Source organism: Bufo gargarizans, chromosome 2 (genome assembly GCF_014858855.1).
Source record: "Bufo gargarizans isolate SCDJY-AF-19 chromosome 2, ASM1485885v1, whole genome shotgun sequence".
NCBI lineage: Eukaryota > Metazoa > Chordata > Amphibia > Anura > Bufonidae > Bufo > Bufo gargarizans.
This window is the reverse complement of record NC_058081.1, coordinates 502,396,095-502,540,273: the sequence shown is the minus strand read 5'-3', so window position 1 is coordinate 502,540,273 and position 144,179 is coordinate 502,396,095. Positions and strand designations below refer to the sequence as shown.

Sequence of the window (144,179 nt, the reverse complement as noted above, 5' to 3'; positions counted from 1 at the left end):
ACAAAAAGCTTTCCAAAACTTAGAAATAAACTGGGTTCCCCGATCCGAAACCACATCGGAAGGGACCCCGTGAAGCTTCACGATTTCACTGATAAACACCTGAGCAAGAGTCTTAGCATTAGGAAGTGCGGGTAGCGCAATAAAGTGTACCATTTTGCTAAACCTGTCTACTACTACCAAGATAACTGTTTTACCCGCAGACAAAGGTAAGTCAGTGATGAAATCCATTGACAGATGTGTCCATGGTCTATTGGGGATGAAAAGTGGCAATAAAGACCCTGCTGGACGTGTATGAGAGACTTTCGCGCGTGCACAAGTAGACACGAAATCTATTACATCCTGACACAACCTTGGCCACCAAAAACGACGAGACAATAGCTCCAAGGTTGCTTTACTACCCGGGTGCCCAGCAAGTGCCGAATTATGATGTTCCTTCAATAACTCAAGACGCAGGTTTAACGGTACAAACAATTTCTCTGAGGGGCAAGAGGCCGGGGTGTCTAAGAAGTGACGCCACTCTTCAAACGCCAGTTTAATCGCCAACAGTTCCCCATTTCCAATATCATAGTTCTTTTCTGCTGCAGATAATTTTTTGGAAAAGAAAGCGCAAGGACGCCATTTGCCAGGAGACGGACCCTGAGACAATACAGCCCCCACTCCCACCTCTGACGCATCTACTTCAACAATAAAAGGCTGGGAGACATCAGGTTGAATTAGGACAGGTGCCGAGGTAAATCTCTCTTTTAGAGAGGAAAATGCAATTTTAGCGGCGTCAGACCATTTAGAAAAATCAGTCCCCTTCCTAGTCATGTCAGTAAGGGGTTTAACGATCACTGAATAATTTTTAATAAACTTTCTGTAGAAATTTGCGAAACCCAAAAACCGTTGTAGAGCTTTAAGGTTCTCAGGAAGATCCCAATCTAAAATTGCCTGGACCTTCCCAGGATCCATACGGAAACCTGAAGCAGATAATAGATATCCCAGGAACTGTATTTCCTGAACGGCGAAGACACATTTTTCAATTTTCGCATATAATTTATTCGTCCGTAGGACCTGCAGTACCTGTCTGACATGTACTTCATGTGTTTTCAGATCAGCCGAATAAATTAAGATATCATCTAGGTATATGACTACAAACCTGCCGATGAGATGACTAAAAATATCATTAACGAAATGTTGGAAGACAGCAGGGGCATTGGTCAGACCGAAAGGCATGACTAAATTTTCGTAATGCCCCTCAGGGGTGTTAAAAGCTGTCTTCCACTCATCCCCTTCCTTGATACGAATCAGATTGTAGGCCCCCCCTAAGATCAAGTTTGGAGAACCACCTAGCACCCGCAATCTGATTAAAAAGGTCAGGAATGAGAGGAAGAGGGTATGGGTCTCGGACGGTTATCCGGTTTAGCTCACGGAAATCTAGGCAAGGACGCAGGCCCCCATCTTTCTTTTTAACAAAAAAAAACCCTGCAGCCACGGGTGAAGAAGAGGGTCTGATGTGTCCCTTGGCCAGACTCTCGGAGATATAATCTTTCATGGCTTGTCTCTCGGGACCCGAAAGATTATACAACCTGGACTTGGGTAATTTTGCACCGGGAATCAGGTTAACCGGGCAATCATAAGGACGATGAGGTGGTAGCTTCTGACAACCCTTTTCAGAAAAAACGTCCTCAAAGTCCGAAATGAATGCAGGTAGGGAAGCTATGGAGGCGATTAAGCAATTGTTATTTAAGCAATTCTCTCTGCAATGCTCACTCCACTCCAATATCTCCCTGGCCTGCCAATCCACCACTGGATTGTGCGCTATCAACCAGGGAAGACCCAATACCACAGGAGAGGGAAGGCCCTCCAGAACGTAACATGAAAGACGCTCCTTATGGTGGTCCCCTACCCGAAGATGTAAGTTATGGACAACGTGAGTGAGGTTTCTCTGAGACAGAGGAGCAGAGTCAATAGCGAATATGGGAATGGGTCTCTGCAGCGTACAGAGAGACAAACCCATAGTGCGGGCAAAATGGGCATCTATCAAATTTACCCCTGCACCACTGTCTAGAAAAAAAGAAATAGACTCCGTCTTAACACCAAAAACAATAACCGCTGGCAACACAAATTGAGATGTTCGTATGGAGGAAACGTATACCCCCCGGCTGACATCCTCCGCACAGCCTGGGGTTAGTAGTTTTCCGACGGTCTTTTGTTTTTGGGAAAGGAGGGACAGACATTAATGAAATGACCCTTCCCCCCACAGAAAAAACAAGCCCCCCACCTACGGCGAACCTCAGGAGGACGGACCTGACGAGAAGTTCCTCCTAGCTGCATAGGCTCGTCTAAGTCCGTACAGACTAACTGCTGCTTGGGAGGGGTTACCAATTGCTCAGGAATTTTCGATCTCTCCCTAAGACGTCTATCTATCCTGATAGAGAGGGACATAACAGCATCAAGGGAAAGGGGGGTCTCATACAGCGCCAGCGCATCCTTAACCCTTTCAGATAACCCAGAGCAGAACTGACTCCTGAGAGCCGGGTCGTTCCACTGAGTATCCGTAGCCCACCTGCGGAACTCTGAGCAATATTCCTCTGCTGGCCGATCTCCCTGTAGGAGTCTCCGTAACTTCGACTCAGCCAGGGCGACACGGTCAGGGTCATCATATATGAGACCCAAAGCCCCAAAAAATCCCTCCACTGACCGGAGAGCCTGGGAACCAGGGGGTAAGGAGAACGCCCAGGATTGCGGGTCCCCCTGAAGCAGGGAAATAACAATCCCCACCCGCTGTTCTTCATTACCAGAGGAGTAAGGGCGCAGCTTAAAATATAATTTGCAGGCCTCACGGAACAACACAAATTTGTCCCTTCCCCCAGAGAATCTGTCAGGAAGAACAACCTTGGGTTCTGTAACAACCTGGTTACCCATAGCAACCGCTGGGCTTACGGTCTGCTGCATTTGCTGCTGCTGTTGGAGGACAGACGCCTTCAATCCTGCCACCTCCAAAGACAGGCCTTGAAGCTGTTTTGCCAAAGCAGCAATAGGATCCATATTGGATTCTAAGTAGAGAAAAAAAATAAAAATTATATATATATATATTTTTTTTTTTTCTCTCCCCAAAAATAAGGGCCAGTTATAATATCACGATCGGCGTAACTGTCACATATGTGACACGGAGGGAGGAAAAGAGGGAGGCCCTGCCCTAGTGAGAGGGAAGGTGGTGACCCCTGACTCACCTTGCGACTGGCACCTGGCTGCCCTGTCGTCCCTAGACGGGTTCCTCACCCGTACGCCGATCACGTGCCTAAAACCCTGGCTTTCCCTAAGATGAGCCCTAGATAGTGAACAGGGCGGTGGGAACACTAGTCCGCACCACTAGCTCTAAAGGAAAACACCAAGGGGAGGACAGACAATACAAACTAAACATATAATCCCAGGTGGGCAACAACAGGAGACAACAAAAGCCCAACAGGGATCCGGAGGGTAGCACTCTGGAACAACAACCAGGATTCACAGCTCCAGTGGGTCAGCATAGATGTCCAGGCAGGAAGCTCTATAACTGGCAACAAGAGAAGAGTGAGAGGAGAATATAAGGAGTTTGGGAGTGGCAGACAAGAAACAGCTGAGGAGGAGAAGCTACGGATCCCTGAGTGAGACAAAAAGGATAGCAAGGCAAACACAGAAAACAAACACTAAGAAACACCGTGATCTTTAGACATAGAGCGCGCAGCCACCCGCTGCGACTTCCTGACCCCGGGTATAACGGAGTCAGACGTGGCTCTTGACACCCTCGTGACAACGACAATCCAAATTGAGCGAGCAACCAGTGTCATTGAAAAGCCCCTCTGTGTCCACGACTATAATTTGGTCATTGGAGGGGTGGACTTCAATGACCAGATGTTGGCTCCGTATTTAGTTTCCCGACGCACCAGGCGCTGGTATAAGAAGGTGTCTGTATATTTGATTAAATTGGCTGCATATAATAGTTTTGTTCTCTACAGTAAGGCTTGGAGAACAGGATCCTTCCTCAAATTTCAGGAAGAGATCATCGAGAACCTCCTGTATCCAGGAGGTTCCGCGGCCCCACCACACGAGCGACATCGTGGCACCACCACATGAGCGACATTTCCCCGATGTTGTTGCTGGTACCTCAACCCAACCGTCACCCCGAAAAAGATGTCGTGTCTGTAGCAGGAGTGGAATAAGGCGTGACACCCACTATTTCTGTCCTGACTGCCCTGACCACCCTGCCCTATGCTTAGGGGAGTGTTTCCAGAAGTACCACACACAGGTACACTTAGCATAGGGATCACATCTCACAGGACAGGCACACAGGGCTATTAGGGCCCATTCACACACAGCTGCTGCAAACCTCTCCTTTCACCTGGGACAAAGTGCATAATGCACTTCGCCACATCTTTGGGCGATTTGCGCTTTGCACATTGTCCCATGGGGAAGGAGAGGTTTGTCCTATAAAGGTAAAAAACAAACAAAAAAAAAAACACCAGTAAGCAAAAAAGTTAACGTTCAGTTCCAAAAGTTAAATAAAGTTTATTTGTTCTGTTCAAAGGTTATTATAAAGTTAATAAAATTTATTGCGTTGCGGCCTGGTTTTTTCTTTTTTGTTTAGTTTTTTTTACCTTCCAGGTGGACCAACTGATCGACTAGCTGCAGCACTGATGTGCATTCTGACAGAAGCATTGCGCTGCTGTCAGATTACACAAAAGTCAGTGTATGCGGCGCTGCAAGACGAGATTTCTCCTCTGCAGTAAAAGATACGTTTGCCGAGGCGGCTGTGTTCATATGCTTTGGCAAACACTTTGTATATAAAAAAAAAAATCCCGGCAATGATTTATTCATCCACATTGATCGATGTGAATGAAGAAATCTGTGCCGTTCATTTTTTTGTTTCAGCCCAGAGGCTGAACGAAAAAAAAAAATCTCATTACCTGTATGCTCAATATAAGGAGAATAGCAGAAACTCCTAATGCTGGCCATACATGTAATGATTGCGGAGACCCTCAAATGCCAGGGCAGTACAAACACCCCACAAATGACCCCATTTTGGAAAGAAGACACCCCAAGGTATTCGCTGAGGGGCATATTGAGTCCATGAAAGATTGAAATTTTTGTCCCAAGTTAGCGGAAAGTGAGACTTTGTGAGAAAAAAAATAAAAATAAAAAATGGGAAAAGTTGTCTTTTGTTGAGATATTTATCTCACCCAGCATGGGTATATGTAAAATGACACCCCAAAACACATTCCCCAACTTCTGAGTATGGCGATACCACATGTGTGACACTTTTTTGCAGCCTAGGTGGGCAAAGGGGCCCACATTCCAAAGAGCACCTTTCGGATTTCACAGGCCATTTTTTACAGATTTTGATTTCAAACTACTTTGCACGCATTTGGGCCCCTAAAATGCCAGGGCAGTATAACTACCCCACAAGTGACCCCATTTTGGAAAGAAGACACCCCAAGGTATTTCATGATGGGCATAGTGAGTTCATGGAAGTTTTTTATTTTTTGTCACAAGTTAGTGGAATATGAGACTTTGTAAGGAAAAAATAAAATAAAAAAATCATCATTTTCCGCTAACTTGTGACAAAAAATAAAAAGTTCTATGAACTCACTATGCCCATCAGCGAATACCTTAGGGTGTCTACTTTCCGAAATGGGGTCATTTGTGGGGGTTTTCTACTGTCTGGGCATTGTAGAACCTCAGGAAACATGACAGGTGCTCAGAAAGTCAGAGCTGCTTCAAAAAGCGGAAATTCACATTTTTGTACCATAGTTTGTAAATGCTATAACTTTTACCCAAACCATTTTTTTTTAACCAAACATTTTTTTTTATCAAAGACATGTAGAACAATAAATTTAGCGAAAAATTTATATATGGATGTAGTTTAAAAAAAAAAAAATTACAACTGAAAGTGAAAAATGTAATTTTTTTGCAAAAATTTTGTTAAATTTCGATTAACAAAAAAAAGTAAAAATGTCAGCAGCAATGAAATACCACGAAATGAAAGCTCTATTAGTGAGAAGAAAAGGAGGTAAAATTAATTTGGGTGGTAAGTTGCATGATCGAGCAATAAGCGGTGAAAGTAGTGTAGTGCAGAAGTGTAAAAAGTGGCCTGGTCATTAAGGGTGTTTCAGCTAGGGGGGCTGAAGTGGTTAAATCCCTTCCCATACTGCATCACTTTGCGGTTTATACAACTTCCTGGAGTGTGTACATGCTGGATGCTACAACTGATCCTTCTACAGATAAGTCTGTTCATTGATTTGTGTTTTCCTGTTTGCTTGATCCTAGGTGACCCTGACTCCCTCCGTATTAATTGTAGGGAGCCGGTGGTCGTGTCCCCTCACTATTATAGGGTGTTCAGGTGTCATACAGTCGAGGCACGAGGGCATGCAATTTTCTATCATAGACATCTTTGCATGGGCTGAGAAGACAGGGAGAGTTTTAGGGCTTAAATAGGGGTCACCCTTTTGTTCCATAGTTTCGGATCAAGCCAGTCGGATCCTTATTTGTAACTTCTTGTTTTCTGTTACACCATCCGTGACAGCGGGGTACAGTGGTGGTCACTGTTAAGGGAGTGGGGTACTGTGGCAGTCACTGTTAAAGGGGCAGTCGCTGTGGAGGTCTCTGTTAGGGGGGCTGGGAATGGTGGAGGTCACAGTTAAGGGAACTGTAACCTATGGTCAGTGTTAAGGGGCGGATGCTGTAGACGTCACTGTTAAGGGGGCGAGCCCCTGTGGAGATCACTGTTAAGGGGGCGGGTGCTGTGGAACTCACTTTTAAAGGGGCAAGCTGCTGTGAAGGTCAAAGTTAAGGGGGTGGGCTGCTGTGAAGGTTCCATTTTAAGGAGGCAGGGCACTGTGGGGGTTAGTGTTTACGAGGTGGGGGGCTGTGGAGGTCAATGTTAAGGGGGTGGGGTACTGTAGATGTCACTGTTATAGGGGATACTGTCGATATCTTTTAACGACACAGAAACATTAAATGAAATAGATGAAATATACCCGAGTGAAGCCGGGTCCTTCTGCTAGTAGTTTTTTAAGGCTGAAAAAAGATATCTGTCATCCTGCAAACAGAGGAAGGCAAAAATATACCATGTGAGGTAGAAGCCATTTTTCCTCACTTTAGGGGAATAAAATTCCTTCCCGACTCCAATCAGGCAAATCAGAATAACTCCCTGGATCAACAACCCCTCTCTAGTAGCTATATCCTGTAATATTATTACGCTCCAGAAATACATCCAGGCCCCTCTTGAATTCCTTTATTGTACTCACCATCACCACCTCCTCAGGCAGAGAGTTCCATAGTCTCACTGCTCTTACCGTAAAGAATCCTCTTCTATGTTTGTGTACAAACCTACTTTCCTCCAGACGCAGAGGATGTCCCCTCATCACACTCCTGGGGATAAATAGATTATGGGAGAGATCTCTGTACTGCCCCCTGATATATTTATACATGGTTATTAGATCACCCCTTAGTTGTCTTTTTTCTAAAGTGAATATGTCACGAGGGTGTCAAGAGCCACGTCTGACTCCGTTATACCCGGGGTCAGGAAGTCGCAGCGGGTGGCTGCGCGCTCTATGTCTAAAGATCACGTTGTTTCTTAGTGATTGTTTTCTGTGTTTGCCTTGCTATCCTTTTTGTCTCACTCAGGGATCCGTAGCTTCTCCTCCTCAGCTGTTTCTTGTCTGCCACTCCCAACCTCCTTATATTCTCCTCTCACACTTCTCTAGTTGCCAGTTATAGAGCTTCCTGCCTGGACTTCTATACTGACCCACTGGAGCTGTGAATCCTGGTTGTTGTTCCAGAGTGCTACCCTCCGGATCCCTGTTGGGCTTTTTGTTGTCTCCTGTTGTCGCCCACCTGGGATTATATGTTGAGTCTGTATTGTCTGTCCTCCCCTTGGTGTTTTCCTTTAGAGCTAGTGGTGCGGACTAGTGTTCCCACCGCCCTGTTCACTATCTAGGGCTCATCTTAGGGAAAGCCAGGGTTTTAGGCACGTGATCGGCGTACGGGTGAGGAACCCGTCTAGGGACGTCAGGGCAGCCAGGTGCCAGCCGCAAGGTGAGTCAGGGGTCACCACCTTCCCTCTCACTTGGGCAGGGCCTTCCTCTTTCCCTCCCTCTGTGTCACGTATGTGATAGTCACGCCGATCGTGATATTATAACTGGCCCTTATTTTTTGGGAGAAAAAATTTTTTTTTTTTTTTTCTCTCTACTTAGAATCCAATATGGATCCTATTGCTGCTTTGGCAAAACAGCTTCAAGGCCTGTCTTTGGAGGTGGCAGGATTGAAGGCGTCTGTCCTCCAACAACAGCAGCAAATGCAGCAGACCGCAAGTCCAGCGGTTGCTATGGGTAACCAGGTTGTTACAGAACCCAAGGTTGTTCTTCCTGACAGATTTTCTGGGGGAAGGGACAAATTTGTGACGTTCCGTGAGGCCTGCAAATTATATTTTAAGCTGCGCCCTTACTCCTCAGGTAATGAAGAACAGCGGGTGGGGATTGTTATTTCCCTGCTTCAGGGGGACCCGCAATCCTGGGCGTTCTCGTTACCCCCTGGTTCCCAGGCTCTCCGGTCAGTGGAGGGATTTTTTGGGGCTTTGGGTCTCATATATGATGACCCTGACCGAGTCGCCCTGGCTGAGTCGAAGTTACGGAGACTCCTACAGGGAGATCGGCCAGCAGAGGAATATTGCTCAGAGTTCCGTAGGTGGGCTACGGATACTCAGTGGAACGACCCGGCTCTCAGGAGTCAGTTCTGCTCTGGGTTATCTGAAAGGGTTAAGGATGCGCTGGCGCTGTATGAGACCCCCCTTTCCCTTGATGCTGTTATGTCCCTCTCTATCAGAATAGATAGACGTCTTAGGGAGAGATCGAAAATTCCTGAGCAATTGGTAACCTCTCCCAAGCAGCAGTTAGTCTGTACTGACTTAGATGAGCCTATGCAGCTAGGAGGAACTTCTCGTCAGGTCCGTCCTCCTGAGGTTCGCCGTAGGTGGGGGGCTTGTTTTTTCTGTGGGGGGAGGGGTCATTTCATTAATGTCTGTCCCTCCTTTCTCAAAAACAAAAGACCGTCGGAAAACTACTAACCCCAGGCTGTGCGGAGGATATCAGCCGGGGGGTATACGTTTCCTCCATACGAACATCTCAATTTGTGTTGCCAGTGGTTATTGTTTTTGGTGTTAAGACGGAGTCTATTTCTTTTTTTCTAGACAGTGGAGCAGGGGTAAATTTGATAGATGCCCATTTTGCCCGCACTATGGGTTTGTCTCTCTGTACGCTGCAGAGACCTATTCCCATATTCGCTATTGATTCTGCTCCTCTGTCTCAGAGAAACCTCACTCACATTGTCCATAACTTACACCTTCGGGTAGGGGACCACCATAATGAGTGTCTTTCATGTTACGTTCTGGAGGGCCTTCCCTCTCCTGTGGTATTGGGTCTTCCCTGGTTGGTAGCGCACAATCCAGTGGTGGATTGGCAGGCCAGGGAGATATTGGAGTGGAGTGAGCATTGCAGAGAGAATTGCTTAAATAACAATTGCTTAATCGCCTCCATAGCTTCCCTACCTACATTTATTTCGGACTTTGAGGACGTTTTTTCTGAAAAGGGTTGTCAGAAGCTACCACCTCATCGTCCTTGCTTGCCCGGTTAACCTGATTCCCGGTGCAAAATTACCCAAGTCCAGGTTGTATAATCTTTCGGGTCCCGAGAGACAAGCCATGAAAGATTATATCTCCGAGAGTCTGGCTAAGGGACACATCAGACCCTCTTCTTCACCCGTGGCTGCAGGGTTTTTCTTTGTTAAAAAGAAAGATGGGGGCCTGCGTCCTTGCCTAGATTTCCGTGAGCTAAACCGGATAACCATCCGAGACCCATACCCTCTTCCTCTCATTCCTGACCTTTTTAATCAGATTGCGGGTGCTAGGTGGTTCTCCAAACTTGATCTTAGGGGGGCCTACAATCTGATTCGTATCAAGGAAGGGGATGAGTGGAAGACAGCTTTTAACACCCCTGAGGGGCATTATGAAAATTTAGTCATGCCTTTCGGTCTGACCAATGCCCCTGCTCTCTTCCAACATTTCGTTAATGATATTTTTAGTCATCTCATCGGCAGGTTTGTAGTCATATACCTAGATGATATCTTAATTTATTCGGCTGATCTGAAAACACATGAAGTACATGTCAGGCAAGTACTGCAGGTCCTACGGACGAATAAATTATAGGCGAAAATTGAAAAATGTGTCTTCGCCGTTCAGGAAATACAGTTCCTGGGATATCTATTATCTGCTTCAGGTTTCCGTATGGATCCTAGGAAGGTCCAGGCAATTTTAGATTGGGATCTTCCTGAGAACCTTAAAGCTCTACAACGGTTTTTGGGTTTCGCAAATTTCTATAGAAAGTTCATTAAAAATTATTCAGTGATCGTTAAACCCCTTACTGACATGACTAGGAAGGGGACTGATTTTTCTAAATGGTCTGACGCCGCTAAAATTGCATATTCCTCTCTAAAAGAGAGATTTACCTCGGCACCTGTTCTAATTCAACCTGATGTCTCCCAGCCTTTTATTGTTGAAGTAGATGCGTCAGAGGTGGGAGTGGGGGCTGTATTGTCTCAGGGTCCGTCTCCTGGCAAATGGCGTCCTTGCGCTTTCTTTTCCAAAAAGTTATCTACAGCAGAAAAGAACTATGATATTGGAAATAGGGAACTGTTGGCGATTAAACTGGCGTTTGAAGAGTGGCGTCACTTCTTAGAGGGAGCAATCCACCCCGTCACGGTGATTATGGATCACAAAAACCTTCTGTACCTAGAATCGGCTAAGCGTCTCACCCCTAGACAAGCTAGGTGGTCGCTATTCTTTACCAGATTTAACTTTGTAATCACCTATCGTCCTGGGGCAAAAAATACCAAGGCAGACGCATTATCTCGTAGTTTCCCTGGAGGGGGTAATGTTAGTGATCCGGTACCTATTTTACAAAGAGGAGTGGTTGTCTCTGCTGTACACTCTGTTCTAGAGGGAAAGGTGTTAGAGGCCCAGGGGGACGCCCCGGCCTCTTGCCCCTCAGAGAAATTGTTTGTACCGTTAAACCTGCGTCTTGAATTATTAAAGGAACATCATAATTCGGCACTTGCTGGGCACCCGGGTAGTAAAGCAACCTTGGAGCTATTGTCTCGTCGTTTTTGGTGGCCAAGGTTGCGTCAGGATGTAATGGATTTCGTGTCTACTTGTTCACGCGCGAAAGTCTCTCATACACGTCCAGCAGGGTCTTTATTGCCACTTTTCATCCCCAATAGGCCATGGACACATCTGTCAATGGATTTCATCACTGACTTACCGTTGTCTGCGGGTAAAACAGTTATCTTGGTAGTAGTAGACAGGTTTAGCAAAATGGTACACTTTATTGCGCTACCCGCACTTCCTAATGCTAAGACTCTTGCTCAGGTGTTTATCAGTGAAATCGTGAAGCTTCACGGGGTCCCTTCCGATGTGGTTTCGGATCGGGGAACCCAGTTTATTTCTAAGTTTTGGAAAGCTTTTTGTTCCCGTTTGGGGGTACACTTGTCCTTTTCCTCAGCTTTCCATCCTCAGTCGAATGGACAGACTGAGCGTACCAACCAAAACCTAGAAACATATTTAAGGTGTTTTGTGTCTGAAAACCAAGAGGTGTGGTCATCATATTTACCGTTAGCCGAGTTTGCCATAAATAATCGCTGTCAGGAATCCACTGGCAAGTCACCATTTCTTGGTGCATACGGTTTTCATCCCCAATTTTGTACTTTCAAAGAGGGGGGGTCTTCTGGGGTTCCCGAAGAGGAACGGTTTTCTTCATCTCTTTCATCAGTATGGCAGAAGGTGCAAGCTAACTTGAAAAATATGAGTGGTAAATATAAATGCATGGCCGATAAGAAACGGTCGCCAGGTCCGGACCTAGGAGTGAATGACTATGTGTGGTTGTCTACTAGGAATATTAAGTTGAAGGTTCCCTCTTGGAAACTGGGCCCTAGGTTCATTGGTCCTTATAAAATAGTAGCCGTCATTAACCCTGTGGCTTTTCGCCTGGAGCTACCTCAGACTTTTAAGATCCATAACGTCTTCCATAAGTCGTTACTCAAGAAGTATGTTCCACCTCTAGAACCATCACCGCTGCCACCTCCTCCTGTTATTGTGGATGGTAATCTGGAGTTTCAAATATCCAGAATTGTTGATTCTCGTCGGGTCCGCCGCTCTCTTCAGTATCTGGTGCATTGGAGGGGTTACGGTCCCGAGGAAAGAATGTGGGTTCCAGCGTCAGAGGTAAACGCCAACAGGTTAATTCAGGCTTTCCATGCCTCTCATCCTGAGAGACCTGGTCCTGAGTGTCCGGAGGCCCCTCGTGAAAGGGGGGGTACTGTCACGAGGGTGTCAAGAGCCACGTCTGACTCCGTTATACCCGGGGTCAGGAAGTCGCAGCGGGTGGCTGCGCGCTCTATGTCTAAAGATCACGTTGTTTCTTAGTGATTGTTTTCTGTGTTTGCCTTGCTATCCTTTTTGTCTCACTCAGGGATCCGTAGCTTCTCCTCCTCAGCTGTTTCTTGTCTGCCACTCCCAACCTCCTTATATTCTCCTCTCACACTTCTCTAGTTGCCAGTTATAGAGCTTCCTGCCTGGACTTCTATACTGACCCACTGGAGCTGTGAATCCTGGTTGTTGTTCCAGAGTGCTACCCTCCGGATCCCTGTTGGGCTTTTTGTTGTCTCCTGTTGTCGCCCACCTGGGATTATATGTTGAGTCTGTATTGTCTGTCCTCCCCTTGGTGTTTTCCTTTAGAGCTAGTGGTGCGGACTAGTGTTCCCACCGCCCTGTTCACTATCTAGGGCTCATCTTAGGGAAAGCCAGGGTTTTAGGCACGTGATCGGCGTACGGGTGAGGAACCCGTCTAGGGACGTCAGGGCAGCCAGGTGCCAGTCGCAAGGTGAGTCAGGGGTCACCACCTTCCCTCTCACTTGGGCAGGGCCTTCCTCTTTCCCTCCCTCTGTGTCACGTATGTGATAGTCACGCCGATCGTGATAGAATAACCCTAATTTTGATAATCTTTCAGGGTACTGTAGTCCACCCATTCCAGTTATTACTTTAGTTGCCCTCCTCTGATCTCTCTCCAGCTCTGCTATGTCTGCCTTGTTCACAGGAGCCTAGAACTGTACACAGTACTCCATGTGTGGTCAGACTAATGCTTTGTAAAGTGGTAGGACTATGTTCTCATCACGGGCATATAGGCCCCTTTTGATGCACCACACAATCTTATTGGCCTTAGCAGCAGCTGCCTGACACTGTTTTTTACAGCTTAGTTTGCTGTTCACCAAAATTCCTAGGTCCTTTTTCATGTCAGTGTTACCCAGTGTTTTACCATTTAGTATAGAAAAAAGTGGCCAAAGGAGAAAAAAGGCGCTCATAGGGTGAGTAGGTTCAGAATAAGCCTCCAAATACAGGAAGAGTGGTACTGCTCACCTGTTGTTCGGTGGAGGCGAGTAGGAGTGGTTTAAGTGTTGCTGGTTGGTGCTGCCGATTACGTCCGTGTTCACCTTTGGCGGGGGCCAGGCCGCCGTCTGGGTCAGTGAATGAGGTATGTATCCACTGGACTCTGGGGTCGAGTGGAGGGTGGACCATAGGCGCAAAACGCATTGTCACGATAACAAAAATAAAAAAAAACTATTGGTTTGAAACAAACTCTGGTTGCGTTTTGCGCCTATGGTCCACCCTCCACTCGACCCCAGAGTCCAGTGGATACATACTGTACCTCTTACCATTTAGTATGTACGGGTGACTTGCATTATTCCTTCCCATGTGCATAACCTTACATTGGTCAGTGTTAAACCTCATCTGCCACTTCTCTGCCCAAGCCTCCCATCTATCCAGATCCCTCTGTAGCAGTATACTGTCCTCTTCCGTGTCAATTACTTTACACAGTTTAGTGTCATCTGCAAAAATTGCAGTGACAGTGACCCAATCATGAGTAATACTGCCCCCTACAGTGCTCCCCAAGAATGCCCCCATTAGTAGATGAGTCATCCAGTATTAATAATACCCTCACAAAGCCACCAGTGGAAATAAGGCCCCTCCTATGTTTCCCAGTGGTTATAAGCCCCCCCCCCCCCATAGTGCTCTAAGTAGAAATAAGGCGGATCTATAAGTTCCTTACTATAGAGCCCTCAGTAGTAATAAGAACGCCTATAGTGTCCCCTACAGTGCCCCCAGTATTTCTACTGCCCCCTACTGTTATAAGGGTCCATTCACACGTCCGCAAAATGGGTCCGCATCTGTTGCGCAATTTTGTGGAACAGGTGCGGACCCATTCATTTTCAATGGGGCCAGAATGTGCTGTTCGCATCCGCATTTGCGGATCTGCACTTCCGTTCCGCAAAAAAATAGAACATGTCCTATTCTTGTCCGCAATTGCGTACATGAAAAGGCATTTTCTATGAGAGTTCCGGCGATGTGCGGTCCGCAAAATGCGGAACGCACATTGCCGGTGTCCAAGTTTTGTGTCCGCAATTTGAGGATCCGCAAAACACATACGGACGTGTGAATGGACCCTTATGCTCACCCTGAAGTGCCCCAGTGTTTAGAATGCCCCCCTGCAGTGCCCCCTGTAGTTATATTCCTCCCTCCACCATACAGTCCCATGTAAATAACATCACACCATCTCTCCTGCCCCCTCCAATATACAGTCCCATGTAAATAACATCCGTCTCTATCTACAGCCCCCTCCAAAATACAGTCCCATGTAAATAACTTCACCTCCTTCCCAGCTGCCTTCAACATACAGTCCCAAGTAAATAATATCACCCCCTCCCCAGCTGTCTCCAACATGCAATCCCATGTAAACATAACCCTCTCAACATTCAGTCGCATGTAAATAACATCATTCCCCACCACCAGCCACCTTCAACATACAGTCCCATGTAAATAACATCCCTCCCTCCCACAGCCACCATCAACATACAGTCCCATGTAAATAACATCACTGCCATCCCAGCCACTTCCGACATACAGTCCCATGTAAATAGCATCACTCCCTCCCAGAGCCGCCTCCAACATACAGTCCCATGTAAATAACATCACCCTGCCCCACCCCCCTCCAACATACAGTCCCATGTAAATAACATCAGTCCCTTCTACAGCCACCATAAACATACAGTCCCATGTAAATAACATTACCCCCCCAGCCACTTCCAACATACATTCCCATGTAAATAATATCCCTCCCTTCAGCCCTAAAATACAGTCCCAGTTAAATAACCACAACTCCCAGCATTCCTCTGCCTCTCCCTTCACTTACCTCTCCTCATGTAAAGACCTCACCACAGCTTCTTCCCCCTGGACTTCTCCTCTTCACTGCTGTCCTCTACTGCACTGGTCACTTGTGAGAGCCCTGAAACGGATCTCACAAACGGAATTCAAAACGCCAGTGTGAAAGTAGCCTTAATTCTCTTAGGAAACTTTTTTTTATTTCCACTGATTGTAGAACAAACGGTTCTTTAAAGTTTTGGGATGGTCAGTTTTTACTACATGCCAATTTTACTCATGTGCTCCACCAATGGTCGCTTGAATAATCAGTACTAAACCACAGGATTTCATCATTCTCCTCCATTTTCTCTTTATCTTTCCCTTTTACCATTTTCTCTATCAACCACCACTACTTCTTCAGTCATCTTTTCTAACACCCCACTCCCCGCGCCGCTCTTGGTCCCTGTACCGCCACTGCTGCTTCTCCCCGTGCACGGATGAAAACATCTGGTGTCAGGGAAGAGCAGCCAATGGCAGAAGGGGACGAGCCTCCCTAGCATAGCGGGTGACGCTAGGGAGGCTCGCCCCCGTCCCCGCCTGCCATTGGCTGCTCCCCCTGACACCAGATGTTTTCATCCGTGCACGGGGAGAAGCAGCAGTGACGGTACAGGGACCAGGAGCGGCGCGAGGAGCCAAGTATATTCATTGTGAGGGGCCCAGGCATATGGGGGGCATTTACCCCTTCAAAATAAAGAGAAGCCGTATCTGTTCTGTATACTTTCTCTCCTTTTATGATCCGCTCCTAGTTTTGGCTTGCAAAACTGCACGCAGAAACCTGATCGCGTCTTGTATTTTATAATCATCCTGCAACGTGCAATTTTTCTTCAATCTCAAAAACTAATTCTTGGGTAATTCCGAAACTTCCTTTATCAATTAAACTATTGTGATTTACATCAGTTCTTTTAAAGAATATTTCGTACAAATCCTTCCTTGTTTTTAAAGATAGTTAGGGCCATATAGTTTACTGCTGATTCACTTATCTCCCATGCCCGAATTATGCCACAATTAGTCTAATTCAAAGTGACAGGATACTCTTCCAAACCATGCCTTTCCCCATGCCACAGGATGAGAAAGTCGTCTATGTACCACCACCATTTAACCAATTGTTGGGGAGGCGATACATAGAAAAGTGACTCCTCCAATAGCGCCATATACAAGTTGGCATAGCTGGGGGCAAATATCACTCCCATCTGAGCTGTAAATAGAATTGCCCCTCACACCAAAAATAGTTGTGGGTGAGCAAATACTAAATTGCTTAAAAAAATTAACTCTTTGTGCAATTATTAGGTCACCATCACAATTAAGAAACTTCTGCACAGCTCTTAACCCTTGCTCAAGCGCTATCACAAGGTTTTAAAGGGAGGATATATCCGCAGTACATAATAATGAATCCAAATTTCTCCCAATTGTCTAATGACAGCAGTAAAATCCTCAACAAATGATGGTATATGGCTAGCAAAATGCTGTAGAGAAAAATTACATACTACCCCAAATTAGCAAAAATTTACCCAATTTGGCTTAGAGGGTCCATCAATTTTTTATGAACCTTCAGCAGAAAGTAGATCACAGGAATTCTCGAGTGTTTATCATACAAAAACTCTTTTGTTAATATACTTTTAGTTTTTCTCTTTTTTTTCCACCAGGGGTTTAAGCCGTTTTAAAATATTTCTCAGTAGGATTATTTTTGAAGTTTTCGACATCCAACGCATGTTAGCGATTATCTGATGGTGTAAATGTACCGCCGATTATCCCATCGTTTGTGCGTTCACAAAAGTTCTCTGCTCTGTAAACACAATCTGCTGCTGGCAAACAAGTCAGTATGGGGAAGAGCGATGGCATTAGCGATCACTCCTTCCCATACTGGGAAAGAGATCGCTGCATGTAAATACATCGGTCTCATCTGCTAGCGATCAGCAGATTGTCGGAAAGGAACTCTTCCTTCCCGATAATCTTCTGCTCTATTGTCCCGTGTAAAGGGACCTTTAGTGAAATTGTGCGTTTTTAAATCTGACACCATCTTCAGTTTGTTTGGAGTCTACCAGAGGCTTAGATGAAAAATGCTGTTTTATATTCAATTTAGATACGTCTTTCTGAATATCAATAAATAAAATACAAATGTATTCGGAAAGTCTTCAGACCCTTTCACTTTTTTCCACATCATGCGCTAAAAAAGTTTTTTTTTCACATCATTCTGAACTCATTCAGAAAGTGAAAACAAAATCATCAAAATCTTTGCTAATTTTAAAAAAAGGAAAACCGTTAACACTGCATTGACATAAGTATTCAGACCCTTTAGGCCTTCATGCAACGGCCGTTGTTTTGGTCCGCATCCTAGCCGCAGTTTTGGCGGCTCGGATGCGGACCCATTCACTTCAATGGGGCCGCAAAAGATGCGGACAGCACTCCGTGTGCTGTCCGCATCCGTTGCTCCGTTCCGTGGCCCCGCAAAAAAAATATAACGTCCTATACTTGTCCGCGCTTTGTGGACAAGAATAGGCAGTTATATTAAAGGCTGTCCGTGCCGTTCCGCAGATTGCGGAACGCACACAGACGCCATCCGTGTTTTCCGGATCCGCAGTTTGCGGACCACAAAAAACAGAACGGTCGTGTGCATGTAGCCTTACTCAGTTACTTAATTAAAGCAGCTTTGGCAGCGATTATCGCCTCCAGTCTTCTTGGTATGATGCCACAAGGTTTGTGCATCTGGATTTGGGATTTCGGCATTCTTCTCTGCAGATCCTCTCAAGCTCTGTCAGGTTGGATGGGGGATCGGCGGTGGACGGCCATTTTCAGGTCTCTCTAAATATGTTCGATTGGGTTCCAGTCTGGCTGGGCCACTCAAGGACATTCACAAAGTTGTTCCTAAACCACTCCTGGCTGTATTGACTTTTTATGACATATATATTATAGTATTTTCGTTTTTATATTTTTGATCCGGGTAAATGTAAAAGAAAAAGGGTAAAACCAGGAAAATGTTGAAGGAAAACAATTGCACTACTACTAAAGCACATATTATGTCCCCTTTCTGTTACAGTCAATATAGGGGATATATTATTTACAGTGGACGGGGCAGGAGTAGAAGCTGCAGTGTTCTTTTTATTATTATTATTATACATTATGTGTGTGTGGGGGAGGCATTATAACATTGCTGATTTCTTTTATGACTAGGGCTGACATATCTGTCCCAGTTACAGGGGGTATACAATGCATGATTTCAGATCAACGAGGACTGCACCGATGTTTGGCCGGTCCATTAAAGATGAATCAAAAAGACAGAGGGATAATAGATTCAAAAACAAGAAAAAAATTATAGTAAATTCATTAAACATCTTTATTAAATATCCGTCAACATTTACCACAACAGCGCCGTTTTACGTTACACCTGTAAATTGCAGAGATGATGTGCAAAGTAAATCAGCCACTTGCAAAGAAGGAAAACATGAGGTTAAAAAATACAATTGTGCACTTTACAGATACAAATGCAGATGTGACTGCAGTCCCACTCACAGGGGTGCAGACCTGGTACGGGATGTTATTTGGTGTGATCTTTACACCATAGAGCAGGGATGGCTAACCTGAGGCTCTCCAGCTGTTGCAAAACTACAACTCCCAGCATGCCCAGACTGCCTACATCTATTATCCTACAGCAGGGCATGGTGGGAGTTGTAGTTTTACAACAGCTGGAGGGCCATAGAGCTACAGTGCTTCCGAAAGTCTTCAGACTCTCACTTTTGTCACATTTTTTAATGCTGTGTGGCCTTGTGCAAAAGTAGAACAATCAGGTTTTTTCCCCCCATCAGCCTGCCCTCAATGCCCCATAATGACAAAGTGAAAACAGAATGTTCTAAATCTTTGTTAATTTATTGAAAAGGAAAAACATTGCATTGACATACAGTTAGTATTCAGACCCTTCGCTATGACACTATGGGGGAGATTTATCAAAACTGGTGTAAAGGAAAACTGCCTTAGTTGCCCATAGCAACCAATCAGATTCTACCTTTCATTTTCCAGGGGAGCTCTGAAAAATGAAAGGTGGGATTTCATTGGTTGCTAGGGGCAACTAAGGCAAGTTTTCCTTTACACCACTTGATAAATGTCCCTCTTTGGCTGCAACATAACAAAATGTGAAAAAAGTGAAAGGGTCTGAAGACTTTCTGAATGCACTGTACTGTCACATTTATTAAACCTGGTGCATTGCATTATTCCATATTAATTATAAGGCACAAAAGACAATCTACGCCTGCTATGAGTGACTGTCATCCCAAAAGTACTGGTGCAAAGCTGCTGATATATCGCCCTCCCCCTTAAATCTTTCTAGTTTTGTTAATTTGCTTCTCCCACACTGAATTCGATACAAATGTGACCAAAGTAAATCATGTATCCATCAGTTCTCCAGTGGGAGAATCCTGCCATACAACTTCCCATATCTCAGCTTCCTGGACTCCTTTGAGGGATACTCATGCTAAATTTCGTCACAACTGAATTTTGAGGACCGACGCCTTCAAAGTGAGACCTGATGGCTGACACCAAGATTTCTAGATAGCGTTACATCATTCGTTTTAAAGGAGTTTTGCTTTTAAGGGCTCGTTCGCACTTACGTTTTTGCGTTCCGTATATGGGCCGTTTTTTTAGTTCTGTATACGGAACCATTCATTTCAATGGTTCCGCCAAAAAAACTGAATGTACTCTGTATGCATTCAGTTTCCGTTTTCCGTTCAAAGATAGAACATGTCCTATTATTGCCCACAAATCACGTTCTGTGGCTCCATTCAACTTAATGGGTCCGCAAAAAAATAAATGTTTTCCGTATGTCTTCCATATCCGTTCCGTTTTTGTGGAATCATCTAGTGAAAATTTTATGCCCAGCCCAATTTTTTTCTATGTAATTACTGTATATGCCATACAGAAAAATGGAACGGAAAAACGGAATGGAACCGGAAGCACTACTAAAACAAAAAAACTGAAAAACTGATCCATTAAAAAAGGCCCGCGAAACACAGAAAAAGCCATACGGTCGTGTGAACAAGCCCTTATGCACATTGACAGCCTGTGTCGTCAGAGGGTGTCACACTGAACACGGGGACGTGACACTCCCTGAAGGGTAGGCTATCAATCTGCTATCCATAAAAGAGCAAAGTATTGGAAGTTATATTTCTCAAGTTATATTGGTTTCTTTAAAATCTGGGTTACAAGAAATAAGAATACCACGGGGGGTTTCTCTCAGCTTTTCCAGATTCCTGAATGGCATATCTGCCTAGTTAGGGTTCACGCACACAGCCGTAATATACGGGCACTGGCCGTGTGCACACCGCACCACGGATGCAGACCCATTCACTTGAATGAGTCAGCAATTCGGAAGGAGCGGTGTGGAATGGAGGCACGGAGGCACTATAGAGTGCTTCCGTGGTTTTCTGTCCGTGCCTCCACACCGCAAAAAAATGTTCTATTTTTTTTTGCGGTATGGATGGAGTATGGATAACGGACTTATTCATCTTGAATAGGTCTGCATCCGTCTGCGGCAGCTGCACGGATGGTGGCGGTAAAAAATTGTGGTCCCCAATGCGCAGTACGGCCGGCACACGTTCGTGTGCATGAACCCTAATACAAAAAGTGCAATCCCTCCCCCATTAGTGTGTTTACACCTCACCTGGGGTTCCTTCAGGAGCCTCAATTATCTCTGATGGAAAAAAATATATAATAAACGACCACCACATTTATTATTGGAGGTCGCTGCACTGAACAGTGTAGTCAACAGTGCTATTTTATACAGGTAATGAAGGTATTTGCTTTACAGCAGCCTCATGGACCATAGGAATCTGGAGAAGACTCTGACATCTACGGATAAGTGTTGTGGGTATGCTCTGTGACCTGTGCAGCAGTCACTGTGTAAGGTGAGGGAGGAGGTGAACTGCTCCCATCACCAACTCTAAATGGTATCACCCTGTGCTATATTTCTCCATTTTTCTCCAGTGGTATTATCTTTCATTGTAATCCTACCTGTGATAATAATTAGATGACTGCTGAAAAGTGATCTGCACAGAACTGGAAGTGTCAGCTCAGCCTATTGTGAGGACTCTGTAGTCACAGGAAGGGGCAGAATCAAGATGGAGGATGTATCGATATTATGTCAGAGCACCATATCTTCCCTAGCTATTCATTAATACATTTTTATTCAACTCTATGGGACTTCCAGGAAAGCCGAGCGTTGTGCTCATCTACCTATGGCAGTCCCATGGACTTGAATGTCACTGGCAGGAGTCCCAGTGGTTGGCCCCTAGGAATCAGACTCTTGTGCTCCTATCCTTTGGATAGGGGAGTAAGTGTTCCTGGGGAAACTCCTTAAATCTATGTGTGAACAGACCTAGAACAGACCTAAAAAAACACTAATAGCACGGTTTTTGGTAGACTTCTGGCAGCTGAGAGACCCAGCTCTGTCACTTTTATATTACACAATAAAATAAACATAAAATGTCTAAAATTACCAAATAAAATGAAACCAGACCTCCAGGGTCTAAACCTTGTGCAAAAAAAATCCCCCAAAACACAGAAATTTCTTAGGCTATGTAAAATATCTACTGTAAAGATTTCCTTATATAGGTACCATAGAAGTCCCGTGATGTCCCGGCATTAACTAATATGAGGGAATCACATATGTTATTTATTACAAGAACATGATAAATACCCGTGTTCACCAAGCGATTGCCAAAAAGCGATTGCCCACTTGCTACAAGTGCAAAATCTGTTTACATGTATTGCAAGCATCATGATATTTCCAGCATTTAAAAGGTAACCTGGATAAATACAGTAGACCAGCAGTTTACAGCTGTAGACAAACTACTACAACTCCCACAATGCCATACTGGGAGTTGTAGTTTCCCAACAGATAGGGGAAACTGCAGGTTGGAGACCACTGGTATCCACCAAAGAAAGAGCTGTCCTGAAGGAGTTGTATGAAATTAGGAAAACATGACTGCTTTCCTTCAGTAACAGCGCCACTCTTGTCTATGGGCTGTGCCAGGTACTGCAGCTCAGGGAGGCCAAAAACACTTTTCATTTTCCTAGGTTAGTTATCATTACAAACTCTAATCTGTACTGGGCCAGTATTTGTAACTGGTTCTCTGGGCACTGGATTGTACAACAGTGATCTGCAGCCTGTAGCTTCGCCTCATCAGCGATCATGAAAGAGCAATTTAAAAGGACCTGCTGAGAGTTGCAGTTTCTCAACAGCTGGAGAAACCGCTGTCTTAGGCTACATGCACACGACCGTTGTGTTTTGCGGTCTGCAAATTGCAGATCCGCAAAACACGGATGGCGTCCGTGTGCGTTCCGCAGAACGGAACGGACAGCCATTGATTGCCTATTCTTGTCAGCAAAATGGACAAGAATAGGACAGGTTATATTTTTTTGCGGACAACGGAATGGAGCAACGGATGCGGACAGCACATGGAGTGCTGTCCGCATCTTTTGCGGCCCCATTGAAGTGAATGGGTCCGCATCCAAGCCACAAAACCTGAGGCTCAGATGCGGACCAAAACAACGTTTGTGTGCATGAGGCCTTAGAAGAACAAAAATTTGCGCACAGTACTCTTCAGGGACATCACTTACTTATGCAAAGTTCTGGGTTAATGGACTTTACTAATGTAGGCTTTGACCCCAGGCATTTTTAAACTTCTGTCTAAAAGACTGTTACAAATTTAGCTCTGCTACATCTGTATTTTACTGGGCATTACAGGGTCAGTAAATTAGGACACCCCCTTAGTGCAGTTCCTTTGTAGTCTATAGTCTTTCAGCATCTAGGACTAAACTTCCTCTGTACATATAGGCCATTGGTTACTTTTGGTTACCGACCATTTTTTTCATGTATTATATGGATTATACATCTTCCATTATTATACAGATGTCCTTCTTTTCTCTGATTGGCTGCCATTGTGTGAAGGTTAGTTCATCATCAATGGAAGCTAACCAAAAGTCCAGGTTTCCATATAGAATAAATCTACACAAAAAGTTGAATAACTTTAAGTACATGGGATTACTTATCTTGTACTGTTCCTGAGTTGCAGTCAGTATTATACTCCAGAGCTGCATTCACAATTTGCAGGCTTGAGAACTGGAATCTCTCAGCTTGCTTGCAAAGTGTTTCCTCTGGTGATCTTCATGAATAGTGCCCAGAATGCAGCGTACCGCAGACCATCCCATTAGAGGAAGTCAGACAATTTTGTGAACCGCTTTCGCTGACAACCAGCAGAATTGTGAGTGCAGCTCTGAGCTATAACACGGCCTGTAACTCAGGATCTATAAAAGATATTAAAAAAATCATATTTATGCAGATTATATCTATACAAACTGTAAAACGAAAAAAATAAATGCACTCAGAAAATGGCAGCCAAGGGTATAGAATATGGATATGCTTCAAATGGTAAATTCAGAAATCTGCAGATTTCATTGCCGGAGATATTAATCTACTAATTTCCTTTCACTACATTCTGGTAGCATCTCCATGTTTAAAGAGATTATTCATTTTCTATGACCTACTGTTCCCTGTTATCAGCCATTTCAGGCTCAGGAAAGAATGAAAGTAGCGCTTTTCAGTGGGATTACCGACAGAATATCCCAAACTATTCCTGAACAGTGACGTGCCTAGGGAGGGGTGGGGGGTGCGATCCGCCCCAGGTGCCGGCTCTCAGGGGGATGCCAGAAGCAATGAGCGCTTCTATCAATACAGATGGAAGCGCTCATTGCTGGAGCGCTGACGCCCACATACTGCGGCAAGCACGGGAGCACATAGTTCCCTGCCCCACCGCCGATCACTGCCATGCCTATGCAGTAGTGAAATCCTGGCGCAGGCATGCGTGATAACGTCATCGTGCGCCTGTGCCGTGATGCAGTAGCACAGTGAAGTGTGTGCGCCTTCCTTTCCTCTGCAAGCGCAGGTGAGTATTTAGCTTTTAGTTTTTATTTTATGTGCCAACAGTGGGGGACGACATGGGGCGGCACACAGGAGGACATGTGGGAGAAAAATATTATGGTGGGATACTGTGTGGGGGCAAATTATTATGGGAGGGATTACTATGTGGGGGCAATAATTATGGGAGGGATTACTATGTGGGGGCAAATAATTGTGGGAGGGATTACTATGTAGGGGTCAAATTACTCTATGGGGGCAGTGTGGGGGAAATAACTGTGGGGGGGGGCAGTGTGGGGGAAACTACTGTGTGGGGCAAATTACTAGATGAGGCAGTGTAGGGGAAATTACTGTTGGGGGTCAGTGTGGGTGAAACTACTGTGTGGGGAAAATTACTGTGGGGGGCAGTATGGGGGAAACTTGTGGGGGGCAGTATGGGGGAAACTACTGTGTGGGGGAAATTACCATGGGGGGGGCAGTATGGGGAAAACTACTGTGTTTGGGAAACTACTGTGTGGGGGGCAGTGTTGGGGAAATTACTGTGTGGGGGGAAAATTACTTTGGGGGGTCTACTATAGGGGCAGTGTGGGGTAAATTACTATATGGGGGCAGCGTGGGGGACATTGTTATTGGGGAGGCACTGTAGGGGCAATTCTATTATTTCTGGGGACACTATACAGGTATTATTACCTGGAGCACAATATAGGGTGTTATTAATACTGGGGGCACTCTAGGGGACATTATAGCTGCTGTAGACACTATAGGGACATTTGGGGTAATTTATCAAACTGGTGTAAAGTAGAACTGGTTTAGTTGCCCATAGCAGCCAATCAGATTCCACCTTTCATATTTGACAGCTCTTTTGGAAATCCAGTTCTACTTTACACCAGTTTGATAAATGACCCCAAATATGTCTACTGGGTCACTATTTTTTCAGCAGTATAGTACCTGGGGCATTGGGGTGCACAACGGGCACAGTATTGGGGGTGGCAGCAGGATGACACTGTGGGGACACCAGGATGGGAGGAAAAATTGAGAAATCTAATGTGTCTGTGTTACAAACTCTGTAGAGACGAGATGCGGCTGAAAGAATTTGTCATGGCGGTCTAACGGAGGAGAAGAGGAAAGAGAAGGTCTACATGACAGGAGATGTCCCTGGATGTAAGAGGTATGTGGTCAAGTATTGGGGGGGAAGGGGCAGAGAAAGGACTCGCCCCAGGTGCCGAACACCCTAGGCACGCCACTGTTCCTGACCCCATGATCTTGCATATCTCCAGTTCTTAGAACCCCTAAATCATTTACACAGGAGTGAACAATACTGGCAGCTCATCTTATAATGCTGCCTTTAATCTCTATGCTGAAATTCAAGCTATCTTGTCCCTTTAAACATAATGTCACAGATCATCTGCAAATGTTCCTCTTCAGACCTTGGCGGTCAGCCTCGTCCTGCTTGGGGGTACAGGCGGTGGAGTTTTTCTAGGGGGCTGTAATGCCTATAAGATCAGAACAACATTCAGATCAGTCATAGTAAATTCCTTTCATAAACTAAGAGATCAAAGAAACCTGAGAAAACAAGCAAGAACTTTCTGTGTGGTGTATATGTGACTATATGTCATTTATTCCCAGGCAGTGGTCTTTCCAGTGAAATAAGAAAATGTTATCAATTATCATTTATTGTGTTTGTCATATGTTGTGTAGAAAAATAGAGGCTCCGGCACTCGTGGTAAAGCTTTGTAGGTCCCGGTCTTTATTACACCAAAATTGTATGAGCATATACAGTGGCACCCCTCTACAATTTTGGTGTAATAAAGCCCGGGACCTACAAAACTTTACCACAAGTGCTGGAGCCTCTATTTTTCTACACTTCATGATGTCTGGACTGGCTTGGGTCTGCTCCGTGCACAGAGTCACAGGATGAAATTGGGTGAGCTGGACAACTTACTATTTCTACTTTGTCATATGTTGTCAGAAACTTTCCTTTCATATCGGTCTAGAGAGGCTTTTAGAAAGTCTCCATGCAGGTTGGTGCCCACACTGGAGATGGCAAAATCCCTCCTCTCTGACTGTTCATGGACTTAGGGGTGATTGATGACCATGATTACCACCTAATTGTCCTGGAAATGGTACCGGAGTTAATGAAGGTGGTTTAGGCCAGGATAATGTACCTATAATTAAATTCTATTAAAGGGGTTGTCCTATCTAGCTGTTTCCACAGTGAGATGGGACTAAATACTAACTCCAGGTGGCCGGGCCTATGGAGACTGCTGAGCGGGCTGGCACTCCGCTATTTCCACAACTCCCATTGCAGTGAATTGGAACTACGTAAACAGGCTACTGTAACTCCCAAGTTACGGAAACAGCCTAGCTTGCGGTGCTACGTTATTTTCTATGAAAACAATGAAACACCAGCCCACTCGGCAGTTTCCATAAGCCTGTTGACAGCACTGGATAGAGGCTGGGGAGAGCAGTACAAACATACCTTTTCTCATTAGGAGAAGCATGAGCATGAAATTTTACTCTGCCAGGTTCTGCTCCTGTAAATGCTCTCTGCATTTAGCCGCTTCACAGTATATCCTCTCTGTTCTGAGTGACAGCTGTAGCATCCAACCAGAAAACCACTACAGCCATCCCTCAGATCAGAGAAGAGGGACTGGGAAGCAGCTCAGAGCAGAATGCACTTAATAGTCAGGCTCCACCTCCTGGGTCCTTACAGTGTCTGGCAGAATAAAAGCTCATATTCACACTAATTCTGATGATACAAGCTCTTCCAAAGGTACATTTCTCCTGCTTGGCATGTTGTATTTCACCTTACATCCTCGGATAAGCCACTGCCACAGATGTTTAGCCCCTGGCGATCTGGTTGTGTCAATGTTCTTAGAACCCAGTGTTATATTGTCACTATTCAGGAAGCCATCTATTCTTTAAAAGTGGTTCTTGACTCCTACTGAAAGACACAGTTGGGTTGTCCAGAATTAGAAAAAAACATGACTGCTATCTTCCAGCAACAGTGCCAGCCCTGTCTATATGACGTGGGTAATACTGCAGCTCATCTTCCTGAAAGTGACTGTTCTGCGTTGCAATACTGAGCCGGTGTGGTGTTGTATTTAGAAAAAAGCAGCCATGTTTTTCTAATCCTGGTCAATCTTTTTAAATGTATCTTGTATTTCTCTGCACTTATCACATCACCTTTACCTTAGTGGGTGCTTGAGTTGGGGGTGGTGGTGGTGGTCTGCTTGGTGGAGGAATTCTCAGTTGATGAGTATTTTTTACAGCACCCCTCTCTAGCTGCTTGCTGACCGGGTGGTGACTAGGCTGATGTCTGGCTGCTGGCCTTTGTTCTTCCGTCCTGGTACTGGACTGCAAGTTGATTGGTCTCTTCGGGCACTGTGCAAGAACATCATGTTTCCAATATTACAAAGAAGCTGCATAGGGCTTGTTCACACCAGGCTATGATAATGTGACATTAGAGTACTACTACACACCTAGAAACAGCTTCTGAGTATGTTTATTTGCCCCTCATATCCTAATGTGAGCTGTGAGTCTACAGGAATGTGGAAATGCAACATATTTTTTTTTTTAGATGTATTTTTGGGGTCCATCATATATTTTTTTAATTGCAGCATGCTCTGGCTATGACACATTTTTTCTAGGTGTTTTCCCATACACCTCTCTATACAGAAAAAATGCATGAAAAAAACATGTAGAAAATTTCTGAACAAAGAATATGTGTTTTACCAGCAAATAAAAACACAGAATCAACTTTGTGTGTGCAGGAGGCCTTACTGTAGATACTATAGGTATTAGTTGTCAAGTACTTTCCACCAGACTACAAACCATTGTCCCAACATGACTAACTTACCATGCGAGTCTGAGGTTTGGGTCTTGAGGAAGAATCAAGTCTTGCTTTCTCCCCACTTTCACTTATAAAGTAAAAATATTTAAAACAATATTATATTAATAAGGGAAAAATTTAGTTAGTTCATGTTATAAATTGGGGTTAATACATAGTACAGTTTTAGAATAAGGCATATTACAGAATTTGTAGAAAACAGTAGCTTTATATAATAGCCAAAGAAAACATTTATAACTTATCTCTTTATCCACACCTCTCCCCTTTCTTCCAAAAAATTTACAAAGGAGACTTTATAGTGATAACCTATCCAGAGTATTTGATTGGTGGGGGTCTGACACCCAGCACCACCACCGATCAGCTGTTTAAAAAAGCACCAGCACTCGCAGTAGCTCCGCGGCCTTCTCACATGTGATGTCACACACATCTAGACATATCTTCTGATTTCAACTGACGGGTTTTCTCAAGCAAAGAGCAACCCCATTTTTTAAACATGAAAAGGGGCATTTGTGAAAGGGCTGCCTGAATGTTAACAACTCTAGAAGTCAACGTCCAACCTCAAATAAAATGTAAAAAGCAGTAGCTCTTATTTACAGCCGTAAATCTGTCACACTCCTCTTTAAAAGAGTTGTCCAGAATGAGAACATGGTGGCTTTCGGCCCAAAACAGCGCCACATCTGTCCATAGGTTGTGTCTGGCACTGCAGCTCAGCTCCACTGAAGGTTATAAGGCTGAACTGCAATACTACGTATAACCTGTGCACAGGTGTGGTGCCGTTTCTGGAAGAAAGCAGCCATGTTTATTACATTTTGGACAACAGGCGTTCTGGAGGTTCGCATGGTATGCTGGCGGAGACCAGGAGGAATGGGCACTGGGAGTGGTGAAATTACCCTTCTTCACTAATCCCTTTATACAGGGGGACATTCAGTAATGCTACGCCTACCTCTTGTGCAGAGACCCTGCTACAGGCACATTGTCCGACTGAAGGCATTTTTTTAAAAACCCGTGTTTGTGGAGGTATATGGACAACATCAGTATAATCCCAGCTAGTAATGATAGAGGAATAAAGATCCAGAAGACCACAGACTGTGAACCTGGCAATAATAGAGGTAAAATCAGATGCAATGCCAGTGAATACCGATATAACTATAGGAAAAATGAAGTCTTAGAGGACTTACTATCTGCAGGCACCGGTCCACTGTCTAAACTGCCACCATTACCTGTCTGGTTACAATAGGGAGGCCTCCATCCAGGGAGACAATGGCAGTTCTGGTTATTATTGCAAATCTGTAGATTATACTGTATGTTAGTTTCAAAAAGGGGTTTACAGGTAATTTAACATTATTATTAGATATCATCAGATCAGATATGAGCTGGCAGGACAATATTAAGAATAATGAACCACAGAGTAATACCAGTGCAATACTTCATTTGTACTGTGATGGCGCTGCAGGAACACTTATCACTACCTGCTGCGTTCTCTCACAGAAAACAGCACAAGCTGTGCTCGGCTTATCATCTGGAGGCCCTGCTAACAAAAGGGCATTTCTAACGCAAACTTTTAACCCCTTAGTGACCACCCATACGTGTTTTTACTGACGTAAACAAAGGGGGTTTTAGCTAAACGGCTGGCTTTAATCAAACATTACGTGTACTTAAAATTGTGCATTAAAAACTATAACTTGTCCTGCAAAAAATAAGACCTCATACAAGTAAATTTATGAAAAAACAAAAAAGTTCTAGCTCTTGGAAGGATTGGTCACTAAGGGGTTAATTAAAGGGTATGTTCCATTAAGACAACTTATCCCCTATCTGTAGGATAGGGGATAAGTGTCTGATTGGCGGGGTTCTGACTGCTATGGCCTCCACCAATCACGGTCATGCACACCGCTGCTCCATTCGGCTCTATGGGCTATAGGAGATAGATGAGTGCTTGTACTTAGCTATTTCTGGCAGTCCTATAGAGTTTAGTGGAGCAGCGGACATGCATGTCTCTCCATTCAACAGGGAGCACTGTGGTTAGGGGATAATGAGACAACCCCTTTAAAGTTTACCCAACTTATTTTTATTGCTTTTTGCCACTTTTCTTGTTGAATTTGGAACTTAATGCCAGATGTTTCAGGAATTAAAACAGACCAGATATACTCACCCCATTTCCATTGCATTTCTTAGCGCATTCATCCACTTGCAAAAATGATATATTTTTGCACTGTCCTTCAAAGCAAAGCTGCAGAAAATAAATTACATTATAAGATGTGGAGCAAACCAGGTCCTCATTCCCACAGTCCATTTCCAAATGTTATGGGGGGGGGGGGGGGGGGGGGTCACTTTATACAATACAAGACTATCAGGAACAGAATTTTCATTACACAAGTCTTGTACATAAGGAAGACAATTTGTTAGGCTGATCTGACATTTTATCTTCACTGCTACATTGGAGCTAAATATCAGGACAGTAACATTTTTCAGATTGTCCCAAATTTTGGTTTCACAAAGTCTGTTGCTTCCGTGTTTTTTAGATCTTTTGTCAGATGTTTCTATGGTATACTGAAGTACAATTATAAGCATTTTGTAAGTTTTTTTTTAAACTTTAATTAACAAATACAACAAGTTTATACACTCAATATTTTCAGTGTCGACCCTTCTTTTTCAAGACTTCTGAAATTTACCCTGACATGATGGATATCAGCTTCTGGGCCAAATCTTGATGGCAACCCATTTTTACCTAATCAGTGCTCAGAGTTTATCACAATTTCAGGTTCTCAATGGAATTAGGATTTAGGTCCATGACCAGGAAACTCCCCATAATTTCAATGGTTTGTTCACCAACCCGCTTAGTTATCACTTTTGCCTTGTGACATGGTCTCTATCATGCTGGAAAAAGCATCACCAACTTTCTCCAGGATCATTGGGAGCAGTTGTTCTTGGTGGATGTTTTGATACCATTCTTTATTCACGTCAGTGTTCTTAGGGAAAACTTTGAGTGAGCCCACTCCCTTGGATGAGAAACAACCTCACACATGAATGGTCTCAGGATGCTTTACTGTTGGCACGACACAGGACTGATGGTAGCACTCACCTTTTCTTCTCCGGACAATCATTTTCCTTCTCTGGACAGTCAGAGAAAATAACTTTATTCCAGTCCTTCCCAGTCCAATCCCTGTAATTCCTGCATAATGTCAGTCTGTCCTTGATGTTTTTCTTGGAGAGAAGTGGCTTCTTTGCTGCCCTTCTTGATACCAGGCCATCCTCCAAAAGCCTTCGCCTACCTATGCGAACAGATGCACTCACACCTGCCTGCTGCCATTCCTGAGCAATCTCTACACTAGTGGGGAACGGCTCCTGTAGCTAAAGGTGGACTTAGATGAAGCAATAATTGGCCAATCTGCCCATCTAAAGGTGCAGCCGATCACCCGATGAATGAGCGAAAAGCTCGTTCATTGGGTGAAACTGTCATTAGTGCAGGCACCTAAATGATCGTTTCTGGGCATCAGATCGTGCCATCTAAACAGTGATCTGCTGCCCAGAAACAATCCAGCTGTATGAGGATGAGCGATCACCTGTGGAGGTGATCGCTGCATGCAAGTGTTGAGCTTCAGCTCCATTTATCGAGCAGCCGAATGTTGGGAAGGAACACTTCCTTCGCGACAATCTGCTGCTTCGCGGGCCGTCTAAATCCACCTTAAGTCCTCTTTAGGAGATGGCTCTCGCTGAAATTAAATGTAGCAGGGCTGAAATGCAGTGGAAATTAGTTTTTTGTGATTAAGTTAATTTTCATGATAAGGAATTAAGTTACAATTAATTGTAATTCATCTGATCATTCTTCATAATATAGAGTTAATGCACATTGCTATCAAAAAAATTGAAGCAACAGACTTTGTAAAAACCAAAATTTGTGTCGACCTGAAAACCTCTGGCCATGACTGTACACTGGATACAGCTGTAACAGACTCTCAGGTGTGAGGAGGTCTGAGGCTGACAGCCTCTGGGTGTAAATAATTCACTGACAGTAAACAGAGATCATTGCCATGATCACACAAAGTTTACTAGAAACTTGCAGAACTTTTCTTTATATGGTGATCTAGCATTGCTTATACTATATAAATATATACTATACTTATACACGTCAATATGTTTTTTTAGGAAATTCAATAGAAGACATAGGATAGAGTATATCCAACCTCATTCACTCCGCATTTAGTGCCTGAAAGGACAAGGCCTGGATCCATCATATCTTCCTCTTCCGTTATTCTGTAAACATGTGTCCCCCTGCAGAGAATGCTTCTCCCCTGCACGGTAATAGTGGTGTCTATCGCAACTGAGTTTTGTTCAATTGGTTTAAAGGCAGAGCTTAAGCATTGGATCTTCCCACACTTGGCATGTCTAGAAAGAACAGACAATACGACTTATAGAAAAGTTGCTCTAACTAAAGAATTATCAGTGATTACTGCACTTCTGCTGCCCTACAGACCACAGATGAATTGGGCCATGCCCAATGGTTTTGTTCACCAGGACAACCATCTCTTATAAGGCCATTCCTCCAGCAGTGAGCTGATCCCTCAAGCTGGTCATATACATGAGATAACTGTCGGCTGATCTTCCCATACATATGCATGCTTAGCTCGGCCGAGCATGCATATTTAGTGAATGGGGAGAACGGGAGAAAACTGCTGACACCTCTATCAGAGGTTTATTTTCCCGAGAATAGAATCAGGTGTTGAAATCCAGTGTCCGATTTTTATTTCCACTGAGATCTGCTGCTGGGGAAGTGTCTGCCATGACAACCTCAGGTTTGGTATCAGTTCTGCCTTGGTTAGTCATGTAGCCCCATTTGAGCTAGACTACTACACAGCCCACTCACTTGGTTTCACACTTCCTGTATTCACCATTCATATCTCGGCCGCAGTTGCCATACTGATCGCCAGCTGCGTTGATCCTTTCAAAGCACACATTCGGCGCTATGCTCGCTCCTGTAATACATACACAATGTACATGTTGAGTACTGTACGGTTATGTTCCCCACAGAAAATCTATAGGAGATACAGTATATCCATCTTTATATAGATGTGGCTGTGTCTGGGTAGGCCGATAATGTAAAGTCCTGATAATCTACCAAACGGAATCATTAAAGGATCACTTTGGGTAAACTTAAAGGGTTTCTGTCATCAGAAAAATCGTTATGTAGCTGGCTGACATTAGCGATGTGCTAATGTCAGCAGAACATAACTGTATCACTTATATCTCCCCGCCTGCCGCCATTAGCGCTAAATAATGACTTTTATAATATGCAAATGAGCCTCTAGGTTCTAGCTGGGCGTTGCTGCAGCACCTAGAGGCTCCGTCCTCTCACCAGTTTGGCACGCCCTTGTAAAGGTGATTGACATCTTCGGTCTCCTCCATGTCCCGCAAATCCCGCGCCTGCGCCGTCCATTTTAGTATTAGGTGCAGCGAGTGAAGGACGCTCGCCTGCTGCCGTCCTTCACTCACTGCGCCTAATACTAAAATGGACGACGCAGGAGCGGGATTTGCGGGCACGGAGGAGGCCTGTTCCAATGCTAATGCCACGTAAGAACTCCGTAGTGCTTCTGTGTGGGGTTCTGTGCCTCTGTTCCGCAACGCACCTTCCAGATTACAGAGATCACGTGAATGGGTCTGCATCCATGATGCGGTGCACGAACAGCCGGTGCCAATGCCAATATATTGCGGACTCGCTGTTTGCGGGCCGCAATACGGGCTTGGCCACCACACGTTCGCGTGCATAGCTATACAGTATACATTCTGTGGCACTTTCATAAAAGCTGAGACATTTCTCCATCATGGCCTGACTCACCATTTCCCCAGAGCTGCTGACACTGTTGCTGATGGGTAAGACATCTCCCGTTGTAACAAAAAGCTTCTCCATTTTGGCAAGAGGTTCCATCCATCTGGAAGGAGTTAGCAGGACACACAGCAGAATGTCCGGTACAGAATTCTGGAAGGTCACAGGCTCTGGATGTCTTCCGACATGGGAACCCAGGTGGCCTGAGCTAATGAGGAATTTTACACACAGGGATTATGCTACAAGTGTTTCATATAAGTCCCGGAGTTTACACCCCATGCATAGAACAGTTTACTACAGACACAGGAGAGATGTCTTACTTTGCAATGATGGCAGCAAGTCCCATGGGCACATTCAGCCCCTGGCAGCAGCGTGCATGTGGTGGCATTACAGCATGGATTATCACATTGCTAAAAAAAAACAAGGGTTAAAAGTTAAAGAGAAAGCTGGTCATAGACAGACGCTGCAGAATGATAGTTCAACTAATATCGGCACGCACGTATCTAATGTCTACGGATAGCTGGGCGATTGCAAGAGGTGTGCACGGGACTTGAAGCTCCATACTATGCTTATATGTGTACTTTGAAAACCAATGCCAATTGCCCTAATTCACCTGAAATGAAAAAGGCTAATTATTTTCATTTAAAATATCCTTCTCAGGCCTCGTTCACATTTCCACGTCAGTGACACGTCCGTGAAAAAAAAAGCGTACATGTTTCATCGGTGAAGCTGTCCGTGAAGGATCTGTGGTTGGTCCGTGTGTCAGTTTTTACCATCCATGTGTCATCTGTAATTCACTGACGTTGCTCAGCTGAAAATGTATTTTCAAAGAATCTCCTATTAGTCTTCAGTGAAAAACGGTCACAACACGGACACAAGACAAATGTGTGTCAGTGATTTTCACAGACCCATAGACTTCAATGGGCGTGCTTGGTCCGCATCACGGATCAAAGCAGCGCATGTCTCCGTGATTTTATTTACTGACCCACGGTCAGTAAAAAAATACTGAAATGTGAACAGATACATTTAACTCAATGGGTACGCGTGTAATGGAGAGTGTGGACAGCACACGTCAGTGAAAAACTGAAATGTGGACGAGGCCTGAGGCTGAGTTCATACTTTTGTTATTTTGATCAGTTATTGTGAACCCAAACCGGATGCGGGTCAAAAACACAGAACGGGAGGAAATCTTTACATTACACCTGATCTCTTAGTAGGCTGCACTACTGGTTTTGGCTCACAACAACTGATGTTAATAACTGACCAAACACTGAAGTGTGGCCTAATTTATGTATGCAGCTCCCATGCAAAGCTATGTGTACTAAAGTTACTGCAAACCTTTGTCCTGCAATTATGTTACTCCCTTCCATCTACCCCCTCAGTGTCTGATGAGCAGCAGCTATCTTGATGCACATAGGTCTACAGAGGAGCTGTAGACAGAAAACGGTAGGGCATTAAAATGATTTAAAAATAGAAGCAATAGTACACATAGAGTATACTACAGAAACCACCTCTTACCTCAAGATCTCCACAATCACACTGCTCCCCCTCCTCCAAGAAGCCATTGCCACAACGTGCTCCTCCATACAGATTCTTGGTGTCTGGGATGTTGCTGAGGCACATTCCTCCTCCTGAACGTAAGAAGCGGTCCAGTTCTCGTCTATTACAGGCATTGAACACTTTGGGGAAAGGATGCCTGAAAACCAGCATAGAAAACAACTGACTCAGAGCTCAAGTCCTACGCCATAACCATAGCCACTGGCAACTGTTACCACAGTGGGCAGCATATTACCAGGATGCCACATCAGTGGAGATATGAGGCCATGCCCTTCCATAACTGCAGGGAGCAGCATTTTGTTATATTACCTTTCTGATGTTTGTATTGTTCACATCCAGCTAGAAATGGGGGCGGCAGTATGGGTGCCATCAATGGCATAGGCAGAGAGGGGATTAGCTCAGAAATATAATGGCATCAAGTGCTGAGACGTAATGTCATGAGGTTTCAGAGCTGTAGTATTGCTTGTTTTGAGGCTCTGTCAGTCTCACGACTTGGTGACTAGTCACACACTTACTTTTTAGACTATCGTTACTACCTTTTAGGTTATTACTGTTTACTCACCCAGTAGCAGCAGCCATGATGCAGCCGCCGTCATCCGGTTTTGCTGTGCAACAACCGGCAGCATCATGGCTCATTCCAAAATTATGTCCCATTTCATGGGCCATCGTGGCCGCAACTCCAATTGCATTGTCTGAATGATCCTGCGGTAACATAAACAGATTATACTGACTGCAAGAAATAATGCAATGGAAGAAAACTGACTGTGTACATAAAACTGTTATTTAATACAATAATAATAGTAAAAATAACATTTGGTGATTACCATGTTCACACCTCCAGACTGATAGGAAGAGCACATTGCCTGCAGTGGAGCCAGTCCAATTGTGGTACCATGGAAAGTGCGCCCTCTGCAGGAGACAGATTGGAATGTTACAAACAAGGCAGACTATAGCACCAACCACCATACAGAACCTGATCCATTTCTTATTCCCCCCCAAAAAAACTAGACAACTCCCTTTTATTTGCCAGCTCCATCAACAATGCGCTGCTTGTTAGGGGTCTGGAAGATAGAATGTAGTATTAAATTATGCCCAATGATGTCAATGTGGTACAGGTAAATACATGGCTTGCCAAGTCCACCAAAAGGGGAGTCCCTCTTTGCACTGGCTTCCTATTCTGGCTAATCAAGGGGTGTATTAAGCAGTGTCCCCTTCTATTAAATTCATATGCTCTAATAGGATATATAGATCAGAAGAGATAGCCCAAAAAATCTAACAGTCTTCAGTAAATATAACTTATTATTCAACTTCTTCTGTCAATTCTACTTCTATCTTTATCGGAAAGTTGTGTGAAATCTATATGGCTGCCACTACAGCTCTGATGGCAGCCATATAGAGCTGTAGTGGCAGCCATATAGATTTACCCTACATTCATCTTGTGTATATAGCCAGTTTTTACAAAGTCCCCATCTAATGTGCCCCAGCAGCTGACATTCTTGGCATTGCATGTACCAGTGTACGGCACTTAGACAGGGATGCCAAAGCTATTATGTAACTGAGGGGAAGTTTGGATATTTCCTTGCTTCAAGCTGATGATCATGAAACTCCAGCACTGTAAGGGTACATTTCACACTAGCGTTTTTCTTTTCCGGCACTTGAGTTCCGTCCTAGGGGCTCTATACCGGAAAAGAACTGATCAGGCTTATCCCCATGCATTCTGAATAGGAGAGCAATCCGTTCAGGATGCATCAGGATGTCTTCAGTTCAGTCTTTTTAACTGTTCAGGACGGAGATAATACCGCAGCATGCTGCGGTTTTATCTCCATCCAGAATTCTGGAACACTTGCCGGAATGTCGGATCCGGCATTTATTTACATTGAAATGTATTAGTGCCGGATTCGGCATTAAAAATACCGCAATGCCGGATCCGTCCTTCTGGTCTGCGCATGTGCAGACCTTTAAAAATGTGGAAAAAAATAGAAACAGATCCGTTTGTCCGTATGACAAACTGGACAGACGGATCCGTTCTTGCAATGCATTTGTGAGACGGATCCGCATCAGTCTATTAGTCCATTAGCATGCAGATTGCCGGAACTGCTTGCCGGATCACTCTGACGCAAGTGTGAAAGTACCCTAACTATGACTACTATGCCGTTAGTATAACCTTCCATATTATGTAATATATCATCTATTCGCATAAACTCAACTTATTCCACAGTGCTGTCCATAGAACATAGTCACACATATCTCACCTTGTCCCCAGTGTTTTTCAGTCTCAGGCATAGTGACACACTTACAAACTTGGATTCACTCACTGGGTGTCTCGTATTTACACACTGGTTTTATCTATGACCCACAGGCGTCATATGCACCACAATTATTTAGAGGAGCTAAGTGTAGCTAAAACCCCCGAAAAACGCACATTTTTGCAACATTTTGGACAATGCAACATCTTTCAAGTGCAACTCTTTGACCTCTTTCACACGGGCATTGCGGGAAAATGTGCGGGTGCGTTGTGGGAACATGCGCGATTTTTCCGCACGAGTGAAAAACATTGTAATGCATTTTGCATGCGCGTGAGAAAAATCGGCATGTTTGGTACCCAAGCCCGAACTTCTTCACAGAAGTTCGGGATTGGGATCGGTGTTCGGTGTAGATTGTATTATTTTCCCTTATAACATGGTTATAAGGGAAAATAATAGCATTCTGAATACAGAATGCATAGTAAAATAGCGCTGGAGGGGTTAAATTTTTTTTTTAACTCACCTTAATCCACTTGCTCGCGCAGCCGGCATCTCTTCTGTCTTCTTTTTTGCTGTGTGCAGGAACAGGACCTGTGGTGACGTCACTCCGGTCATCACATGGTCCATCACATGATCCATCACCATGGTAAAAGATCATGTGATGGATCATGTGATGACCGGAGTGACGTCACCACAGGTCCTGTTCCTGCACACAGCAAAGAAAGAAGACAGAAGAGATGCCGGCTTAATCAACTGGATTAAGGTGAGTTAAATCATTTTTATTTATTTTTTAACCCCTCCAGTGCCTATTTTACTATGCATTCTGTATTCAGAATGCTATTATTTTCCCTTATAACCATGTTATAAGGGAAAATAATAATGATCGGGTCTCCATCCCGATCGTCTCCTAGCAACCGTGCGTGAAAATCGTACCGCATCCGCAATTGCTTGCGATTTTCACGCAACCCCATTCATTTCTATGGGGCCTGCGTTACATGAAAAACGCACAAAATAGAGCATGCTGCGATTTTCACGCAACGCACAAGTGATGCGTGAAAATCACCGCTCATATGAACAGCCCCATAGAAATTAATGGGTCAGGATTCAGTGCGGGTGCAATGCGCTCAACTCACGCATCGCATCTGCGCGGAATACTCGCCCGTGTGAAAGGGGCCTTTAAGTGCACATACCGAATTATACCAGAATGTAATATTATGGATATGGAATCCACTTTATCATCACTGTCTACTGACCATCACCCAATTCTCTCCTTTCCAGGTATGTCTGCATTGAAGCTAATTGCTGCACCTATCTTTTCCAGAGTCTGGTATTGTCCACACCCCTCATCTTTCCTTCTCATCCCCTGTTATGTCTGCATTGAACTTTTAATGTCTCTTTTCCTGCTGGATTTATTGAGTATTTGTTTACATTGACTATTTCACCCTGTATCTGGTGCTCCCTTGATTAGGCCATATGTAGCCCCCTTCCCTCTTGTTTACAGCCTGATTGAACACTGAGTGATATAAATCTAAGTCCTTAGGTCTTTCAGACCTTGGTCTTTTCAATGCAACATCTATCAAGTGCAACTCTTTAAGTGCACATACCGAATTATACCAGAAGGGGACTAAAGGTAAATAGTTAATGCAAACAATGTTTCAGTCTTTCATCTTACTCTTCCCACTTTTCCAAAACCTCCTGTGATACCCCAACATTCATTCACCCAGCAAGGAACTATTCATCTCTCCCTCCATCCTACCTTCTCACCTTCTCATCTGACCGCTTGCACAAACACACACAGATACCTCATGCCCGCTCTTATTCTCACCTACTAACATTTTCTCTGCTTCTCCTTATTGCTGGTGATAGCTCTCCAAATCCAGGCCCACTCAGCAAATCCCCACTATCATCTCTACCTCCTACTACAAATCTCCTTCTACAAATTTCTGCAACCCCTTAAACTTAAAACCCATTCCTCTGACCCCTGCTCATTTGGTTACTCTTGCAGGAGCATTATGGAATGCATGCTCTGTCTGTAACAAACTGTCCTACATTCATGACCTCTTCATCTTTCGAAAACTTTCCTTTCTGGGTCTCACAGAAACATGGCTGACCCCCTCTGACACCTCCTCCCCTGCTGCTCTTTCTTATAGCTTTCATTTCACCCCCCCCCCCCCCCCCCCCCCCCCGCAGCAAGCAGCAAACATGGTGGAGGAGTTGGTCTTCTAATACCAGACACCTGCTCCTACAGCCCAACTCCACTGCCACCCTCCATTTACTCACTTCATTTGAAGTACACTCTGTTTGCATCTACTCTCCCTCCAACCTCCAGGTAGCTGTCATTTACCGCCCCCCAGGCACAGCCACCATCTTTCTTGACCACTTTAACACCTGGCTCCTACACTTTCTTTCTGCCGACCATCCCCACTATCATCGTGGGTGACTTCAACATCCCTATTGACACCTGCCACTCAGCCGCCTATAAACTCCTATCACTCTCTTCCTCCTTCGGCCTCTCACAGTGGTCTTCCGCTCCCACCCACAGAGATGGTCACACTCTGGATCTTATCAGACAAGCTTCCAGGGCTGCTGAGCGGCAATAAAAGAAATCCCACTCTAAGGACCACTTTACCACATACAAGCAATCCCTCCTCATTTTCAAATCCTCACTCGCTGATGCAAAATAGGCCTACTTATCTCTTATATCTTCCCTGTCGCACAGCCCTAAACAACGTTTTAACACTTTTAACTCCCTTCCCCGTCCCCCAGCACCCCCACCCTCTCCTCTCATCTCAGCTGAGGACTTTGCCACATACTTCAAACAAAAGATAGTCAACATCAGAGAAAGCTTCAGTGCACAGTCCCCACAGACCCTCTACACAACCACTCAGTCCTCTTCACCCAAAACCTGCTTCTCCACCATTACAGAAGAAAAACTCTCCAGATCACATCTCACCACCTGTGCACTTGACCCAATCCCATCCCACCTCATCCCTAACCTCACCAGTGTTTATCCCAGCCCTAACTCATCTCTTCAACCTATCACAAATCTCTGGTGTCTTCCCCAATGGTTTTAAACATGCTACAATTACACCCATCCTCAAAAAGCCTTCACTTGACCCATCTTCTTTGTCCAGTTATCGCCCCACATCACTTCTCAAAGCTACTTGAGCAACATGTCCATTCTGAACTGTCCTCTCATCTCTCCTCCTGCTCCCTCTTGACCGGCTACAATCTGGCTTCCGACCCCACCACTCAACTGAGACTGCCCTTACCAAAGTCACCAATGACCTACTAACAGCCAAAACCCAAAAACATTACTCTGTCCTCCTTCTCCTTGACCTGTTCTCTGCCTCTGACACTGTCGACCACTCCCTTCTGTTACAAACTCTCTCATCTCTTGGCATCACTGACCTGGCCCTCTCCTGGATTACATCATACCTCACAGAGCTGACATTTAGCGTCTCCCACTCTCACACCACCTCCTCGTCTAATTTCCTCTTTGTTGGTGTCCCACAAGGCTCTGTCCTAAGACCTCTGCTCTTCTCCATCTACGCTTTCGGCCTGGGACAGCTCATAGAGTTCCATGGCTTTCAGTATCACTTTTATGCTGACGACACACAAATCTACATCTCTGGTCCAGACATCACCACCTTACTATCCAGAATCCCACAATGCCTATCTTCCATATCCTCCTACTTCTCCTCTCGCTTTCTAAAACTTAACATGGATAAAACAGAATTCATAATCTTTCCATCTTGCTCACCCCCCCCCCCCCCCCCAACAGACCTATCACGATCAATGGCTGCACACTCTCCCCGGTCAACCAAGTCCGCTGCCTTGGAGTGACTTTGGATTCTGCCCTCTCCTTCCGAACGCACATTCCAAGCCCTTTCCACCACCTGCCGCCTCCAACTCAAAAACATCTCCCGCATCTGTTCTTTCCTCAACTTTGAGTCTTTGAAAATGCTTGTACACGCCCTACTGCAACATCCTCCTCTGTGGCCTTCCATCTAGCACTCTCGCACCCCTCAAATCTATCCTCAACTCTGCTGCCCGACTAATCCACCTCTCACCCTGTTACTCCTTTGCCTCTCCCCTCTGCCAATCCCTTCACTGGCTCCCCATTGCCCAGCGAATTCAGTTCAAAATACTAACAAATACATACAAGGCTGTCCACAACCTGTCCCCTTCCTACATCTTTGAGCTACTTTCCTGATACATCCCCACACGCAATCTCCGATCCTCCTTCTCTCCTCTCCTCTTATCACCTCTTCCCACTATCGCCTCCAAGATTTCTCCCGTGCATCCTCCACACTCTGGAACTCGCTACCCCAACATATCAGACTCTCACCTATAGTGGAATCCTTCAAATGAAACCTAAAAACCCACCTCTTCAGACAAGCCTACTACCAGTGACCCTGCTGCCTCTATACCGCCATGACCAACTTCACCTCACCTGTGTCCTTCTCCCATACCATGTAGATTGTAAGCCCCCACGGGCAGGACACTCTTTCTTTCTGTACCAGTTTGTAACTCGTCTTGTTCATGCTTAGTGCAATTGTCTTTATTATGTATGTATACCCCTTTTCATATGTACAGCGCTATGGAATGAATGGCGTTTTAATAATAAATAATAATAATAATTTTGGACGCCAGAATTAATACATTCTCCCCCTAAATGTTGTTGGAATGTCAACCCATTATATTTTAGTAAATGACGCAATTAAGATTAGCGCAAACTGTTCACAATAGTACAAAAGAGACAGTGACATTCTGCTTGTTACTAATCTTTAAAGGGGTTGGCCACCTTTTGGGGTTTTCTTGACATCCCCTTTCCCTCCTGTACAGACCTGCAAAGGGAAGGTTACGTACCTGCTCCTTGCTGCTGGGTCCCAGCTCCTTCACTCTCCAGACTCTGCCTCGCTCTGTTACCCCACTCTCAACATCCACTTTGACACTGCTGCAACGAATTACAAGGGCACACCAGTAATCTGCTTCCCTTGCATCATGTCAACTGGTCACAGGACGCAAGGAGGGCAGGTCACTACTGCAGTGGCATCAAAGAGGATGTTGACAGGGGGGACAAGTGTGAGGCAGCCAAGGCTGGGGAGCGAAGGAGCCGGCGGTGTGGAGCAGGTAAGTATGCTTTCATTTGCAGGTATGGTGGCCAACCCCTTTAAATAAGGCTTAGGCTGGCCATAAACATCAGATATGCAGCTATTTGCGGAAAAGATATCTGACCCCTAAATACACATGTAAGCTCGGCTTGGCCAAGCATTCATGTGTCGTGAACAGGATGGGGGGAGAAAGCAGCCACTAGACACCTTTGGCAGTAGCTTATCCCTCCAAGAACCAAAGGATCGGGCAGTTGAAATCCAAGAAAAGGAAAGATAAATAAATTGGAGAACAGAGACAATTACAATCTGAGGCCCCCATATGGAGTTAGGACCTGATATCATAGCAGTGTATATAGTAGTGACTGCTTTACGTTATGAGCTGTGCATTGTCATGTGGTGTCTTTAATAGGATCTTTCTTCTCCAAGACAGGAAGGCACGTAAGGTGACGTATGGATTTTCTGACACATTGCACTTATCCCCTGTTGTCCAGACCTCCAAACCAATCAATGCAATGCGAATCTTCAGAGCCCTGTAAAACTGAACAGAGAGCTCCTATCAGTATAGGATGATTAGAACATGATGCTGAACTCCAGAAGCAACTATCCTACAATAAATTCAATGCTTAATATTTTATTTTATAATATTTCCAGTACAGGGGTCTTCAACCAGCTTTTCTAAACTGCTGAACTGCACATCTTTCTAATTATTTACTGATATTGAAGCCAAACAGGCCATACAGCTGCTATTGGGCCCAAGCGGAGAGCGAAGCAGCTCAGGTTTTCCCCTATGGGTTGAGGGGAGCTGAATAGAGTCGCGATCAGCATTTTTGCTTTTAGATGCCATTTTTTCATCACTTCTGTAACCCCCAAAAATGTAATAAAATGTGAAAAAGTCATACACACACTCAATGGTATCACTAAAAACTACAGATTGTCCCACACCAAATGAGCCCCCACACAGCTCAGTAGATATAACTATAAACAAAAGTTATGGGGGTTAGAATATGGTGATGTAAAAAAAAGCACATTTTGTTTTTCAAAGTTAAAATTTATTTTTACACTATTTAGACATAAAAAACCTATACATATGTTGTATCGTTGTAATCGTAATGACCCAGAGAATGAAGGGCACAGGTTTTGCTGCAAAGGTAATGCAGTGGGAAAAAAACTTGTAAAAAGGTTGAGGGATTTTTTATATTTTTTTCAATCTTCCCGCTACATTGCATGCCATATTAAATGGTGGCACTAGAAGGTACAACTTGTCTGGCAAAAAATAAACACTCATACAGCTATGTGAACACAAAAATAAAAAAATTATGGCTCAAGGAAGATAGGGAAGAAAAATTAAAACGCAAAAACAAAAAAACCTTCGGTATCCTAACACATTGTAAGTGGAGTAAGAAAACAAACAAGGGAGACTTTCCCCAAACCTCCGTCCTACAAACAATGTGTGAGTGGACAAGCACTATAGATTCTTACCCCCCAATTTTTTCATGGTATTGCCAGCACATGGTGGTAAATGATAAATATTGTCGTTTATCTATACCCCTGGATGTATTGCAGCATAACTGGGAAAATTCTAAGGGACTGTCTACTTTCTGTTAACATTTTAGAAATGCCATACACTTACATGTAATGGCATAAGACACCTCTATATCACTTCAGGGCTTACCTTAGTTTACACAGAGATGCTCCCTTGGTGTCTGTGTGTACTAATGTAAATAAGACTCATCATCTATAGCTTCCCAAAATGGCTTCGGCGCCTTCTACTATACTGGCGCTGAAAGAGCTCAGCATGGGAAAAGATACAGGACATCCATAGGTTCTCTGTATCACCTGCACCTACGTTGAACACTTTCAGCGCCAGCACAGTGGCGGACACAGCAGCTATTTTGAGAAACTATGAATGCTGTAGCTTGTTTACATTGGTACCCATGGGCATCATGGGAAAGAGGTTTCTCCATGCAGGATAAGGTAACCCTTGAAGCAATGTAGTGGTTTCTTATGCCATTCCTGAAATATATGCAGAAATAGCCAACCCCTCAACTGAGTAACAACTATAGTACCCCAGACCTGGGAATACTACTATTGTAAATGGTTTGTAATGTAATTTCACTCCTCTCACTTTTTAACCACTTCGGTGGTCATTTTCTGTGGTGGGGTTACATCTTATGATATATATGAGTGTTTATTGCTCCTCAGGACGTTTTTTTCCTGCTAGATGCACTAGGGCCTGACAGGGTTACCTACGCAGGTTAAGAGCTCCTGTCTGGGCCACCCCTTGCGGGGCATTTTTGGACCCCGTCCTGAGGATTTATGTTATAGGGTGGACTAGGCCAAGCAGGGACTGATTAGGGCTAGTCACTGTCATCCGACATTGCTGTGCCTAACCTGCTACCTATGGTCGTGTCCACCTCTCTTTCACACCATATATAAAATACTGGTTTCCATCCATATACCAGTCCATGTATGTATCAGTCTTACTTGTTGTTTGTCTGTAGGGGCCGTCTTTTTTTTTTTTTTACTCCTATGATTTAATAAAAACAATATTTTAATAGTTACTGCCCCCTTAGTTTATTGATCTTGTTCACCGAGCAGTAATCAGGGAGACACTCCTGTCTTCTCCTGACTGACCCTCTTCTCTTAATGTCATGCTATACACCTTGTTCACCAGCAGCAAGGGTATGGTCATCAGTGTTTGGCAACAGGAATGGGAATTACCATACCATTCCTCCCCTCTTGGTAGGAGTAGGCTGGTCCAACTTCCTGCCAAGGGATGGGTAGAGCTAGTTAGAGCAGTTTTAGGGTCCATTCACACGTCTTTAGTGTATTGCAATTGCGGACAAGAATAGGACATGGCCGCGGACCAGAAGATTGGGGGGGCGCTCCGGAAATGTGGATGCGTACAGCACAAGGACGGGATAGGCAAATTTCACACTGAGCGTTGCTGTGAACGCGCCGAGGGTAGGAAATAATTACGGGCCATTGCGCATGCACCGTGGCCCGTAATTTTTACACTCGGCGCGTTCACAGCACCGCTAAGTGTGAAATTTGCCTATCGCACAACAACGGGGTAGGCAAATTTCACACTTAGAGTTGCTGTGAACGCGCTGAGGGTAGGAAAAAAATTTGGGCGCGTTCACAGCAACTCTAAGTGTGAAATTTGCCTACCCCAACGGTATCTAGCAGTAAAAGTAAAATGGGCATTGTGCTGCTGCTACATGGGCAGTCCCATCTACTGAGGGAGAGAGAAGCGGCTGCTGGAGGTGGGGAACCTCCATGACACTATGCAGTGTGTCTCCTCCATAGCAGCCCCATTCCCCTTCTCTTTGTGTCGCAGCCTGTGCCCCCCCCCCCTAGGAGGAGAGGCTGGCTAGAAGGGAAGGTATTGGAGGTAGGAAATAATTACGGACCACTGCACATGCGCCGAGGGTAGGTAAAAATGACGGGCCTCGGCGCGTTCACAGCAACGCTCAGTGTGAAATTTGCCTACCCCGTCCTTGTGCACCTGCGCCAACACACCTCCTTTTCAGCCACTCTGATGGCGAGCACAGAGACACACTTCCTTCCAAAGCTTCCAGTGCGGCTACGTCACAACCAGAAGTAACGAGGGTAGCAAATTTTAACGTGTAGCAAAATATAACGTAACACCGGCGGAGCGCACATCAGAGAGAGTGCTTCCGGCCGGTGAAACGCACATCAGCCACACACAGCCTACACCTCAGAAGGCGCAAATGGCGTCACTCGGTTGCTATGGCACCTATATTGCCAGGCAAAGCTGTGTGCGCAGGCTCACCCGCCCTACGACCGCCCTAAGACGTCAAGTCGCCCACACCAGATAAACAGAAGGGCTACTTATTAAACATTAGTACCAATGTCTTTACTGGCCCTCAGTAGCCTCCTTAAAATAGCCTGCATCAAAATACATCAAACCAATAAGTTTTAAAGCAGCCATGAAGCACAGCTTACCTGGATTAGGCTGTGCTCTTTTATCTTGTAATCCGTCCAGCAGTTTCTGCAAAAAACTACTTTTATTGATATGCAAATGAGTCCTGAATGTGCCCAGAGGGGCGTTTTGTTCCTCTTAGAGAGCCCAGTACCGCCCCTCTTACAGTGCCCAGCCCGCCTTCCTTGCACTGTCTAACCGCCTCCAGCCTGCCACAGCCTCTCCTCCCCCTCCCTCACGCCGAACGAACTCTCGCACAGGCGCAGTACCCACTGAGGGCTGCGCCTGTGCGATCAGCAGGAGACTGAGGGCAGGAGCTTCATCCTCGTCACTGGGCATGCGCCGAGCCCAGTGACGTCCGATGCTCGCTCTTCCCTGCTGACTGAGGGAAGAGCGAGCATCGGACGTCACTGGGCTCGGCGCATGCCCAGTGACGAGGATGAAGCTCCTGCCCTCAGTCTCCTGCTGATCGCACAGGCGCAGCCCTCAGTGGGTACTGCGCCTGTGCGAAAGTTCGTTCGGAGGGAGAGGGAGGAGAGGCTGTGGCAGGCTGGGGGCGGATAGACAGTGCAAGGAAGGCGGGCTGGGCACTGTAAGAGGGGCGGTACTGGGCTCTCTAAGAGGAACAAAACGCCCCTCTGGGCACATTCAGGACTCATTTGCATATCAATAAAAGTAGTTTTTTGCAGAAACTGCTGGACGGATTACAAGATAAAAGAGCACAGCCTAATCCAGGTAAGCTGTGCTTCATGGCTGCTTTAAAATCGTTTTTTGGGTTAGGGGAGGTGACAGAATCCCTTTAAATAGAAAAATCCACTCAGACTCCTTCTGGAGGATTTTTCTATTCCAGTCACCATCTCTAGGTGACTGGGCCACTACTTCCAAAAAGACGAAGTCCCGAGTGGTATATATTCGATTGGTTGCGGAGCAGGTAACTGTTTTGGTGACGGAGACATAGTCGCATGCTTTACATGTCCCACACTGATAGCTGCCATGCGGTTTACGGTTAAGCCAGGTGCCTACTTTGGGTACGGCTGTGTAACATTGGTGGTTCAAGTGGTGGACAGTTAAAAACTAAAAGAATGATAAGAAACAGCGAAGCCCTGCATGCGAACGGCGCCGGAGGCATCGCTGTATTCAGTGCGGTGATCGCTCTGTATCTTGGCAACGGGATGCTGGAGTTGGAGCCCAGATAGAATGTATGGGCTCGCCTGATGAATGATCGCGCAGCCTGAAACTGGGCTGAAGCGATCAGAAATACACTGGTGGTGGAGGAAAAAGGAACCAGGAGAGGGCCGCTGGGGAGCCGATGATACTGTAAAATGGTAAAGGGATGCCAATTGTCAATGAAAAGATGTCTAAAAAGGGATAAAAGTGAATCATTAGTGAAAAACCACTGAGGTAATAAGGCCATCACCTCAGGGGTGTAAACACAATAAACATAATTACAGATAAATGTGGTGAAGAATAAGAAAGCAGTGTGGCTGCTGATACTGTATAATATAGAGAGATGGACAATCGGAAAAAAAAAAATTAAGATAAAATGTATTATAAGGGGCATAATATAGAAAACATGAAACATGGCAGGAACAGGCCCCTAGATAAAAATAAAAGTAAAGAGGCACCTAAGGGGGATGGTAATATGAATGAAACATGGAACGGGATCTTATGTAGACATGGACAATTGAATAATTGTGTATATAGAAAAAATTTTTAAATAAAATTAATGGATGACCTATATGGTCATTAAATCGCAGGTACATATAATTGGCTGACTCCTAGTCAAGTGTCACCATTGGAGTTGTGAAAAGAAGCGGTAGTACGTATACTCTTGCAACAAAGGCACTTCGGTTAATTGCATTTGGTATAGTTTCGCTCGAGGGGACTGCTTGTCCTGAATACTGTTTGAGTTTGCTAGGTGCCAATAGGCTCTTCAGGGTCTGGGCTCTCCTAAATGTAAGGAGGGGTTTCCTTGGTAAAATCTTGTCCAGGAAAGGATCCCGCTTGAGAATAAACCAGTGTTTTGAGAGGATTTCTTTGATAGTATTATGATTGCTGTTGTAGGTCGTTAAGAAGTTAATGCTGTAATGTTCTCCAGGAATTTTCTTCTTGATGGTCCCATTTTGCTCTTTTGGGAGGCAGTCATCTTGAGTGAGGCCACGAGCATTGTTGAAGGCTGCCTCTATTACCCCGGGAGGGAAGCCTTTTTGGGTCAGCCTGGTGTGAATTGTCTCACTTTGAGCAACAAAATCATTGTCCTCCGAGCAATTACGTCTTATTCTCTTGAAGGAATGTTGGTCTTCCATTTTTTATAGTGTTCGCTACTAAAATCGAGATAACTATTGCAACCGACTTTCTTGAAGTAGGTGCAGGTAAGTAATTCTTCCGTCAGCAATATTCAGTTCTAGATCTAGATACTCAGCGGTGGAACAATTGTGAGTTCCTGAGAGAGTTATTCCCCAGTCGTTACTATTTAAATATTTAACAAACTCCTCAATAGATGTAGTGTCCCCGTCCCATATAAAAATCAAGTCATATATCGATGATAGAATATTATATTATTCTTCCAGTGCTCAGAGTTGTAGATGTAGGTATCCTCAAAAGCCCCCATGAACAAATTTGGGAAGCTGGGCGTGAAAGGCGTACCCATAGCGGTACCTTTAATCTGCTGCAGTTATAGTGACTCCTCAAACCTGAAAACATTATGGGTGAGGATGAAGTCGATACATCTGAGGATGAAAGTCTTCTGTTCTTCCGGCATGGAGACGTCGTTATCCAGAAATAGTTTAGTGCTATTGATGCCTAAGTTATGTTGAATATTTGAATAAAGGGCCGTAACGTCTAGAGTTATCCAGTAGTACGAATCTTTCCATGTGATGTTTTTGAGTGATTGAATCAAAGTTGTTGAATCCTTAAGATATGATGGGAGTTGAACTACATATTTCTGTAGAAAAATGTCAACGTAATGGGACAGATTACAGGTGAGGGATGATACCTGAAATAATAGGCCGACCAGGTGGATTGGAGGTATCTTTGTGGATTTTTGGTAGGTGGTAGAAGAGAGCGATAACCGGATCTGTGATATCTGTGATGTGTATGTATTTCTGCTCTTTTCTACTGAGGATATGGGATGCAGAGTCAATGAGTTTCTTGAATGCTTTTTTATGTTCAATCAGGGAGTTCTCTTCCAAAAGCTGGTAATATTCAGTGACGGATAAGATACGTAGTGCCTCTTTGACATAGTTAGCCCTATTTTTTAGTACAATGCCGCCGCCGCCTTTGTCTGCACTCCGAATGATCAGATCGGTATTTTCTTGTAGTTGTTTAATGGCCAATCTTTCCTTGGCCTTAAAGGGCTTCTGTCACCCCACTAAACCTTTTTTTTGCTTACTTATAATCCCTACACTGCGATTACACATCTAATTAATCATTTTGGTCCAGTAGATTTTGTTTAAAACATGCTTTTAAAATATGCAAATTACCTTGCTACCAGCAAGTAGGGCGGCTACTTGCTGGTAGCAGCTGTATCCTCCGATCCTAAAGACGCCCCCTCCGCATTGTGATTGACAGGGCCAGGGAACGGAATCGTTCTCTGCTGGCCCTGCCTGTTTGCATTCAAAATCTGGCGCCTGCGCTGCGGCCGTACCTGTCTTCAATCGGCGCAGGCGCAGGCGCACTGAGAGGCGGCCGCTCGCTCGGCCGCTCCATCCTCAATGCGCCTGCGCCGATGACGTCACATCTACACCCGGCGCAGGCGCATTGAGGATGGAGCGCGGGGCCGCCTCTCAGTGCGCCTGCGCCGATTGAAGACAGGTACGGCCGCGGCGCAGGCGCCAGATTTTGAATGCAAACAGGCAGGGCCAGCAGAGAACGATTCCGTTCCCTGGCCCTGTCAATCACAATGCGGAGGGGGCGTCTTTAGGATCGGAGGATGCGGCTGCTACCAGCAAGTAGCCACCCTACTTGCTAGTAGCAAGGTAATTTGCATATTTTAAAAGCATGTTTTAAACAAAATCTACTGGACCAAAATGATTAATTAGATTATGTAGGCATAAATCGCAGTGTAGGGATTATAAGTAAGCAAAAAAATAAAATAAGTTTAGTGGGGTGACAGAAGCCCTTTAACCTCTTAAGGACATAGGGCGTACAGGTACGTCCTTGTGCCCTGGTACTTAAGGACACAGGGCGTACATGTACGCCCTGTGCATTTTCGATCACCGCCGCACGGCGGGCGGTGATCGGAACACCGTGCCTGCTCAAATCATTGAGCAGGCACTTGGAGCAAATGCGCCGGGGGGTCCGGTGACCCCCCCATGTATGCGATCGCAGAAAACCGCAGGTCAATTCAGACCTGCGGTTTTCTGCGTTTCCGGGTTATTCGGGTCTCTGAAGTCCCGATAACCCGGAACAGGATGGTGATGGTGGTGTGATTTCACTCCACCAATCACCATCCAGCGATCCTGAGTGGTGATGGTGACATCACCACTCAGGATCGCTTTCTGATTGGTCTGTGGGCGGTCCGGCGGCAGATTCAAAAGAGGCAGGCGCTCCTCTCCTCCTCCTTTTGTGTTCCGGAGCCGGAGGAGAGAGGAGCTGCCTGCACGTGTCTGCTGCACCCGATCTGTGCCCCCCAGGACCCGATCTGTGCCCCCCAGGACCCGATCTGTGCCCCCCAGGACCCCATCAGGTACATAGGGACAGCTAGGGAAAGTTTGGTTTAGGCAGGGAAAAAAAAAGGGAAAGTTAGTTTTTGAACTTTGATTGCATCACCCTAGTTAGGGTGTCTGGGGTCCACAGCACAGCTGTGTGACCCTAGACCCCCCAGGGGTGCTGCCACTTGCCCCCCCACCCCCTGCCCCCCCCCCCCACCTTTTTTGGGGTGCATATTTTTTTTTTTCGTGTACGCTGACTGTGGCCGGCACTTAGTGTCCGGCCACTGTTAGCGCATCGCACACCCCACCGCTGATCAACTTCGGACGGTTGATCAGCGGTTTTGAATTTTTTTCCCCACATTTTTTGCCCTTTTTTTAGTTAGTTTATTTTATTTTTTTTCTGTTAGTTTTAGGGTGAGTTCGTGAACACCCGTGCCCCCACACACACGCACACAAAATAAAGAGTTACACACACGCACATATACACGCAGACACACACTCCCCTATGGCCCGCCGGACGTTCTCGGCCGAGGAGGCATACGCCCAGATTGCCTCTGACTCCGAGAGTCCCAGTGAGGATGAGGATGACCCCACATTCCTGTTGTCATCCGCATCCTCCTCATCATCTAGCGATGATGATGAGCCCCCAAGGCGGCGGAGACGCCGCCAGGCGGAGCAAGGGGACCGCCATGTTAGGGACCCTGTGGCCCACACTAGTACGAGCAGCTCTGGGGCTCGTACTGGTTTCCCGGCCCACCAGTTAAATCCACCGGAGCCCCCTGCCGGTGAACTTGTCTGGTGTAGCCCAGAGCGATACGAGCCTGTGATTCCTGATTTTGTAGGCCAATCAGGAATCCAGATTTCCACAGTGGGCTACACTGAATATGACTTTTTTTGTCATTTTTTCAGTGACCCACTGGTAAATCTGATGGTGGAGCAGACGAATCTGTACGCCCAACAGTTCGTCGCTCAACACCCGGGCTCCTTTTTGGCCAGGCCCGGTGGCTGGACGCCGGTCAGTGCAGCCGAAATGAGGACATTTTGGGGCCTCGTGCTGCATATGGGCCTGGTCAAAAAACCCAGTGTCAGGCTGTACTGGAGTGGGGACGTCCTATACCAGGCCCCACTTTACAGTACAGCCATGACACGCTCCCGGTTTGAGGCCATCCGGAAATGTCTGCATTATTCCGATAATGCAGCATGTCCCCCCCGAGGTGATCCTGCCCATGACCGTCTGTACAAGATACGGCCGGTCATCGATCACTTTGGGGCCAAATTCATGGAGGCCTATGTACCTGGAAGAGAGGTCGCGGTTGATGAGTCTCTCATTGCGTTCAAGGGGAGACTCATTTTCCGCCAGTATGTGCCCTCCAAGCGGGCGAGGTATGGCGTGAAGCTATACAAAATTTGTGAGAGTACTTCAGGGTACACTTACAAATTTCGTGTATACGAGGGGCGAGATTCCCGGATTCAACCCCCAGAATGTCCCCCCACTCTGGGTGTTACCGGGAAACTTGTGTGGGACCTTATGTACCCACTGCTGGATAAGGGTTACCACCTTTACGTGGATAACTTTTATACCAGTATCCCCTTGTTCCAGTCCCTTGCCGCCAGATCCACGTCCGCTTGTGGGACCGTGCGGAAAAATCAACGCGGCCTCCCTGCCCACCCCCTCCAGGTACCTATCCCCAGGGGTGAGACCCGTGCCCTTACCACTGGAAACCTGTTGCTGGTCAGGTATAAGGACAAGAGGGATGTCCTTATGCTGTCCACAATTCATGGTAACGGCATAACCCCTGTCCCTGTGCGAGGTACCGCGGCAACGGTCCTCAAGCCCGATTGTATCGTCGCTTACAATCGGTATATGGGAGGAGTTGATCTCTCTGATCAAGTCCTCAAGCCATATAACGCCATGCGCAAAACCCGGGCATGGTACAAAAAAGTTGCGGTCTACTTGGTGCAGGTTGCCATGTACAACTCTTTTGTACTATCCCGAAGCGCTGGCAGCACAGGGACATTCCTCCAGTTCTATGAGGCAGTCCTCAAGGCCCTGATCTTTTCGGACCGGGAAAGAGCAGGCCGGAGTACCTCGGGAACTGTAGGTGCCCGGATCGTCCCTGGCCAACACTTTCCAGGTGTGGTCCCCCATACTGGAAAGAAGGGACGAACCCAAAAAAAGTGCAGAGTGTGTCGCAGGAGGGGGATACGGAAGGACACGACTACTCAGTGCGACACTTGCCCCGATCATCCGGGCCTCTGCATTGACGGTTGCTTCAGGGAGTATCACACTTCCATGGAGTACTAAATTTATATCCCAATTTAGCACTGACATCGGATAAAAAAAAATGGTTCTCAGACTTGAGACACCCAAAAAAACTAAAATAATTTATTAAAAGTAGACATAGGTATTGCCGCGTCGGTAATAATCTCCTCTATAAAAATGCCCCATTACCTAACCCCCCAGATTAACACGGTCCAGAAAAAAAAAAAAAAGGTGCAAAAAAAGTTTTTTTTTGTCACCTTACATAATAAAAAGTTTAATAGCAAGCGATCAAAAAGTCATATAGCCCCCAAATTAGTGCCAATAAAACCGTCATCTCATCCCGCAAAAAATGAGCCCCCACATAAGATAATCAGATAAAAAAAAAAATTTGAAAATGACTCTTAGACTTTAGAGATACAATTTTTTTTTTAGGGTATCAAAAAGGATAATATAGTCTAAAACCTAAATAATTGTAAAAAAAAGTTGACTTATTAGGTATCGCCGCGTCCGTAAGAATCTCCTCTATAAAAATACCCCATGACCCAACCCCCCAGATTAACACAGTAAAAAAAAAAAAAAAAAATAGGTGCAAAAAAATATTTTTTTTGTCACCTTACATAACAAAAAGTTTAATAGCAAGCGATCAAAAAGTCATATAGCCCCCAAAATAGTGCCAATAAAACCGTCCGCTCATCCCGCAAAAAATGAGCCCCCACATAAGATAATTGGCTAAAAGAAAATAAAAAAAATGACACTTAGACTTTAGAGATACCCAAAAAAAAATGTTGTATCAAAAAAGATAATATAGTCAAAAACCTAAATAATTGTAAAAAAAAAAGTAGACTTATTAGATATTGCCGCGTCCGTAAGAATCTCCTCTATAACAATATCCCATGACCTAACTACCCAGATTAACACGGTTAAAAAATAAATAAAAAAAACGGTGCCAAAACCGCTATTTTTGGCACTTTTCCATTTCAGTCCGTTTTTTCCGGTAACAAAACAAGGGTTAACAACCAAACAAAAGTTAAAATTTATTACCCTGATACTGCAGTTTACAGAAACGCCACATTTGTGGTCGTAAACTGCTGTATCCGTAAAAGGGAGGCCGCAAAAGGAAAGGACCGACATGGTTTCTGGAAGGCCGATTTTGATGGCCTTTTTTATTGACACCATATCCCTTTTGAAGCCCCCCTGATGCCCCCCTAGAGTAAAAACTCCCTAAAATTGACCCCATCTAAGAAACTACACCCCTCAAGGTATTCAAAAATGATTATACAAACTTTATTAACCCTTTAGGTGTTCCTCAACAGTTAATGGCAAATGGAGATGAAATATCAGAATTTCTATTTTTGGTAACCTTGCCTCACAAAAATGTAATATAGAGCAATCAAAAATTATATTTGCCCTAAAAATACTCCCCCAAAAAATGCCACCTTATCCCGTAGTTTCCAAAATGGGGTCACTTTTAGGGAGTTTCGACTCCAGGGGTGCATCAGGGGGGTTGAAACAGGACACGGTGTAAATAAACCGGTCCATAAAAATCAGCCCTCCAAAAACCAAACGGCGCACCTTTCACTCTACGCCCCGCTGTGTGGCCGTACAGTAGTGTACGGCCACATATTGGGTGTTTCTGTAAACGGCAGAGTCAGGGTAATAAAGATACAGTCTTGTTTGGCTGTTAACCCTTGCTTTGTTAGTAGAAAACATGGGTTAAAATGGAAAATAAGGCAAAAAAATGAAATTTTCCAATTTCATCCCCATTTGCCAATAACTCTTGTGCAACACCTAAAGGGTTAACGACGTATGTAAAACCAGTTTTGAATACCTTGAGGGGTGTAGTTTCTTAGATGGGGTCACTTTTAGGGAGTTTCGACTCCAGGGGTGCATCAGGGGGGTTGAAACAGGACACGGTGTAAATAAACCGGTCCATAAAAATCAGCCCTCCAAAAACCAAACGGCGCACCTTTCACTCTACGCCCCGCTGTGTGGCCGTACAGTAGTGTACGGCCACATATTGGGTGTTTCTGTAAACGGCAGAGTCAGGGTAATAAAGATACAGTCTTGTTTGGCTGTTAACCCTTGCTTTGTTAGTGGAAAACATGGGTTAAAATGGAAAATAAGGCAAAAAAATGGAATTTTCAAATTTCATCCCCATTTGCCAATAACTCTTGTGCAACATCTAAAGGGTTAACGACGTATGTAAAACCAGTTTTGAATACCTTGAGGGGTGTAGTTTCTTAGATGGGGTCACTTTTAGGGAGTTTCTACTCCAGGGGTGCATCAGGGGGCTTCAAATGGGACATGGTGTAAATAAACCAGTCCATAAAAATCAGCCCTCCAAAAACCACACGGCGCACCTTTCACTCTACGCCCCGCTGTGTGGCCGTACAGTAGTTTGCGGCCACATATTGGGTGTTTCTGTAAACGGCAGAGTCAGGGCAATAAAGATACAGTCTTGTTTGGCTGTTAACCCTTGATTTGTTAGTGGAAAACATGGGTTAAAATGGAAAATAAGGCAAAAAAAGAAATTTTCTAATTTCATCCCCATTTGCCAATAACTCTTGTGCAACACCTAAAGGGTTAACGACGTATGTAAAACCAGTTTTGAATACCTTGAGGGGTGTAGTTTCTTAGATGGGGTCACTTTTAGGGAGTTTCTACTCCAGGGGTGCATCAGGGGGCTTCAAATGGGACATGGTGTAAATAAACCAGTCCATAAAAATCAGCCCTCCAAAAACCATACGGCGCACCTTTCACTCTACGCCCCGCTGTGTGGCCGTACAGTAGTTTGCGGCCACATATTGGGTGTTTCTGTAAACGGCAGAGTCAGGGCAATAAAGATACAGTCTTGTTTGGCTGTTAACCCTTGATTTGTTAGTGGAAAACATGGGTTAAAATGGAAAATAAGGCAAAAAAAGAAATTTTCTAATTTCATCCCCATTTGCCAATAACTCTTGTGCAACACCTAAAGGGTTAACGACGTATGTAAAACCAGTTTTGAATACCTTGAGGGGTGTAGTTTCTTAGATGGGGTCACTTTTAGGGAGTTTCTACTCTAGGGGTGCATCAGGGGGCTTCAAATGGGACATGGTGTAAATAAACCAGTCCATAAAAATCAACCTTCCAAAAACCATACGGCGCACCTTTCACTCTACGCCCCGCTGTGTGGCCGTACAGTAGTTTACGGCCACATATTGGGTGTTTCTGTAAACTGCAGAGTCAGGGCAATAAAGATACAGTCTTGTTTGGCTGTTAACCCTTGCTTTGTTAGTGGAAAAAATGGGTAAAAATGAAATATTAGACAGAAAAATGAAATTCTCAAATTTCATCCCCATTTGCCAATAACTCTTGTGCAACACCTAAAGGGTTAACAACATATGTAAAATCACTTTTGAATACCTTGAGGGGTGTAGTTTCTTAGATGGGGTCATTTTTGGGTGGTTTCTATTATGTAAGCCTCGCAAAGCGACTTCAGACCTGAAATGGTCCCTAAAAATTTAGTTTTTGTAAATTTCAGAAAAATTTCAAGATTTGCTCCTAAACTTCTAAGCCTTATAACATCCCCAAAAAATAAAATATCATTCCCAAAATAATTCACACATGAAGTAGACATATGGGGAATGTAAAGTCATCACAATTTTTGGGGGTATTACTATGTATTACAGAAGTAGAGAAACTGAAACTTTGAAATTTGCTAATTTTTCAAAATTTTTGATAAATTTGGTATTTTTTGGTGCAAAAAAAAATATTTTTTTGACTTAATTTTACTAGTGTCATGAAGTACAATATGTGACGAAAAAACAATGTCAGAACGGCCTGGATAAGTCAAAGCGTTTTAAAGTTATCAGCACTTAAAGTGACACTGGTCAGATTTGCAAAAAATGGCCTGGTCCTAAGGTGTAAAAAGGCTGTGTCCTTAAGGGGTTAAGGTTATGGTTGGATATTGGTTTCTGATGAATGGTGCGAAAGTCCTCCATAACTAAATCGTAAATGGTCTCTATGAAGTTACCCTTATGCTGTAGGGGGTAAAAGTTGGAACGAGGTTTTAAAGGGCTTCTGTCACCCCACAAAAGTCATATTATTTTTTTTGGGGATAGTAACATTACTTATAGCACGATATAGGAGAATATAATCTTGTCACTTACTTTGATGCGGCCGTTTCTTTAGAAAACGAAGTTTTATAATATGTAAATCCGGTCTCTACCAGCAAGTAGGGCGTCTACTTGCTGGTAGCCGCAGCAGAAAACCGCCCCCTCGCCGTGTTGATTGACAGGGCCAGCCGTGATCTCCTTCTCCGGCCAGCCCTGTCAGTATTTCAAAAATCGCGCGCCTCTGTTCATTCGGCGCAGGCGCTCTGAGATGAGGAGGCTCGTCTCCTCAGCACTCCCTCAGTGCGCCTGCGCCGATGACATCACCGAAAGAGAAGACGTCATCGGCGCCGAATGAACAGAGGCACGCGATTTTTGAAATACTGACAGGGCCGGCCGGAGGAGGAGATCACGGCTGGCCCTGTCAATCAACACGGCGAGGGGGCGGTTTTCTGCTGCGGCTACCAGCAAGTAGACGCCCTACTTGCTGGTAGAGACCGGATTTACATATTATAAAACTTCGTTTTCTAAAGAAACGGCCGCATCAAAGTAAGTGACAAGATTATATTCTCCTATATCACGCTATAAGTAATGTAACTATCCAAAAAAAAAAAAAAAAGACTTTTGTGGGGTGACAGAAGCCCTTTAAATTGGTACAGATGTATTGTGATTCAGAGGGAGGCGTGAGTCTATTAGCCCCAGTGTCGCTTCCTTTGGTGGTATTGCCCTGTAAATTGAAGTGTCTCCTTAGGGTTAATTTCCTGATAAAATTGTGTAGGTCTAGGAATAGATTGAAACCCTTGACCTTGAATGACAGGCAAAAAGAAAGACCTTTGGATAGTACTGCCACTTGGTCGGAATTGAGGTGATGAGTTGAAAGGTTGAAAATTTTAATTTCTTTATCCCGTGTGCTGGGTGATTTTACATTTTTCTTTTTTTTCTGACCCCCTCTGCACCCTCTTCGGATGGCCTTAGGTGATGGCCTTATTACCTCAGCAGTTTATCACTAATGATTAACTTTTATCCCTTTTAGACATCTTTTCATTGACAATTGGCATCCCTTTACCATTTTACAGTATCATCGGCTCCCCAGCGGCCCTCTCCTGGTTCCTTTTTCCTCCACCACCAGTGTATCTCTGATCGCTGCAGCCCAGTTTCAGGCTGCGCGATCATTTATCAGGCGAGCCCATACATTCTATATGGGCTCCAACTCCAGCGTCCCGTTGCCAAGATACAGAGTGATCACCGCACTGAATACAGCAATGAATCCGGCGCCGTTCGCATGCAGGGCTTCGCTGTTTCTTATCACACTTTTAGTTTTTAACTGTCCGCCACTTGAACCACCAATGTTTGTGTATTATAAAGTTTTGTATCTGATTATGGCATCAATTTTGTGTATTATTTATTGACTGCCACTCATGTGACAGGGGGGCTGGCGCAGCACTTCCCGCCCCACCCCCTTTTTTTGTTTGTTGGTTTTGGCGTTTTGTTAGTGTATATAAACATGTGTTAAGCATTTTCCTTAGTATACCAGCAGTCTGTACCTGATGAAGGGGGTCTATGTCCCCCGAAACGCATTGTACCATCTGCTAATTTAATAAATAGAGTTCCTGCTTGTAACCAAGACTGGTCTGTTGCGCTGTGGGATTTTTTCCTCATCTTCTGGATTTATCTGCCTCCTTGGGGATTCCAGGCATCCCCACGTGGAAGGACCTACATCCCTGGCTGCACGACCATCCACTCCTGAGGTGTCAATACCTTGTACCAAGCCTACATTAGTGTTGTGCCTAATATACGCACAACCACATAAAGTGAGCCTCCACTTGGAGTCATTTATTTGATGTTTGTTTTGCGTTATTACCCTATGGTGCGCCTATCTTGTTTTTCTCAGAAAAACATTGCCTGCGTCAAAGGTTGAAATCATACGAATAGGTGTCTGACTTCCGCCCACCTGTTTAGGAGTAAGTAGGAGGTTCTACTCTTGTATGAGTGATTGACGAAATGCTGTCTGCAGAATTCTCTGCGGATAGCCCCTCTCAATCAGTCTGCTTTGTAATTTTCTTGCTTCCATTAAAAACTCTTGAAGACTAGAACAATTCCTCTGGGTTCTCAGATATTGTCCCCGCGGAATTCCACTTTTAAGGGACAGGGGATGGTGACTTTCCCAATGTAAGATGGCATTGGTGGCAGAGGACTTTCTAAACATGGTGGTAGACAATTTATCGCCCTGTTTCTCAATCTTCACATCCAGGAATGTTATACATTGTTCCTGTACCTCATATGTAAATTTGAGTCCAAGGTCATTTTCATTGAGTGCACATACGAATCTGGTAAATTCAACACTGCTTCCCTTCCACGGGATGAAAATATCATCTATATATCTGGTCCAAAATTGTACTTTCTCATTCCACCAGACCTCTTGGTCAGGGAAGACAGTGTTATCTTCCCACCAGCCCAGGAAGAGATTTAGCATAGGTGGGCGCACAGGGGCTGCACCATATTTTTTCCACCGGCTGGAAATGCCCTCTCCCGGCAGATGGAAGAGCACCTGCGCGCTACTTTATAAATTGGTCCTCCACACTTCATTCGGTGCAGTGATACGCACCTCCCGGAGGCCTGCAGCTTGCACTTATGGCATTTGGCAGCATGTAAGTGTACAGTTCATCACTGCTTTTCCTTTTTCTTTTCTTTCTTCTTCTCTTTTTAAGGAGCTAGACTTGGGAATGGTATCATATCTATGCCATTTGTCTTTATTCCAGATGAATGTACCATTCCCTCACTGTAGGATTCACATGTGATGCCTCCTCAATACATTGCTACTACAGGCCTGCATCACGTAATGTTGACCATTGATTTTATCATTTTGTGTTATCAAAGTTTTTATCAATCTTTATGGGTATCACATTGTTTACTTAAGGGCCCAGGACAATTTCCTCCCTTAACAACCCCCTGATGAACCCAGGAGGGAGAAACGCGTTGGTGTATGATGGAAACTCAGCCTCTGGAATATGAGGGAAACCCAGCTTTTTTGAGGGCTCAATAGGGCTAACCAGGGGAGGTAGGAAGACGGGGAGATTCCACCTTTAGGGGTCGTCTCCGGGCAGAGGCTTTAGCAAGGGAAACAACAGGGATGGTTATCCCGTAGCAATTTTACCCTTGTATACCCTTCAAATACTACTTGCTCACCTTGGTGTTTCATATACATACACCAGGGGCGTACACCATCCTCAGGACGGCAATACAATTGAATCTAATGCCCTGCAAGAGCTGAAGGACCTGTGATGACATCACAGTCCATGTGATCTGTTCTAAATGCAGTAGCTGCAAAGGACCTGCGATTATGTCACCATCATGTGACCGGTGCAGGAGAGGATGGCACAGCAGTGAAGTCCTGGGAAGAAGCTGTGGTGAGGTCTGCTACATGAGGAGCGGTAAGTGAAGGGGTAGATTACTTAGTGTGAGAGGCAGAGCAATGTTGGGACTTGTAGTTATTTAACTGGGGCTGTATGTTAGGGCTGAAGTTATTTATGTGGGACAGTGGGGTGGAGTGATGTTATTTACATGAGACTGAGTATTGAGAGGTGATGTTATTTACATTGGACTGTATGTTGAAGGTGGCTGGGGAGGGGGTTATGTTATTTACGTGGGACTGTATTTTGGAGGGGGCTGTAGATAGAGAGGGATGTTATTTATATGGGACTGTATATTGGAAGGGGCTGGAGAGATGGTGTGAAGGTATTTACATGGGACTCATGGCGGAGGAGGGAAATAATATTTACATGAGACTGTATGGTGGAGGGGCTGTGGAATTATAATTTCTGAGGACAGTAAACGGAGGAATATAACTACAGGGGGCACTGCAAGGGCCATTATAAATACTGGGGACGCTTGAAGGTGAGCATTATAACAGTAGGGGGAAATATAAATACTGGGGGCACTGTGTGGGCATTATAACAGTAGGGGGAGATATAAATACTGGGGCACTTCAGGGTGAGCATTATAACAGCAGGGGGTATTATAAATACTGGGTGCACAGTGGGGTCATTTTAAATCCAGGGCACATTAAGCGTTCTTATTACTACTGGGGGCTTCATAGGAAAGACTTATAGATCCACATTATTTCTATTAAGAGAATTATAGTGTGCCTTATTACTACTGAGGGGTCTGTAGAGAGCTTTATTACCACTGGGATAACAATAGGGGGCCTTATTTCTACTAGGGGCTCTGTTAGTACCATCTGCTAAATCAATAAGCCAAGTTTGTGTTGTCATCGAAGGTTGGTTCTTTGCGCAGTGGGATTATCTTTTGTATTTTGGATCCATCTTCTACTAATAGAGGCACTCTTGGGGAGCACTATCACTCTTGGGGGCACTGTAGGGGGCAGTATTACTAATGAGGGCATTTTAGAAGGGAATTACTATTGGTGGGACTATGAGGAGTACTATTACTATGGGGGGCACTCATTTTTCTTCAGAATAGTATTTGGGGGTAGAGAAAAGTGAGGAAGCTAAGATGTCTGTGTTTCACACTCTGCAGAGACGAGGCGTGGCGGAGAGAAGTTGTCTGGACCGAATGGAGAAGATGATGACAAAGAAGATCTACATCAGAGGAGACGTCACCTGCGAGGCACTGGATGTTAAAGGTATGTGCTGCTGTATAGCAAGTACAGTAAAAGTTTTAGAGGTCAAAATTTTTTCCTTAGCGTCTAGTTTTTGACATTTCTTGACCTTCATCATCCAGCATAGACTCACTATTTTTGAATTCATTCATTTGTGTTTAGGCCTGAGGGAGACTCCTGTTCGTCCTACCGTTTGGAGGAACAGTTTGTCTCTTGTCCTCCTGACATTAGTACCAGGGTCCTACAGGGTGAGTTAGGACTTTAGGTTCTGGTGTATGAACTCACCTACCTCTGGGGTCAGTTCATACTTGCAGTCAGTCAGGACTTTGGTTAGGGTTTCTCTAGGAGGTGACCTGCTCCTTTCCCTAGTTTCCAAGACTTTTCCCCTTACCCCTTTCCCTCATACATTTGGTGTGGGTTTCCTTCCCACACCGAAGCGTGACACCGCAGTGGCAGCTTATCTAGGAGAACAACTACCTCAAGGGCCCTGCAGGGTCCTAGGCTACAGAAGAGTTGTAAACCACAGTGTACTTGTGTCAGCAGCGTGATCAAGCTATCAGGACTCCGTTGCAAGGTGGTGGGAAACACATTAAGAGACCATCAACGCAGTTCAGGACAGGTATTTCTAGAAGCCTGCATCATACAGTGGACAACTACAGCAACAGGTGACAGGGAAGGGAATCCAGACAGAGACATTGTCAGTTAGGAAACTTCTGTCATCTTCTGCCACATTACCATCCACCATACCTCATTATCTGAGAGGAGAAATGGCACTTTGTACGAACTGCTGATAAATGTGCTGCTATCTGTTTTTGCACTCAGTAAAGAAAGACGTTCCTTGTTCTACAATCTCTGCCTGGTTTCTTCACATTTCCTTTTTTCACTGCACCGAACACCAGGAAGCACCGGCATGAGGTAGGACACTGTGACGCAACATAACCTCACCAGGGCCAATACCACTCCCATCCTCTGCATCGGCTCCTCAAAGACTCACTGCACAACCCCTATGTATACCATATAGTTAACCATATAACTATCTATATATACAGTCCTGATCAAAAGCTTAAGACCACTTGAAAAATGGCAAAAAATCATATTTAGCATGGCTGGATCTTAACAAGATTCCAAGTAGAGCGCGCACCATCGCTGCTGAGGTGGGACGCAGTAAGACAGTCATTTGGAATTTCTTAAATGATCCTGAGGGTTATGGAACAAAAAAGTCAAGTGGAAGACCCAAAAAAATGTCATCAGCACTGAGCTGGAGGATCTAATTGGCTGTCCGTCAAGACACTGGACGATCCTCGACCCAAATTAAGGCCCTTACTGGGGCTGACTGCAGCCCCATAACCATTAGATGGCATCTGAGACTGAAGGGCTTCAAAAACAAAAAACGTCTTCAAAGACCTCATCTCCTTGAACGCCACAGAACTGCTCGTTTGGACTTTGCAAGAGAGCACCAAACATGGGACATTCAAAGGTGGAAGAAAGTTTTATTCTCTGATGAGAAAAAATGTAACCTTGATGGTCCTGATGGTTTCCAACGTTGCTGGCATGACAAGCAGATCCCACCTGAGATGTTTTCTATAAGCCACAGTGGAGGGGGCGCCATAATGGTCTGGGCTGCTTTTTCCTTCAGTGGAACAATGGAGCTTCAGGAAGTGCAGGGGTGTCAAACATCTTGATAAACTTGGGAATTCATTTTTCCTTCGATGATAGCAATTCATCCCGGCCCTGATGCAGCAAAGCAACCCCAAACCATGATGCCCCGACCACCATACTTCACAGTTTGAATGAGGTTTTGATTTTGGTGTGCTGTGCCTCTTTTTCTCCACACATAGTGTTGTGTGTTTCTTCCAAACAACTCAACTTTCATCTGTCCACAGAATATTTTGCCAGTACTGATGTGGAACATCCAGGTACTCTTGTGCAAACTGTAAACGTGCAGTAATGTTTTTTTTGGACAGCAGTGGCTTCCTCTGTGGTATCCTCCCATGAAATCCATTCTTGTTTAGTGTTTTACGTATCGTAGATTTGCTAACAGGGATGTTAGCATATGCCAGAGACTTTTGAAAGTCTTTAGCTGACACTCTAGGATTCTTCTTCACCTCATTGAGCAGTCTGCGCTGTGCTCTTGCAGTCATCTTTACAGGACGGCCACTCCTAGGGAGAGTAGCAGCAGTGCTGAACTTTCTCCATTTATAGACAATTTGTCTTACCGTGGACTGATGAACAGCAAGGCTTTTAGAGATACTTTTATAACCCTTTCCAGCTTTGTGCAAGTCAACAATTCTTAATCGTAGGTCTTCTGAGAGCTCTTTTGTGCAAGGCATCATTCACATTAGGCAATGCTTCATGTGAAAAGCAAACCCAGAAATGGTGTGTGTGTTTTTATAGGGCAGGGCAGCTGTAACCAACACCTCCAATCTCATCTCATTGATTGGACTCCAGTTGGCTGACACCTCACTCCAATTAGCTCTTGAAGATGTCATTAGTCTAGGGGTTCACATACTTTTTCCACCTGCACTGTAAATGTTTACATGGTGATAATGTCAGGGGAACCTAACTAGTCTATTGCTACTTTTATCTATGCCTCCGTTACTCTAGAAATATAACTTTTATAATATGCTATTTAGCCTCTAGGAGCATGGGGGGCCACCTCTGGCCACGCCCTGCTACACTAGATTGACAGGGCCAGGCAGCGTTCACCTCCTCCTGCGAGCGCCCTTCACTCACTGTGCCTGCGCCAAATACTGAACAGGACGGCGCAGGAGCGAGATTTACACGGCAGACAGGGCCGGCAGTAGGAGACCAATGCTGCCTGCCTTGTCAAACTAGTATAGCAGGGCGTGGCCAGAGGTGGGAGAACTGAGCCTCTAGGAGCAGGTACTCCTAGAGGCTAATTAGCATAATATAAAAGTTATATTTCTGGAGTACCGGGGGCATAGCTAAAAGTAGGAATAGACTAGTTAGGTTCAGATGACATTAGCACATCGCTAATGTCAGCCAGTTTAATAGGGTTAATTCTGGTGACAGAAACCCTTTAACATGCCAGTAGAGAACACAAAAAGGTAATAACAATGACAATAGTAATATAAGTAATTGTGATAATAATCATATTGTTCATACCTTATCTATATAATTGGTAACTTCAAGCATCTTGCGCTGAGTACGCTCCAAGTCAAAGTCGTGTTTCTCGAACTGAATGTGAAAACACAAATCAATGCAAATGAAATATGCAACCTTCAAATACATACTGTAGTTTTCAGTGCCAGCATGCATGTACATGTACTGATTACATTTATAGATAGCTGAGAGCTGGAAAACCTCAGAACCACAGTAGTATTTAACAGGCTTCCTGTAAGAATACTGCATAGTGAGCCTATGATTAGCTCAACATGTTGACTCAGCAATTGAGGGCTCTGGCAAACATAGTACTTTGGTTTATGTCCACCATTTGGTTTTTAGGTCGAAGACTCTGTGCTGACTAATTTCATTACATTCCTCAGGAACAGAGCTCTAGATCCATTGCTTTACCTCAGACAATGGATTCACTATGGTTTGTCTGTGAACCCTGGCCAAAAAAATTACATGCAGGCAGTGCTAAGCACTTTGGGATGCAGTCTGAAGAGACTGGAATAGAACATGCTCTATAAGTGTTTCTAAAAAAAACAACCTGAAGTTTGAATCACCCTACTGACTACAATGGCATCTGAGTGCTGTCCTAGTCTAGTCCATGCAGACGGCACGTGGTCAGGAACATCGCCCATCTGAATGGAGCTTTAAAGGGGTTTTCTGGAGGAGAAATAAAAAAGGCTGGATTAAAAGTAAAAAAGAAGCACTACTACCACATCATTACCACAGCGGTGACCCCCTCAGCCAGTGATTGGCTGAACAGAACATGTGTGGAGTCAGGACCAAGCAGCGAAGAACATCAGGGACCGATACAGCATTGGAACGGCAATGGCTAGTACTGATGAGGTGAGTAATACTTTTATTTTTATTTTTTACTTATTCTGACTCTTTTTTAAAATAAACTTTCTACCCTCAGAAAACCGCTACAAATAATAAAAGTCTGACTGCCTGCAGCCACCACCAGGGGGAGTTCACAGCATGGGAGCTCTACAGTTTTACAATTCTGCTCATAAGTGACATGAGCTTGCACAGTAGACATGGCTGTTGGGATCTATTTGGTGAAATGTTCTTCTGAAAACTTGTAGCTATGATGCTTGGCCAATAACTTTTCTTCATTTATGGCTGCCAGTACTGGGCTAATAAGCTGTCATGCCCTATCTGCCACAATGTTAGGGGGAACAGCACTCCAAGCAGGGTATATGAAAAAATAGATATGCGGGTGACTCTCCACTAAGGGGTATGGTCCAACTCACCCAAGTACGACATCCAAGATAAGAAGTTGAAGCAGCATCCATAGATTTACAGAAGTTGGTATGTGATTTATTGCAGGTATTTACCATATGCGAAAGGTTGTAGAGCCAAAACGTTGCATCTGATATATATGCACCTGCAATAACCACACACCAACTTCTGAAAATCTATGGATGCTGCCTCAACTTCTTATCTTGGATGTCCTATCTACCATCATAAGCAAAGATGGGTAATGTATGTTACTATTACTGTACTAAGCGTATAATTTCCATAAGAGGCACTGTTATGGGGGCCAGTAGCTGGGTGGGCCACCTGCCCTGAGTTGATGGATACATGGGTATTACTGAGAGAGCTATTACAGAGTGAAAGTCAATTTTCTGAAGTCACTTGCTGTTGACAGTGGTCATGGCAGAGGGACGTTATTCAGTTATGTTTTAGGCCTCCAAGTTAAATTTTGATACCCCTTACTCGTGTACATCTCCATTACAGCATGGAAGACAAAGGGCCATAAAAGTTATATATTACCTTTGCATTCCCATAGAATCAGTCCCAAAAAGATTAAAAAACAAGTGTGAACAGGCTCACTGAGGAGACCTCAGGGGCTGCCCTACTTGGAACATTCACACGGCACAATCTGAGCCATCTCATGGTAGGAACAAAAAATCATTCAGAAAGAACCACCCAACTGCTTTACCTCAGCGTAGTCGGCGACTAGGTAAAGTTCCACACATCTGTCCCCCTCCACATCTTCTCTCCTCACCTGCGGGACACACAAGAGGTCTGCTTCCAAACTGTAGTAATGATAGGAATTTAAAAATGTACAGGAATAGGCCATAAAAATCACACTACAGGTGACAGATTTCTGATGTCATGTGTATGAGGTGATGGAAACGTGAGGGGCACTTGTTAAATTCCCTCAATTGTCTTCAGTGAATGGGAGTTTTTTTTTTTAGCTATTTGGGTTTTTTCTTAGGGTTTATTCACACTGTGCAGTGTAAGTTCAGCTTATGAATTAATCATGAACAGTAGTTTCTCACTTACTCTTCAAAAAGCAGTTCTGCAGCAGGTGAATGGTGCATTATAAGGATTTATTTACTCCTACTATAAGTGGTAAAGAATATTAGAAGCCACCTCAGGGTCCTGTGGCCTGTATAAGGGTTCGGTTACACAGCAAGTTTGGGGCGTGACACTTGTTGGGCACCCAAGTATCGCAGGGTAGCAGGGCAGCCATATAAATGAATGGGGTAACAGTGCAACTCGCACGTTTGTCACTACTGCAGCCCCAGAAACGCTGCTGGATTTGCGATTCTGTGGTCATAGTCATGACTTGGGTCATACTGCAACCCTATTCATTTCTATAGTAGCACTGTTATACTACGATCACTGGGTGCAACAGCTGTCACACAACCAAGATCTCAGTGTAGCCGAACCCAAAAAACAGTCAAGACTGAAGCCTCACACTATTATATGGTCATGAAACTGCTTGGTGACTTTAACAATATGGACACACATAGCAGATACACTGCCAATTCGGCTTAGCAGAACTATGTGCAGAACATCTGTAGTGTATACAGTGCCAACAAAGTGCTACTCTACAAACCGCTGTAGAATCTGCAAATAACTTTACCTGTGGTCCACATTTTAATTCTGCAACATTTGCAATGCAGAAGGTGCTATCTTTGGTAAAACCGTAGCATTAACATTACGAATTCCACAAATGGTGCAGATTCTGCTGTTGCAGGATTCCGCAAGATATGTTGTAGGTTTCCTGCTGCAGAAATCTGTAGCCTTCCCTTAGGCCTCTTTCACTCGAATGATACGGATTCTGTCAGGATCTGTTCAGGAAAAAAACTGATGGTTTTGCACACAAGTTCAGTCAGTTTTGTCTGCGATTGCGTTCAGTGTTTAATTTTTTCCTTGCGGGTGCAATCAGTTTTTGAAGCGTTTTTCACGAGCGTGAAAAAAAAAAAAACTAAAGAATAACAGTCTACATCTCCTAGCAACCATCAGTGGAAAACGCATTGCATCCGGAGGCCGTCCGTTTTTCACTGAATCCCCATTCACTTCTATGGAACCAGAGCTGCATGGAAAACGCAGAGTATAGAACATGCTGCAATTTTTTCTGAATGAAGAAATGATATGTGAATAACAATGCTCATGGGCACAGAGCAATTGAAATGAATGAGTCAGGATTCAGTCCAGATGCTATGCGTTTGTTTCACGCATCACACACTAACGGAAAACCTGAAAGAGGCCTAATGATAATCCACATCTAGAAGCCTTCTGCAGGAAATCTTAGAAAGTCCACTTTTACTTCCAGAGTGTAAATAACAGTCCACGTGCTTGCAGAGTGTGCGCCATTTCCAGCCCACAAGAGAGAGCAGATCAAGCTGAGGACAGAGTAACATACGACAGACAGATGTTAAATCTCTGAAGTATGCAGGATCCAAGATCTCCTGGACCCGTACAGTATGGACGACGGCAAACATCTGCACTGCTACACCAGATGGCGCCTAATGAGTGGGATGTGGTTTGTTTGGACGTATCTGCAATGTGTGACATCCAAAGGCCTGCAGCACTAATGAACACCAGAATGGACATCTGCTTCATACATTGGTCTCTCGAGAGTTCAACATGAGGAAGGAACTATTTTGACGGAAATAACGATATCTAGGGGATTTAAGCATCTTAAGGGTAAGGCCACACATTCGGGTTTTGGAAGCAAAAAGCAGAAATGAAATCAAAGAAGATGAGAAGTCGTGTGTGTCCTTCATATGTTCTCTCCTTTTATGATCAACTCCTGATTTTGGCTTCCAAATCCGCATCAAGAGGCCTGACCATGTGGCCAAACCCTAACTTTTATAAGAATATAGCTTATACTATTTATGTTATATGCTTGGGTTATGGTCTGGTAAGAGATGATCCAATGTGCTGATCCAATACAATTCAATGGGCAAAACTGATTTGCTGATTACTTACTTCGCCAAAACGGAACCATAAAAATGCAAAACCGATTCACCCGTTTATTCTAAAGAGAGGTGGATTGCCTATGGACTAGAATTAGGTAAATCAAAAGGGGTATTCCCATCATACATATTGTGGGGTTTCGCTCTGGGAGATAGAGTAAGCGGACGCAGTACAGAGGCAAAAGACAAGTTCTTAATGCAAACCTTCAGTGTTTATTCACACTTTAGGCAAATGCACAAAACAATGCGTTACTTTGCAGTCTTGGTGTTTACTTCACACACAATGGAAAGTACATCTTGGTGTTACTTCACACAAATTGGAAAGTTCATATAAGACAAGTCACCTTGATGTCAGTTCTGCCTCCAGCAGGCTTTAGGGGGCCTGTTTCCTCGGCCCATGGGTCTCAGTCCTCCAACCTGGCATCAAGCCTCAGATCCCAACACAGAGATCCCTCTGCTGAGCCCAGTTGCCTATTTAAGGACAGCCAGGTGCTGCCAAAAACCCGGACCGGCAATTAAAATACAGTCTGGTATTTGACCCCACCTGTCTGCAAATCAGCCCAGCAGCACACGCTGGGAGGAAAATACCTGTTTTCCCAGACCATTCCCTTCACTGTGTCACATACACCCCCCCATCCTCCCTTTGTTCAAATCTGAGGGGGTGAACACTCACCAGACAATGTACTCGGGACAGGGCATCTGCGTTTCCCTGTGTTCCACTGTAAATTTAAAGTTCTGTAGGAAAGGAACCATCTGGTAACCCGGGCATTTCTGTCTTTAACCTGGCTCATCCACCTGAGAGGACAGTGGTCGGTTACCAGGTGGAATTTTCTCCCCAACAAATAATAACGGAGAGACTCGAGTGCCCACTTGATAGCCAGGCACTCTCTCTCCACTATACTGTACCTGGTCTCAGCTGGGGTGAGCTTATGGCTGAGGAAGACAACAGGATGCTCCTCCCTGTTGAGTTCCTGAGACAGTACAGCACCAAGACCTACTTCGGAGGTATCAGTCTGTACTATATATTCCTTTTTGAAGTCAGGCGTCACCAAAACCGGGGACCCGCACAGGGCCGACTTCAAAGCGGAGAAAGCCTCTTCCACCTGATCATCCCAGCGAGCCATCACTGACTTGCGTCCCTTCAAGAACCCTGTCAATGGCGCAGCCACTGTAGCAAAGTGAGGGACAAACCTCATGTAATAGCCCACCATTCCCAAGAACGACTTTACTTACTTATCGCCTCTATTTTGTTCACTTGGGGTTTGATGACTCTGCGCCAAATGACATACCCCAAGTATTTAGTCTCCTCTAACCCTATCGCACATTTTTTTGGCTTAGCGGTTAGTCCAGCCTTCCGAAGGGAGTCCACTACGGCCTGCACTTTGGGTAGGTGACTTTCCCAGTCGGTACTGTGGATGACAATATCGTCCAGGTAAGCAGAAGCGTACCAACGATGTGGATGAAGCACAATGTCCATAAGTCGTTAAATGTCACGGGCGCCATGCATACCAAAGGGTAACACCTTATATTGGTACAGCCCCTCTGGTGCAATGAAGGCAGTTTTCTCTTTGGCAGCCTCCGTCAAGGGTACCTGCCAGTACCCTTTGGTGAGGTCCAAAACCGAAAAATACCGGGCTTGTCCTAACCTCTCAATAAGCTCATCCACCCGGGGCTTGGGATACCCATCAAATTTTGAAATCTCGTTTAGTTTACAAAAATCGTTACAGAACAGTAACGTCCCGTCCGGTTTGGGTATTAAAACTATAGGACTGGCCCACTCACTTTTAGACTCCTCAATAACGTCTAGTTGCAGCATTAGCTGCAATTCCTCTGAGATGGCTTGTCGCCGAGCCTCTGGCACCCGGTATGGTTTTAACCGGACTTTTGCCTGAGGCTCAGTGACAATGTCATGCTGAATTGTGGAAGTGCGTCCGGGGAGGTCTGAGAACACATCCGTGTTCCTGCTGACGAACTCCCTGGCCTCCTGAGTCTGTTTAGAGGAGAGGCTGTCAGCAATCTTCACTGCGGCAACCGCTTCCCTTGCATCAGACTGAGGGGCCAGAACCTCTTCCCCTAGAAAACTTAGCCGCGGGCTATTGTCAGTACCGGTCTCCCTATCTTTCCAAGGTTTGAGTAAATTCACATGGTACACCTTCTCCGGTTTCGCCGCCCTGGCTGGTGTACCTTGTATTTTACCTCTCAACTTTTTTGATTATATTGTAGGGTCCCTGCCACCTAGCCAGGAACTTACTGTCCACGGTCGGTACCAGAACCAAAAGCCGATCTCCCAGGTTAAAAGGTCCGGACCCGAGCCTGCCGATTATAGACCCGACATTGAGCTCGCTGAGATGCCTCCATATGCTCTCTTACAAGAGGCAACACTGTTTCCATACGTTCCTGCATCTGGGTGACGTATTAAATAATACTTTTATATGGGGTGGGTTGTTGCTCCAACGCTTCTTTGGCTATATCCAACAGACCATGAGGATGTCTGCCATATAGCAGTTCGAAGGGCGAGAACCCAGTAGAAGGAGGTCCCAGTCCTTCCGATCCTTAGACACCACTCTTTTGTACATGTTTATTAATGTTTGGTTAAACCTTTCTACCAGGCCATCAGTTTGCGGATGATAAACGGACGTCTGTAGCTGTTTGATGTGCAGCAACTTACAGAGTTCCCTCATGACCTTGAACATAAAAGGGGTCCCCTGGTCAGTAAGAACGAGCCCCACTCGGGAAAACATCTCCATTAACTCTTTAGCTATAAGTTTGTCCGATGTACGTCGCAGTGGCACCGCCTCTGGATACCGAGTGGCGTAATCTAGGACGACCAATATGTGTTATTGTCCTCCAGCGGACTTCGGTACTGGACCTTTGAGGTCCATAGTGATTTGCTCAAACGGTACCTTGATGATCGGGAGAGGTACTAACGGACTGCGGAAAAGGTGCTGGGGGCTAGTTGTTTGGCATGTCGGGCAAGACTTGCAAAATTCGTCCACCTCTCTAAACACACTGGGCCAGTAAAACCGTTGTAATATCCGGTCCTGTGTTTTCTGCATTCCCAGATGACCCCCGAGAACATGTTGGTGGGCTAACTCTAACACGAGTTTGCGATAAGCCTGGGGCACCACCAACTGTTCAATATGTTCATCCTGCAGCTGGTTTACCCAATACAGCATATTCTAATGAACCACAAAACGGGGAAACATCGACTGGGCCCCAGGTTGTTGTGGTTAACCATCAATTATTACCACATTCTCCCAGGCTCGGGATAGGGTTGGGTCCCGGTGTTGTGCTGTACCCAAATTTTCCCCAGAGACGTTGAGGTCTGCCAACTCAGGACCCGGTGGCAAGTCCTCCACGTCTCCCACCATTACACTCAGCAGGGTTGTCTCCCCCTCTTCCACCGAAGTGGCGGTTACCCCTATTGCTGGTCCTTCTGCCTCAGGTTCCCAGGGTTCTGGCCTTCCTCCTGAACAAGGCCAATCTCCTGGGTTTACCCCTGACTCACGGGTATCAGTAGCTCTCACAACCGGCCATAGGGCCGGGAAGCCCAGAAAGTCTCTCCCTATTATGAGATCATAGTGTAGATTTGTGGCGACTGCCACCTCGTGGGTTCACCTGACAGCTACCGTGGGTAAAGACACCAGCACGGTGGGGTAGTCTTTTAAGTCTCCATGGATGCACATCACCCCGACCTTCCGGCCAGTATACTCAGTGGACCGCACTAGGGTAGCCCTTACTAGGGTCACCAGGCTCCCTGAGTCCAGCAGCGCCTCCGCTTGAGTATCTCAGACTTCCATCTGGCACAAGTAGTCTAGAGATTCGGGGTACCTGTTCCACACAGTTTCCTGGCATATAGCGACTGACAGTAACCACAATTAGTGTCCATGGGCTCAATCCGATGATGACAGTCATCCCTTGCATGGCCAGGCTCCTGACACTGCCAGCAGACTAACGGAGCCAGGCCCATAGTGGGTACATCCCGGGTGGGTTTCATCTGCTCCAATCTCCGGGCCTGGCGTGGAGATTTCCGGGGTTTGACTGCCCCCCTCCCAAGAGAACCCCCCCCCCCCCCCCCGTAGATTCTTAGTAGCCTCATAGCGTTCCACCAGGTCCACCACCATCTATAGGGCATTGCCAGGAGACACATGGACGATCCAGTGCTGGAGAGGGGGTGGCAAAGCCCTCCAGAACGTATCAGCTAATAGTCAATCCAGTAAAAAGAATACAGCGGCTCACTAGTAATTTGTATGGAAAGGTGCTCACCCTCAGGTCCTACCCTCAGGACCAAAGAAAGTGGTATATTGTATAAAGGGATGAGGGGGCACACTCATAAGAAGAACACTTACAGGGTGATGTACACTAAATTTAATAAGCAATAAAAGCAAACCCCTAAAATACACATAAAACATACATCAAAAATAAAAATAAATTATGAATATGCGATATGCAGCAATCAAATGCAATATATTACAACAGGATGACGCCAATGTCCCATTGGTAGATGTAATTGCTGTCGTGTTGTTAGTACACGATATGGTGATGATATGACCTTTAGTGTTCCATTTGGGAATTTGTGGCGTCAAGCTTGTTGATAATAAGTGTCCCTCACTATAGGTGTAGCACTCTAGCCCCTTTGGGGTGATGTTATAGAGCCCGCACCGTGCTGTGTCTCAGGACACTATTCCAACTGGAGATTAGGTATCTCAGAGTTAAAGTCCTGTGTCTTTGAATACGTGTGGCACTCCGTTCACTTAAGATATAGTGACCCGGATCAAATGTTAAAGTCCAATGTATAAGTTGACAGAGATGCGTGTGTGCCCTCCAGGTTACTTACTTTGATTCTTCGCCGCTGTGTCTTTCTTTTCTTACCCCTTCCTGCTGCGTAGCTGCAGCGCTAGTCTCCCAGGTAGCCGTACACGGCTGTGGCGTCCCACGTGACCTGGTCTCTGGAGTTCAGGGTAGACGCTTGTGTATGACGTCACTAGTCTGCGGCAGTAACTTTGGTAATGGAGGTTAATCACTTTCGTTTTAAGATCGCTGATGTTTTTCGATCTTTGTTGATGTCCAGCTTCTTTTGTATGTTCTTAGGAATCCACGCTCACTCTGATATGCCAGACGCGTTTCAAGGTATTACACCTCTTCCTCAGTGGCCACCTGGGAGACTAGCGCTGCAGCTACGCAGCAGGAAGGGGTAAGAAAAGAAAGACACAGCGGCGAAGAATCAAAGTAAGTAACCTGGAGGGCACACACGCATCTCTGTCAACTTATACATTGGACTTTAACATTTGATCCGGGTCACTATATCTTAAGTGAACGGAGTGCCACACGTATTCAAAGACACAGGACTTTAACTCTGAGATACCTAATCTCCAGTTGGAATAGTGTCCTGAGACACAGCACGGTGCGGGCTCTATAACATCACCCCAAAGGGGCTAGAGTGCTACACCTATAGTGAGGGACACTTATTATCAACAAGCTTGACGCCACAAATTCCCAAATGGAACACTAAAGGTCATATCATCACCATATCGTGTACTAACAACACGACAGCAATTACATCTACCAATGGGACATTGGCGTCATCCTGTTGTAATATATTGCATTTGATTGCTGCATATCGCATATTCATAATTTATTTTTATTTTTGATGTATGTTTTATGTGTATTTTAGGGGTTTGCTTTTATTGCTTATTAATAATAGTCAATCCAGCATAGCCGTGGGACTCAGCACATCAGGCTGTAGCCACTTTTGCAAGAGGTGAAATAAGTCATAATAGTGGGGTCTCGTGGGCTCAGCCGGGTTAAACCCCCACTGATGTACCCGCTGGGCCCGAACCAACACATTCACCCCCAGTCTTGCCAGATACTCACCCTTTACTTTCTGGTAGTCAGCCGCTTGATTGTCTGGCAAGTCGAAATACACTCGCTGAGAATCGGATGCCAGGAGCGGAACGACGACCTCAGCCCACTGGTCTCGGAGTGGTTTCTCCCTTGTGGCCACCTTCTCGTACATCACCAGGTAGGTTTCAACTTCATCTAAGGGTGTTATCTTGGGAATCGCCGCACGGACCGCTTTACGGACATCACGGACGCTTTGGGATGTTCCTGCCGTCTGTATAGCCATTACGTGTTGTAACAGCATCTAATTTGTTTCTTGCTTCTGCCCTTTACCCTCCCATTGTTGCAGGTTGGTTTCTCGCTGCTGCTGGTTAGCCTCCACAAGAGCCAATTTCACACAAATTGGAAAGTTCATATAAGACAAGTCACCTTGATGTCAGTTCTGCCTCCAGAAGTCCACGGCAGGCTTAAGGGGGCCTGTTTCCTCAGCCCATGGGTCTCAGTCCTCCAACCTGGCACCAAGCCTCAGATCTCAACACAGAGATCCCTCTGCTGAGCCCAGCTGCCTATTTAAGGACAGCCAGGTGCTGCCAAAAACCCGGGCCGGCAATTAAAATCCAGTCCGGTATTTGACCCCACCTGGCTGCAAATTAGCCCAGCAGCACACCCTGCGAAGAAAATACCTGTTTTCCCAGACCATTCCCCTCACTGTGTCACAATATGTATGCATATCCACAGGATATGCCATAAATGTCTGATAGTTCCACATCTAGGACCTGCACCTATGTGACGAGTAAATTAAAAAGTGGCCTCACATGTTCACTTATATCAGGTCATAGAAACAGCCCAGCAGGATAAGGGCTCATGCCACCATTTTTTTTTTTTTTACTTCTGTAGAAGCGCTCATGCACACGGCCATAGTTTATGTCTGCATCCAAACCATATTCTTTGCAGATCGGATGCAGACCCATTTATTTCAATGGGGCTGCAAAAGATGCGGACAGCACACTGTGTGCTGTCGCATCAGCACGTCTGTTCCGCGGCCCGCAAAAAAAAAAAATGTTTTGTTTGTTTTGCGGACAAGGATAGGACATTTCTACAGAAGTTAAAAAATAAATGGTTGCATGCGCACGGCTGGGATCCCTATTTTGCAGATCCGCGATTTGTGGGCATAAAAACACTTTGGACATGTGCATTAGCCTGACATGTCATTTCCTTGTCTGTAAAATGGAAAGACATGTTCTATTTTTTTATGTGGGCCACTCAACAGACAAAATAAATGGGTCCACATCCGAACTGCAAAAAATACAGATCAGATGCGGATAGAAACTGCAGCCCTGTGCATGAGCCCCAAGATTGTTGCTTCACTAGGAGGGACTGGGTTCAAGGGAAAGTTCTGGGTAGGAATACTTATTTAGGGCTCATGCACACAAACTTATTTTCTTTCCGTGTCCGTTCCGTTTTTTTTTGCGAACTGTATGCGGAACCATTCATTTCAATGGGTACGCAAAAAAAATGAAGTTATTCCGTGTGCATTCCGTTTCCGGATGTTCGTATTTCCGTTCCGCAAAAAAATAGAACATGTCCTATTATTGTCCACATTACGGACAAGGATAGTACTGTTCTATTAGGGGCCAGCTATTCTGTTCGCAAAATACAGAATGCACATGGACGTCATCGGTATTTTTTGCGGATCCGTTTTTGCGGACGTGTGCACGAGCCCTTAATTAGATTATCACTAATTAGAAGGCCACATACAGATCTGTGCTACATGGAGGACTTATACAGCACTCATAGAAATCTATGGCGCTATACTGTGTCTGTATGCCTTAGCTTTCATTTAGTATGCTCTGTATTACAGATGTATTCTCCCCTATTGTGTATATATAGTTGTAGCTCGTATAGCATTCAATTCAGATTGCACCGCACTCACCCGATTATGAGGATGGTAGGTGGAGTTGGAGAAGTGTTTCTCTCCAGACGTCAAGTGTCCACATTTGCCTTTTTCCACTTCAAGATACTCAACTCTGTAGATGAGATGTCGATCACTGTCTCCTGGCAATGGTTCCAATACATAGCTTACACCATTGCTAAGTGTTATGAGTCCCCTGCAGGCACAAGAGTCAGTAAGACACATATTATGTGAATTATACACAATCTATAGCAATAACCCTCAAAACCCTACACTGCATAACAGATGACAACTGGGAAAAGGGAGAAACGGAAGTACTGCAAAAACGGTTTCAGCTGGTACTTTGTTCAGCCATATGTGTGCTACGTTTCAGCTCATACAGAGCCTTTTTCAGTTGAAGGGGTTAATATATTTCTGCTTTCCAAAAAGGCTCTGCGCACATTTGCTCTTTCAGAATACGGTCATGTGGTCACAGTTTCTTCCTATTAGGTGACGTGTCGGCACAGCTTCATGTGACTGAGCATTGTCTCCCCCTTCCGTTTACGTTGATATGTCACCGATCACCTAACGCCTGTGAGATAAAATATTGTCGCACGGATATATAAAAATTTGCAAAAGGGTCATAAGGATGTTATTAGATGACCTCCAATGCATATGACCACACAGAGCGGCCATGCTGTGCCTGGGATGCGCCCACCTGCGGCTGTAGGGGCTGCAACTGTAGGTTATTTACAACCCCATTTTGCTGCTGTCTTTATTGTAACTGACCGCACAATAAACCGCTATTGCACTATGCGGTTGTGGCGTTATTGTATTTGTCTCTATGGAAAAAGTTGGCAACGTGGTGAAAAGGGCTATTGCAAGTGAAATAGTCACATTTAGGCCTCTTTTTGTTTTCCGTTTCCATTCCGTTTTTTGTGTACCGTATACGGACTATATATGGAACCATTCATTTCAATGGATCCGCAAAAAAAACAGAAGGTACTCCATATGCCTTCCGTTTCCGTATTTCTGTTTTTCCGTTCCGTTCAAAGATAGAACATGTCCTATTATTGTCCGCATAATGGACAAGGATAGTACTGTTCTATCAGGGGCCAGCTGTTCCGTTTAGCAAAAAACAAAATGCACACGGACGTCATCCATATTTTTTGCGGATCCGTTTTTTGCGGACCGCAAAATACTGAAAAAGCCATACGATCGTGTGCGAGAGGCCTTACAGCTAATGCATACAAACTTATTTTTTGTCTGTGTCTGTTCCTTTTTTTTAGGCCCGTATGTGAAACCATAAAACGGAAATGACTCCACGTGCGTTCCGTGTCCATATGTCTGGATGTCCGTTACACAAAAAAATAGAACATGTCCTATTATCGTCCACATAACTGACATGGATAGGACTGTTCTATTAGGGGCCAGCCATTCCGTTCCAGGCGGCCGGTATCCCTGTTTTGCGGATCGGCAATTTGCAACAACGGTCGTGTGCATGAGCCCTAATATAAATCATTGCAAAGATGTAGAAGACCACAGGATACAATCAGGAACATGAGTGCTGCAATATTATATATAGGGATGAGCAAATCGACTTCGGATGCTTCATCTGAAGTCGATTTGCATAAAACTTTGTAATACTGTACGGAGCGGGAAGTTATTACTTCGCGAAGTCTTGCGAGACTTTGTGTAATAACTTAGTGAATTAATTATTACTGTAAAAAACCTTGGGACGTAACTCGGGTTCAGTTCCAAGTGGTACCTTGGAATATATATGCACTTACACAGACCCTAATTTGCATCCGTTTTAATCAACAGTAATTTCAGAAATGGCCCCTTCTGCAAGAAATCTGCTACATATGCACACGCCCTTAGGGCTCATGCACACAACTGTATTTTTCTTTAGTGGGCTTTCTATTTTTTCCCGGAGAGAACACAGGCCCATTCACTTTTATAGGGCCATGTACACAAGTGTTTTAATCAGTGTGCCCAATCCACAAATCTCAGAAGATGTCCTATTCTTGCACGTATTTGTGGATGCAATACCCCTTTCTATTGAAGGGAATTAGAAAAATTCAGAATGCACACAGAAGCTATGTATATTTTGCAGATACATTTTTTGGGGACAGAAATACGGACACCACCATGTGCATGAGGTCTTAGGGGGTCACTAGTTATAACTGTATATAGCCATTTTATTATTAACGTCATCTGAAGCATTCGATTTCTGTCTTCACCTTATTCCTGAGCAGGTGCTGACTGTAACACCGGAGTCCTTCTCTCCGCGCACAGCTCCATGGTAATAACAATGGTCCTAAAAAAGAAGAGACATTGGCCCAGATTTACTAATCGGCTTAAAAAGTCGAACAAACTGACGCAATTAGGGTTTCCACAATTTTCCTCGATGCATGTGAAGTGGATGGGGCTTATGGAAAGGGGTGTCATTTCACTAGAAGTTGGCATGGTCTAAGATATCACTTTTTATGGACCAGAATTGTGAAGTAAGCCAACCAATAGTTGGTAAAGAGCTAGGCAAAGAGGGGAAATTTATCAAAACTGGTTTAAAGGATAATTGGCTTAGTTTCTCAAAACAACCAATCAGATTCCACCTTTCATTTTCCACCTGAAAAATAAAAGGTGGAATCTGATTGGTTGCTATGGGCAACTAGGCCAATTTTGATAAATCTCCCCCAGTATGTTCATCCCTGCACCACATTTATCATCCAGCCCGAGCCCCTGGTTCTGGTCTAGACAGCCGGTCTAAGTATATACCACCTACAGGCCTAGTAAATCTGCCCCATGGCCTCTACATTAATAAATCAATTCACAGAAACAACAAGCAAGTGGAAGCCGCAAATGAATTTTCAACATGTGAACCCGGCCTTCAGCTGGCTATAGGCATGAACTGTAGTCATGCTTCCATCCCTCAGCTCCAAACGTTGAGTTATATTTTCATAGAACAACCTATAAATGAGGTTATCCCATCTTATAAAATCATGGCACATCCAAAGTACATGCCATCAATGTCTGACAGATGCCCCACCTCTGGGACCAGAATGGGGACCCTGCCCCTCAGCTGCTTGAATGGAGAGTCAGCTGTTCATGCGTGACTCTCTCCATTCATTTATATAGAAAATTAATGAATAGAGCTGCACATTCATAACTACGGCTTCCATGGGTTTTTGGTCCGTGCCTCTGCATTGCAAAAAAGTAGTGCATGCACTACTTTTCTGAAGTGCGGACTGTCGGATACAGATCGCGGACCCCATTCAAGTGCGTACCGTTGCATTGCAGACCACAATTTGCAGTCCACAGCACGAGCATGGCTAGCAAATGCATGAGGCCTAAAGAGAATGGGAATATGGAATAAAGGCTTGTGCATATAAAAGTTTTTGATTTTTTTCAGTTTACGTTCCGTGTACGGAACCATTTATTTCAATGGATCCGCAAAAAAAAAAGGAAGGTATTCCGTATGCCTTCCGTTTCCGTATTTCAATTCAAAGGTAGAACATGTCCTATTATTGTCCGCATTAGAGGCCAGATGTTCCGTTCCGCAAAAAAACTGAATGTACACGGATGTCATCTGTATTTTTAGCGGATCCGTTTTTAGGTATCGCCGCATCCGTAACAACCAGCTCTATAAAAATACCACATGATCTAACCCCTCAGGTGAACACCGTAAAAAAATAAAAAAATAAATAAACAGTGCCAAAAAATGCAATTTTTGTCACCTTACATCACAAAAATTGCAACACCAAGCGCTCAAAAAGGCATATGCTCCCCCAAATAGTACCAAGCAATCATCCCACAAAAAATGAGACCCTACCTAAGACAATCAGTCAAAAAATAAAAAAAGCTATGGCTCTCAGACTATGGAGACACTAAAACATTATTTATTTTTGTTTCAAAAATGCTATCATTGTGTAAAACTTAAATAAGAAAAAGTATACATATTAAGCAGCCATTTTTTGGTTACCTTGCCTCACAAAAAAAACTTAACATAGAGCAATTAAAAATCATATGTACCCCAAAATAGTACCAATAAAACTGGCACCTCATCCCCTAGTTTCAAAAATTGGGTCACTTTTTGGGAGTTTCTACTGTAAGGTGGATCAGGGGGGCTTCAAGTTTTTTTCCATATGAATCAGCAGCAGTTGGGCAGGGGAGTGGCTATAGCTCTGAATGAAATATACGCTGGACTCAATGACATCACGCTGGACTCCAATCAGCTCATTAGCATGCAGCATGCGGCATCTTTGTGTGTATATTATGAGGTAACCACCTGTCACACCAGTAAGTGAATACATCTAAGGTACTTTTTAGTAGTTAATGATTGTATATAACTAGTTAGATTATAATCAAATATGCACATGACAGGTTCCCTTTAAGTAATAAATATTTTATGAGGTATCACTTTCTGTTTTAAAAGCAGAGAAACAGAAATGTTGAAAATTGCTAATTTTTCAAAATCTTTGGCAAATTTGGGATTTTTTAATAAATAAAAGGTGAAATATATTGACTCAAATTTATGACTGCCATGAAGTACAATGTGTCACGAGAAAACATTCTTAGAATGGCTTGGATAAATAAAAGTGTTCCAAAGCTATTACCAAATAAAGTGACAAGTTAGATTTGCAAAAAATGGCCCGGGCAGAAGGGCGAAAACTGGCCCAGGCTAGAAGCGGTTAACATTGCTAAACACACCCACTTTCCCACCCATATTACAAAATGTGAGTGAGTGGTGTGAAAATGCAAAAAGTCACAACATTTTCCGCAAATGCATGTAAAGAGTCACAAATTCGAGTGCAAAAAAGTCGCAAAAGCCCTATTTTGCGTCTTTTTGATGCCAGAATTCTGGAGTGAAGGTATGATAAATCAGGGCCATAGTGTGCTGCTTCTTGTTACCTCTGTGTGCATTCAGCAACCAATGAGAGGAGGATTCCGCACAGCTATATGTAGCACCTAATTAAGGTCACCTGTGAGATAGGAGGGGAAAAAGTGCAGAAGAATGCTGCTCCCAAAATAGAAGCGCATTCACACCTGAAGATGCCATTCCTTAAAGACTATTCAAAAAATCATGGACACAAATACAGAACATCCTGCACAATATCATAATGAATATCACAGAAATATCATAAAATCACAGAAAATAATGCATCTAGCTATGCGTGCTCCTCCTCTAATTGGTTGCTTGATGCACACAGAGGTAACTAGGAGCGGTACACTATATGTGCAGTGTCTGCTCTCCTTAATGTAAATGCTCATACAGCATAGGTACGGTAGGTTTACAGTAGGTATTGACTGACTGAGACCACCTTGGCGCTGGTAGTAGGTGGGCACATGATATTTTATTATATCAGAGTGAGGGCTTAGTCCATATGTTGTGTTTGCATTATTTTCCGTGATTTTATAAATGTAGCCATGCATATCCGCATATTCATTATCATATTGTGCAGGAGGTTCTGTATTTTTTTCTGTGATTTTTTGAATAGTCTTGAAGGAGTGGTGTGAATGCGCTTCTATTTTGGGAGTAGCCTTTTTGTGCACTTTTGCCCCGCCTATCTCACAGGGGACCTTCATTAGGTGGTTATAGCTGCTTGTTGCACACAGAGGTAACAAGGAGCAGCACACTCTACTGAATGTAAATGCTGTGGGAAGGAACAAGGGGTACCTCGGTGAGGTAAGAGCTGTTTTTTTCCTGAAGTGTCATTATTGCTTTGCAGTCTGACACTTCAGCTGTTTAGTATGGCTGTAAAGCCAATCCGGGACGGCTCTTACTGGGAGTAGCCAAAGTGCTGGGTGGGCGGCTACTCCCTACATTCCATGCCGGGTCTTGGGAGCCTTATAAAAAATAATCACCATTAATCAGGTGGTGTGGATTATCCTCCATTTCACAGTAAAGCTGTGGAGTCTCTGTGGTTTGGGATCTGTAGATGTGTGGCGTGCAAAAGGGCGGAGAGCGGCATGCTGGAAAACAGGCCCCTAATGCCTACTGGGGACCGCTGATGCAAAACTGCTATCAAGGTGAATGTTTGTGTTCTGTGGATTTTCAATGGTGTGAACAAACACCAAGACTGCGAACTTTTATTTTGTTTTGCCTTCTGTGTGAATAAACACTGAACTATTTAAGTTAAAGACTTTGTGATTGCCTCTATACTGCGTCCGCTAACCTGCCTACCAGAGCGAATCCCTACAATGCCCAACGGCATAGCTAGGTTTAGCGTAGGACCTGTCTGACTGAGATCACCTTGGCGTGGGTAGGCGGGCACAGATGTGTTCTGAACAAAATATATTGACTGAGAATGTCAGACTTTATTATATGAGAGTGAGGGCTTAGTCCACATGTTGTGTTTGCATAGTGCATTATTGATTAGTGGCACAGCCACATTTAAGGGTTCAGATACTTTTGGCCATGCCATTTATGGATGGTAAAGATAATTAGGCCACATGTTGGTTCCTTTTGTTTGCTGTAAAATGTAAAAGAAAGAGTAAACCCCATCCTCCCCCACTATCCCCACCATCTACTCAGTCCCTAAAAAACAATTCTGTTACTATATCAGGAAACGTCTACAACTCCATAATTGCTGCTATAACCATATCATCCCGGAGAACCCCTTTAATACGGGAAACAATCCAACATTATAAATGATACAATGGACAGTGGTGTCTTTCACTCCAACATTCTTATATATCAGTCCTCATTTCCGCCTTTGCGGATACCCCAATCCCAACTTCCTGGGTAACTGGGCTTGATGATCTCACCATAGAAGATTTAACCCTTTCCACATCTGGCCGATTACAGGAGACAAAGACATAATTGTACTAATTTTAAGTGTTCCCAGAGGCTTATCACCACTCGAAGAGACATGAAAAGACGTTACGTCTCCCTAATGGGTTCTCTGTCAGTAATGAAAAACTACCAGTCTATACAATGACCCTGCAGATAAGCGAAGATGACAGCGTATGCCCCTACAACGCTGTCTGAGCTGCGGAATACCATTATTTGGCGCTGAGTGTCTTTTTTCACTGCGATCCATTGTAGAATTTACAGTATTGCTGACTTACCTGATTAAGTCGTGGTCTGTAGCCCTCTTCCTGGGAAGGCAATTTATTAGGGGATATGTATTACAAATCAATACATGACTCTCTCATGACACCCTGTTCGGTAAATCGCGGCAGGGATCACCTTAATTATCTGTTACCAGTACGAATTAACCTCTTCATTGTCAAAAAGCTTCCTCTAGTCAATATTTCAAGACTTACGGCTAAGTGCTAAGATTCTGGATATGGGTTTGTGGGGAGAGGGGAGAGAAGTACATATTCACAGACATGATGGTTTGGGGCTGCACATGGCTGAAGAAAGTCACGTTCCTCAGGGTTAAAAAAATAAATGAGGTTAGAATATTAGTGAGGTTAGAATATTATACAGATGGTAGTGCGGTAAAGCTTCTTACTGACCCCGCTGATGTTACACTTTCTCCACCACCAGTAATGACTAGAATAAGCATCTGCTGGGAACATCTGTGTTTATGCCGAGTGTCTGGACGTGACTACATCTATCCTTCTCTAACCCCAACGTCTATCACATGATGGCGAATATCTGCGCGTTCTATAAATACATGTGAGGTCCTCCACTGTAAGTGCCCAGAGCGGATGGCAGAGAGAAATGACTTTTTACTCCTGACCTACTTAATGATATGGCACCGCAGAAGTGTGTCAGGAAACAGAGAAAGGGATATCAGGTCACACTGAAATGGAGTCAGGGTTTATCTGAGGTAGGAAATAGCCAACCAACAGCAGAAAATCCACAAAGCTGGAGAAACCGCACACAACACAGGACGTCCTGCCAGGGAGACTACAAGCGGCCATGTTTTGAAGTAGACCAGAAGCAGAGCTGCTGGTGATGAATTATCCAAAAAACAAATAATTTCTCTCACAGGATGAGGATCTGGGTCGTGCAGGGTGAACAGACGCGGGGAAGTAAACACAGGCGATACCGGGACATAAAGCAGTAAATGGCTTATTCGGGTTTTATTATAAAGCATATGCTATACAGTTTCTATACCGAATAAATCTACATAAAAAGTGGAAATACCTTGTAAATACATTGCATTATATATCTTGTATTAGTCCAGAGTTATACCGGGCAGAGCTGCAGTGACAATTATACAGGCTTCACAGCTGAAATCTCGCTAGTTTAGCGCTGGCACAAGGAGACCATGCTTATATATGGCCCTTTCCTCTCAGAGGGGCTTCCAAGAATGTGCGTTCTATACTTATATACACATTATGTATTATTTTTTAGATGAATACTATGCTATACTATACATTTTTGCAGTTTTTTTTTATGACAGGAGCATAAAGTGGTAGCATAGTTGTCAAGAGCCCAGAATTTGCATGGACTGTCCCTAAATTTCAAAGACAGTCCTGGCAAATTCAGGTTGTCCAGTGCCAAGAATGTTAGCCCCGCCCACAAATGGGTGTTCTACCATGGGTTTGGTGGCGTTTCTGCATGTAAGTCCTGCTCTGAATTTACCAACTGCAATATGTGGTAGCCGTTTTGGCTCTAGAGGCTTCTGAAATGTAAATTCCATACAGCTGCACTGCATTATAGGAAGTAAACTAAGGGTAGATTCACATATGCGGTAAACTGATCCAAATGCAGCGGTATTTCTCCAGAGAAAAGCCGGCATTTATGCCAGAAAACCGCCAGACCCCCATCAGGTCCCATTATAGTGAATGGGGATACAGCGGTGCACGGCATTATACGGCTACGTCGGATATGGTAAATTGCGGTACTCTATTCTGTGCTGGAACAGACTACCTGATTAGTCAAACCTTAGCTATACTCTCATGGGTATTTCTGTCAACCAGCAGAATTATGAATGGGCCTCTGGATCTGTACAAGGTACGTTAATTCAATGTTTACTCCACTTTTTAACTTAATATAAAGATGTTATGTGTCCAAATCTCCTCATAACCATGAAGATATATTGTACATGTCCTACTCATGGATATAGCATCCACATGTCACGTCCCACATAGCTGATTACAATGGGAAACTCCAGTTTTCATTATTTTTGGATGGAGCATTGGAAACACTGATTATAATGAATAACAACTTGTTTTTGGTTCATTTCTACAGGAAACAGGAAGATGAACCCCCCACCCCCACTCACAAACAGGAAGTGGAATTGTGGGTTATCAGGAAGATATATTCAAACACAAATTAGAGACTGATAGAGGAAAATGTATGACATCTCCGTTTCCTATGTCAAGATTCAACTAAAAACTACAGACAAAGATGATATCTAAAAAATAAAAATAAATAAAAATGTGCAAACACAGTATAAACTCTGTAAATTCTGGTATAAAATGTCAAAACGGCTTATTGCGTTTCCTGTTAGGGCCATGTTCATACATTCTAAGATTCAAGATTGTCTGGATTTAGGCATTCCTGACAGAATCCGCAGATAATCCGCTGGCAATGCATATTACTCAAGTATTTTCTACCCTACTCATGTGCTGCTTAAGGAAATCTGTGCAGAATAAGGAACGCACTGCGGTTTTAAAATAGCCACTACTTCCTCATAGAGTAGCCAAGGATATGCTCCATTAAATTCCAATGGGGGTAATCTGAGTGTGGATCCACAGCAGATATCCAGGTCGTGTGACCCCTATGGGGAGGTTAAGGGGTATTCATTTTGTACATATGGCTCACAGAGGGTAAAAGGGGTTGTCCAGCTTTTACTAAGTGATGGGCAAACAAAAGAAAGAAGGGGCAGCGCTCGTATTTGGTTCGGGTGTAGCTCCTTTGCTGGAAGTCAACGCCAGAACTATAAAGCTCTGTCAACTGTGTTATGGACAGAAGTCATCACAGCAGCAGTGCTCCCATTGAAGTCAGTGGGAGTGGGGGTGCAGTGATGACCTCTGTCCATTACACGGTTGACAGAGCTTTATAGTTCTAGCTTCTGGCGAAAGAGCTACACCCACACAACTGATCATCAGGGTTGCGGACAACCCCTTTAAAAAGCTGGACAACGCCTTTAAAGAGATTTTCCGATATTTTTTACTGATGACCTATCCTTAGGATAGGTCATAAAAATCTGATCGTGGGGGCCCAACGCCCGGCAACACCACAGATCCAGCTGTTCGGGAAAGCAGCAGCGCTTCTCTCAGCTTTTCCTAGGCAAGTGAAGTCACGTTCATCGTTCACGTGGCTAGGAGCAGCTCAGCCCCATTCAAGCCCCAAGCACAGCCGTCATACAATGTACGGAGCTGTACTTGATGAGCTGTGAGAAGGCAAAGGCACTCAGAGGAGTGCCGCTGACTTCTCAAAACAGCTGATCGGTGGGGGCCCGGATATAAAAATAGCTCAGAAAACCCTTTTAAAAATAAAAAAATAAAAAAATACCTTCACCAATTTCATGCTGCTGCTGATCCGCCGCTGCTTTGGTCCCGCTGCTCTCCACTTAATGGTCCCACCTTGACAAATAGGATAGGTCACCTCAAGCAACCATTGGCTGAGATGGGTCACTGCTATAACCAGTGATTGGCTGTGCAGACATCTCCAGGCATTTCCTACGTGTTGAGTCAGGACCAGGAAGTGGACACCAGAGCAGCATCGGATCAGCATAACCCACTGTGAGCCATATATAAAAAGTTTAATACCTCTGGACACCCCAATTAATACATAACGCCAATGCAATATAGAGAAAGCTGAAATTTAGGAAAAAGCTCCTACCGTCATGTTGGGTTTATGCACAATAGGAATGTCACTGGAGCTGTAATGGATCTGTCTATAATTCATATGGATAAGTTGCCTGGGGATGAAAATGAAGAGTTAATCCTTAACCAATGTAAATCCTTATTCCATTTACAATTTAATGAATTTTATAGTATAATGGCTAAATTCCCTGCAAACCTTGAAATCAACTGACCTCCTCAAAGCAGAGGGTCTCCCTGACCTAGTGGTCCTACACAAGTATGGGCCTGCAAATGTTAGTGGAGTTGTATGGGACTTTCAAACAGCTCCACTCTTGGCTATAGGATGTGTCTGGAATTGTATCTCAGCCTCAATGAATCCAAACGTGTCCACATTATCACTGCAGTATCTCACAGTATTGGGGCAGTCTTCATGTTCATGGGCACCATAGACAACCAATCACCATTTTCAGAACAATTCAATAACATAACAGTCACAAAGGACAAATTGTCACAAGTATTCAGATCCTTAAGGGTCCATTCACACGTCCGTGTGTGTTTTGCGGATCCATAGGTCTGCAGATCCGCAAAACACGGACACCGTCAATGTGCGTTCTGCATTTTGCGGACCGCACATTACCGGCACTAATAGAATATGTCTATTCTTGCCTGCAATTGTGGACAAGAATATGACATATTCTATTTTTTTCTGGAACGGAAATGCGGACCCGGAAGTGCGGGTCCGCATTTCCAGATCCAAGCCGCACATCGTGCAGCCCCATAGAAATAAATGGGTTCGCAATTCCGCATTTTGCGGAACAGAATTACGGACGTGTGAATGGACCCTTTCTTACTCTGTACTTAGTTGAAGCACCTTTTGTAGCGATTACAGCCTCATCTTCTTGGGTATGATGCCCGCTGTGGCCCCGTTACCATTTCCCACACTGTATGATAATTACTACTATCAGAGCAGGGAGGAGGAGACTGCACCTTCTCCCTGGCTGTGACGCTCTGTGCTGCGAATGGACAGTGCTACAGCCAGGGAGAAGAAACGCCCATTGAGTCTCCTACTCCCTGCTCCGATTGTAGTAATTATCATACAGTGCGGGAGACGGTAAAAGGGGCCATAGCGGGCGAACGGAGGGGCCCAGATATAACACCGATCTGGATAGTTAATGAACAGGAAAAAAAAATGACAAAGCCTTTAAGAAGATTCTCTTAGTAGTCTGCTGTTGCCCTCCTCCAACACCCTGCTCCTTCCAAGTCCCACTCGGTGTAGTTTGGCGGCCAGTGCCGGATACCACGGAAGTCCATCCTCCTCCTCTATTTTTACTAAGATGTAGAGGCTGAGAAGGAGACACGGGTCCACAGCACTGAAGCCAGCCGTACTCACCCTTGTTGGGATCTTTCTCACTGGACTGCAGTCTTCACTGACGTGCTCTCCTCCTCTTCAAGTTCTGCCGACGCACTGCTCCAAGCAATGAAATCTAGAAGGTAGAAAAAAATCTTTTGTAATATACTATTAGTCCAAGAGGTAGAAAATGTAAGATGAGGGTAAGAAAGTCATCGAATCCTAGACATGACCTGAGCAGTGCGCTTGGCTATTTTCAGTTTTGGTGTTTCGTTACAGAGATAAGTGTGGGGCCCACAGGTGGGACCCGCAACTAACTGACATTGGTGGCATTTTGTAGCAACATGCCATCAATGTCTAAGATTACACAACCCCTTTAATACTTAATTTTAATTTTTTTATTTCCTCCTTTGCCTCCAAGATCAAGTACTTTTTAATTTACATAATCCGAAAATGGCAAGGAAAACTATACATATGTGGTACTTTTAAATTTACATAGTCCTTTTTTCAATACGCGCTTCTGGTAATGCTCCGGATCCCCCGTGTGGCGATCAGAGTAGCCGGAGCTTGTGTACGGCAGCCCCTGTCATAGTGAATGACAGGAGACTGCTGCACAGTGTTTCCTACGGAGCCCCTGTCTGTGGCCGGGCTCGATAGGAAACTAGTAAAATCATTTTAGACTCCAATGCTAGTTAACTACAAAAAGCTTATAAGGCTCCAAAATTAGCCAGTATCAAAACCCAAGAAAAACTATACAAATCTGGTATCCACCAGAATTATACTGAGCTAGGAGATCAAGATCACAAGTGAAAAAAAAACCTGTAAAACTGTGGCAAAGTTGTTTTTTTTCCAATTCCACCACCGTTGGAATTTTTTACCACTTCCCACTACATTTTACGCAATATTAAATGGTTGCGTTGGAAAGTACAACTTGTCCTGCTAAAAACTAGCCCTCATAGAGCTATGTGAACGGAAAAATCAAAAAAAGTTAAGGCTCTGGGAAGGCGGAAAGCACAAAATAAAAATGCAAAAGAAAAAAAGCCTCTGGGGTAGAAGGGAATAAAATAAAACTTTTGAGAGAAAAAGGTTTTTCTTTGCATCACCATTTTCTGACAGCCATAACTTTTTCATATTTCTTTATGAGGACTTTTTTGTGGGTGAACTGTAGTTTTTAATGGTACCATTTTTGGGGTGCAATTTTTTGATCATTGTTAGGGCCCATGCACACAACCGTATGCCCTCCAAGACATACAGTCCGTGAGCGAGCCATATGTCCCGGAGCAGCATTGATCGTGTGCACAGGAGTGCACAGATTCATAGGTTATGTGCGCGTTGGGCTGCGCGCGAGATTACTGTCCCATAATCATACGTTTTAGAAAACTATGAAACTGTGCGCTCCCGTGCACACGATCAATGCCGAATGTCTCAGAGGGCATATGGTCGTGTGCATGGGCCCTTATTCAATTTTATTTGGTTTGGTGCCTGTATGTGTTGGGGGGGGGGGGGGGGGGTGGAGTTGGTCACCAAAACCGTGTTTTTAGTATTTTTATATTTTAATATTTTTTTTGTTTATTTATCTTTATATAAAACATTGGGAAGGGAGGTGATACTGTCTATTGCTTGCAGTGCACGGCAGCCTCCCCTTTCTGCCCGCTGTTCCGCCATGTACTAGTGCTTATTATGGCACATACAAGCGCACACCCTCTGCATATATAAGAGTAACAATATAAGCAGTAGTAGATGGTAGAACAGCAAGCAGGGGGGCTCAGACAGGGGCCAAGGGGTCACAGACAAGGGCCAGGGAGGCGCACACAGGAGCCAGGGGCACAAAGGCCGGGGGGGGGGACAGATAAGGGCCAGGGGCGCAGACAAGGGTCAGGGAGGGGGCACAGATAAGGGCCAGGGCCCAGGGGCGCAGACAGGGGCCAGGGAGGTGCAGACAGAGGCCAGGGGGGCGCAGACCAGAGCCCAGGGGCGCAGACAGGGGCCAGGGGGGCGAAGACAAGGTGGGCACACAGGCAGCGGGCACAGACATGGATGGACGATGGAAGGATGATGATGGACTGTATTGAAGAGGATCTTTCATGGGTCCAGACTTTGTTAACTAAGTAGCAGGACGTAGAGTAGCGCCCAGGGATCTAACTGCACTTACTATTATATCTGGGCGCAGCTCCTTTCGCCTGCTGTGGCCCCCGCTAACGTCTCCCGCACTGTATGATAATTACTACTATCAAAGCAGGGAGGAGGAGACTGCCCTGTTTCTCAATGGGCGTTCCTTCTCCCTGGCTGTAGCGCTGTCCAATCGCAGCGCAGAGCTTCACAGCCAGGGAGAAGGTGAGTTTTTTTTTCTCCGTGGCTGTGAAGCTCTGCGCTGCGATTGGACAGCGCTACAGCCCAGGGAGAAGGAACGCCCATAATGCCCATTGACAGGGCAGTCTCCTCCTCCCTGCTCTGATAGTAGTAATTATCATACAGTGCGGTAGATGGTAACGGGGGCCACAGCGGGCGAACGGAGCAGCGCCCAGATATAATAGTAAGTGCAGGGAGATCCCTGGGCGCCGCTCTACATGTCCTGCTACTTAGTTAACAAAGTCCGGACCCATGAAAGGTCCTAGTCTTTAATCTGAGTGACACGCTGCTGGGCCCCTTATCAGCCCGGGTCCCGAAGCAGCCGCTTCCCGTTTCCCCGGTAGTTACGCCACTGATTATGGGACAGTAGTCTCGAGTGCAGCCCAACGCGCACATAACCTATGATGCTGTGCGTTCCTGTGTACACGTTCAATGCCGCTCCGGGACATATAGCTCGCTCACGGACTGTATGTCTTGGAGGGTATACGGTTGTGTGCATGGGTCCTAACAATAATAAAAAAAAATTGCATGCACCCCAAAAATGGTACCAATAAAAACTACAGTTCACCCACAAAAAAGCCCTCATAAAGAAATATGAAAACGTTATGGCTGTTAGAAAATGGTGATGCAAAAAAACTTTTTTTCTCAAAGGTTTTATTTTAACCTCTTCTACCCCCAGAGGCTTTTTTTCCTTATGCATTTTCGATTTGTGCTCTCTGCCTTCCCAGAGCCTTACTTTTTTTTATTTTTTCCGTTCACATAGCTGTATTAGGGCTTGTTTTTAGCAGAACAAGTTGTACTTTCCAACGCAACCATTTAATATTGCATAAAATGTGGAATTGGTAAAAAAAAAAAACTTTGTCACAGTTTTACTTTTTTTTTTTTCACTTGTGATCTTGATTCTCCAGGTCAGTATAAATCTAGCGGATACCACATATGTATAGTTTTCCTTTGAAACTTTTATTTTTTTTTGCCATTTTAGGACTATGTAAATTAAAAAGTACCTGATCTTGGAGGCAAAGGAGGAAATAAAAAAATAATAATTAAGTATTAAAGGGGTTGCTACAAAATGCCACCAATGTCAGTTAGGTGCGGGTCCTACCTGTGGGCCCCACACTTATCTCTGTAACGAAACACCAAACTGGAAATAGCCAAGCGCACTGCTCAGGTCATGTCTAGGATTCGATTACTTTCTTACCCTCATCTTACATTTTCTACCTCTTGGGCTAATAGTATATTACAAAAGATTTTTTTCTACCTTCTAGATTTCATTGCTTGGAGCAGTGCGTCGGCAGAACTTGAAGAGGAGAAGAGCACGTCAGTGAAGACTGCAGTCCAGTGAGAAAGATCCCAACAAGGGTGAGTACGGCTGGCTTCAGTGCTGTGGACCCGAGTGTCTCCTTCTCAGCCTCTACATCTTAGTAAAATTAGAGGAGAAGGATGGACTTTCGTGGTATCCGGCACTGGCCGCCAAACTACACCGAGTGGGCAGCACCCAAACTACACCGGAGGGCAGCAGCTGTATTTGTCGTACTATGTCTTGAGGTCGCAATAAAATTTGGATGATGTGAGATGCTGCTGGTGTCAATCTTGTTTTTCGCTTATCTCATGGCCTGCTGGATCGTGGGTCAATGGTGAGGCTGCTGCATCATGTGTTTACATCGACCAAGGCCAGTGTGGTGCTGCTTCTACTTATGTTTTACTGATATCTTGAGAATGGGTCTTCAATAGAAAAAAAGCAGAAAATCCCTTTAAGGAAATGATCTGCTTTTGTGAGACTGCTAACCAATCCTGATAGGACATCAACATTAGAGCTCATGCACACAATAGAATTTTTCCCCCATGTCCATTTGTTATTTTTTTAGGTCTGTATGTATAACCATTCACTACAATGGGCCTGCCAAAAAATGGAAATGACACAAAGTGCATGCCTGTTTGTCCGTATGGCGGTTCCACAGGCAAGGATAGGAAATTTCTGCAGGAGCCAAAAATAAAGGACGGCACGCCCTAGGGCAGAATCAGTGTTTTCTGTTTTTTTAAAACCGATTCTAAAATGGTTATCAGAAGTCGGCTTCGGTACTGACTGGTACCTTGGTTCTGAAGCCGACTTCAGGTACCTGTTTAAAATCAGTTTTAAGTTAAATAATCAAACACCAAAGTTATTGACCGAAGTCTCCCAAGACTTCGGCATTAACGAAGTTTGAAGTGAACTGACTTTGGATCTTGGCTTCAAAGATCAATACGCTCAACCCTAGTGAGGATGCTTGTTACTGATAATCTGAGCATGTAAGGGGTCTTTCACACGAGCAGATCCTGTGTGTGGAATCTGCTGCGTGAAAGAGTGTCAAGCCCCGCTCCGGACAGCAGAGACACGGAGCAGTAACATGATTGATGATGCTCTGTGCCTCTCTGTGACCTTTTTACTACAAAATCACGGTGACCACTTTATCTCACTGTGATTTTGTAGTAAACAGGTCACAGAGAGGCACAGAGCATCATCAATCATGTTACATGACAGACAGTGTGTGTGTGTGTATATATATATATATATATATATATAGATAGATAGATATTACATAGGAAAAGGATGGAGTGGTAGCCCTGGTCTGGATCGTGACTAGCCAAAGGAGTGGGGTTTACACCAGGAGGAGGGAGTTGCGGGGGCAGGGTTGTGCCATACAAACATTTGCTGTGGGGCCCAGTTACTTCTAGCTACACCCCTGCCTACGCCTCTTTACTGAGGACAGGCTTCTTTCTGGCCACTCTGCCATAAAGCCCAGATTGGTGGAGTGCTGTAGTGATGGTTGACATTCTGTAAGTTTCTCCCATCTGTACACAGGATCTTTAGAGCTCAGCCAGAGTGACCATTGGGTTCTTGGTCACCTTTCCTACCAAGGCCCTTTCCCCCAATTACTTAGTTTAAGGGGAAGGGGCAGCTCTAGGAAGAGTCCTGGTTGTTCCAAACTTCTTTCATTTAAGACTTATAAAGGCCATTGTGCTGCTGGGAACTTTCAATACAGCTGAAATTTATGTACTCTTCTCCAGATCTGTACCTCCACATAATCCTGTCTTTGAGCTCTATAGGCAGTTCTTTCCTCCTCATGGCTTATGTAATGGGCAGTGGGTGTGGACCAGTTTGACTTTGGACTTAACCTAAGGGCATTGTCCTGGGGGTTCTCTGGTTTTACCCCTGTACAGGGATCTGGAATTCACCGCAGGAAACTATCCAGACCACTACCTCCTGGAGTAGTCATTGTATAGCTGGCTGCTGAACCTTCGGGGAAGCAACAAGGAATCGGGCAAGAGACATAGTCTGAATGCAGTCCAAAGTCTGGGCAAGTACGTGCATATTCCAGATAACAATTCCAGGTTTGGGGCAGATGGCAAGGAGCAGAATTGATAGTCAGACAAGAGATTACCTTTGCTGGTTACTAAACAACCTCAAAGCTCAGGCCAGGAATAGAATGCAGAGCCCAGCTAAATAGGAAGGTTGATCGGCTCCTTAATCAGCAGCTGGGCTAGGAGCGCTCGGAAAGGATTAACTCTCGCAGGGCTGAAAGGAAGTTCACAGCGAACTGATCTCAATACACACAGGGAGGGTACAGCGATGTCCACACAAAAAAGCGGAGGGCACAGGGCACAGACCGCTTGGTTTTTGCTCTGCTATGCAGTCAGATGGGGAAAGGCTTGAATTTTTTTAATGTTAGCACAAGTACTCAACATAAAATGTGGAAAAAAAAGTGACAGGGTCTGAAGATTTTCCAAATGCACTGTATTTTCCACCACATGCAATAGCTGGTTAATAGCATCTGATACTGCTGACCTATCCTGAGAATAGGTGATCGATATCATGGGACCGGACAACCCCTTTAGAGCATGCTGACTGTGCGATTAGGGCAGTACCCTATGGTACATGGGCAGAGGGGGCCCATTGTCTCTTTTGTCACTTAGTACAATCATAAGGGTGTATTCACATGTATTGGTATTATGCCATATGCCCAGAAAGATAAAACTGCACGTTTAACTGTTTTTACACTTGTTTCTGACCTGTGGGACATGCTACTGATAGTGTGGATAAAACCTTACAGGACATTGCACCTCAAAAGTAAGTGACCCCTAAACACCAGGATATGCAGGTCCATTGATTGTCCTTTTTTTCAAGATTTTAAAAATCTCATGTAGCACTTGGCTGAAAAAACTAAATTGTATATTTTTTCCCATGGAGCATTAACTTAAAAAGAAGTCTCCATAAACCTGATGGGTATCTTCAGTAAGAAGCCATTTCCTAGGTGATACCTATTACAGTTCTTATGGGGGAAGCTGACACCCAACATCCCCAGAATCCTGAACAGCGGATCAGTAGTCAGGCTGAAACACAGGATCAAGAGTTGTATAACTGCACAACTAGGACGATCTGCCCTGGGTACTCACACAAGCTAGAATGAGAAGAAAAATACAGCCATAATAACTAGATCTATCATGTATGACTAACCAGCTTCCTGATGGTTTCCATGCAGAAACACATTTTCATAAATTACTAGTAAAAAAAAATTATATATATATATATATATATATATATATATATGTATATATATATACACACACACACACACAGGTCCTTCTAAAAAAATTAGCATATTGTGATAAAGTTCATTATTTTCTGTAATGTACTGATAAACATTAGACTTTCATATATTTTAGATTCATTACACACAACTGAAGTAGTTCAAGCCTTTTTATTGTTTTAATATTGATGATTTTGGCATACAGCTCATGAAAACCCAAAATTTCCTATCTAAAAAAATTAGCATATTTCATCCGACCAATAAAAGAAAAGTATTTTTAATACAAAAAAAGCCAACCTTCAAATAATTATGTTCAGTTCTGCACTCGATACTTGGTCGGGAATGCTTTTGCAGAAATGACTGCTTCAATGCGGCGTGGCATGGAGGCAATCAGCCTGTGGCACTGCTGAGGTGTTATGGAGGCCCAGGATGCTTCGATAGCGGCCTTAAGCTCATCCAGAGTGTTGGGTCTTGCGTCTCTCAACTTTCTCTTCCCAATATCCCACAGATTCTCTATGGGGTTCAGGTCAGGAGAGTTGGCAGGCCAATTGAGCACAGTAATACCATGGTCAGTAAACCATTTACCAGTGGTTTTGGCACTGTGAGCAGGTGCCAGGTCGTGCTGAAAAATGAAATCTTCATCTCCATAAAGCTTTTCAGCAGATGGAAGCATGAAGTGCTCCAAAATCTCCTGATAGCTAGCTGCATTGACCCTGCCCTTGATAAAACACAGTGGACCAACACCAGCAGCTGACATGGCACCCCAGACCATCACTGACTGTGGGTACTTGACACTGGACTTCAGGCATTTTGGCATTTCCCTCTCCCCAGTCTTCCTCCAGACTCTGGCACCTTGATTTCCGAATGACATGCAAAATTTGCTTTCATCCGAAAAAAGTACTTTGGACCACTTAGCAACAGTCCAGTGCTGCTTCTCTGTAGCCCAGGTCAGGCGCTTCTGCCGCTGTTTCTGGTTCAAAAGTGGCTTGACCTGGGGAATGCGGCACCTGTAGCCCATTTCCTGCACACACCTGTACACGGTGGCTCTGGATGTTTCTACTCCAGACTCAGCCCACTACTTCCGCAGGTCCCCCAAGGTCTGGAATCGGTCCTTCTCCACAATCTTCCTCAGGGTCCGGTCACCTCTTCTCGTTGTGCAGCGTTTTCTGCCACACTTTTCCCTTCCCACAGACTTCCCACTGAGGTGCCTTGATACAGCACTCTGGGAACAGCCTATTCGTTCAGAAATTTCTTTCTGTGTCTTACCCTCTTGCTTGAGGATGTCAATGATGGCCTTCTGGACAGCAGTCAGGTCGGCAGTCTTACCCATGATTGCGGTTTTGAGTAATGAACCAGGCTGGGAGTTTTTAAAAGCCTCAGGAATCTTTTGCAGGTGTTTAGAGTTAATTAGTTGATTCAGATGATTAGGTTAATAGCTCGTTTAGAGAACCTTTTCATGATATGCTAATTTTTTTAGATAGGAATTTGGGGTTTTCATGAGCTGTATGCCAAAATCATCAATATTAAAACAATAAAAGGCTTGAACTACTTCAGTTGTGTGTAATGAATCTAAAATATATGAAAGTCTAATGTTTATCAGTACATTACAGAAAATAATGAACTTTATCACAATATGCTAATTTTTTGAGAAGGACCTGTATATATATATATATATATATATATATATATATATATATAAAAAATGAGTCTCACCTCGCAGAGAGTGTTTTTCATTATATACCTATGGACCCAAGTTGCATAGACTCACAAGTTGTAGCTAGTCGAGGGGTACACTTGAAGATTTTGCTAACTAAGAAATGCATACTCTGCCCTTGTGGAACTACAACCACTCACACAGAAACATTTACCATTTATAGATAAGTTGGCTACAGAAAGACGTAAGGAGCAAACCACCCCAATTTTTTTTTGAAAATGGAGGAAGTTTATTCGATATTCACGTACGTACCAAGCAATACAGACAGTGATGGAACCTTTTAGGCATACTGTACAACATGGTGTCATACAAAGTGTCAGAGGAACCCTGGGAAAATTGCAATGCGAGGGGGCCAGACGGTCACTAGTATGAAGGGAATTGAACAATTTTTTAAATGTTTTGATATACAGTACTGTTTTCAGTACAAGAAATGGACGTTGTCAAATATGACCTGTTACGGACCTTTGGCGCTGATGCACTACATCTTTTTATGTTATTTACTTTTTAATGTCTAACCTACCCAATAAAAATGTTTGTAAAAGATTTTATAGATTTAATATTTTGCAGAAATGCTGGTTTTACAGTAAAAAAAAAAAATATTAGTTGCGCTAAATCTGATCATTCATACTAATGGAAGGACTTGACCTTGTAAGCCCTTGGTGATGAATGTGTTAAAGGTGGCTCCAAGGAAGTATCAGTTACTGTAATAAATCTTAGATGGGGGATGGTTAGCCACTCAAACCACAGTGGCTATAAACCACAGTAATGTCATCTTGTCATTGTGACCAAACATATGAATTAATAGAGGTCACAGCTATAGTTGATGACTTGTCAGAGTACAGCAGGCTGGTTCTCACTCTATGCATCTATATTCTAGAAATGTATCTATCAACTTTTAGCAATAATCAAGGTAAGGACAAATTTAAAGGGAACCTGTCACCGGGATTTTGGGTATAGAGCTGAGGATATGGGTTGCTAGATGGCCACTAGCACATCCGCAATACCCAGTCCCCATAGCTCTGTGTGCTTTTATTGTGTATAAAAACAGATTTGATATGTATGCAAGTTAACCTGAGATGAGTCAGAGCTTGAAAATATGACTCTTCTCTGGTCACACAAGTAAGATATGACTCTTATGTTAATTTGAATATGTATCAAATTGTTTTTTTACACAATAAAAGCACACAGAGCTATGGGGACTGGGTATTGCGGATGTGCTAGTGGCCATCTAGCAACCCATGTCCTCAGCTCTATACACAAAATCCTGATGACAGGTTCCCTTTAATGTCTATATCACGGGGGCGGCATGAGAGTTCTCATGGTTGTCTTGCAAAGCTGAGATTCTAGGCTTCAATATGACTAGTGCTAGCCTTTACTTATGTAAGTTCTCCATGCCCCTGTCAGTGTCCTACAGGTAAAAGTATGATTAAAAGGGTTATCCCATGTTTAATGTATAAAATGAAAATCAGACGTCATATAGTACATGACAATCTCTTTCTAACAACCAGCCCTGTACATCCAGTGACCTCCTCATTCATTGCTCCAATTGCTGGTATATTTCAAGCTGGTAGCTCAGGGGGCACGTCCTCTCTTTGGGAAGGGGGGGGGGGGGGGGCACATGTCACTTCTGTTTCAGCTCAGTCCCTATCACAGTTTAGGGGGTGTATCCTCTCTCAAAGGGTGTGTCCTTTCTCATGGGGCATGTTCTCTCTGCCCCAGCTCTCTCACTGTAACTATTACTGCTTCTAACAGAAAATATAATTAATGGCAGCTGACGGATGGAACTAAGCACGTGCGTCCACCTTAATGAAGTGGACAGAGAAATAAAGGAAAAGAACAAACAGCAGGTGGCTCTATAAAAGATACATTTTATTAAATAACTCAGTGGCTATATAAAATTTTTAATTACATGCAAATACAGAAATATTTAGATCTAGTTGCTGGTTTGAAAAACGTAGAATATTTTTTGTGGAACAACCCCTTTAATTCTTTTTTTTTTAAATTCTTTATTTAAGTTTTGCAGTTTTATGAATAAACAAACAAATCAAGTATGGGACGCAGCCCAACAAGTGTCAAACACAAATCAAATAAAACATAAGGAGAATAGTCCTCAAAGGATTATCTCTAAAACTTTAAAGAGAAAATGGCATAAAATGTTGGTTAGTGTGTTCCTGGTTAGGTAGGTCATTGTTGTTGGTGCAAGGTAATGGAGTCGCAGCATAGTTCCCAACATGTGAATCAGGACAGGTGGATGGGTATGGGATGGAGACGAAGGGAAAAATGGGAGGGGGGTGGGGAGGGAAGGAGAAAAAAACAAACAAAAAAAAAAAGAGGGGGGTTATAGTATAATAACCATTAAAATAATAATCTTTAGATTTTGAGAGGTAGTTACTGTTTCCCTCTCATTGCGATGATAGCAATAGCCTGTATTCTTGGGAGTTATGGAAGTTAATCCAGTTTTTCCAAGTTTTAATGAACTTTTTTCTGTGTTTCTCAGTGACGCGGTTAGATCCTCCATCCTCATGGTCTGCTGTACTTCGTTAATCCACATTGTGATTGTGGGGGCAGAAACTTGTCTCCACATACAAGGGATATATGCTCTCACTGCATTGACCAAATGTCGCACCACCGATTTATTATAGTTAGTGATAGGAATCTCGCACTTATGGAGTAGAAAAAAGGCTGGCGTCTTGGGTAGGACATGAATGTAGATGTGGTACGCCATACTTTCTCAAAAAATATGACAAGAACTGGGCATTCCCAGAAGATATGTAATATTGTTCCCCTAGCTCCCCCACATCGCCAATAAAGCGGTGAGACTGTAGGGAAGGTAGAGTGTAGTCTTGTAGGGACTCTGTACCATCTAGAGAGAATTTTAAACCCTGCTTCTTGTATGTTACTAGCTATGGAGGATTGATGTGTACAAATAATCGGTTTTTCTGTTCTGGAGAAAAAGTAAGACCCAAGTCTTGTTCCCAGTTGTGCATGTAATTTGGAGATGGTTGGTCAGGAGGAGAGATCAGTAGATTATACACTTGAGAGAGAACATGTCGGGATATACCTCTTTGTTCGCAGAGTTGTTCAAAGTCAGTTTTGTCCCTTTTGTAAGTCGCTGCAGAGGGAAGTGTAGCAAGAAAGTGTTGTAGTTGTTGAGACTGCCAGGGTGTTAAGTTAGGAGTATTTTCCGTGTTGTGTTGAGGGAGGAGCCAAGAGTCCGACGTGATAAAATGGTGTGCCCTGTATTTATTATTTAATAGTAGACTCCGAAACGTTTCGTGTTCTAGCCCAGGGGGGAACTGAGGATTTCCTAAAATCGGGTACATTGGAGAGGGTGACGAAGAGACCTCCGGATTGTCCTTGATTGAGGAAAATATTTTTTTAAGGGTAGGACCTATTGTTGGGTGAAGACGTGCCGTTAACGGTGTGCGAGTCCCCAGCCATGACGTTGTGGTTAATGGAGTGGGGAGGAAGGATTGCTCAATTGCAATACATTGTTTATGTGTCTGATGTCAACACCAGTCGACTATTCTCAGACGGTGGGAGGCCCTATGATAAGCTATGAAGTCTTGTAATCCCAGACCTCCATTAAGTTTGGGACAGAATAAGACATTTCGGGCTATTCTAGGTGTTTTCCCAGCCCATATGAAGTGTGTGAGTGTTTTTAGTAAAGTATAGAAGAATAGTCTGGGGATATGTATTGGCATGGCTTGAAAGAAATAAAGTATTCTGGGTAAGATGTTCATTTTGAAAATGGAGATCCGACCAAACCACGAGAATGTACTCTTGTCCGGTCTATGTCCGCTTTTATAGTTCGAAGGAGGGGAGGATAGTTTGTTGGGTATAGATCGGAAAGAATGGGGGTTAGATGTATTCCCAAGTATTTCAGGGACGATCTTGCCCATTTAAATGGGAAGTTATCCGATAATTCCAAAACTGTTTTGGTAGGGGGTGTGACGTTTAGGGCTTCAGATTTTTGGTAGTTTATCTTAAAATTTGATAATTGGGCATAAGCTTTAAGTTCTCGTTGCAGATTTAATAGTGATATCCTAGGGTTGGTGAGGAAAAAGAGTAGGTCATCTGCATAGGCTGCAACTTTATGTGTGGTTCCCTGAATTTGCAACCCTGATATGTCAGGATTCGCTCTTATGTGGCCTAAGAGGTTCTAAGCAGAGTACAAATATTAAGGGAGAGAGGGGGCATCCCTGTCTTGTGCCGTTATTGATGGGGAGGTATGTTGAGAATTGGCCATTCACTTTGATCAAACCCCTTTAATTCTTATATGCAAGAACCTACACATATTTTATGGATATCACAGCACAAAGCTATTCTTCCTGACTCCCACATACACAAGCAGCTGACTTTCCTCGTTGGCTGATACAGGGAAATCATAGTCTGAGGGTCCATTCTAAGTACAGTGCTCCAGAAAATTATTAACCATTACTGTCTACTCTACAATTACAGAATATCCTTGGATCCTTGCCTTCCATAATGACATCACATCAGATGACCACAGTGGCCAACTACCGCTGCAAAATATTACATCATTACAGAGGAGAAGGATCTGAAATAAGTAATTTTTTCCCTGGTCGGCGGAGCTTCAAAGGTAGACTGTCCTTCAGATTCAGTTCTCTAAACCTGCATCTAAATACCTTTGCCAAGGCAAAGCAATTTGTTGGTACCCCTCCCCCAACATGGCACCTAGCACTCAAGGCAAATGCCTTAGCTTCTCACCCAAGCTACACCCATGCTGGAAAGGAAAATCCCTTAAAAGCTTTTGCGTTCTCATCTGTGACACTGACGAAAGCAAGAAGCTTTCTCTGCTACCATGGCAGCCCTGTCTCAAGAGATGTACAGAAAGCAGATGACTCTCATGAGACTGCGCGCAACCAGCTCATTCACAATATTAGAATTTTAGTTCATGCAAAGAGTTTAGGAAAATAGGAATTAAACTTAGGGTGGGTTCATGTCTGCGTTCTGGATTCCGTTATGGCTTTCCGTTATAAAATGGTTAAAACGGAAATAAACGGAATCCATAAGACGGGAGGAGGATCCGGTATGCTGCCCATAGACTTGTATTATGACGGAATGCAAATCGGAAGCCTTTAAAAGGCATTCCGTTTTGCTTTGCGTCTTAATAGAAGTCTATGGGGAAGCATAACGGATCCGTCTGGTTTCCGTTATACAGAACGGAGGAAAAAATCCTGTCGACATGACTTTGTTTTCAGTCTTGCATATAGGGACCCAGACGGATCCGTTATGATTCCCCATAAACTTCTATTAAGACGGATCAAAACGGAATGCCTCTAAAGGCTTCGGTTTTGACTTCCATCTTATAGATTCCGTTATTTTCCGTTATAACCATTTATAACGGAAAGCCATAACGGAATCCAGAACACACCCTTAGCAGTAATTCGGTTTCCAGAGATTCCCTCATGACAGCACAAAGGAGGTTGTTCCCCTTTGACCTTCTTGAGACAGGAAACAGAAGTTAAAAGGTCCCTCCCACCCGTGTTTTTCCAGATTACTGCACCAGGATGAATGCAACCGATTTATTAAAATCTTGAGAAAATATTCTATGCAATATTTACATAGTAGTTAGTAAGGGGGGAATGTACGGGTGCTGTCATGCGGGAATCTCTGGAAACCGAATTACCGGTAAGTCTAATTCTTATTTTCCAGCTCATCCCTCATTATAATTTAGGGGGGGGGACCAAGTTTAAGAACAACATATCTCAGATATTTATCATTAGATAAAAATACCATTTTATAGAATCAGGAATAAACCTGAGACAAAAACTTTTTGATTCTGCCAGAAAACTAAATTTGATGACAGAATTAGTGAATCCAGTTGTAATTCTGAGAGGTCTCTTTATCTGCATCCTTAATCAACGGTCCTACCTCTGTTTATAGACTTAACTATTTAATTGGAAGAATAGTCGTCTTCTTAGACATCGGCCATAAAAAGGATGCACTTTACCTGCTGTAAGCCTATATGGTAAGTATCATTGCTTAAAGGGCTTCTGTCACCCCACTAAAGTAATTTTTTTTTGGGGGGGGGGGGCGCTAGTTAAATGCCTTATACTGCGATATATGAAAATATAATGCTCTTACTTACTTTCCTTCAGCAGTTTATTCTAAAAACAAACTTTTATAATATGTAAATGAGGTCTCTACCAGCAAGTAGGGCGTCTACTTGCTGGTAGCCGCCGCAAAAAAACGCCCCCTCGCCCTGTTGATTGACAGGGCCAGCCGCGATCCTTCTCCGGCCGGCCCTGTCAGCATTTCAAAAATCGCGCGCCTGTGTTCATTCGGCGCAGGCCCCCTGAGATGAGGAGGCTCGCTGACATCACCGAAAGAGAAGACGTCATCGCCGCAGGCGCACTGAGGGAGTGCTGAGGAGGCGAGCCTCCTCATCTCAGAGCGCCTGCGCCGAATGAACACAGGCACGCGATTTTTGAAATGCTGACAGGGCCGGCCGGAGAAGGAGATCGCGGCTGGCCCTGTCAATCAACAGGACGAGGGGGCGTTTTTTTGCGGCGGCTACCAGCAAGTAGACGCCCTACTTGCTGGTAGAGACCTAATTTACATATTATAAAAGTTCGTTTTTAGAAGAAACTGCTGAAGGAAAGTAAGTAAGAGCATTATATTTTCATATATCGCAGTATAAGGAATTTAACTAGCCCCCCCCAAAAAATGACTTTAGTGGGGTGACAGAAGCCCTTTAAAAGCGACTCGTTCTAAAACCAGATAAAATATTGTAACATCATATATAACAACTACACAGAGTAAAAGTTTCCGGTAGACCCCCATTGCAGTTAATTCCCAATAGCTTAATCGTTGAAAAATTATAAACAGCTAACTCCAGCTAAGTCAGGAAAAACACTGGTGGGTGGAGGTGGGAGGGACCTTTTAACCTCTCTTTCCTGTCCCAAGAAGGTCAAAGGGGAACATCCTCCTGTGGTGCTGTCATGAGGGATGAGCTGGAAAATGTATTTAAAGGGAACCATCAGCAGATTAGACTCCCAAACCACCACCAACCTGTTTTTCAGGAACATGAGAGGTTCACAAAGATGTCTTCTATCTTATGGCAGATTCTGCATAATTGTCACAACCAGACATCTGAGAAGCTCTGACAGATGCCTTTCAGAACCTCCTCCTTGAGCTTTCTTTGTTTTGGTTTTCAGTTCCTCATCTCGTTAGCCTCTCTCAGCTGTCATGTAGTTGGACTGATTGCATCCCTTTAAATTCCTCCCCATAATGCATTAGTGTGCGGTTTATACAACTTCCTGGAGTGTGTGTGCATGCTGATCCTATTTCCCAGTCTTCTACAAGATAAGTGTTGTACATTCATTTGTGATTTTCTGTTTGCTGGATCCCAGGTGACCCTGACTCCCTCCGTGTCTAGTGTAGGGAGCCGGTGGTCGTGTCCCCTCACTATTGTAGGGTGTTCAGGTGTTATACAGTCGAGGTACGAGGATATGCGATCATCCACCATTTGGATGTTCGCATAGGCTGAGCAGTCAGGGAGAGTGCCAGGTCTTATGCAGGGGTCTCCCTTTTTGTTCCTTAGTTTTGGATCCAGTGAGTCATATACTCATTTTGTATTGTCTTGTTTCCTGTACATGACCTTCCGTGACAATAATGGAGCAAAATTTATATATGGTAAATGGCAGTAAGGAGTCACGAAGGGGGAGCAACACTTAACCAGTCAAATTGTCTAACCCCCTCTTGGAACTGATGCCCCACAGGCCAGGGATATCATCACAAGCCACCTCCAGTGGCATTAGCTGCATGAGCACTAAAGCACCAAATGCTACTGTAGGTGACTTGTGATGAAACAACTTACCTGAGAGATGTCAACCAAGCCAGGGAAAAGAAGACAGCTTGACTATATGGAGACCAGCTCCACCCCCATGACTTCTTACTGGAATTTAAATACTACGTCAAAGTTATTGTGAACCTGACACCATATCAAGTTGATGGCAGTTTGGGGGCTAAATCATGCCGATAGAGTCCTGTGTCAGTGCTCAGTCCTTATACTGTCTGTTAACTGCACATGAACATGAAAACTGTTAATCTGAATGAGCCCTTACAGTACCGCAATAAAAAATAAAAAAATGTCTGCTTAGGGGGTGGTAACTAACAAATGGGGTCCCCCTGGCCTGGCTCTCTTTATTAGTTCAGAGCTACAGTGGTGCTTGAAAGTTTATAAAGAATTTTTTATATTTCTACATACATTTTACCTAAAACTACGTCAGATTTTCACACAAGTCCTAAAAGTAGATAAAGATAACCAAATCAAAAAAATGGGTCAAAGATTATACTTGGTCATTTATTTATTGAAGAAAATTATCCAATATCACATCTGGGGAAAGTATGAGAACCTTTAGGATTAGCAGATAATTTGAAGGTAAAACTAGAGTCAACCGTTTTCATTCAATGGGATGACAAATCAGGTGTGAGTGGGCACCCTGTATTATTTAAAGAATAGGGATCTATCAAAGTCTGATCTTCACAACACATATTTGTACTGTAAAGCGGATGGGTGAACTCAACTGGAACTGGAGTCTACATCACGTCACCAGACACATCATGTGGCGCAAAACACAACCAGATCAAAAGGTAGATGCAACTTCTTAATCGAGATCTCTTATGGTGACAATAAAGAAGTTGCACCTACTTTTGATCTGGTTGTGACTTAACTCGATGTAGTTCACCAATCTGCTGTACACTACTCGCCTCTTCCTGGTGGCTGGCCCCCATTCGGCAAGGAAGTGACTCACATCGGTAGCACCAACAGTTTTTTCGTATTTATAAGCCTTGTGAAAGTGTTGTGCCTAAAGCACAACACAGCAGAGTTAGTTTTGGTTCACCTGACGTTTTTACCCTATGAGTGCCTTTTCTTGTTTTGCCAACACGTGTTTGTGGAAGTGCATCATGGAACAAACAAAGGAAATTTCTGAGGATCTCAGAAGAGCTGGTAATGCTCATTAAGCTGGAAAAGGTTCTAAAACCAAAGAGTTTAGACTCCACCAATCCAGTCAGATAGACTGTACAAATTATTATTATTTATTATTAAAGCGCCATTTATTCCACAGCGCTGTACATGTGATAAGGGGTGCACATACATAATACAGACAATTGCACTTATCATAAACAAGACGAGTTACAAACTGGTACAGAAGGAGAGAGAGGGCACTGCCCGTGAGGGCTTACAATCTACAAATGGAGGAAATTCAAGAACAACAGAGATGGTTCAAGGATGGCAATAGTGTCTAATGTCACAAAGGAACACCAGGTAACCTCTAGGCAAGTAAAGGCCTTTCTCACTGATAAGTCTATCAGTAGGACATATAACAAAAATGGTGTGCATGGCAGGATTGCAAGAAGAAAGCTGCTGTTCTCCAAAAAAACATTGCTGCCCATCTGCAGTTTGCTAAAGATCACATGGACAAGCCAGATGGCTATTGGAACAATGTTTTATTCACAAATTAGACCAAAATAGGACTTTTTGGTTTAAATGATAAAAGTAATGTTTGGAGAAAGGAAAACACTGCATTCCAGCATCAAAACCTCATACCATCTGTGAAATACAGTGGTGTTTGTATCATGTTTTGGGGCTATTTTGCTGCATCTGGGCCAGGACATCTGTCCTTGAGCTGAATAACAAGAGAATGTTGGTCATGCAGCAAGATGACAACCCTTAGCACAAAAGTCATTCTACCAAAGAATGGTTAAAGTAGAATAAAGTTAAAGTTCTGGAATGGGCAAGTCAAACTCCTCACCTTAAGGGTCCATTCACACGTCAGTATTTTTCTATAATCCGAATTTCAGTCCGTTTTTTGCGGATCCGTTGTTCCTGAAAATGTTTCCGTATGTCATCCGTTTTTTGCGGATCCGCAAAAAACGGAAACATGTATACATTCAATAATCAAATAAAGTTGTTTGGATTTCTTTGAAAAAAAAAAGAAAAAAAAAAAAAAAAAAAAAAATTTGCTATGTGTTTCCAGGAACGGATTCCGCAAAAAACGGAAGACATACGGAATGACATCCGAATGTCATCCGTTTTTTGCGGATCCATTGACTTTGTATTGTACCAGGATCCGATTTTTCAGGACAAGAATAGGACATGTTTTATATTTAAACGGACATGCGGAACGGAACAACGGAAACGGACAGCACACATTGTGCTGTCCGATTTTTTCCAGGACCCATTGAAAATGAATGGGTCCAGATCTGGTCCTGATCTGTTCCTGAAAAAACGGAACAGATCAGGAAAGAAAAAACGGACGTGTGAATGGACCCTAAAGGGAACCTGTCACTAGGATTATGTGTATAGAGCTGAGGACATGGGTTGCTAGATGTCCTCTAGCACATCTGCAATACTCAGTCCCCATAGCTCTGTGTGCTTTTATTGTGTAAAAAAACCGATTTGATACATATGCAAATTAACCTGAGATGAGTCCTGTACGTGAGATGAGTCAGGGACAGGACTCATCTCAGGTTCATTTGCATATGTATCAAATCGTTTTTTTACACAATAAAAGCACACAGAGCTATGGGGACTGGATATTGCAGATGTGCTAGCGGCCATCTAGCAGCCCATGTCCTCAGCTCTATACACAAAATCCAGGTGACAGGTTCCCTTTAATCTAATAGAAATGTTGTGGAAAGACCTGAAGCAAGCAGTTCATGGAGGAAAGTTTCCATCATAGAATTGAAGCTGTTCTGTATAGAAAAATGGGCTAAAATTCCCCCCATTGTGCAGGACTAATTACTGGAAATTTTTAGTTGCAGTTATTGCTGCACAAGGGGTCACACCAGATGCTGAAAGCAAGGGTTCACATACATGTGATATTAGATCATTTTCCTCAATAAATAAATGACCAGGTCTCATATTTTTGACTCCTTTGATTTGGTTATTTTTTATCTACTGTCATGATCTGGACGTGGGGGTGGGGTAGGCAATGACAGATCCACAGGCTATAACAGGTAAAAGTCGAAATATTGTTTATCTTCCCAACAATACAGTGTCTTCTAAGTTCAACATTCACTTAATTGAACCCACAGCAACATAAACGTTACAAAACAAAAACAAAAAAAAAACTGCCTGTCTGAGCCAGGGCAGATTTTAGACAAAATGTGGCCTTGGGCAAAATCAAAAGTGGGGCCACAAATCTTGTAATAATGTACTAACAACACAGTTACATTCTGTCGATTCCGGGCCTCCCTCACAGATTTACACCCCATAAAAGCTCCTCACACAGTTCTTCACCCTCATGGCCCCAGAATATGTCACATGCCCCCTCCCCTCACAGCAAAGTGTTTCCTTCACTCACGGTATCTGAGAGTGTTAAAAACCAGAAACGCAGGATTCCTCTTCAGGCTGCGCTTTCCCCAGGTGGAGATTGGGGAAAGCACCCTGTTATAAGAATGAGTCGCAGCCTGTACTAGGCTTCCAGGCTTATTGTAAGTATATCCCAGTTCAGGCCACTAGATGGCAGCACTGAACCGTGATAAGGTGATTTCTATACAGAATAATGGACCAATTTACCCATTTATATCTGATTATTGTAAGATGTGGTCCACTTGGGGGACTTAAAGAGGACCTTTCATGGGTCCAGAAAATATAAAATAAGTATCAGTATACGTAGGGCATAGTGCACTTACTACTTACTTCTGGGCGCTGCTCCGTTCGCCTGCTGTGTCCCCCTGCAGTTTTCCCGCCTGGTATGCTAATTTTAGCATCAGTACAGGAAGGAGCAGACTGCCCTGTTTCTCAATGGGCGTCTCCTTTTCCCTGGCTGTAACGCTGTCCAATAGCAGCGGAGAGCGTCACAGCCAGGGAGAAAAAAAACTCACCTTCTCCGCTGTGATTGGACCGCGCTACAGCCAGGGAGAAGGAGACGCCCATTGAGAATCAGGACAGTCTCCTCCTTCCTGTACCGATGCTAAAATTAGCATACCAGGCGGGAAAACTGCAGGAGGGCACAGCGGGTGAACAGAGCGGCACCCAGAAAAAATAGTAAGTGCACTATGCCCTACGTATAAATTTTCTAAGTTTTGAAAATCTAAAAAAAAACTATAGAATTTAAACCACCCCCATTTCCTCAAAATAAAAAGAAACAAAAACATAGAGAGGGCCTGAATTTCACTTAAACATCTGGCTGAAGTTATGGCCATCAGGAAGGCAGTCTTGATGGACAGGCGTTTTATAGAGATTTCAGCTAAGGTAAAGAAGTGAGATCTAGTTAATCCTTCTAATACTATGTTGAGAGTCCATTGAGGAATTCTAGATCTCAAGGTCGGCTTTAATCTGGAAGCTGCTCTGACGAATCTCCTTATCCACCTGTGTTCTGCAAGACTTGTGTCGTAAAAGGGACTAAGCTAATATCTGGACCTTAAGTGTGCTAGGTTTTAAGCCAATTTCAAATCCGTTCTGTAAAAAATCGAGTATTTTATTAATTGGAGGAGAAGAGGTGTCCAGATGTTCTTCTAGCCAACTGCAGAATCTCACCCAGATCTTGAGATAAATGGCTGAAGTGACTCTTTTTCTACTTGCTTTAAGAGTACGAATTACTCTGTCTAAAAGGCACTGTCTCCTGAGAGATTCGCTCTCAGGATCCAGACAGCTAGATTGTAGATCTGTGGATTTTGGTGCTTTATTGGTCCCTGAGAGAGGAGACCCTCCTGATGTGAATATGTCTATCTCTGGAACACCCCATCTGGACATGATTTCCTGAAAAATTTTCAGATTTAGGAACCATTCTCCTGGATGTAAGGATTGTCGGCTTAGGAAATCCGCTTACAGATTTTCTGACCCTATTAGATGGATCGATGTTAAGGAGAGAACATTTTCTTCAGCCAGAGAAAATATTATTTTTGCTACCTCTGCTAGAGGCTGGATCTTGTGCCGCCCTGATGTTTTAGGTATGCCACCGTTGTGATATTGTCTGAAAGAACTTTCAGATGTCTGCCCTTTAATAGATAGAGACCTTCTGTTAGGGCCATAAGGACTGAGTACAGCTCTCTGAAATTTGAAGACCCGTTTCTTATGATGACTGACCAGTCCCCCTGGAAGTAATGACTTCCTATTGTTGCACCCCAACCTGAAGCACTGGCATCCGTTAATATTTGGACCTCAGGGATCCTGAGCCAGCCTGTGCCCTGGAGAAGTTTCTATTCTTTTTTCCACCAGTTCAGGTCTATGCTGATTATTCTGTCTAGTGATGACTGCTTTTTGTTCCAGTTTTTTAGGATCCAACTCTGCATGTTTATGGTATGTGCCTGGCTCCATGGGACTGAGTTTATGCAAGAAGTTAGGGTACCTAGTAGACTCATTGCTTGCCGAAGGGAGCATCTGCGAGAGTTCTGAAACTTTGTCACTTTGTTTTTTAGGGATTTTATCTTGTCCTGAGGTAAATACGCCCTCTGGGAAACAGAATCTAACACTACACCCAGGAACCTTATTTTTGTGGACTGGATTTTTTCAGATTTATCAACCAGCCCAGATTTGAAAGGGTGTTCATAAAATCTCTTGTTACCTTGGAGGTTTCTTCTTTTGAGAAGAAAGTCGTCCAAGTATGGGACGATATTTGCTCCCTTCCTTCTTCGGAACGCCACAATTTCTTGTTGGTGAAGGTCCTTGGAGCTGAAAAAATGCCGAATGGAAGCGCCACATACTGAAAGTGGTGGAGGTAACCCTTGGGATCTTTTACCCCAAATCTTAGGTACTTCTGAGAGGCCTGAGGGATTGGTATGTGGTAGTAGGCGTCTTTGAAATCTATTGACGCAAAAAAGGCGCCTTCCGGAATCAGAGGAATGGTAGAGGCAACCGACTCCATTTTGAACTTCCTGTACACAATAGACCTGTTTGGGGATTTTAGAGTTATTATTTTGCAGTACGAATTGTCTGGTTTCTTGACTAGGAAGAGCCGTGAATAAAATCCCCTTCCTATTTCGGTATGTGGAACTTTTATTATAACTCTTGATCTGATCAGGTCCTGAACCCCCTGCTAGATCTTCTCTTGAACTCCTATGTTGTGGGTAGTAATTGTGAATCTTTCTGGAGGGGTTGAAGAAAATTGTATCTTCTAACCATGTGCTAGGATCTGTAAAGCCCAGGGATTTGATGTGATCTGATTCCATAACTCTAGAAAATCCTTCAACCTTCCTCCTACTTTGGAGTCATTGTTTGTTCTGCTTATTATGGGGATTGAGGATAAATCCCCTACCTTTGCCTCCCTTACTGTAGCTCCAAAGACCTGTCTTACCCTTCCCTCTATAGCAGGCATGTCCAAACTGCAGCCCTCCAGCTGTTGCAAAACTACAACTCCCAGAATGCCTGGATAGCTTACAGCCATTAGGGAATGCTGGGAGTTGTAGTTTTGCAACAGCTGGAGGGCCGCAGTTTGGACATGCCTGCTCTATAGGATCTAGATTGGGAAGAGAACGGGTGAAAGGGTTTCTTTTTAGTTTCTTTCTCTTCCGCAAACCCCTTCTTTTTGTCGGCAGTTTTTTCCAGTATTTTGTCTAATACTGGCCCAAATACAAATTCGCCTGAAAAGGCGATGGAACATAACTTAGCCTCTCCCGACCAAGCTGTCATCCATAATGCTCTTCTGGCAGAATTGGATAAAGCTGCATCTTTGGCGGAAAAAACGCACTGACTCAGCCGTTACGCGAGCCAAAAAAGCAGTTGCCGATTTTAAGAGTGGGACAGAATTTATAATATCTTCCCTGGGGGTCTTATTTTTTAAATGTTCCTCTAATTCTGATAACCAGAAATACATAGCTCTGGCTACAGATGTAGCTGCAATGTTAGTCTTGACGCTACATCTCCTTAGGAAGGAATCTGCTTTGCGTTCCATCTGATCGCTAAGCTGTGAGGAATCCTCAAACAGTAGTGCAGTCTTTTTTTTACTACCTTAGCCACCTGGATATCGATCTTGGGAATTTCATCAAATATTTTACATTCTGTCGCATCAAATCTTAATCTATTCCTGAATTCTCTTGATACTCCTAGCCTTTTACCTGGCTCGATCCATTCATCCATAATCATGTCCTTAATGTTTTCATTGATGGGAAATAATTTAGATTGTTTCGCTTTTAGACTCCCAAACATCTCATCCTGTGCTGTACGTGGTTTGGGAGTATTTTCTATACCCATAGTGGATGTTATGGCTTTGATTAATTATTCTATCTCATCTGAGAAGTATTTTTTATCATCCTCCACAATTTCTCCCTCAGACAAGAGATCCTCTTCAAAGACATGTCTGAAGGAAGAGGCATCTTTGTCAATGTCCTCTGAGGAGGATTGAATGGACTTGGCACTAAACTCTATAGCCCAGTGGTTAAGGTTTTTGCTTTTAAATATAGATGGTTGTGAGTTTAAATCCCCACAGAAACATTTTAAAAATAGAGTCTAAATTAGATTTTTACACACAGGGTGTCCCAAAGCATAATGTCCATGCTTGAGAATACCCCTTTCATGTTCATAACACATCCATATATGGAGTCAGAGCAGGGACTCCTAAGTAGGGAAATTCCCCACTATGGAGTCCCAACTGTTCAACTGTATGCTATCTGCCCAGGCTGAAGCAGGGGGGCCCTAAGAGGACGGGGGACCAGGGCAATTGCCCAGTTTGAGACAGACATACACCCCCTCCATGAGCTTCAAAGTAAAATGGGTTTGTGCAGAAAAGCCGAGCTCCTTTAAATCACACTGCACATATGAACCATATGATTCGATGAATGCTTAGCTTCTATAGAAGAAGCTTCTAATCAACTGCCCAGATCAATTAATGCATATTATACACTTTGCAATAATTTAGTATGGCATGGTGATAGATTGCCATTAAAGCTGATGCATTATATCATTTAAATGTAATTACGCCCAACATAAGCTCTGGAGGTTGTCGAATAATCAGTTTTTCTGTGTGCCGTTTAGCTTACTCATTCATTTTTTTTGCTTTCTTCCTTCCAGACTCTTGTCTCGGAAGCCTGAGAAAGATAATGTCATTAAAGATTGTCATAAAGCAGGCCTGCCGTCCTTTTCCTCTCCTCCACTGGAAGTGAAGAGGGGGGGGGGGGGGAAGGAGGACACACAGGTTTCATTAGGCTAAAAGCATGATGGATGTCAGAGGGGAATATTCTGGCTAAAAGCCCTTAATGCTCAGGCTGCGAGATCTATCACACAATGAGATCAGTGTGAGAAGGGTCAGCACTGATACTATGTGTGATGTCACTGGGATGATCTCATCATTCACACCAGACAAGGGCATAAACATGTCTTTAAGGTCACATCTTGCAGCCAGCATTTACTTTCATTTAATGATAATATGAAAATGTGAACAGAGGAGCTGTGGATTTTTCTGAATGAAGTGGAGATAATGGCTGGCTATATACAGTACATGAGATCTGACAGCGGGCTCGACATGCATCCTAAATTGGGAGAGATGAAAAAGCCGCTGTAAGGGCTACCCAAGAACAAAAGGATCGGGCAGCTCAAATCCATCTGCTCAATCCTTATTTCCCCATACACATTAGACGGCTTGCTGACCTCACAAAAATGTTTGGTCGACATTTATTTAATGTGTATGGACAGCTTAAAGGGGTTGTCCCATCACAGACAATGGTAGCATATCACTAGGATATGCCCCCATTGTCTGATAGGTGCGGGTCCAGTCTCTGGGACCCGCATCTACACCAATAAGAGAGAGTGGAAAGGTGGTGGAGGGTGCACTGCACATGCGCAGCCATCCTCCATAGCGCTGGCTCGGCCATTTCCATCGGCCCCATAGAAATAAATGGGAGCTTTGGCCGTGTAAGCGCGGTGCATTCCCATTCACTTAAGGGAAACTGAACCGGATCGCTGGATATATGTGGATCTGACCTAAGAAAAGGAGTCCCATATTGGAGTCTACCAGCTACGATACTGTCACGAACCAGCAGGTGTAAACCCACTGTGCCACGTGTCCTACCTCTTCTAAGGGCGTTGTCTAAGTGAACCCCTCGATCTTCACAGTACCCCTGATGGTGGGCATAGACTTTCCCGAGGGGAACACCAGGTCACTACCTCTTGAGGAGAATAGGCACACGAGGCAGCTGGTCCAGGCGGACCAGGAGATACCTGAGAAAGGTACCAGAGGTACAGACGTTGTCAACAGGCTGAGTCATTACTAGGGATCGACCGATTATCGGTTTTACCGATATTATCGGCCGATATTGAGGATTTTAACTGTTATCGGTATCGGCATTTATTTTGCCGATATTCCGATAACAAATCGGGAACACAGATCGCGCTGCTGACAGCGCTCTCCGTGTTCCCTCTGCAACACAGGGGAGAAGGAAGCAGTGTCTCCCTCCCCCCTGTGCTGCTGCTGCCGCTGTAGCCAATGGGAGGACCGGAAACAAGAGGAGGGGAGGAGCTATGGCCACTGCGCCACCAATGAAGATAAGTCTCTCATTCATTCATATACAGGAGGCGGGAGCTGGCTGCAGAATCACATAGCCGGCTCCCGACCTCTATGAGCTGTAGCCGCGATCCTCGGTTAACCCCTCAGGTGCCGCGGATCGCAGCTACCGCTCATAGAGATCGGGAGCCGGCTATGTGATTCTGCAGCCAGCTCCCGCCTCCTGTATATGAATGAATGAGATTTATTTTCATTGGTGGCGCAGTGTGCCCGCGGCCCCCCACCCCCACCCCAGTATTAACAACATTGGTGGGTTCGCAGTGCGCCCGCGGCCCCCCACCCCAGTATTAAAAACATTGGTGGCGCAGTGCGCCCCCCCCGCAGTATTAATCATTGGTGGCAGTGGCCACAGGATCCCCTCCTCCTCCGATCGGAGTCCCAGCAGTGTAATGCTGGGGCTCCGATCGGTTACCATGGCAGCCAGGACGCTGCTGAAGCCCTGGCTGCCATAGTAAGCTCCATGCTGCTGTGTGCACAAAGCACAGAGCAGCAGGGACAGTGTGAAGTCCTATTCACCCTGATAGAGCTCTATCAGGGTGAATAGGACAAGGGTTCTAGTCCCTAAGGGGGCTAAAAGTTAGTAAAAAAAAAAAGTATAAATGAAAAATAAAGATTTACAAAAAAAAAATACACATTAACAATAAACATTCATTTTCAGCAGGAATTTTTTATTTTTTTTTCAAAAATGAAAATTCACATAATGTCGGTATAAATTATCGGCTATCGGCCTAAAAGTTCACAAATTATCGGTATCGGTCCTAAAAAATCAATATCGGTCGATCCCTAGTCATTACCAGGACCAACAGTGCAGGACCAAAGGATGAAGCAGAAGCAAAGTCAAACAGACAATAGGTCAGAGCAGGCAGCACAGGTACAGTTCAGGCAATTCGGGTCGGCAACAGGAGAGTCAAGTCAAGCAGGCAGGGATCAAACAGGTAGCAGAATCCTTGACACCGAGTCATCTGGGAAGGGGGCTGAGCCACTTATATACATGCAGGAGGGCTAGGATTGGTCAGCGAGGTCACATGACCTAACCCATAAAGCCTAGGAAGTGATGTGCTCCGGCCCTTAAGGAAGTGCTGCAGGAAACTAGCAGCAAGCATGCTGTGGCTAGGGCTGAGAAGAAACTGTGGAGCGGATCTCAGAACAACAATACCTACACAGACAGAGCCCAGGACTGCATCAGTGAATGGGAAGCACTGGCCGCAGATCACCACTGAACACAGCGCCCAGGACTGCGGCAGCAAGCAGGGGAACAGCGGCGCACAGCATCCGCTGTTACAGATATGATAGAAAAACGTACACTGCTACGAATAATTTATAAAATAATTCAACGTATTGTGCAACAATTAAAATACATATATATTACGCAGATACACAATCCACATACAATGTACCACAGAAAGAATGGGAAACGACTAAGCAATCGGCAATAATTTATATTTGTATAGTACAATTCACAGATATTGATATTCATAGAAAAACACCACCCCACAAAAAGGTAGTAATATCAATATAAACCCAAAATATGGCACCCAGACAGACGCCCAACAAGTGGTTTGCAATGCTTCCTCAGAGGGATAGCTGCAAATGGGGCAATACACTGCATAAATACCCTACATGATCCAATGATAAAACCTAAAAGAAGTGTTACTACTTAATAACTTACATCAAAGACAGAGGGGGGATGAACGCCACCCGGGCAGATAGAGAAGTAAGATGGCGCTGCTCAATAGCATCCAGTCATGTGACTAGTTCATGACACACGCTTCTATTTGACCCAAAAATGCCATAAAAACATCTAAAAAAAAAACAAACACTGCACAAATCAGATGTTTTTGGATTCCTTCCCTTGGGCAAAAAATGGAAAACCAAAAAAACGAAAACTGAAAGAAAATGCCCAATAAAGGCCTGGCCTTCTATGCCAAAAGCTTTCCCTACAAAATTAGGGAACAACAAAAATTAAGTCAAAAAAGAAAATTCTGAAATATTCTCTCTGTATTCGGCAGCACTGGTCACTGGGACCACCAAAGGACTGGAGCTGTCACAACCAGACAGCTGAGAAGCTCTGACAGAAGCCTTTCAGAACCTCCTCCTTGAGTTTTCTTTGTTTTTGGTTTTCAGTTCCTCATCTCGTTAGCCTCTCTCAGCTGTCATGTAGTTGGACTGATTGCATCCCTTTAAATTCCTCCCCATAATGCATTAGTGTGCGGTTTATACAGCTTCCTGGAGTGTGTGTGCATGCTGATCCTATCAGTCTTCTACAAGTTAAGTGTTTTACATTCATTTGTGATTTTCTGTTTGCTGGATCCTAGGTGACCCTGACTCCCTCCGTGTTTAGTGTAGGGAGCCGGTGGTCGTGTCCCTTCACTATTGTAGGGTGTTCAGGTGTTATATAGTCGAGGTACGAGGATATGCGATCATCCACCATTGGGATTATTGCATAGGCTGAGCAGTAAGGGAGAGAGCCAGGTCTGAAGCAGGGGTCTCCCTTTTTGTTCCTTAGTTTTGGATCCAGTGAGTCATATATTAATTTTGCATTGTCTTGTTTCCTGTACACCTTCCGTGACAGGAGCCCTCACTGTGTCGCGATCATTTGACCCAGGATGACAAGTCAGTGATCTGCAATGATCATAGGAATCGGCGGAGGACCCTGATGACCGCTGGCAAGGGGACGAGCAGAATTTAAAAGGTGAGAATATTAGAAAAGCTTTTTTCACAGTGTAAACCTCCTGAACTTAATCCAGAAAACCTGTCCAAGTCTATTGGGCCATAAATGGGAATTATTTGGCAGTGAAATGACAGCAGATTTTAGCCAGAATAAGGAAACAGTTGGAAGACGTTACTGTCACACCCGGTAATATGGACACGATTTTACATTTGTCCAGTGTAATCTGGAGAGTTCTGTAGGGGATGTGTCCTCCTCAAGGCATTGTGTCAGGAGAAGACTGCAGGAAGTTATATCTAGCCTACAAAGATAAACCCCTGGCATTGCTTTTCTCTGCACTTCCTACCAATAGTCCTATTGTTGCTTTCAATAAATTGATCTGGGATTTTCTTTTAACCCAGGCGTCCTGTGGCGTAAAAGACTGAGTCTGTTATTTCAGCCCCATGACAGGAGGCAGGATGCTTTTAAGATCTGGAGACATCTATATCAGTGATTGGCAGCCGCTGACACTTAAAGGGACAGGACACTGAAAAATAACTTCTGACTAGTGGATGTGTAATGTATGCTGCAATCCATACATTAGCGTTCCATCCATTCACTGCCCCCAGGAGACCTACAATCTAATTGGTCATTTCAATTTTCTGCCTGTATTCACAGGGGTGCCCTTTGTCACAGCACAGGGGACATGTGGAGCATTAATATAGGATGATGTGATGTAAAACTGATGTAAGGACAAAATACCGCAGTGTGACTGCACTTTATGGCTTGACTTCTTACTCACTCATTTCTCTGAAGAGTTAGAATCATCTTCCTCCCTTCAGCCATCACCATCACTTCTGCATATGTTGGATACTGTTAAATAAAACATGAAACTTACTCCCAAAAATACACAAGAGCTTTACAGGACCATCTGGAGACTTGTATGTTCTGTTTACACAGGTTGCGCAAGCTTGCAAACAGCGCCACCCCTGTCCATGGGTTGTGTCTGGTACTGCGGTTCAGCTCCATTGAGGAGAATCAGGTTCAGCATCAATACCACCTACAACCTGTGGACATGGGGTGGCGCTGTTTCAAGACGAATACAGCCATCCACATTTTTCTAACCCTTGTAACCGGAACATATACGGGTGAAACTCGAAAAATTTGAATATCGTGCAAAAGTCCATTTATTACAGTAATGCAACTTAAAAGGAATTGCATTAATGCAGCTTAAAATTAGAATTTAGTGATAAGGTTCAATATTCTAGGCTCAAAGTGTCACACTCTAGTCAGCTAATTAATCCATACCCCCTAAGGAAAGGTGACCTTAAAATTGAGACTTTGGGGTTTCATAAACTGTAAACTATAATCATCCAAATTATACCAAATAAAGGCTTGAAATATCTTGCTTTGCATGTAATGAGTCTATCTCATATGTTAGGTTCATTACTGAATTAATGAACTTTGCACAATATAATTTTTCGAGTTTCACCTGTAAGTCCCCAAATGTTTCTATTCTCCTTAGATGTTAAGTCATTTTGATCTCATGCACAAAAAAACAAATGACTCATCTTGTCAGTGGGCATGAATGGCATATTAATCTGCAAGTATATTCTTCATGCTCACTGTTGTGAATGTGTGCCAGTCGTCACAGCTTTTCTGGAATTCTGTTCATGAACCAGGGAGATCAGGATGAACAGTATTTTGCATAGACGAGATCACATTTATATGGTGAGAAATAATTTTTTTGGTCTTTACTTAAGATGGTTATCATCAGGAAACAATGCTGTATCGGCGGCTGAATCCAGTGTGGGTCCTGGTGTGCCTAGAAGCTAACAAACCAGAGTCTTCTTGTTCTGATTTTGTAAAATTCAAGACGACCATGTTGTTCTGTGCCACATTCTCTGAACTTCTGGATTATCAGATGCCACATTATTCATAGCAGACATTGTGCTTTGCACGCAACCTACTCACTTTGTCACTGAGTTTATCTTGCAGACCACTAGGCGTCAACCAGCGAGGGGTGATTACTTCAGAATGCGACCGAATCTTCTCAAGATGAGACTGATGACTTGTTCCTGGAATGGAAAGGGTGGAATTTAGATTCAGCAAAAGGAAATATGCAAAAAAATTAAATAATAATACTGTTTTAACGGACAGAAAAATGAAATTAATTACTCACTACTGCTAGATTTCCTGTCAAGCCCAGTACATCATATTAGCAGTAACATAACATGTCTGCATGCCTAAAAATGATTGGATGTGTCTGTTCCACTAAATACATTTCCCAGAAAAATAATTCTGGAGCATCATTTGTCATTCATTTGAGGGCAGAAAGAGCTGAGCCTCTAGGTGTAATAACAACACCCCCGTTGCTCCCAGAGGCTCATTTGCATATATTAAAACTATGTGGGCACATATGAACATGGGACCAGATGTTTTCAGCTGCAAGTGCACATGTAACAGGTCAGCCAGTTTCATAGGTACAAAACTGCTGACAGATGCCCTTTAAGATTTTCCATCACTGGAACTAAAGGGCCTAGGCTAACCCCTAAAAAAAAAAACTCCATAGCATCACCCTTATACAGTTGGCACAATGTAGGCAGGCAGGTAACGTTCTCCTGGCATTTGTCAAATCCAGACTCATCCTTCGGGCTGATTCATCTTTCCACAGAAGACGTTTCCACTGCTCCAGAGGCCAGTGGTGACGTGCTTTACACCACTCCAGCTGATGCTTGGCATTGTGCCTGATGCTACAGCTGCTTGGCCATGGAAACCCATGCCATGGGGTCCCCGGCACACAGTTTTTGTGCTAATGTAAATGCTAGCGGAGTTTTGGAACTCGTTGGTGACTGTTATGCACACGGTGACCCTGCTCTAAAACGTTACATGGCCTGCCACTTTGAGGTAGGGTGGCACTCATAAGCCGGACATTGTAGGCCTCGCTAAGCCAACACAATGCTGCTGTATGAGCATGATGATACAGAAAAAGAGGACAGCCCTGTGTCCGTCCAGGCCCTGCACTGGACGGACGACAGGAAGCCAGAAAACCAGACTGTTCGGCCTACTTTGAGGCTGAGTTGATGGGGTTACGAGACGCTTCCACCTTGCAATAATGACAGTCACAACTGATGATGGTATATGTAGGAGGGAAGAAATTTTACAACCTGACTTGTAATGGTGGCATACTATTACACTGGAATTCAGTGAGCTCTTTTACAAAGACTCATTCTTTCACAAATGTATGTTTTGCTACCTGTGCAGTGTCCCCACCACAAGTGGTTAAAGGGTTAATGTCACTGCATTTCTTGCATTTGGGCTGTGTATGTACTGGGAAGTTCTCTAGCGGCTAGGCAGGGCTTGCTCCTCCCCTTCCTCTCCAGGAGGAAGTGAGTTCAGTCTTGCGTAACCTGCAGATGGGTCAGCAGCTAAGGAGCAGTGCCAAGTTATTTCCCAGCCCTTGAAGGGAAGAGATCCTATAGAATGTATAGCAGACTGCAGAACATGTCAGAGAAAGGTAACGCGCCTATATTGAGGCTACGGACATCTCTGCATGCTGGTGGGAGTAATAAGCTTCAGGTTTACCATTATATCAAATAGACAGAAAAGATTCACTGTCCAGAGACTGTATTCCTCTGAGGATACTGGGGTATGTAAATATATCTAGAGATAGAGATGGTAAGAAACAACTGTACTACCTGGAGAGAAACTGTCCTTCCTGATACTGCCTTGGGAATCACAACTGCTAACTGTGAAAACTGAATTTGATGTGTACAGTGCCTGCGTAATTCATCTGTACTGCCGCCGTCATTTACTCACACCTCAGGAACCCTGCCTTGCACCTCTAATATTAACAACAGCAAGGGCATCCCAATATACTCAAGGCAGGAGGTTCCAAGAGACAGGGAGACCCCCGAAGGGAGTAAAAGGTGCGCCCTTCATTACCACTGTGTGGCTCAGGGAGCGTCAGAACCATGAGGACTACTACCCCCTTTTGGCCCCACGTGTCGGTATTTCAGTCTGCAAATAACGAATCTGCAAAATATAGACATCTTATGTGTGTATTCTGAATTTTTCCTCTCCCTTCAATAGAAAGGAGTGTTCTCGTCCACAATATGAACCAGAATAGGGCATGTTTTATATTATGCGGAACTGTCCCACAGATCCACAAAAAATACAGATGTGTGCATGGCCCCTTAGACATGAATGGGTCAGTGTGCTATCCATAAAAAATGAGGATGAAAAATACGGTTGTGTACATGAGGCATGCTGCATAGTAAGGGCCTGGATTTTATACACCTGTGGCAATAGGACTGAATGAAGCACCTGCATTTACTGATTAAGAGGTGTGTCCCAGTACTTCTCTCCATATAGTCTATGTGACAAGAAATGGCAGCCATTAGCCCCCACCCAGGTTGTCACTGCAGAATATGCACTGAATCAGAGTTGCAGTAATAAAATTATTGCTCATAACTAGGTAGATTTACAGTGTAGCAGACTAGGACATATAGTTGCTAACTAGAGATGAGCGAACTTCTGTTTTAAGTTCGGCGTCTAAAGTTCGGGTTTGGATTAGCGGAGAATCCCGATCTGGAACCGGATATGGATTCCGACTTCCGTTGTGGTCCGTGGTAGCGGAATCAATAATCGGCCATTATTGATTCCGCTACCACGGACCACAACGGAAGTCGGAATCCATATCCGGTTCCAGATCGGGATTCTCCGCTAATCCAAACCCGAACTTTAGACGCCGAACTTAAAACAGAGGTTCGCTCATCTCTATTGCTAACCCCTGCAGAGACATGTTAATTTTATTTTAGGTGGAAATGTATGAGATGGAGACTGAAGTTTGCGTTTGACCACCGAATGGATCCCAACAGGATGTGGCTGTGGCTCTACACCCTTCGATATTCTTTTGAGGTTTCCGCTACTAAGAATCTCTGACACAACACTTATAATATAACTTCATGGATCTTAAAGGGGTTGTCTCGCTTCAGTAAATGACATTTATCATGTAGATAAAGTTAATACAAGCCACGGACTAATGTATTGTGAATGTCCATATTGCTTCCTTTGCTGGCTAGACTCATTTTTCCGAGGCACAACCCCTGTTTACAGCACTTTTGAGAAAATTGTGAAATGAACTCCTTTAAGGACCCCCCCCCCCCCAACTTTAAAAATATGAATTGATTAATTAAATACAAAAATACTTTTGCCCAATAAAAAACCTACAAAATCAGGCTGGCCTGCAGAATAAGGGCCCATGCACACGGCCGTTGCCGTACTGCGGCTCGCATACGGCAGTTCCACAATACTAGGGGCACCGGCCGTGTGCACCCCGCATCACGGATGCGGACCCATTCACTTGGGTTCCCAAACCTGGAGATGCGGTGCGGTACGGAACTACGAAGTGCTTCCGTGGTGTTTCTGGCCATGCCTCCGCACCGCAAAAAAAATAGAACATGTTCTATTTTTTTGCAGTGCAGACGGATCACGGACCCATTCAAGTTGAATGGGTCTCGATCCATCCTGGCCGCTGCACTGACTTTGCCTGTGTATGAGACCTAAAGGTAACATATTTATGGGCAGGGCGAATGGCGCAAAATTTTAAATGTAAAAAATCAATGGCAGAATTGATGTTATTTTTCTCCACCCCTTTCCAGGAAAGAGTTAATAAAAGTTACATGTACCCCAAAATGTTGCCAGTAAAAAACATAACTCATCCTGCAAAAAAAAAAATTTTTAAAAGTTATGGCTTTCAGAATGAGACAATGAAAAAAAAAGTATTTTGCGTCTTTAAAGTTATTGATATTGGTGGCTCATCTTTACGATATGCCATCAGTATCAGAACGATGGGGGTCCGACCCCCCGTACCACCACCAATAAAAGTTGGCGCCAGAACTACACAGCTCTGTCCACTACAGAACAGAGCTCCTAACTGCAACGCTGCTTCTATTCAGCGGTGTCCACTACACAATGGACAGAGCTGTGTATTTTCGGTCCTGGAGAACAACTAAGTATCGAATCAGAGGGGTTGTGGGGTGTAGGACTCTCGCCAAACTGATATTGACGGAGATAACGTCTGATTGGTGGAACTTCTGTGTCTACTGCGTCACCACATCCTTAAAGGGAACCTGTCACCGGGATTTTGGGTATAGAGCTGAGGACATGGGTTGCTAGATGGCCGCTAGCACATCCGCAATATCCAGTCCCCATAGCTCTGTGTGCTTTTATTGTGGAAAAAAAAAACGATTTGATACATATGCAAATTAACCTGAGATGAGTCAGGGACAGGACTCATCTCAGGTTAATTTACATATATATCAAATCGTTTTTTTTCCACAATAAAAGCACACAGAGCTATGGGGACTGGATATTGCGGATGTGCTAGCGGCCATCTAGCAACCCATGTCCTCAGCTCTATACACAAAATCCCGGTGACAGGTTCCCTTTAAAGGGGTCATCTGAGATTTTTATATTGATGGCCTATTCGCAGGCCTATCTCAATAAGCCCTATAGGGAGAGGGCCACACACATATCCAGCCACCGCTACCATACGTGGATGCTAAAAGGAGTCAGTTGGGGCCAGGCTCTAGAGATGGGATAGTGGGATTACAACCCCCCCTCCCCGCCCCCAAAAAAAACCCAATGTTACCAATCTTTATTACTAGGACAGAAATGTTCGCCTTCGGTGTGATCCACTCTACAGGGATACTTCCCTCATAAAACGTCTGGCACGTCTGACACATATGGCCGCCTTCCCAGAATGTGACTGATGTTGTGGCGATGACAGAATCCTCTCGGCTGAATCCACCGAAAATATCTTCAAAAATCACCTCATGATAGCTGATCAGTGACTACAAGTAAGTGACAAGTCCAGCCTGTGCCAAGAACGCACCCACCCTCAGCACCAGGATCTGCAAATTCCCCACCGCGCGTCTATATATAGTAGGCTATATATACCGCACCAGGCGGCCTCACATAAACACGACACGTCCGACGTACACACAGGCAAGTACATACCACATGTCTAATGTACGCAGACAGGACACGTCCGATGTACACACACCGCCAAGTACATACCACATGTCTAATGTACGCAGACAGGACATGTCCGACGTACACACAGCCAAGTACATACCACATGTCTAATGTACGCTGACAGGACATGTCCGACTTACACACAGCCAAGTACATACCACATGTCTAATGTATGCAGACAGGACATGTCCGACGTACACACAGCCAAGTACATACCACATGTCTAATGTATGCAGACAGGACATGTCCGACGTACACACAGCCAAGTACATACCACATGTCTAATGTATGCAGTCACTACATGTCTGACTTAAACGCACCACCAAGTACATACCACATGTCTAATGTCTGCAGACCACCAGTATATCAGTATTTCAAGAACTTTCCACACAAATTACCCCACCCCCAGTGCCATTTCTTAGGTACAACCAATATGGCTGCCATGACATCCACCTGGAGTATGCACCTAGCTTTTGCCGCTGCTCGGGAGGAGCGGAGTGGATGATTGTAGTGTTATTGGCAGCGACAGTCTTTCATACAAATCAGAGTGGCAGTCCTCATACTAATGCTCCCTAGAGGTGGGCAGTGACAGGAGAGCACACCTTTTCTCCCCTCGGGGCACAACCTGATGTTGCGGCTCCTGCCCAATGGTAGTTGGGGTGCCCTTGGTGTTATGCATTTGGTACGGGTGCTGTGGCCGGCGCAGGGTGCTGGAGTAAATAACCAGGTCAATTACAGAAAATAGACAAGTCCCTCTTTACTAAAGTGCAGAATGAGAGTTGTAGTACACCCAACAGTTTCAAACACAGTTCCAAACAAGTAACAATACAAATCTTTCCAAATAGCAATATATGGATATGAGCAATAATGGGGGTTGTGGTACATCCAATGATTAAAACACAGTTCCAAACAATTCACAGTACAAATCGTTCCCAATAGCAATATGTGGATATGAGCAATGATGGGGGTTGTAGTACTCCTATCTTTCTCTCTCCCTGCAGAATCTAGCGCTGGCAGTAAGGCTCTCACAAATGTGTCTGTAATACCCAGGCTGAGAGGTAAAGGGTTAAAATACAGGTGGCCAGGACTGTGTCACAGCCTGGAAGGGTATATACCAGGCATGGCCAACCTGAGGCTCTCCAGCTGTTGTAAAACTACAACTCCCACCATGCCCTGCTGTAGGCTGATAGCTGTAGGTAGCCTGGGCATGCTGGGAGTTGTAGTTTTGCAACAGCTGGAGAGCCTCAGGTTGGCCATCCCTGGTATATACAATATACTATATGGTATACTAGGCAGCTGTGAAAGGAAACAGGGAATGATTCGCCATTCAGGATTCTGGAGAAGATGAATAACAGTCCTTATAGGATATTCATTTTTGTATTTTTCTATAACGATGTGGGGGCCCTAAGCCCTTTAAATACTACAATTTGTGTGAAAAAAGTCAAAAGCTCAATGAGTCCAAGCTGTAAAAAATATGAATTATTGCACATTTTATAAATATGTTGTTTTTATATTAATCAATACCACCGAGGATACGGGCAGATGTTGCGGAGAACACGTGTGGTCGAAGCCCCGCTCACATGCGGAGGGAACGAATGCACAATTTTGCAAGTTAAAGAGGACCTCTCACCTCTCCTGACATGTCTGTTGTAGTGACTACTTGTATTCCCCCTGTAATAACAGTTCTGGGACCTTTCTAAGAGGGGTGTGTCCCTGCACAGTCTGACACCAGCAACACTGAATCAGACACACGCGCTACTGGTAACGCCCAGCAGTACCGTTACTGCAGACTGCTGGCAATTTATTTGTAACCTTCTAGTAGGAACCATGTAGGAAATGGTACAGCACAGAGTCAGAGGACTAGATGCTCCAGAACTGTTATTACACGGGGAATGCAGCATGTGGTTAGGACTCTGTTCACATCATGTTTCAGCCCTGTATACTGCACATACACCAAACATACCCATAGGACTCCATTCAACTGATGGATGGAAATGGTGTTCATCAAACCAGTATAGATGGCTGGATAGACACATAGGAGATAGAGATTTAGTTAGCTAGATATTATGAGATAGATAGATAGATAGATAGACACATCCCATGTACACGTATAGGAGGCAGTCAGCAGTATATACACATCCCATGTACACGTATAGGAGGCAGTCAGCAGTATATACACCCCATGTACACGTATAGGAGGCAGTCAGCAGTATATACACCCCATGTACACGTATAGGAGGCAGTCAGCAGTATATACACATCCCATGTACACGTATAGGAGGCAGTCAGCAGTTTCTACACATCCCATGTACACGTATAGGAGGCAGTCAGCAGTATATACACATCCCATGTACATGTATAGGAGGCAGTCAGCAGTATATACACATCCCATGTACATGTATAGGAGGCAGTCAGCAGTATATACACATCCCATGTACATTTATAGGAGGCAGTCAGCAGTATATACACATCCCATGTACATTTATAGGAGGCAGTCAGCAGTATATACACATCCCATGTACACGTATAGAAGGCAGTCAGCAGTATATACACATCCCATGTACACGTATGGGAGGCAGTCAGCAGTATATACACATCCCATGTACACGTATGGGAGGCAGTCAGCAGTATATACACATCCCATGTACACGTATAGGGAGGCAGTCAGCAGTATATACACATCCCATGTACATGTATAGGAGGCAGTCAGCAGTATATACACATCCCATGTACATTTATAGGAGGCAGTCAGCAGTATATACACATCCTATGTACACGTATAGGAGGCAGTCAGCAGTATATACACATCCCATGTACACGTATGGGAGGCAGTCAGCAGTATATACATCCCATGTACACGTAAGGGAGGCAGTCCGCAGTATATACATCCCATGTACATGTATAGGAGGCAGTCAGCAGTATATACATCCCATGTACACGTATAGGAGTCAGTCAGCAGTATATACACATCCCATGTACACGTATGGGAGGCAGTCAGCAGTATATACACATTGCATGTGCATATATGGGAGTCAGTCAGCAGTATATACACATCCCATGTACACGTATAGGAGGCAGTCAGCAGTATATACACATTGCATGTACATATATGGGAGTCAGTCAGCAGTATATACACATCCCATGCACACGTATAGGAGGCAGTCAGCAGTATATACACATTGCATGTACATATATGGGAGTCAGTCAGCAGTATATACACATCCCATGCACACTTTACGAGAGGCAGTCAGCAGTATATACACATTCCATGTACACATATGGGAGGCAGTCAGCAGTCATCCCATGTACATATATGGGAGGCAGTCAGCAGTCATCCCATGTACATATATGGGAGGCAGTCAGGAGTGTATACACATCCCATGCACACTTTACGGGAGGCAGTCAGCAGTATATGCAGTGACTGACACTCACCTGCTGCAGTCACAGGTGTCCCCAGCATCATCACCATCCAGATCCCCATCCAGACACGGGTCCCCCCGGGCCATGCAGCGCCGTCCTCCATGCGCGGGACCCCCGGCTTCTTCTGCCCGAGTCCACATGCAGCCCCAGAGCCCGGTGCCCGGTGCCGCCCTGCGCTGGACCCTCCCACACAGCGGGCTCTGTGTATACTGAGGTGATGACGCTGGGGGAGCACCAGACACCAGGGAGCCCCCTCCTCCGCTGTGTGGTACCTGCACCGCCCTGCCTGCTCAGCTGCTGCCGTTTTCTGTGGGGGTCATTTACAATGGCTTCTGTGCCAGAAACTCGCATTAAACAGTCGCAAAAGGGTTTGCAACCTTTTAAACTCCATCACCACTAAATTCAGTCACAATTGATGTTTCTTTGCTGTTATTAATTAAAAATAATAATAATAATGGCTGCACACATATAAGCAGTAGTAAAGCTGAGAAATGGGGATCATTCTATTCATGTCATCTTTGCTGTTATTGCCAGTTTCCCAAAAAAGGGGGTTGGGTAGAGCCCCAGCAGATTTCTAATAATTTATACCAGTAAATGATGAAATCTACACCAGCTTGTAGATTATAGGCACCTCGTCATAAATTAAGCGCACCCCCCAGCGCCGCAGGTGATATCAAGACTGGCGTGATGTGATAGGAGCTCCAGCTTGCTGCAGTATTTTTCCAGCAGAAAGCCGCTATTCATGGAGGAAACCCTCCGAATCCAATTAAAGTCAATGGGGATCTGGCACTGTCTGGTTATACCAGATGCGGTAATTCCGGTAGTCTTCTCCTCTATCGGAACAGACAACCAGAATACCGTACACAAATGTTATGTGGCCCTAGCCTTATCTGGCGCCAACAGGATCTGAAAGGTGCCGGACGATCAGAAGTTCTGGAGTAGCAGATAAGCCATAAAAAGTATCTCAGGCCGCATTCACATGACCGTGGGACTTCCATGCCCAAGTAGCAAGGGCTTCTACCGCAAATGATTGGACATGTCCTACGTTTGGCCGCATCTTGCGGATCACAGACCGATTGAAGTCAGTAGGTCCGCACCACAATGAAAGTTGGGGTATGCTTTGTCAGAAAGTGAGCCAACCAGTATGTGGTAACTTGACTGTCCAAAGATGTACCAGATTTATCATTCAGCATCGACCACTGAGATAACTGACTGTCTAGTCTAGGGATCCGCAGTCTGGCACTCCAGCTGCTGTGAAACTACAACTCCCAGCATGCACACTGACAACGCTCCTGATAAATGCCTGATCGTCAGAAGAGATGAGAGTTGTATTTACATGCAGCAATCATTTCAGCCGTATGGGAACAAGCGATCACTCTGTGTGATCATTCATCCCCATGCAGATTCATTGTTTCTAGGCAGCAGAAACGATGATTTTGGTGGCCACCTCAATGATGTTTTCACACCAATGAATAAGCGGTTGCTTGTTCATCGAGTAACTGACTGGTGGTCTTAAAGGGGTATTCCCATCACAGACAATGGGGGCATATCACTAGGATATGCCCCATTGTCTGATAGGTGTAGGTCCCACCTCTAGGACACCGTACAGTAACTGAACTGAAGACATCCTGATGCATCCTGAACGGATTGCTCTCCCTTCAGAATGCATTAGGATAAAATTGATCTTTTTTTTTTTCCGGCATTGAGCCCCTAGGACGGAACTCAATGCCGGAAAAGTTTAACGCAAGTGTGAAAGTACCCTTAGGCCTCATCCACACGACCGTTGTTTTGGGCCGCATCCGAGCCGCAGTTTTTGCGAATTGGATACGGACCCATTCACTTCAATGGGGCCGCGAAAGATGCGGACAGCACTCTGTGTGTTGAAATTTGTAGTGTAGAAGCAGCACCGTGCGGTCTCAAGATAATGCGTTTGTCAATGCAGCAGCCTAGCCGTAGGCCCTTGATCCATCAAGCCTTAAAGTACATACGTGGAAAAGAAGATGGCTTCGGCAGCATGTCGCAATATCAAAAATTCTTTTATTCGTACCTCCAGACACAATTGGCCAATTGTGTCTGGAGGTACGAATAAAATAATTTTTGATATTGCGACATGCTGCCGAAGCCATCTTCTTTTCCACGTAAGCACTCTGTGTGCTGTCCGCATCCGTTCCTCCGTTCTGCCCTATTCTTGTCCATTTTGCGGACAAGAATAAGCAGTTATATCAATAGCTGTCTGTGCCGTTCCGCAAATTGCGGAATGCACATGTACGCCATCCGTGTTTTGCGGATCAGCAATTTGCAGTCCGCAAAACACACAACGGTCTTGTGCATGAGGCCTCATTCTGCTGGAAAACAGCTCCCAAGTGCCCAGCTGAAAATGAAAGTAAAATCAGCTTTCATTCCTGACTCAATTTCTAATGGCTATATGTTCTGATATAGTGAATATAATGCTGCGGTTCTGGTATCGTTTGAAAGGTTAGAATGCCAGCTTTCAAACAAGGCCATATTTCTAGCTGGTACCAATCCTAAGATATGAGCAGCTAACCCTCCCCTCTTCAGTCTGGTTTGCTTTGGGCACTTGGAGCAGCAGAGCTGGGCACTTGGGAGCTGTTTTCCAGCAGAATAAAAGTGCTATTCCCTGGACGTGGACTAGAGACACAAAGTGCACACAGGTATGCTGGGAATGTGTATGTAATCTTCTGTGGGGCAGAGCTCCTAGTTATATTGGTGACAGAGAAGCAGATTAGCTGTCATGCTGCACTGAGAATTCCTATGCCTTGGTCTCTGTGTGCCTGCTACAGCTCCACCTAGTGGAAGGCCACCAGTACATGTATACACAGTGTACCTATAGTGCTTTAGCACTATTTCCCCAGAGCAACTACCTGTGTGCAGGCAGTGAAAGTGTTAAACTGTTTCTTCTACTTTAGATATATATATATATATATATATATATATATATATAATTTTAGCTAGTTTCATCCATTTGCTGTGCCTATGCTTGTCCTACGTGACAGCTGTCTCGCTCAGCATCCTTAAAGGTACACACAGCAGTTGTCCACAATCTGCCGGCGAACATATATTACAGGAATTTAAGGATTGATCTGCCTCCATTTTTCTAAAACCGACAAGTCAAAACAAGTCTGTGCCAGCGAGGGGCAGCTGCAGATTAAAATGGGGGCTGTGCGCGTCCAGGAACGGGATGGTGCATGGGAGGGTTAAAGTGAATGGCCATACCACTCTGATGATTCATTTAGTTTTTTTAATCTATCAGTATATCACATTTTAATATTTGTAGAAATCACCCATTTTTCGGACACAGAGCTCTAAATTCTCTGCAGTGGCGCAGAATGAAACGGTTCATTACACAAGTGATTACACTCAAGACAAAAAAAAGGTATAACGTTCACAACGTTCGCCGCCGGAGGATGTGCCTTATGAGACGCAGACCTAGTCATAAATTAGGCGCAGCCTCCTGCAGTCCGTGCACCTAAACAGAAATATATGGCAGCTCTGATCATTTGCCCAACAAAACGGGTGTGTAAAAGAAGATAAATTTGTCGGGGCGGCTGGTCCCGCCCCCTTCCACCCTTGCCACGGCCCCTTTAGGGAAAGTGGCGAGGGTCGAGTAAAATCTTTGAAATGCAACAGTTTTTTTAAAAGTCGTAGTTTGAAAGACACAACCACATAGTTTGTGATTTTTTAACATCACTTTCGAGGCACAAGGGAGATAATAAATTCCCCCCCTCCCCATATGTGAAATTTTGCCTCGTCTGAATGTGAATGTACCGATACAGAAGGGGGTGACAAAAGCAATAGAAAAGGCACCTTCCTGTAAAGATTGAGTGAGCAGTCCATCCATCGATCTGTATACCCATACTCTACCTCCACACGCCACAGGGCTCGTTCACACAAACTTTTTTAGCGTTCCGTATACGGACCGTTTTTTGCGTTCCGTATACAGAACCATTCATTTCAATGGTTCCGCAAAAAAACGGAATGTACTCTGTATGCATTCCGTTTCTGTATTTCCGTTTTTCTGTTCCGTTCAAAGATAGAACATGTCCTATTATTGCCCGCAAATCACGTTCCGTGGCTCCATTCAAGTCAATGGGTCCGCAAAAAAAAAAATATGGCATGTACCCCGTATGTCTTCCGTATCCGTTCCATTTTTGCGGAACCATCTATTGAAAATTTTATGCCCAGCCCAATTTTTTCTATGTAATTACTGTATACTGTATATGCCATACAGAAAAACGGAATGGAAAAACGGAACAAAACCACTACTGAAACAAAAAAAAAAAATGATCGCAAAACACTGTAAAAGCCCCACGGTCGTGTGAACGAGCCCTTAATTTAGGTTTTCTCACGGATTCATTTAAAATGCACAAGAAAATAAATGTGGCGCGTTTTTTAACACATGGCGCGTTATAGAGGTATCCTGCTGCACGAAGGCACCGTACTGCGGCACACAGAGGGCCTACAGAACTGGAAGGGCCTCATGCCACGGGCTCTCTATGGACAGTAATGAGATGTTCACCACCAGTTACATCAAAATAGCATCCGAAATAAATCCTGGGCTGAGACCGTCAGTGATTTCTGAAAGCGCGTCTTCTCTGGCAGCAGAACATTCTTCTCATCTAAAGCATTTCTGTCGGACCCTATTTCTGGTCCTCCTGGGTGAACTGCTGACAGCTGCTCCCCACAGGAAGCAGGCACAGCTGCCAAGCACTAAGTATAGGGGATTCTTAGGAGGGGTCAGGTGTCATCACCAGTGAACAATCACGTCTAGATTAACTGGTTCACAGGCAGGGGGCACTACAGAGCCACATAATTACTGGGACTGTTGATATCTGATCCTTGGGGTTCTGAGGGGCCCATTTATTTTTTACCAGATACAGTGCTGTATATTTGGAAGTGCCTGTGCCTGGTCCTGAAAAGGAATAAGCTGCAATACCAGGCACGGGCACAACAAACTATTGCTGTGCCTAGTGAAAGAGATTGGGTGCTTGCTCCCTTCCCCCCAGTTATCAGATATTGATGAGTGCTGGTAGCCCCCCCCCCCCCCCCTTCATGATAAGATTTTGATGGCCTATACCAGTGATGGCTAACCTCTGGCACTCAAACTGTGGTGAAACTACAACTCCCAGCATGCCCCATTTATTTCTATGGAGTTCTGAAAACGGCCAATCAAGTGTACATCGTAGTTTTACTATGGCTGGAGTGCCGTAGGTTAGCCATCATAGGCCTATACTAAGCATAGGCCATCACTACAAGAGTCCTGGAAATCCCTTTAAAACTGTAGTCGCATGTAGCAGTCATAACGCAGTGTTAGGTGTCATTTGCAAAATGTGAACAAAAATCTTTGAAAAATGCAACATGTGACTACACCCTTAAAAAAATGGATCTTACGGCATACTGGTCATACATTGAACTCTATAATAAAACAGTATGCAATAAAATCCTAAGCTCCTCCTAGTGGCGGCAGCAGCCCATCAGAATGTGATAATTCGATAACAATATCCGTATCATAAAAACTAATCTCTGACCGATGTAAATCAAACTTACCAACATTCTAATAGTAAAAATCCGGACATTTAAAGGCTATATACATTTTTGGGGGGCAATTTATTTTTATTTTTTTGTACTAATTTTTAGCTAAAAATCACTTTTTCAGTTGGTCTTTATTAAAAACATGGAATCCTTTTTTGTATACAGAGCTGAGATGCTCTACTAACTGTGGCTCTTCTGTCTTTTCCGTCATCTGGAGTGCAGATGGACTCCTTATCTCTGCTCTCTGTGGCTTAAATAAGTGTTTATGACCTCTCAGTAGTTTAGAGATAAGGTTTGGCACAAAGTGAAAGTACCAGTCACACAGCTAGAAAAACAATTAACACTTAGTGACAGAATGGCTCAATATTTTTAATAAAGGCCAATTGAAAATATGATTTTTAGCCCAAAATTTGTGAAATGCAATCATAAACAAAAATTGCCTCCAAAGGTATACATAGCCTTTAGACAAAACAAAAAATCACAGAAAAAACTAAGGTAAAAACATCCTGCACGGTATAATATATAAATCTGTCACCTCTATGTGCATCAAGCAACCGATGGGAGGAGGAGCAAGCACACCTGTATGTACCACCTAAGTGTCTCAGATTTTATCACATCAGAGTGAGGACTTTGTCCATATATAGTGCTTGCATCTACCTTACTAAGTGCATTATTATCTTATTTCTGTGATTTTCTTCAATAATATGGCCAGTGACATCCGCAAATGTATATATCATACCGTGCAGGATGTTTTTACCTTTGTTATTTTCTGTGATTTTTTTTTTTTTGTCTATGTAGTATTTGCTTGAGGGAGGGGCACCTTCAAGTGTGAATGTGCACCTATTTTATCTTGGGAGTAGCATTCCTCTGCACTTTTGCCCTTCCTATCCAATAGAGCGCCTTGATTAGGTGGTACATATAGGTGCGCTTGCTCCTCCTCCCATCGGTTGCTTGATGCCCATGGAGGTGACTAGGAGCAGCACACCATATGTGAAGCGTTTGCGCTCCTGAACATAGAAGCCCAATGGCTTAGGTAGGTTTAGCTTAGGACCCGCCTGACCTGAGACCACCTTGGCGCTTTGTAGGCGGGCACAGATGTGTACATAGCCTTTAACCCTGCCCCTTGATCCAGCAGAAACGCCCACTTTGTGCAAGCCCAACCCCTATGTTACAGATTTGCATGAATTGTCCCAGCATCAGGACTGGTGGCCAAGTAAGGTAAACGTGTGTCGTAAATGAATCAATGCAGAATGTTGGACCTAAAGTCAAGTACGACTTTGTAAATGTTATGTTTATTTGTTGAAGCTAATGTATTAGGTTTTTTTTGTCCTAAATTCTATAGTTGTCTTAGAATTTTTCGTTTCAGGTTCATCTTCGATGTCCGTCACATTTATGTCTTCATCTTGTGCAGTATGGTCGGCTGAAACCACATCCACATGTCCGAAATCCATAGTTTCCACAGTTGATAAATCAGTATCAGGTTCTCTGCAGAAAGAGCTTTCTTCCATGTGACAGCTGCAGGGGTTTTCATTTCCATCCAGCTCATCACTGCACTCTTGGCAAGGGTAGTCTCTGTTAAAGGCTGAAAACATGGGCTCCTGCGGATGGAACTGGCCCTCGTAATACCTCTGGTAATCCGGCAGCTGTGCGTTATTAAAGTCGCCACAGGCAAAGGATGTGTTGAAGGGGGGCACACTAAAAAATAAGATGGATGAGTGTTAATTTGAAGACAACCAGAAGATCCATCACTAAAATTCTTGGAGCGGATATTTCTCTAAAGGGTTGTCCAGGATTAGAAAAAAGGCTCCTCTTTATTTTTCACCCAGAGACAGCGCCACTTTTTTCCATGGGCAGCATAGTCACTTGAATATCTGCAATACCAGGCACGTCCCATGGAGCGACACTGCTTCTAGAAAATTGCAGATTAGCACACAATACATTCACTGACATGCTCCCCATAAAGCCTCATTCACACGTCAGTGTTCCACGGACGTGTGCTGTGCGTGTTCTCCACGGACAGCACATGTCCCCATTCATTTTAACGTGTGTATTCAGACATCAGTGATTTACCATGGTCCGTGTTTTTAGAACAAAGGCATGCTTTATTTTGTCTGTGTTTACGGATCCATCACGCCCATTATAGTCTATGAGTGATGAAAACCACGGATGTAACATGACTGCCATCTGTGTTTCACGGATCATTAGGAAGAGATGCTTTAAAAATTATTTTTCAGCTGCACAGTGTCCGTCAAACACGGATAGCACACAGACAGCCAAAAACGGACCCAACACAGATCCTTCACGGACATCTTCATGGAGGCACCACTGACCACCACCTTTTCATGGATTTGAGCACGGACATGTGAATGAGGCTTAAGGCTGGATTCGCATATGCATTGTGTTCCGGCAGAGGAACAGACTGCTAGAAGTCACCATACCCGGCATAGCCAGACACTTCTGCGCACCACTCGATCCCCATTGACTATAATAGGAACTGACAGACATCCAGCCACTTTGACAAAAAATACAACACGCAGTTCTTTTTGTCTGGGCGAAAGGCAACATTTAAGCCGGAAAGCGTCCAGATCCCTGTCGGATCTCATTATAGTCAATGGGGATCCAGTGCGCTGCAGTTTCCGGCTATGCTGGATCCGGTGAACTCTGGAAGTCTGTTCCTCTGCTGGAGTTCGCAACGCATATATAATCGCACTCTTCACATGAAAGTGAAACAAAATGGCAATGAAAAACGGACACACTGAGGGACATTTATCAATGCCTTTCCGCCACATTTCTGGGGTAAAAAAGTCCCACATTATGGTGCACGGCATGGCAATTTGCGACTTTTTGAGCTTCTTGCCACTTTTCTGAAGTGCCTAGGAAAAAAAGGGCATGGCTTGTGGAAGGGGGCGTGGCTTCCTGCCACCACCGCATTTACTATAACTTTTGCCAGAAAGTGGCGGAAGTTATAGCTGAAGTCTATGACTTCAGTTTCTGGCGCACGGCTGGTGTGAGATGCGCTTGATTTGTTAGGAGGCTTCCTCAAGTCAATGCAGGGAGATCAAGACTGGCGGATGGATCCACCAGTCTTGATATATCTCCCCCACTGTCTGTTTTTCATGGCCATTTTTCAACCAGTTTTGCATCCATTTTCTGGCCATCTGGATGTTTTGCATTAATTAAAAATAAATGATTTTCATTCTTTAAAAAAAAAAAATAATCCCCCTTGGGCTATGTCTACACGACGACATTTGTGGCGCGACATTTTGTTGTTCAATCATTTTATTGAGACACAAAAAATGATAGCATACACACGTACAGCATAAGCATCAAAGTACAGATAATAACAATTGGACTGCTCATCTAGATTGAAAATATCTGCACAAATTAAGAAACCCCCGGCCCAACAAGAATAAAAAAAAAAAAGCTTCCACAAAAAGAGAGACTTATGCATAGACATGTAAACCAGACACACGGGTGGACAAACTAACACGACACATACACGACACATAAGAATAAAGACAACAACAAGGTATCCCACAAGAAACCAAACGCATCACCCTGAAGTAACCGGAGTGACAATGGCCTGCTCCAGCCAAATAGGGAACTCCTGAGACCCCTTAAAGAGAAGCCATTGCGACCACAATTTCAGGTATTTCTGATCCATTCCCATGTCCTCAGCTATTAATTCCTCCATTCTGCGTATTTTTTCGAACGTCTCTAGCCACTCCCCCACCCTAGGAGCATCCCGAGGCTTCCAGTGTCTCGGCACCACCAAACGAGCTGCCTGTACAAAAAATCTCAGGAGGCCCCTCTTAGCTACCTGAATGGAACCAGCAAACATTGAAAGGAGAGCTTCCTCCAGAGTCCATTTGGACTTCGAGCCCGTTACACGATTATATAACTCGTTTAGAGCAGACCAAAAGGGAACTATTTCCTTGCACTGCCACCATATATGGGACAGCGTACCAACCTCCTCCAAACATCTCCAACATATATCAGAGCAATCCAGATAAAAGGAATGCAAGATAGCAGGAGTCCTGTTTCACCTAGAAAGGACCTTGAAATTTTTCTCCTGTACCCCACAGCAAATGGAGGACTTATGAGACAGCGTAAATGATTTCATCCATTGGTCAGTAGAGAATACTTTACCAAGTTCTTTCTCCCATGCCCGAACATATGGCAAGGAAGAGGGAGGCCCAACACTCTCCTGGAGCAGCCCGTACAACAGAGACACCAGATGCGTAGGAGGGGATGATTGTGAACACACTGCTTCAAACGGTGTTAAATCCCTAGAAAGCGCTTCCAACGGGCCTAAAGATAGCACTAAATTCCTCAACCCACTATACATTATCCATGCTCCCTTCCCCTCATGGCCTAGTAAATCAACTAATGGTCGGATTGAGTTCCCCTTGATCATCTGCCGCACCCTAACATCTTCCCCTTTGCGAAAACCCAGTAATTCCTTCCTCCTCATACCCAACGGGAAACCCGGGTTTTCCAAAATTGGTGTCATAGGACTTGGGAAAGACGAACAACCCAATGCAACAGCACAACTATCCCAAACTTGAAGGACACCTGCCGTGATAAGCGGGAGTCTGTGACTACGGGAAGCTTTAGGCACCCAAAGGAGATTTTGGGGGGGGACTACCGTCTCCATTTTCTCAAACCCAACCCATCTCTTAGTGGAACCGTTGTGAAAACAGTCTAATATGTACGCAAGGATTGCCGCTCTATGATATAACTTAATATCAGGGACACCTACTCCATCTCTGTCCTTAGTTCTAAATAGGAACTTAATCCCCAACCTAGGTGAGACCCCTGCCCAGATGAAATCTAGGAACATGGATCTCATGGTTTTGAAGAACACACACGGTAACGGGATGGGAACGGTCCTCAGAAGATACAAAATCCTGGGGAGTATGTTCATTTTTAGCGCGTGTATTCTTCCAAACCACGACAATGGCACACGCTTCCAGGCGGTGAGATCGTTTTTAATCTCCACCATTATTGCAGAAAAATTCAGCTGATATAGGCTCTCTAAACGGGCAGGAATAGACACCCCCAAATAAGAACTGTAATCCGACCTCCATTGGAACGGAAAGGCCTGTTTCAAGGCTTGCACAGTGGTGTGTGGAACCGTGACATTAAGTATCTCGGATTTATGGAAATTCACCTTGAAGTTGCTTAAATCCCCAAATATAGAGAATTCCCTCGTGATATTTGGTAGACTAACCACCGGGTCGGAGCAGTATATCAATAGATCATCTGTCGCGCCACATTTTGTTGCACTCATGTTGCGCGACAATTTTTATAATGGCAGTCTATGGTGTCGCACTGCAACATGCTGCGACTGCGACGCAACAGTCGCAGAAAATCCATTCAAGATGGATTTTTATGCGACTGTTGAGTCGCAGTTGCAGCATGTTGCATGTTGTAGTGCGACACCATAGACTGCCATTATAAAAATTGTTGCGCGACATTGGTGCAACAAAATGTTGCGCTACAAATGTTGCAGTGTAGTTGTGCCCTATCTGTCGCGCGCCAAATGTCGTTGTGTAGACGTAGCCTTAGTGGCCCCCAGCAGTAATAATGCCCTATAGTGGCCCTCACCATTAAAGGGGTTTTCTGAGATTTTTCAGTATCAGATCGGGGGAAAGGGGGTCCTGACACCCGCAGCCTTCTCTCAGATTTTCCTAGGCCAAGTCATGACACGTATATATCAGTCACATAGGCTAGGAGCAGCTCAGCCCCACGCAATACCAAGCACAGACGCTATACCAGTGGAGGCGAACCTATGGCATGGGTGCCAGAGGCGGCACTTAGGGCCCTCTCTGTGGACACCCGCGACCTGGAAAAAGTCTATGGTGTACCAATATGCCTTAGGCCCCTTGCAGACGAGCGTTCCTACCGCAGCGAGTCCGCAACGCAGCTCCCAGCCTGACCTCCCAGGCACTAACGGGATTCACATAGCATTATATTGATTTATGATGCTATGTAACCCTTACAGTTCTAGAATGAATTGGATAACACTGGCAGCATTATGCCAGTGTTATCCAAGACATTCCAGAACTGTAAGGGTTACATAGCATCATAAATCAATATAATGCTATGTGACCAACGGCAGCGCTGTCAGGCCGGGAGCTGCGTTGCAGATTCTCTGCGGGAGGAACGCTCGTCTGCAAGAGGCCTTAGACTTTTCCTGCCATTCATCAGCGCAGGGCACATTATGAACAGCACAGGCAGCGCACTGAATGTAGGCAGGCTATTGTAGCTAAATGATAAAGTACATGGCAGATATACTATACTGGACTGTAGTATTACGGTTAAATTGCAGTGTTAGCACTTTGTGATAAATAAGTGGGTTTTGGGTTGCAGTTTGGGCACTCGGTCTCTAAAAGGTTCGCCATCACTTGCGCTATACAGTGTACGGCACTGTGCTTGGTAAGCTGCGAGAAGGCAGCAGTGCTCAAAGGAATGCTGCTGCCTTCTCAAAACAGCTGATCTGTGTGGGTCCCGGGTGTCAGTCACCCACCGATCAGATACTGATGCCCCATTCAGAGGACAGGTCATCAGTAAAAAGAATCTTGGAAAACCCTTTAATGAGAGGGAATGAAGAGAGGAATGACTGCCTCTGTGCATGCAAGCGGATGATGTGAGAACTTCTTTTTAACCCCTAAAAGGCCATTTTGCACTAGTGTACCCATTTTTAAGGCCATTAGAAGGGTGTACTCCTGTCTAACGGCTGTGAAAATGGGTTCCGTCTGGCCATGAAAACAGCCAAAAATAGGACATGACCTATTTTTTTGACTGGCTGCTATTCACTGGCCTTTAAAAAAGGAAAATGTGAATAGCCCCATAAACTTCAATTGGTTCTAAAAACGGCTATGCGACAGGCTGTTACAAAAGCAGTCCATAACACGGCCATTTTTCACTATCGTGTGAATGTAGCCTAAGCATAGAGTGCTACCTAAGGGAAATAGCAATATGATGCCTAGTAGTAATAATTATCAGAGCTAGTAAAATCAATCCAAGGACCCCTTTATCAATAGGGGGTTCTAGGTCATGTAAATCCAGGCCCCAGACAGATGATGACTACTTATTCCTCTAAGTACAAGATCAGCAACATGAAGTCGAAACATTATGTCTCAGAGACCTCAAATCACCCTGACCAGACGCTCCTTCTCTTAGTCAGCTGACATTTTTCCTTATCACTTTAAAGTCTTTGACCAAACAGTCAGAAATGGCTCCAGATCATCATATGACTACTCCCACACTTTCCATCAGGCACAGAACTTACTACTCAGCTGCTTCATCTCAGAAGACACATCACTGCAGTCTTGTTAATCTGTGTGATTTTACATCAGTGTGGACCTTGATACATCTCTCAATTTTTTGGCCTGACCTGACAATGATGTCTCACAGATAACTCAGGAGGCATCTGTCCATCTCTTGTAGGAAATGTAGACAGTCCTATGATCAGTGATGGCCAGTTTCGCCGTGTTTGCCCTGCGAACACATGCGGGCTGCCATCTTAAATCACAAGTCCGGCGATGCACAGGTAAGTCCTTACCTGTGCCTGCGCCGCGAGCCGGTCTGAAACAAATGTGGTCACCGGGAGCAGGCAGTTCAGAGAACAGCCAGATGAGGGCCCCCGGTGGCTGTTTTCGGTACTGCCTGCTCCCGGTGACCGCATTTGTTTCAGACCGGCTCGTGGCGCAGGCACAGGTAAGGGCTTACCTGTGCATCGCCGGACTTGTGAGAAAAGAACACGGCGAACTGGCCATCACTGAATATGATGTGGACTAGTTGTCCAGTGTGTGAACCACAACATTGAATGGAGCGGTGATCACGCATGAGTACTGCTGCTCCATTCACACAAGGAACTCAGGTTCCCTACTATCATCGGTTTGAGGTCCCAGCGATTGGACCCCCAGTGATCAAACATTTATTACCTACTCTATGGATTTTGTTCATGAGCCAGTCTTTTTACAGGCTATTATTTTCTTACATGCCAGAAACAACAATACTGTATGTTTGGAGACAACCATTTGGACTAGCCATTCACAGGTGTAATTCTACTGCATATTTTTTCAGAGAAAAATGCTTTGTTCCCCTATATGGCTTCGTTCACATTACCGTTCAGCTTTTCTGTTTAGGAGCAGGAGAACGGAAAGTAGCACGGATTCAGCACATAACTGAGCCGAACGGAGCCTTTGGACCCCATAGACTATAATGGGGTTTGTTAGGTTTTCGCTCAGAAGATGATTTTGGAGCGGAGACAAAAGTCCTGCGCGCACAACTTTTGTCTCCGCTCCAAAATCATCATCTGAGCGGAAACCTAAGGGACCCCATTATAGTCTATGGGGTCCAAAGGCTCAGTTCGGCTCAGTTATGTGCTGAATCCGTCCTTTCCGTTCTCCTGCTCTAAAACGGAAAGGCTAAACGGTGATGTGAACGAAGCTTTATCAGCTTTTTCTCTGCCCATGATGTTTACTTTTTAAATTGTTTATGTATTTTATTTTAATTTTTTTTTTTTTTTTAGGCCTCTTTCACACTTGCGTTGTCCGGATCCGGCGTGTACTCCACTTGCCGGAATTACCCGCCGGATCCGGAAAAACGCAAGTGTACTGAAAGCATTTGAAGACGGATCCGTCTTCAAAATGCTTTCAGTGTTACTATGGCAGCCAGGACGCTATTAAAGTCCTGGTTGCCATAGTAGTAGTGGAGAGCGGGGGAGCGGTATACTTACAGTCCACGCGGCTCCCGGGGCGCTCCAGAATGACGTCAGAGCGCCCCATGCGCATGGATGACGTGCCATGCGATCACGTCATCCATGCGCGTGGGGCGCCCTGACGTCACTTTGGAGCGCCCCGGGAGCCGCACGGACGGTAAGTATGCTGCTCCCCCGCTCCCCGCTACACTTTACCATGGCTGCCAGGACTTTAGCGTCCCGGCAGCCATGGTAACCACTCTAAAAAAGCTAAACGTCGGATCCGGCAATGCGCCGAAACGACGTTTAGCTTAAGGCCGGATCCGGATCAATGCCTTTCAATGGGCATTCATTCCGGATCCGGCCTTGCGGCAAGTCTTCAGGATTTTTGGCCGGAGCAAAAAGCGCAGCATGCTGCGGTATTTTCTCCGGCCAAAAAACGTTCCGTTCCGGAACTGAAGACATCCTGATGCATCCTGAACGGATTTCACTCCATTCGGAATGCATGGGGATAATCCTGATCAGGATTCTTCCGGCATAGAGCCCCGACGACGGAACTCTATGCCGGAAGACAAGAACACAGGTGTGAAAGAGCCCTTACACTTTTTATTAGTTCCCCTAGGGAACTATAACAAGCAATCATTAGATTGATTTTCTCATAGGCCCCAATGTATTAGCATTGGAGTCTATTACAATTACAGGAAGTTCCTATAGAGCCCTGCCCTACCACACAGGAGTACAGAGGTTGCCGCACACTACATCCGGCTCCCCCAATGCTCGCTAGGGGGATGCCGGTGCGCGGCCGGTAGCGCGTGTTCCTGGCTTTTTTACTCACAGATGCCGTGATAACAATTTATGAGGGGTCAAATGTATACATTAGCCCCAGGTGTCTGCTGTTTAAAACAGTAGGCACCCGGCGACTATGGCACCTGCTGCATTAGCAAGCGGGTGCCATATTTAATGTCCCAACCGCCAACTGTATATAGTTGTAAGGTGGTTGGAAATAGGTTAAATTAATCCATTAATCAAATGAACCAAGTAACGGTTCACCATGTAGATACGGTTTACTTACCTGTACTGGGAAAAACTGTGGTCCAGGCAGGAACAAAGGTTGTTGGAAAGCAAACTGTGGAGGAAATCCAAAGCAGCCTGAGTACACAGGAGGACATGGCACCATACCGAGTGCTG

General features: G+C 44.5%; 1 protein-coding gene across 2 annotated transcripts; it reads right to left on the bottom strand.

Annotated features, from left to right (window-relative positions):
- Positions 1-25,303: 25,303 nt before the first annotated feature.
- ADAM19 (ADAM metallopeptidase domain 19) lies at positions 25,304-128,901 on the bottom strand. 2 transcript variants are annotated; one of them, XM_044277913.1, is made up of 22 exons: positions 128,744-128,901; positions 120,245-120,348; positions 119,073-119,143; positions 88,211-88,289; positions 79,704-79,780; positions 77,503-77,677; positions 67,457-67,522; positions 65,506-65,577; positions 43,181-43,347; positions 36,274-36,358; positions 36,012-36,151; positions 35,411-35,588; positions 34,213-34,302; positions 33,905-34,100; positions 32,936-33,044; positions 32,256-32,457; positions 30,224-30,301; positions 29,253-29,361; positions 29,018-29,168; positions 28,084-28,144; positions 27,417-27,608; positions 25,304-25,717 (listed from the first exon to the last, which is right to left on the bottom strand). In XM_044277913.1, exons 1-22 carry the CDS (start codon positions 128,832-128,834, stop codon positions 25,646-25,648), a joined length of 2,565 nt encoding a protein of 854 aa, XP_044133848.1. In that variant the 5' UTR covers positions 128,835-128,901; the 3' UTR covers positions 25,304-25,645. The 2 variants fall into 2 exon arrangements, with proteins under 2 accessions (XP_044133848.1, XP_044133849.1); XM_044277914.1 differs by lacking the exon at positions 128,744-128,901 and adding an exon at positions 89,564-89,657 and having other exon boundaries at positions 120,245-120,297.
- Between the last annotated feature and the right edge of the window lie 15,278 nt (positions 128,902-144,179).

Bases quoted from the DNA above. Each gene is read 5' to 3' on its own strand.
- ADAM19 (XM_044277913.1), bottom strand. From the start codon at position 128,834: ATGGAGGACGGCGCTGCATGGCCCGGGGGGACCCGTGTCTGGATGGGG. The intron at 119,144-120,244 runs GTGAGTAGGTTG...TTTATTTAACAG, and splicing joins AAGATAAACTCAGTGACAAA to TATCCAACATATGCAGAAGT. The intron at 35,589-36,011 runs GTGAGTAAACAG...GCTGGTTTTCAG, and splicing joins ATCATGGCTGCTGCTACTGG to GCATCCTTTCCCCAAAGTGT.